Here is a 144179-nt window from a genome sequence, read left to right as displayed (position 1 = left end):
GCCCGGACTGGCCATCGGGAGGACCAGGAGGTTTCCCGATGGCCAGTCCGGGCCTGCACCTCAGACTGTCCAGGAGCTCAGTGATCTGGTCCAGATCAGGGAGGCGATACCCAGGTTTCCGTTATAAAAAGCACATCCACAGCATGTGACGTGAAGAAGTTCTGGATGATGAAAGTTTTGTTTGCGATCGACCTCGCATTTATCAGCGAGCCTTTGGTTGGAACCGGGGCAACAGTCGTGTGAGTTTCACGGCCCAGTAACCGAACCATGACGAGGGGGCGTCGGGAGGCCAGGCGGCGAAAACAAGGTCCATATTCCGGGGGAAAAGGGCGGGGGTGCTGAGCCAGATCAGGAGACCACGCTAGCCACTCTTTCACCCTGACTCGCCGGCCACTGCGTGTGCCTCTGCGTCTACGTCTCCGGGGTAACGAGGGCCCGCCCAGCAGTAGGTGTGCAGGTACATCCGATAGAAGGGGGGAGGGGAGTTTGTGTGTCCACCCTGGTCAAACTTTGCAAAAAAGCCCACATTTTCCTTGATCTTAAGCAGCTCGTGTCGGTTGTAGACTAACAGAGAGTCTATGGTCCTTGTCACTGAGCAAAACAGACACAGAACAAACACTAGTACTAACACAGAGAGGCTTGGACGGCCTGCCAGACAACCCGGCCGGCACCATCTTTAATAAACTAGACATATTAAAGTAATGAAAAAACATGGTTGTGCTTTGTTCTACCTCGGATAAGGGTACCTCAACTTTTAGGGGCCTTATTCCTCTACTAAATCTACCACGGGGCATAAACAGAAGGGCAATGAGCCGAATGCGTGTGAACGGAATACTTTTTTGATAACGAATTCGGTCCGTTTGCGCTCCCGTGTAAATGGGGTCTAAGTTTGTTGGGATACCTGATTTCAAATATACCACACAATGTAGTTACCAGGTAATAAGAGAGAACACGTTCGACAATGGTGCTATTTGGGCTCTTTACTTAAGACATTTCGACTTCCGGTATGCTGTTTTGTTATATTTAGCCAAATATATTTTAACATCTGTGATGCTTTATGGCTGCAGGAGGTCTGGTGCTTGGACCTTATGATATGGAAATGATTCACATTAATGAAAGTATATATATTGGTTTAATAATTAAAGACTTTAGTTTTTCACTTGCTACTTTTGGTAGTACATTAACGTTTTAACCATGGTTTTAACCTATACAATACAGTCTATGGTTTTAACCCGATGTGATTGACTGTCTGACCTCAATTCATAGTGACATTTTACTTTGAAGGTCCCACCGGATGTCAAGTGGTGTATCACTTCTGCTCAGCTTGACAGGTGAGGAAGCAGTTCCTGAAGTTGCGTTATGTTAATGGGTAGTGGGATGTGGTTTTAAACCAAATATTCTGATCTCATATTCCTTTACACTCATAACAACCGGACAGAAAGCGCCTTCATAAGACAGAGCAAGGTGGAATAAGTAATTTTTCGGACAACTTTATACTTTTTGGAGGCCTGGGGGAAATATAAAACGTTAAGCTAACGATAAGTAGCCACCATGTCGTGGGAAGAAAAGCCTTGTTTTCTGGCCTCGCCTGTGTGCTCTTATCTGCCCCGTTACACTGCACTCTGAACCCAACAACAAGCAGCGGTAACTTCACCTCATCTGTCAATGCAGCTAACAGTTAGCATTATAAATTAACAACACGACGGTTTAGCTTGCTAGCTTTGTGAGCCATGGCGGACAGCTTTGGAGAGCAGTCCAGTGGTGGTGCCCTTGGCTTAGGCGTTACAGGACAGAGCAGTGGAGCTTCGCTGCTGCCGACTTTGGCTAACTCTCTGCCGGGGGGACACCCGAGCTGTGCTCCCTCCAGCTCTAACCCGGCCTCCCCTCCTCCCCCCGCGGCCTCGCAGAGTGGCCTATCCGCTCTCGTAGCACCTATGTCGGCTGTTACTGCGACACCAGCCACTTTCTCCTCGCCACCGGTCGTGTCCGTGTATCCCAGCCTACACGTCTCCTCCTCTCTCCCCGGTGTTGGGCTAGGGGTCGGCGGGGTGGCAGGAGCGGGCCTTCTGTCCCAAATCCACGCAACTTCATGGGACCCGAGCCTCAGCACGGACTGGGACAACGAGAAGGCTTCACAGCAGTGCATCCTGAGGATAAAGAGGTAATAAAAACGCTGTTGTATGTTATCAGGTAAGTTGAGGCCTACATTGTCAGTGAGTTGAGGTAAAATCGAAAGTGAACGTTTTCTATAAAGTTTCTGTCATCAGTGGAAACCTGTTGTGACTTGAGATGAAATCTAAACAGTTATAGTGTTTTATACAATCATTCACAATTAAATGAAAACAAAAAAAACAATTTATTTATTGATGTATGTCACAGTGACGTTTTATTTTCAGACTCATTTGTCATATTCTTATTGTTCTTAATATTTTGTATATTTATATTTCTTGCAATAGTTATTATACACTTTTGTATTTACTTTGTTTATAACTGAATTAATCTCATTTTGAATGCACCATTATACAATAAACAACTTCCTTGTATGTAAACCTGCTTGTGATTCTGATTGCTTCCAAATCACGAGTTCAACATCCTTGTCATCCTGTGTGGCCAAGCAGCTTGGTTCACCCACATTATAAAAGCTAGCCAAGAAGATGCATTTGGATTCACCTTCTGCTGTGGTTCTGCGATTTATATACAGTATATGTTAGATGTGCGTTGCCTACTTATACAATGGGTACGTGTGACATTTTATCTATGCCTCGGTCATTGAAAAAGTACAACTGACAGTGTATTGTGTTTCCAGAGGCTGTGTCACAGATGCTACAGATAATCCTCTGTGGACAGTTTGTGATACCTACTTCCTACCCGATAAATAGTCCCCATGATCTTAGCAAAGTTGTGTGCCGGCCAGGGCTAGATATCTCTGTTAGATTCTCTCCATTTCTCCCATAACGTTTAGCTTTCAGTAACATCACCCGTCTCCCCTCTCTCTGTGTGTCCCTGCAGAGACATCATGTCCATCTACAAGGAACCTCCACCAGGGATGTTTGTCGTCCCTGATCCTCAAGATATGACAAAGGTAAAAGGCCAGCGCCCTTGATGTACATCAAAGACAACTGGATGTAGTCAGTTGTTGTCTTGTTGTTTGCAGCATCTCCCTCTCCCTTTATACACCTCTCTAAAAATCCCTTGTTCATTTCACTTCCTATAGATCCATGCTCTGATCACAGGCCCGTTTGACACACCGTACGAGGGAGGCTTCTTCCTCTTCCTGTTCCGCTGCCCCCCCGACTACCCCATCCACCCACCGCGGGTAAAACTCATCACCACCGGACACAACACTGTCCGCTTCAACCCCAACTTCTACCGCAATGGCAAGGTCTGCCTCAGCATCCTGGGGTGAGTCAGGATTCAGCCCTGGAACACTTATCCAAGGCCTTGTGATATCATCCACAGCAGGCATTTGAATATACACAATTGCTAATCACCACTTTCATTGGATTCTGAGTGGGTTAGTCAACTTTGTTACACCTACAATGTTCCCGGTCAAACATGGCCTCCATAGGAAATGAACGGGTAACCCTCGATTCTGTTCATCCATCAGATAGTAGCCGTCTCAGACAACCACGTTCATTTTGGAATATATTTACAGCGTCTATTCTTTGTATAGTCAGTGCAGTTATTCATGGGAACCAGCATTCTGAGACATTGTGTACAGCTTAAAAGAGTGTTATATATCATTTGGTGATGATTAACATTCTTTGTGTTAATGTCAGAGCAGTTTAAACAGACCGGTGAAATGTGATCAGGATCACCAAAGTAAAGGGGGAGACATGAAGGACAGTTCGTCACAGTGACAAAGTGTTATTGTGTGTGTAGGACATGGACCGGCCCGGCATGGAGCCCAGCCCAGAGCATCTCCTCCGTCCTCATCTCCATCCAGTCTCTGATGACGGAGAACCCCTATCACAATGAGCCTGGCTTTGAACAGGTACTGCACATGATGCTGCTTTCGTTAGCAATCAGGTGGTGGAGTGATGACCCATGTTGTAGGGAGGGCTCGCTCGACCAACAGCAACGGTTGATTTTGCTATTGGACTTTGGAATATTGCAGAAAATAAGATCTGTGGCAAACACAAGTTTATGATCGTTACACATTTAGTTCAGCAGGATACTCTCCTCACATTAACACCAAGTCAATGAATCAATGCAATCGCCAGAAGTAAAAATGTAGCATTGGGCTGTAAACCAACTTCATCACCGTCTCACTTCACGTCTCCAGGGTTATGGTCTGGGGGGCTCATTGTTAGCAAACACCTTTGTTAAGACTCATAGCAGCTGCATCCATTCATCAGTGGGTATATACTGCTGCATTCCAGGGGGTAGAATGACACCTAAAACTCTGCAAGCTTGCATTTAGACTAGTGATAGAAGACCAAGGGGTTATTGAGTTAAAAGCGAATCTGAACACACCGAAGTCGGAATAACGACTTTCCAATTGTGGAGACGGGACCATCCGAGGAGCACATTTACTATTGGCATTGTGTGTCTGTTTGTGTGTGTGTCTTTCAGGAGCGTCACCCAGGGGACAGTAAGAACTACAACGAGTGCATCCGCCATGAGACCCTGAGGGTGGCCGTGTGCGACATGCTGGAGGGGAAGGTGCCCTGCCCTGATGCTCTTTGGTAAGAACTGCACTATTGTTTCATTTGACTCTCCTTCCTCTTTTCCTCCCCTCCCCTCTCCTCCCCTCTCCCCTCCCCTCTATCAGCTGACTGGTGTTCATGTGTTTTAGGAGCGTGATGGAGAAGTCCTTCCTGGAATACTATGATTTCTACGAGGGAGTTTGCAAAGAGAGACTGCATCTACAGGGACAGAACATGCAGGTGACTATGTTTCTTTGTATCCGTTTCCAACTACACATTTAATTTTCCATTTCCCGCTAACATGGTGAATGCTCGTGGGGCAAAGGCCTAGCCGGCTCAGGCACCTTTAGTATAAAGCAATGTTGAATATCTAGACAAAACAAATGGTTACGTTGGACTTAAAGTTGTTTATGTTGTTATTTCTTTCTTTCTGCCACAGTGTCTTTCTTTTATAATAATAGTAGCAGTTGCCAAAATGTTTGAAGACACCCTTTGAACAACGTGATCTCTTGAGTTGAGGTGTTGTGGACCCGCAGCTTAGCTTTGAAAAGTTATCAGATTGCCCTAATCATAAGATTTACAGAAAATGGCCAAAACTCAAAAAGTGTTGCGTCAGTGCTCAAGACCTCGGAAACATAATGCATTGCGACTATGTGCACTGCTATTGCAAATGAGATATGATTTGCAATATGAGAGAGAATGTCCATTTTCAAAACATTATTCACATTACCATTAAGAAAATATATTTAAATGATCGTAACATGATTTGTGCACAATTGTTGCTTTTGCCAAATGTTGCCCATGCTGTGATTGGGATATTGCTCGACATTGCGTGGCTTTGACTTATTGTTCGGCCATGTGATTTTATTTAATACAAATATTTGTGACCTTTTTTATTTGACTCTAGCTTTTATTAGACCCTTAACGTTAACTTATATTTTTGTAAATACCTTCATTTTATTTGATATTCTGTGCATATTCGTAAAAAAAAATTATTTTATTTATTTTATTTAGAAATGTCACCAAACCCAATTTCCCCTGGGATAAATATTCAGATTTTTTTTTAAAATAAAAATATCTTTGCATGATGTAAACAGAGGGTAGTGAACTCATCACACATCCCTGTGCCAGAGAAGTACTCGGTTCTTTACTTCAGTAAAAGTACAACTATTTGGTGTAGGAATACTCTGTTACAGTAAAAGTCCTGCATTCAAAATGTTCCTCAAGTGAAAGTAGAAAAGTATTCTCATCAAAATATAGTGAAAGACAGTAAAAGTAGTCGTTGTGCAGATTGGTCCATTTCAGAATAATATATGATATGTTTTATAATGATTGATCATGAAAGTGTTCTCAAAGCTGGTGAAGGTGCAGCTAGTCTGAAGTACTTTGTAGACTGCAGGGTAGCTGGTGAAGGTGCAGCTAGTCTGAAGTACTTTGTAGACTGCAGGGTAGCTGGTGGATTTACTCCAGGTGGAACTAAAGTCTGATTCAACACTTGGTTAGATTTCACATCATTCATCCAGATCTGTAAAGTAACTAAAGGTATTAGATACATGTAGTGGAGGATTTACCTCTGAATTGTAGTGAAGGAGAAGTATGAAGTAGCAAACAATTAAAATAAAGTAAAAGTCTCTCAAAATGTTACTTAAGGACAGTACCCAAGTAAGTCTACTTAAGTCTACTTAGGTACATCACAACACTGATAAAAAGTAATTTTCCTGAGTGAGAAATCCACCCACCTGTGTCTCACCTCTGTTTCCTGCCCCCCCAGGACCCGTTCGGGGAGAAGCGCGGCCGCTTCGACTACCAGGGCCTGCTGGCCCGCCTCAGCGCCACCCACAGGCGGATACGGGACAAAACCTTGGCGGAGGAGGAACACAACGATGAGCCCTCGGACTCTGACACCAGCTCCTCAGGGACGGACCCCGACAGCCAGGGCTCCTCCCAGCCCTGACCCCCCCACCCCCCCCCACCCGGACAGTGCTGGACTCAATGCCAGGTCAAGAACTACAGACAAGAGGATGGGAGGAACAAAATCACAGAAGAGAATGCTACGTCTAAGTTTACTGAGTCCAGGGTTCACCATTGGAATTTAGAAAGAGGAGAATTGGTTATTATATAAAAAAAAAGAAAAAAGAATACCATTCAAGTAAAGTGCTGGTAAATGTGGCCCGGAGCGGTGTGTTTGTGACACTTTCATTTTGATATCCTGACTTGATGGCTGCCCAAATGCCTGATGGGTGTTGAGATGAACCAGCCATTGTTGCTTGTGGAGAAAAAAAAAAAGTGTAGTTTCATGACTCAAACCTCTCCATTTTCCCACTTTAAACCACAATCCCTGTGGGTTCTTTATACCTTACCTAGGAAAGACTGTCTGATGGGAGAAGCTCACTTTGGGGTGGAAGCAGGTTTGGGCCAGTGGGGGGGGGGGTGACCCGAGTGCGCTGCAGCAGTGCTCTTTAAAGGGTCTCCTTTGAGTTCAAAAAGACGGTAGCTTAGGGTGAAGCTTTCTTACTGCTTTAACTTCCATTTCATTGGACTTTGATTTAGTACCAAGTAGCTTTTGTTCAATAGAAACCTGTACTCTTGAATTTGTCATTGTTCAGGTGCATGCTTTTCACCACCAGATGTCAGGCTTGGTGAATATTTGGTTTTGTTTCACTATCCTATCATAAGGGGGGACAAGGCTGATTAGCCAATACATTTTCAGCTAACACTTTGTTTTGTTTCCAGCCACACAGGAAATGGACCTTTTGACAGCAGTCTGATCACAACAAGACCTGTTCTTTAAAAAAAATAGCAGTTTGTTAGACACTCCGAACGGATAGGTTCAGATATATTTCTATCTTAATGTGATGCTTGAATGCCTTATGTTCATTTAATGTTCATAATGGCTGTGAAACTATAACGTTTGAATCCAATTTAGCTGTGAGTGACACAAATCAGTGGATATGTCTGTCCTTTACCAGCATGCATCTGAGCCATGGTGGGGCGGGGGGGGGTTCCATGTGGGGAAACATCTCGGTGGAAGGTAGAGAATAATAAAACAAAAAACACTAGCATCAAAAGATTAGCTTCAGGTTAACTTTGCGAAACATACTTATTCATCAATAACTAACAGATTTCATACAGGATGTGAACATTTCAAATACAAATCTATCCTTCAAAGGAAGATTCAGATATTTGAAAATATGCATATTCACATTCATTAGCTAAGACTGATGTCACTCGAGTGTGTATGTTTATTATGAGGCTACATTTAGCTTAGCATCAATTTACTAGCACCTCCAATTTTAGGGATTAACACATTATATATCCTATAGAACAAACAAGGTATGTTATTATATATTTGTTACATTTTGGACAGAGTAAGGGTAGCTTTTGTCTTTGAGCTAAGCTAACTGGGCTAGCTGTTTTTTTTTTTAACTAAGCTAACTGCTAAAGCCCCAATTAGCTCATGTATGAAAATAAGTATTTTCCCCCAAAAAAGTACACATTTAATTTTTAAGTCTAGCTATTTCAATCATAGTCACATCATGGCCGGACAAAAGAATGACTCGTGCTTGTCGTGTTTCCTTTCTGGCTTCCATTGTCCTCCAGTGTCTGTGCAGTCGTGTTGAAGAAGAAGAGAAGAGCCAATTCCTTCTGATGTCAAGCCCCGGTCCCCTGGCAGAGGCTAGGTTGCTTCGAATGGAATAACTAATATAGGGCATTTCTTTTTTTTAATTAGTTTTATTATGTTATAGAATGGTTATATGCGAAGCAGCTCCTAGCAGAATATATGTGACTGCCAAAATGTTGCGTGCAACACACTTCCTGGAGTGAGGAGGTCATGTCCCTGTGTGGTTGTGTTGTGTTTATAGCAGGGTTCCTCTGTGGCTCCATAAGAGCCCGATTACTGCAGAAGGGATATTTTCCAGGTCTGCAAAATGTTGGTATTGTACAGAAGTTCTGGAAGTGAAGTACAGAATAAAATGTTGTTCAGTCCTGATGCATGTGTCAGTCTTTGTTTCTTGAGCAGCCAATGTCAATGCAAAGAAGCTCATTTGAGCACTACATCCAGGTAAAACATGCAGCTTTTATTCTATACCGATGCTAATCCAATATTCTGTTTTAGCTCCAGTTTTGGTCTCCATCACAAAATAAACATCTGATGCTTTAGCTCAGGGGTCTCAAACTCAATGTCAATTAGCATTATGGTTGCACTCAAAGGGCCGGTTGTAACTATATAAATAATATACATATATATATGAAGTAATGTATTACAATATTGCCTCTGCATTGGATTATTATCGGATAGGGTAATAACTTCATAATTAAATACGTCTGAAAGCAGCAGTCTAGGCAAGGCAAGTTTATTTATATAGCACTTTTCTGTACGCAACAATTCAAAGTGCTTTACAAAACAAATTAAAAGACTTTTTAGGGCAAATATTTGCAAGTCTCTTCAGTGCGCATGTCACAAAATGAGATGCATTGTGGGACATATAGTTTATGGGCAACATGCTTCTGTAAAATAAGATAAAATGGACCTTTATTAATCCCCGTGGGGAAATTCAGTAGTTTAACAGCAACAGGGTAAGATTGAAAAACAGGACAGCAGAGTAATAAAATTAAGGATAAATCAAAGATAAACCCCCCCCCCCCCCCCCCCATGCAACGTCACCTCAGAGCAGCCCTGCTCAACACACGCTCCATCCACAATAAAAGCCACATTCTGAATGAATTCATTAAAGACAATAACCTGGACTTTCTGTATCTGACCGAAACATGGACTATTTGTCTTTAAATCAAATCACCCCAGCAGGATTCACATACATTTACAAAACTCACCCACAAGGGCGGAGTGGTGGTATCGCTGCTATTACCAGAAAGGAAATAAAAGCTACCATAATCCCCATCCCTGATGTTTCTTCATTTGAACACCTGATCTTCAAACTCTCTGGTCCCACTCCCCTGGTCACAGCCATCATCTACCGTCCCCCGAAGCCAAACCCCTCCTTTCTCTCCGACCTCTCTGACATTCTCACTCAGCTTTCTGCCATATCCCCATCTGTTCTCCTCTTAGGTGATTTTAACATTCATGTTGACGACCCGACCTGCAAATATGCCTCTGAATTTAAGGAAACCCTTCACTGCTGCAACTTCCCAACACACAGCCGTGGTCACATCCTGGACTTGGTCTCACCATCCATCATCTGTCCAGCCTCAATCTCCACATCTCTGATCACCTGGCCATCATCATGGACATCAACATCCCCATCCCCGCCCAAAAGCAAAAACGCACAATAACCTACAGAAATCTCAAATCCATCTCACCTTCAGCAATCACTGCCTCCATTACCTGCAAGATGTCTGTCTCCCCCCCCCACTTTCTGAAAACCCATCTGAACTTGTGGACTATTATAACAGCACCCTCTCCTTCTGTCTCAATGAACTGGCCCCCACAAAAACAAAAAATGTCTCTTTCATACACTCCGCCCCCTGGTATACCCCCGAACTCCGCCAAATGAAATCAAGGAAACGTCAACTTGAACGCCAACACAAGAAAACCACACTAACAGTCCATCTTCAAATCTACAAAGACTATCTCCAGCAGTACAGTAACGCACTCAAAGCAGCCCGGTCTAATTACTACTCACAACTCATTCAGTCTGGCTCCAGCAACCCCAAGCGTCTGTTCTCCACCATCAGCAAACTTCTCAAACCCTGTGACAACGCCACCTCGTCCTTCACCACCGAACCGTGCAACTCCTTCCTCTCGTTTTTCCAAACCAAAATCAGCAACATTTACAGCAATCTGACACCCTCATCAGCACCCCCCACCTCCCCTCCTGGCTCCCCCCTTCACCTCACAGCCCCTGTCCCACTTCTCCCCTGTGACCCCCATGCAACTGTCCGACTTCATGACTGGAATTAACTCCACCTGCACACTTGACCCAATGCCCTCCAAATGTGTTAAAGAGAGCCTCCCTGCCATCTCCCAACTCATCGCCACCATCATTAACTCCTCCCTCAGATCTGGATCAGTTCCCCCCTCTCTCAAACTGGCTGCTGTCACACCCATTCTCAAAAGACCTGGACTCACACCTGACATCATGTCCAACTTCCGGCCCATCTCAAATCTCCCCTTTCTGTCAAAAATACTTGAACGTGTCGTTGCCTCACAACTTAAAGCCCACCTCAGCTCCAATGACCTCTTTGAGCCATTTCAATCCGGTTTCCGATCAAAACACAGCACAGAAACAGCTCTTCTGAAAATCACAAACGACCTCCTCCTCTCCTCTGACTCCGGCAACCTGAACATCCTCATCCTCCTCGACCTCACCGCAGCATTCGACACCATCAACCACACCATCCTGCTGTCCCTCCTCGAATCATCACTCAACATCACCGACACTGCACTCTCCTGGCTGAAATCCTACCTCACCGACAGACATCAGTTTATCAACATCAACAACTGCACCTCCTCCACTGCTCCTCTGTCCCAAGGCGTCCCCCAGGGTTCGGTGCTTGGCCCCCTCCTCTTCATCCTCTACATGCTCCCCCTTGGCAAAATAATTGTCGCTACAACCTTCAATTTCACTGCTACGCCGATGACATCCAACTTTATATCTCAACAAAAACCATCACCCCCACAACACACTCCACTCTCACCAACTGTCTCTCAGAAATAAAAGCATGGATGCAATCATGCAAACAAACTATCTCCAACTGAACAGTGCCAAATCAGACATCATCATCGGCCCCCCATCCCGTATCAAAGACATCCAGACTTTCAACTTCACCATTGACAGCCACACTCTATCTCCCCCCCTCACATCCGCAACCTCGGAGTCATCTTCGACAGTCAGCTCAAATTCAACCACCACATCACCAGGACCGCCTTTTTCCACCTCAAAAACATTGCCCATCTCCGCCATCACTCTCCTCCTCTGCTGCTGAAACCCTGATTCATGCATTCATCACATCACGACTCGACTACTGCAATATAATCCTCTACGGCATACCATCCAACCTCCTCAATAAACTCCAACATATCCAGAACTCTGCTGCCAAAGAATCAACTTCAAAGTCCTCCTCATTACTTACAAAGCCCTCAACAATCAGGCCCCCCCCTACCTCACAGACCTGCTGCACCACCACACCCCTTCCCGCTGCCTCCGCTCATCAGAAGCCAACCTCCTAGTCCTATCCATCCCCACCGGCATCAATCACCGGACCTGGGGGGACAGAGCCTTCTCCGTCGCTGCCCCCTCCCTCTGGAACTCACTCCCACAACCCATCAGAGACTGCACTGACCTCACCACCTTTAAAAAACTTACAAAAACTCACCTCTTCAATCTGGCTTTTAATGTGTGATTGTTTTTGTATTATTTGACTTCAACTATATATTTATTTGTTGTTCCTTTATTTTATTTTCTCTTCACTATATATGAAGAGTTTGGTTCCAAAACGCTATAAATCCATGTTGTTCTTTACCAAGAAAAGTGGCAAGTGAAAACCACTATTTTCTGTTTCAAACTTTCACATAGCATCTTGAGGTTGTAATAACATTACAAATTAAAATCCAGAATTAGATTTTCAAAGATTTATTTTAAAACAACTGATCATTATTTCCCCAAAATGCAATAAATCCATGACACGTTTTTTCCCTCCAAAATGCAATAGATCCATTTTATTTTTCATATTGAAACTGTGCAATAATACATAACAGTAAGTCAGTTGATACATATGAAAACCTCTGAACTTGGTCAATACTAAACTTATATATGGGCACTGGGCCAAAAATACATCAATCATCGCTCCCAAAATGTATTTAACGGGTCATCTTGTTAATGCTACAAATTCATTACAACAATAAAACATTACATGTGAGCAAAATGTATCATGAACAAGAACAACAATATCACATTAGACCACAGAAATTCTAAAATAACATTCATCTTTGCCACGTTACATTCATATTAGTGCTGTATGTTGTACGATTGTCTTGTGCATACTATAAACCCATTGCATTCATATAACTATATCTGTGTAAAGAATGTGTGCCCAAGCAATACATCAGACAGCTATAGGCTAAGTCAGGGCCGGACTGGGACAATAAATCAGGCCGGGAGTTATACACCCAGCCTGGCACTTTTTGTGCCATTTTGCTGGATTTATTTGTCAATATTTACAGCGTTGCTGCCCATAGTGATAGCCCTATAGTTTAAATCTACTACCCAAAAATAAACATATTTAGGAACCTATCCATGTGCACATATTTTAAGTGGGGGTGGACCTCAAATGCTCTGGGGGGTCCGGGGGCATGCTCCCCCGGTAAGATTTGTGTTAAATGTTGGAGTTAAATGCATCAATCTGGTGCACTTTGAGAGGGACATAAAGAGACTAGATCTATGGAAACACCCATATGAAACAGAACTGTTTACATTTTAATAATCATAAAATCATAAGAATATGGCCATAACCAATAACATACCATATCCAATATTTAAAAACATTTGAACTTGTTTATTTATTTGTTTTTGGTTCATTTATAGTCTGTGCTCCTGTAATAATCAGCCTCTCCTGTCTCCCTCCTCTCCCCCCTGCTCCTCTTTGAGGCAGAAGCAAAGACTAGTTTTAGCTCTCAACAAGTTTTAAAAGTTTATCTTACCTTTTTTCACCTAGTTAACGGTTTTTTTTTTTTTTATTATTCATGCATATTTAACTAATCTCACTCCCCCTCAAATGGAAATATGTGTTTACATAAATGGAGACCAAACCGTTTGAGACACACAGAGATAACTTAGACAAAGTTAACTATCTAAACACTCAAGAGTCCTTTACCTCACCAGCACCTGAGCTGTAGTTATCAGTCTCTCAGTCTGACTGGAGAGGACTCTCCTCCACCTTGTTGTTGAAACAGCTCCTTATATCGGTTAGCGCAGCTAGCTAGCACCAGATGCTAACAGCAACAATACAGTAACGGGTGCGCGCGCTCTCTCTCGCGCCACACATACACACACCCTCCCGAGCTTGAATGACACACAGAGACCAATCGAGGGCGTTTAGTGTATGATCTGTATGAAAGTGGCCATGTGGGCAGGACACATCATGTAGACAGCCAGTCACCCTCTGTGAGGCAGAGTCAGAACCACATTTCCACCCACATTTGCGCAGCGTTGCATTCACTATACATGCATACAAAAAAGACTCCTCAGGCCAGCAGTCCACTTAACAGGCCAGGCCATCGGGAAACCTCCCGGTCCTCCCGATGGCCAGTCCGGGCCTGGGCTAAGTGATACTAATTCCTTAAGTAGGCTACATTTTAACATGAAAACAAACGAAAAAATATCTAGAAACTTTAACATTAAAGATTCAACATAAAACGATAGTTACGGCTGTAACTACGCTTCTATGAGTCCCGGATGACCGCCAGAGGCGGTGCTTTAGCACTGGATATGTCCATCGCGCGCATGCGCAGCTCGAGTACCAATAACAACAAAGTCACCTGTGACCCACGTGACACCGGCTATATCAGCCGGTATTGTCAGAGGATCTGTTCCCCGAATCTTCTCGCGAGCACACAAGAATTCTGAGTGACAGGGAACTCTGGCGGTCATCCGGGACTCATAGAACCGTAGTTACAGCCGTAACTATCGTTCTATTTCGTCCCTACTGACCGCCAGAGGCGGTGCTTTAGCACTGGATGACCTATACCAACAATGTCATGAAGAATCCAAGCCCTTGCTCACCACTGGAAGCAGCGGAGCTCAGCAAAAGGACCACGCCCAAAGAATGGGGAGTGGCGACATTGACCTGATGACAACTGGAGAATGTGCCAGAAGACGCCCACGACGCCGCGGCGCAGATGGTCTCCAGGGGCACCCCTCTCAGGGCAGCCCAATATGTTGAGATGCTCCTTGTAGAGTGGCATCTCAGCCTGATGGCAGGGGGCGGCCACTGGCCCCGTAAGCCTGTGAGATGTTATCGACAACCCAGTGGGGCAGCCACTGGTTAGAGGGCCTAACCTCCTTTAGTGCCGCCAGGGCAAACTCAAGAGTTGCTCCTCCTGCCGTATACCGGCAGTAGCCTTGATATACGCCCTTTGGGCACCCCCAGGGCACAGCAACTTCGATGTGCCGTACTCCTGAATGTCAAAGCGTGCCAGCTGGGCAGGCTGATTGAAGTGAGTTTGTGGAAGGACCCCGGCGGGAATGCCACATTTGCCCAAAGGGCAACGCCTGAGAGTCTCACCTCGGGCATGTATTGTTTATGGAGAGGACATGCCACTTCCCTGAGGCTATGGCAAGCAGAAATGCTGCCTTCGTGGGAAGCCACCTAAGCCCCACCTGGGCCAGGGGCTCGAAGGGAGGAGATGATAGGGCATCCGGCAGCAAGGGCAGGTCCCAAGCCGGAGCCCTCGGGGTGCAAGGGGGACGCTGCCGTAAAGCCCCTCTCATAAAGAGGGACACCGACCTGTGGCACCCCGCCGTGGCGCCGTCGACCCGAACATGTCGGGCAGCATCGCAGCCACATAAATTCAGAGTGGAGTGAGAACGTCCACTATCTAGAAGGGACTGTTGTCTAAGCAACAATGTACATGCTGTCCCCAAGGAACACGCACATTCTTGCCCCCCAGTTGGGGTAGAAAGTGCGTGAGTGCAAGCTGCACGGCCCGAAGCTCTAGCACGTTGACCCGGCGCGCACTCTGCTGGGCAGACCACTGACCCTGAACGGTCCTGCCCTGCCACACTGCACCCCACCCTGAGAGACATGCACCTATGGTGATGGTCTCCTGGCGGGATGGGATGGCGCCCATGGGCACGCCTACCAGGAGATAGGCCCTGCCCCTCCAGCGTGACGGAGAGTGGAGCAATGCTGCGACACCCTGACTTCAATGTGCCTGTGCCACTTGGCGTCCAAGTGAAGGCTGTTCAGCCACATCTGCATGGGGCGCAACGACAGCGGGCCTAAGGGCCCAGCGGCCGAGGCAGCTGCCAGTCTGCCCAAGGGCCGGAGGAACTGAATATAAGGCACCCTCTTGCCCGGCCCACGTGGAAGTAGGCAACCTTCGGTTGGGAACCACTCCACCTGTGCGTATGCAGTAGTCAGCATATTGAATGGCAGCACCTTCAGAAATCCGCCGACTTTCTTGCTCACGAGAAAGTATGCCGAGTAGAACCCCCTGGCTAAGCAGAGGGTCTTACTGGGTTGATTGCGTCCTTGGAAAAAAGGACGGACAACTCTTGGCCTAGAGGTAGGGCCCCTGCCGGATCGCTGACGACTGTCAATTAGACCCAGCCGAAGGCTAGGGGCCGGAGCTGCGATCCGTACCCCTGGGTTAAGGTGAAAACCACCCAAGGGACGGAAGTACAGACTGCCCAGAAACTGAGCTGCTGCTGGGAAAGCAGCTGCCGACCACCCCCGGGATTTCAGAGCCCAGCCCCCCGGACCCTCTTGAGGGGTTCCGGTAAGGCTCTGGGGCACGAGGCCGCCTGGAAGGCGGGCGACATGGGGCACGAAAGTCATTGGGAGGCGGTTGAGTGGGCCGCTAAGACCTCTGCAGACCACCCCTGTAATCCGGCGGCTGAGTGCGGCTGCTAGAGCGGCCCCTGGGCCTGCTGGGAGTGGGCACAGGTCTGCGAGGACCCGAGTGCTGCTGCCTGGTCTGCCTAGCTTGGGCCTCCAGGGCAGCTGATCTAAACAGCTCTAAACAGCTCACCCCCCAACCGAAGGCCCAGGCTGAAGAGGCGACTTCATCATGCCCCTATCGGCAGCTAGCCGATCCACTTTAGAGGACAGCCTGTTTCTAGTCCTTCTATTGGGGGGAGCACACATAGCCATCGCTCCCTCAAGTCGCCGGGAACGGCCGAATTGATCTGGAGGAGGACGTGACAAGGAGAGGTGTCTGTTGGCTGCTGCCAGACGTTCCACCTCAGTGATTCGAGCCACTCTGAGCACCCGAGGCATGCAGCTACAGCTCATGCAGGCGTTTACCGTGAGAACCTCCCTCAGATGCTCGAATTTCGTCCCCACTGATCGCCAGAAGCGGCCGAGGCAGGAGGGGCAGCGGTCGTGGCCGTCCTCGGGCTCAAGAGAAGCCATACAGGCGCTACATGAATGAACCATTCTGTAGGTAGCCAGATGCAGCGTAGCCGGGAGCGGGTGCGGGAACCCAGCCTTCACCAGCTACCTGCTTAATGGAAAGAGTAGAGCGTTGCTGCTACTCGCCGAACAGAAAGAGGGATGTAATTACACCCACGTTACCGGCAGAGGGAGCGGGAGCGAGAGCACTGCCTTCACCTGGCTGGATTAATAAACACGGCAGTTCAGCGTCTACCAGGAGCGGGGGCGAGAACACTGCCGGCTGAGTTAGAGACGAATGCCAGATGCAGCATAACCGGGAGCGGGTGCGGGAACACAGCCTTCACCAGCTACCTGCTTAACGGAAAAACAGGGCAGTTCCGCGTCTACCAGGAGCGGGGGCGAGAATACTACCTTCACTGGTTGAGTTAGAGACGAATGCCAGATGCAGCATAACCGGGAGCGGGTGAGGGAACACAGCCTACACCCACGTTACCGGCAGAGGGAGCGGGAGCGAGATCACTGCCTTCACCTAGCTGGATTAGTAAATAAGGCAGTTTACCAAGAGTGGGGGCGAGAACACTGCCTTCACTGGCTGAGCTAGAGGCGAGTGCCAGATGCAGCGTAACCGGGAGCGGGTGCGGGAACACAGCCTTCACCAGCTACCTGCTTAATGGAAACCAGGCAGTTTAGCGTCTACCAGGAGCGGGGGCGAGAACACTGCCTTCGCTGGTTAAATTAAGACGAATGCCAGATGCAGCGTAACCGGGAGCGGGTGCGGGAACACAGCCTTCACCAGCTACCTGCTTAACGGAATAAACAAGGCAGTTTAGCGTCTACCAGGAGCGGGGGCGAGACCTGCCTTCACTGGTTGAGTTAGAGACGAATGCCAGATGCAGTGTAACCGGGAGCGGGTGCGGGAACACAGCCTTCACCGGCTACCTGCTTAACGGAAAAACGAGGCCGTTTGGCGTCTACCAGGAGTGGGGGCGAGAACTGCCTTCACTGGTTAAGTTAGAGTCGAACGCCAGATGCAGTGTAACCGGGAGCGGGTGCGGGAACACAGCCTTCACCAGCTACCTGCTGAACGGGAAGAGTAGAGCGGTGCTACTATTCGCCGAACAGAAAAAGGGATGTAGCTACATCCGCATTACCGGTAGAGGGAGCGGGAGCGAGAGCACTGCCTTCACCTAGCTGGGTAAAATAAAGAAGCTATAACAGTATACGCAAGACGTTAGCCGAGCGGCTGCTGCTAACGATCAAGCGAGATCAAGTCAAATAACACACATGTTTAAGACCAGATAACTAGCTTCTAAAGAATAGAATAGCACAGAGCCGTAGTTACAGCAGTAACCATGGCCAGGGCTCACACGGCATCTAACCGTAGTTACAGTAGTAACTATGGCCAGTACTTACACGGCTTAGAGCCGTAGTTACAGTAGTAACTCTGGCCAGTACTTGCACGGCCTAGAACCGTAGTTACAGTCGTAACTCTGGCCAGTACTTGCACGGCTTGGAACCGTAGTTACAGTAGTAACTATGGCCAGTACTTACACAGCATAGAGCCGTAGTTACAGTAGTAACTCTGGCCAGTACTTGCACGGCTTAGAACCGTAGTTACAGTCGTAACTCTGGCCAGTACTTGCACGGCTTGGAACCGTAGTTACAGTAGTAACTATGGCTAGTACTTACACAGCATAGAGCCGTAGTTACAGTAGTAACTCTGGCCAGTACTTGCACGGCTTGGAACCGTAGTTACAGTAGTAACTATGGCCAGTACTTACATGGTTTAGAACCGTAGTTACAGTAGTAACTATGGCCAGTACTTACATGGTTCAGAACCGTAGTTACAGTAGTAACTATGGCCAGTACTTACACAGCATAGAGCCGTAGTTACGGTATTGCCTATGGCCAGTACGTGCACGGCTTGGAACCGTAGTTACAGTAGTAACTATGGCCAGTACTTACGGCTTAACCCCGTAGTTACAGTATTAACTACGGCCAGTACTTACACAGCTTGGAACCGTAGTTACAGTAGTAATTATGGCCAGTACTTACGGTTTAGAACCTTAGTTACAATAGTAACTGTGGCCGGTGCCTAAAAGTGTCAGCCAACGGCTGCCCACTAGACAATATAATATTGGGAGGATGAAATCCTCCTTAATGGCCATACATGCAGAGCACACGGCACACACAGTGAAGATTGTTCTCTGCATATCGTCCTAGTGCTAGGAGTCTAGTACTAGGAGCAGTAAATACAACGATATAGCGCTACTGCAACCATACCATGCGTTTACCGGGAGCAGCAGCGAGAGCACTGCCCTCACCGGCTGAGTTAAATAATGAAGCTTAACCGTACATGCAAGGTGTTAGCCAAGCGGCTGCTGCTAACAATCAAGCAACCAAGTCAGAACACAATGTTAAGACCAGATAATTAGCTTCTAAGAAAGAGAACAGCCCGCATAGAACCGTGCCTGGTTACAGTAGTAACCGCACATGCCGAGCACACAGCACCCGCCGTGAAGATGTTCTCTGCATATCATCCTAGTGCTAGGAGTCTAGTACTAGGAGCAGTAATACACCGATCTAGCGCTACTGCAATCAAACCCTATGCTACAGGGAGCGGGAGCACTGCCCTGAGTTAATAGTTAAGCTCAACAGCAAGGTGTTAGCCAAGCGGCTGCTGCTAACAATCAAGCGACCAAGTCAGAACACAAATGTTAAGACCAGATAATAGCTTCTAAGAAATAGAAAGTACTTACCTTACTTTCTGCATCTAAACGAAAAACGGGTTTAAAGTATGACCCTCTGGGCTTCCATACTAAATTGAATGAGGGACGCAGCCAAAGCTGGGACTCAAATGCTAATGATAGCTCGGGCACAACGCCACAAGCAGAACTTTCAAAAGAGCATAAGGGCAACTTTATGGGAGAGGAAGCGGGAACACTGTCGTCACCAGAAAGTCTAAGCCACAGACAATAAGACGGTAATCAGGACAACTTGGCTGGGAGCGGGTGTGGAAACACAGCCATCACCAGCAACAAGCTGACACAAACCTGTCTGTCGAGGCTCTGCACAGCCGGCCGCAGCTCCTGGAGGACGCGTCTAACGACCCGTAGCTCCGACTGTCAGTCGCGAAGCTCCCCGCGGCCAGCTGTTTGCAGAGAAATCCCTCAGATCAAACGTTCAAACCTGAACGCTGTAGGCTACAAAAACGTAGCCACGGTACCCTCGCGCAGCGAGAAGATGAAAGGAACAGATCCTCTGACAATACCGGCTGATATAGCCGGTGTCACGTGGGTCACAGGTGACTTTGTTGTTATTAGTACTCGAGCTGCGCATGCGCGCGATGGACATATCCAGTGCTAAAGCACCGCCTCTGGCGGTCAGTAGGGACGAAATAGAAGCTTAATTGTGCCTTGTTCACTTCATGATATAACCGAGGCTACACATCAGGCTGCATTGAAAAGCCAGTGATGTGCTTGTTGTGAATTAAGCTGTCATTATCTAGCCTGTGTAGTCCAGCCTATCACATCAACATAGCGTCGTTTAATGATCCACACGTTTTAAGAGCAGGCAGTACTCCTGTATGAATAATATCATTCGTAAATCAAAATTAAACTCACCCAAAACGCTGCAAAAGGTGGCCTTGCAGACAGGAATTTTTGTGGGATGATCTTCGGTCAGCAAATGATATTCATTAGTGACCTCCCTATCCTTCTGCATATCGCTGTTGACAACCTTTGGACGTCTCCGCTGTACTTTTTTGACAGTGCTCAGCTGCAAAAGGACTTGATCCTGCTCGATTTGAGTAGATCCAGAGTAAAAACACTGAACGTTTTTTGATAGATCCCCTGGGGTCAATGTGTCTGCGTGACAGAAGTTTTCTTTGGTATGAGAATGATAACAAGCGACAGCCGCCATTTTTCCTCCTCCCGAGTGTCTCATTTTCTTAATCTCCTCACGTACATGATTACATTTCGATGGCTTGCGTTTCTTCCCCACCGCAGAAACCACCACAGGTTCATCAATGCCGTCAAAATTATTCATGTTTTTATTGTTTGTTGAAGAAGATAATGACGAAAGCCTGTACATTCAGGGTGCCGCCATTATTGTTTACACTGCGTGGAATGCTCTGTGATTGGTTGAGGTGCGTGGAATGGTGCGCTGTGATTGGTTGAGCGGATGTATCGCATTCTGTAGAGAAGGAAGACTGGCGTTTGTCGCTGTTTGGAAAGAAAGTGAGAAAACAGGACAGAATAACACGGCGGATATCGCGTTTTGCGGAAAATTGAATGTTGACTTTTCAATACCGACGAAATACAATACTGATTTCGGCGGGAACTCGTTTTTTTCAAAAGTGGCGTTTATCGCGTTTTGGAACCAAACTCTTCATATGTAAAGCGTCTTTGAGCACCTGTAAAAGAGCTAACAAATTAAATCTATTATTATAATTATTATTATATTATTATTTGCAAGCTCTTGCGGGCCACATAAAATGAAGTCGCAGGCCGGATTTGGCCCCCGGGCCTTGAGTTTGACACCCCTGCTTTAGCTGTAAATGAGTTTACCAGCTTCTCTAAAGGCCCTGACACACCAACCCGATTTTGGGAGTCAGAGGCCGTCAGAGGCTGTCGGGCATTCGCGGCGCCGTAGTCAGGTTGGTGTGTCCCGCACCGTCGACCGTGACACGCCTTATTTGGACTGCCAGACCCGATGCATGGCCGATTCAACATGTTGAATCGGCCATGCATCGGGTCTGGCAGTCGGACCAAATAATCACTCTGATTGGCTGTTCAGCTAGCAAATCAGTGCATGAGAAGCGAAGCGGAAGTGAGGGACTGCTATTCATTTTCATCTCATCATGGCGATCTGGAATGATGCAAACGAAGACCTGCTCATCACCTTGATCCAGAGGAGAGGCCAGCTCTGTATAATATTACGGAGAAAAGATACTCTTCTTCTTCTCTGTCTTCCGGTTGTTGCCTCTTTTGAATGACGAATACACACTACCGCCGCCTGCTGGTAAGGAGAGTTATTGCCACTCACGCACTGAAGTCGGTGCAGTGTGTTCCCGTGCGACACATGGCCAAAACGCAGGAGAACACGGCCAAGCAACAGCCGACTTCAGCGTCGGCTAGTCCTCTGGTGACTGCTTGGTGTGTCAGGGCCTTAACTGTCGGCTGATTGCTGCTGTGTATGGCATGAATGCAGCCATTTTACAAAAGAAAACCAGTGTGAGCACAGACTTATAACATTACTAGCAATCAAACCAAAACCACATAAACTGAGAGACAATGCAATGCTGTGTCGAGGATTGTTAGTATTACAAATATTGGTTAGTGCAGCCTTAGTTAAGAACATGGCACCACATGAGGTATGTTGTGCAGTTGGTGTGCTTTTGCAACCCTGAAGTTTCAGTGTAACAAAGGGTAGTGAACCAAATGTATGATTGACCGCTCAGATATAAGAATAACGTTGATATAAGGGGTAATATTAATGTTCAGACTTCAACAGTAGATGTTGGTGTAATCATTAATGTATTTGATCTTCTTTCGCAATGGGAGCATTTTAATTAATCTGATGTTTACACAGCTTTATTGCATATACATACATACTTTATATTTAATTTTGGTAAAAATATAAGTATGGACATTATTTGTTCATACTTGTCAGCATTTGTACTTTAATCCAATCTCAAAATCTGATATCCTCTAATAATTGGTGTGTTTTGAGACTACAGGGGGAAAATGTCATTATAGTCATACTTATTTATAACTAATTAAATGTCAATATTGTTATACCTCATATTCTGCCCTTGCATATGCATCGCATTGCATAGCTTAACAGATAGCGAACAAAGACTCAGAAGACAGTTGTTGAGTTGACCATTTACTGAGGCTTGAAATTGTAAAACTGCAAGAATAAACAGAAAAATACAACACAAGTTACACAATTGAAATAATACATGTGCAACATAATGCAAATATAGTGCAGTATAATAGTCATGCTATGTCACTTAAATAACATACATATGCCTTAACCATGAAATCAAGCAGTATAAGCAACAGCCTATGCTAAGAATGAGCTATGTCCGTTAGCTTAGCAGCTAGTTAGCTTAGCTTATCTTAAACATTAAAACCACATAACCACATTGTTGAAACACCTAACTTGGCACACAGGTAAATGTGTATACTTACAGACAGATCTACTCCAAGGATTAAAACAAAATGATCTGTGGCATAGAACTGAGCTATGATTTGCTATGCATAGCTTTGCTGTGTAAACTAAAACACAAGAAGGAGAGTCGCGCTATTTGATGCCTTAAAGCTACAGTACCGAGTTTTGCCACTAGGGGGTGCCAATACACTATGGCAGTGGTTCCCAAACTTTTTCAGTCGGGCCCCCCTTGGGTAATTGGAAATATTTTCGGGACCCCCCAACCCGGTTCCCATCTATATTGGTAGGATTAATTGTATATTGTTGTAAAAACATTACATTTTCTCTACTAATAATAATAAGATACAAAGATCCAACTATAATTGTATATTTTATTATGGATTACACATGAACAAAAGTGCTTGTAATAGATACTGTGAATTACTTTGGCCTAATTAAAACTAGCAAGCCTTCTTCCCAGAGTAGTAGATTTTTAAATTCAAATTTCTTTAAGGAAAATATATTAATGAACTATTATTTCTACTGCAGGTTGCAAACAATCACATCACTTTACCATTCCTATTCCACACATAGCTTATCAATGACTTGTGCTTGCTTTCTCTTGCAGATCTTCTCAAACTGGGGCTGTTGTTTTGAGACTGCCACTCTCAGTTCATTCTCAATGTTCAGCTTTGATCTGTATTTCGTTTTGATGGCAGCAAGAAAAGCCTATCTCACACTAGTAGAATGTTGCAAAAGGCAGCATTATGCCCACAGCTCTCTGACCAATGAGATATTTAATTTTAGAGCAGTGTTTGTTTACAATTGAATAATAATAATATTAATAATAATAATACATTTGATTTATATAGCAGACTTTAAAAACAGCATCATCTCAAGGTGCTTAAAAAAGCTAAAAGGAGAAAATAATACAATTAAAAAATCTTCCAGCGCCCCCTCTGCAGTACCTCCGCGACCCACAGTTTAAAAACCACTGCACTATGGTGTCAGAACACCTCACTTATAGAAAACATTTCTGCACCATACTCCAGTGGCGGCTGGTGGAAAATATTTTGGTGGGGCTATGGAAATGGTGGCCTAACCATACTAGGGCGGTCCGGGGGGATGCTCCCCCGAAAGAACATTTTGAGAAATGACCCCTTAAATTGTGACTTCTGGTGATGTTAGAAGGGGGGGAGGACAAAGTGAGGCTTAAAAATATGAGATAATCCATAATCTTAAGTGGTTAGCTATGAATCTTCCAAAACTTCCAAATACCTTGTCCTGGACATAGTTTCTACAGTATAAACTGTGCAACATTGCAGTAGGCCCACAACTCCTCCACACATTTCTCCCGATTTCTGACAAAATCTGATTTACTCACGACTGTTTCCACTCAGACTTTAATACAGCTACACCATTGTTTGGTTTCCATGGTAGCGCGTCTCTTTAGCAGCCTTTACCTTCCAGGCAGCACTTCCTTACATGCTGTTTTCAATCCGATTGGCAGGTACCATTTTACTCTTCTTCCACTAGATGGAATGCTTTACCAAATATTTGGCATACATGAACATTACCTGTGGTTCACAGATTACTGGGTCATGATTATTATGCAACATTAGTGTGTTATATTTGGTGATTTATGTGTTGATCATTTACAATTATTTTAAATGTGTTCTTAATCCACTGCCCTGTGGCAAGAACTGATTGACTTTAGAAATGACCATCTAAAAGGCACTGGGTGGCGTGTGGTGCAGTGGGATGTGCGCTAGTGTTCGGATCAGGGAGTCACAGGTTCAAACCCCACTGTAGTCAGCATGTCGTTGAGTCCCTGGGCAAGACACTTCACCGCAAATTACTCCTGTGGGGATTGCCCGCAGTATCAATCAAGTATGTAAGTCGCTTTGGATAAAAGTGTCTAACAAGTGACATGTAATATAGGGGAAATGATTTCTTAATGGAGCTTTAAGGAGGATTTCTATTGCTCATCAGTAAAAGTGAAATTACTTGGCTGGGGAATTTTCCTTTTTTGTTTCTTAAGTAATGTTTTTTATGGGGAAATTGTGTTGAAATCATGAGCTAAAATAAAAAAATCTATCTATAATGGCTAACATGCACAGTGCAGTAAAAAGAGAGCCATAATATATTAAACTCTGTGTTTATTATTGAGGTCGTAGTTCTCATATTCTGCCTTATTCATCTTTTTAATGCAAAACATTAGAAACCGGCTAAATATAATACTGTCCAATAAGACAAACGTATTTTAATAATAACCATAACGTTAACGTACAGCTGAATTGTTGTATTGGATTGTGTTATACGATACAGTAGCCGTTGAGTTTATATGACTTTATGTTTTACTCACCAATAGTATTTGCATCAAATATTTAATAAAACAAATAAAGCATGCTGTAGTGAGTATATCTTATATGTACAGTATCCGTTTAAAAAAGGGTGTTGTTGCTACATTAAATGGCTTATACTACAACAATACAATCCAGCAGAAGAACTCTACATTAACAACCCACCTTTAATTAAGCTGCTATTCCATTTAACATTTACATTTCAAAACAATTTTTTTAACTAAACAAACAACTACGGTAAAAAGTAATTTTTCTTTCAAAAAAATATAATGTTCGTGTATGTTAAGGGAAAATGTGTTTTTATAATAATTAAATAATTAAAATGTTTGTCTTGTTCTTTTTATATAATGTTTACCTTGTATTTAGTTTAGTCACATTGTCCTATGTATGAGGGATTTGTGTGTTTGTTTGAAGGTTAAGGATGATGTTTTACATTGGAACTTTTTCAAACCAAAAATCAAGAAAAAAAGGGTGTTCCCATGATGCACCTTTTATGCCGGTGCACCTGCAAACCTGTGTGCACGCGCTGATCAAGAGCGGCTCTGACAGCTTCTAGAAGCTTTTCATCAGTGCAGCCGTGATCTCCAGCCGACAGCAGCCTCCCAGGAACAGGTCAGTAACAAACATGTCGCTGAGTTGTGTCGTTTCACCTGAAGTTGTTCAATGTTTCATACTATTTTACTTTTTTAAGGGGAAGAAACTTTTTTTTAAATAATTGGTGTTCGGTTTGGGCAGGGCCTTCGTGTTCGCGCGTGTTGGAGCGATTCACTTTGTTTGCGACGTGTATAAGATGAATGATTTTAGCTCTCTTATTGCTTTATTCCTGTGACTGGTCACTTTTTGTGGTGACGTTAGTTTTTTGTACCAAGCGAAACTAGTTTATTCCACAAGTTTAAAAACCTTAAATGTTACCTGCCATTTAAAATGTCTGGTGAAGTGTTTCTCGCGCTGTTTTTAAGGTGTGTTTGCATTTGTGTTCACGTGCAGCAACATTTTTATTAAGCCTAATTTCCTCGAAACACACACACACGCACAATGTACTGTCTTCAAAACCTTTTATTACCATCCTGTTTTTCTACTTTTTAAACTAATACATTTTCAATAAGACAGTGCTGGAAGAAGAAGTATTAAGATGCTCTACTTAAGTAAAAGTACCAATACATTGTCAAAATACTTCATTACAAGTAAAAGTCATGCTTTCAAAATCTTACTTGGGTAACAGTAGAAAAGTATTTCAGCTAAATGTAAAAGTAGTCATTGTACAGACACATTGCCTTTGTGTGTATTTAATTTATATATGTGACATTTCTAATTCATATTCCACTAGTTTAATTTTTAGAGATGCATTTTGTTAAAAGTAGCTAAAGCTGTTAAATAAATGTAGTGGAATACAATTACATTATTTCCCTCTTAAGAAGTAGTGGAGTATAAGTTTAAACAGCATTAAACGGAAGTACTGAAGTGGAGTACAAATAACAACAAATTGTAAGTAGGCCTACAGTAGCTTACCAAATTAATACCACCCAGAAGCCAGAAAATAAATGAGAACGGGAAAATAAAACCATTTGCAAGCAGGCAGAAAAGAGCCAAAATAATTTTCGAAAAAAAGGAAGAATGACTGTTGGTTAAAGTCAATGCTGACGTGTTCACAATTGGGTACAATTGGGGGGAAATTACTGCAAATCAAAAGCTTAAAGCATTCTTAATCAAATCAATTCACAATGAAAAAGAAAATGCTGTCATGAGACCCCAAAAACGGTATTTGCTAGGTTTTCATCAGCTGCTTTCCTTTACAGCTGAAAGCGAACATAAAGCCATACAACAGATGGCTGAAAAAGCGATGTCGCTGATCCAAACATGTTGTTTTTGATACCAATACCAGTGATATTCCACTATTCACAATGTCTAAATTAATTTTTCATCATTAACATTCAAACAAATGTGTTATTCTCAGAGGCTGTTTGTTCTGTCTAATATATTACTACGTTTATCAAAAAGGCTAATTTAATGGTATAGATTTACAGTTGTTTATCATTATTACATGACTTAAAGTGCACCTATCATGCTATATTTGAACAATATATTGTAGGGTCATACCTATATAAATATATATATATTTTTTTTTGTGATGTAGCTTCAATGCAAATGAGCTGCAGCTGACCACGCCTCCCTGCAGGAGCGTGCTTTGAGATCAGCTGCTGTCAGAAGAGGGGGAGAAAAAGAGATCTCCGTCCTCCGTGTTTTATTCTTGTATGATTATATAGTTATTATTCATCTGTTTTAAAGCTCAATAAATAACAAAGAAGACCTTTGACCTGCACTTTTCTAATTTTGTCCGTAAGATTTAAACTTTAACGGACATGTTGACCGGCAAAAAAAAACCTAACTGAAACTCTGCCGCACGGTCCCCTCGTCCCTTGGAAGAGGCGGAGAGGTGGGTGTTTGTCATCTGCTGGTGGACTACCGGAGAGAATTACGGTGCTTGCCTCGACGGGGAGGGATTGCATTGAATTACAGCAGCGGGAGCAAACGCTTGCCTCGGGGAGGGAGAAAAAGAGCCACAGCGGAGAATAAACGGAAGGGCAACCATGGCAACCATGTGAGGGAAGTCTTCTTCACTGCTTTTGTGGCAGACTACAGCGCCACTTAGAGGCCTGGCATATGTACTACAGTGTCTCCAGCGCTTTCGAGCGGCAATGGCCGGCCGTGGCCCAACCCCACATTCCCCTGATAGGTGGAGAGTTGGCCATATAGGCGGAGCTCCTCGTTCTTGACGTCAGAATTTTCAAATCTGTATCCGATTCGTTCCAGCCCCGTTTTTAGAGATTTGGGTATGGAGGAAAAGAGAGAGGGTTGTGTTTTCTGACACTTGGTGAGTTCCCTAACACACCGGGGACACATATTCATGTATAAAAGACGTACAAAAGTGCATTTTGATGATAGGTTCCCTTTTTAATTTAGCTGACGTTTTATCCAAAGTGACTTGCATACACTTCAATACCATGCACATGCCTACGGTAGAACTTATGGTTATGAACTTCGGTATTTTTTCTTTTGTTACAAATATCTAACCTGTTTTTTGCTGAAATAGACTATAGGTTTCACTTTATTCTACATATTAAGACTAAACTGCACCCAAAACTGTAAGGTTGTATGTAAACCTAAAGAGAATTCCTGTTGGTCAGGATGTGTGGCAAAACACCTTATACATGTTGCTCTGGCACATTCTTGGAAGGAGGGAGGGGGTGAAAGATGGAGGTTAGAGAAGAGCCGAACCAGTCTGTTCAGTTGTCAGCCCTGGCTCTCTTGACATCACATGACATGAATGTTAAATAACTGACTGTTCAGAACAGCACTTCCCTTCAGAACACCACATGATACAATCTGCTTATTTCTTTGTTTTTGAGGAACTCATATTGAACCAGTATACCATTCCTTTATTAGATGATTGTAGAGTTCTGCAACATATCAGGCTGCTGCAACACTGCGTTTTGTCCCAATCTAACCTATTTCATCATCAGAAAAATATGTTTTGATACAAGTCGTTCTTTTGAACGTCTGATCTAGTATTTCGTGTTTTAGTTTGAAACCACGCCAGGCCAGTTATGGTAAATTCCCAAAATAATGCCTAAAAGCCATTCCGGTGTTTCCAGCTAACAAGGTACATGTCTGAATAGCTCACGTGTCTAAGAACAGCAGGAAAGCTGAGTGTTTGTTATAAATAATGATAGTCAGGTCAAAAAGTGAAGTGAAGATTCAATTGTTGATACAAGTTACCATACATCTTGGCAGTGTATGACACGCAAACCGGGCCTGTAACACTTTAAAATGAATAGGTTCCTTTTTAAAGCCGTTCTGCTTGTGAGGGACACTATGAGCATATGGTGGCATCACAGGTCTGTTTATAGAACACATGTTGGCCAGTGACCGTGGCTTGCTAACGATTTGCTGTGGGTGGTGGTTATGAACATGGTGGCCTTTTGACATGCATACAAAACAATTGCACAAAGTGTTAGAGCAGAAAGGATCAATCTGTAATGCGTCGCTGTTGTGGGAGCAATAAAGAGTCTTTGTTCAGACTATGAGCCTCCTTTATTATTATATGATTGCATTAATAAGTGTATTTGCAACTCATAACTGTCGGCCTCAGTACTTAGTAGTGCCATATTTTACTTTGTCTTTGTCAACAAGCCAAGGGGAGTTGGAACGAACACTTATATTTCCAGCAAGCATATGACAGGGAGAGAAAAAAACAAACATGGCAAACCAAATTCTACGACTGTCACACATGTCACACATGTCATTATGTGCTTCAGGCAAGGTAACCGTTCATTTTGTTTTTAACGGTGCTCTCAGGGCTGTATCTCTGGTTTACTGGTCAGACCACATGCCTGTTATGGTTAGAGATGTCCCGATCCGATCACGTGATCGGGGATCAGAGCCGATCACGTGATTTTCAAAAAATCGGGGATCGGGAGAAAAAAATCGGGGATCGGGATTTTTTATTTTTTATAATTTTTTTTTTTATTATTTAATGTTACAAAACAAAAATGACCATGTTCACGTCTTAAAGTCATCCTGAGGACTTAGTTTTGGTTTAAAATTACACAACAGCATGTATGTGTTGCTTCTGTTGGGCTTGTTTTCAGACCTGGTTGCTTATTTCTCTCAAATCTGGCAACAGAGTGGGCGCAGTGTCTAATAGTAGCAGTAAGCTAACGAGAGGCTACGTTCAGCTGGTGACTCGGGACAGAGAAAATGTCAGGAGTTTGGAAGTATTATAAAATTGAAAGCGAAGGCAGTGTAACAGCCAGATGCAATGTTTGGAAGGCAGAGGTTCCACGTGGTGGAAAGAACAGAGCTACGTTCAACACGACCAATCTAATACGCTACCTGAGAAACAAACACCAACAACAACACGACGAGTACACAGCGGCCACTCAGGCAACGGCACTGAAACAACCGACACTTTCAGAGACTTTCAAAAGGAAAGAGAAACTGCCCCAGAACAGAGAAAAGGCCAAACAATAACAGCCAAGATAGCTGAATTCATCGCATTGGATGACCAGCCGTTATCCGTTACCTTTTTTTTTCTCTTAATGCATTGCATAAAGATCGGATCGGGAAAAATCGGTATCGGCAGATTGTCAAAATCAAATGATCGGAATCGGATCGGGAGCAAAAAAAGGTGATCGGGACATCCCTAGTTATGGTTGTAAACATCTTCCTCTAATGACTCATTTAAGTGTCACATAGGTGATGACATCAGTTAGGGGTCATGTTTATGAGTGACAGCCTGGAGGAAGAAGCTGTTTACATGGATGTGTCGGCAGGATGTCCGCGGGGTCTTAAAAAGTATTAAAAGTTGATAAATCAATTTAGCGAAAATTAAGGCTATTAAAAAGTATTAAACGGCATTTTCCAAGGTATTACATTTTGTAGCTTGTTTTCAATAAGTATATAAATGGTCCAAAGAGGTTGTATTCTACAGTCTGCCTGAATGTAATCATTGCGTAGGTGTGTAGTGTGATTCTGTGTAGTTTATTTATGGCATAATAACCCAACCGCTGGTTGTTAAACAACATCGTTATGGGGAAATACAAGTTTCATCTCTTGGGAACAATGCCTAAATCAAATAATACTTTCTAATGGTTTATTTTTCTAATAAACCTTGTATTGGGTTGGTCACATAATTAATTCTCTTGTGCTTTGTTCTATCTGATTTATGATAAGGAGTTTATCACAAGCTGTTAAGTTGTGCTATCTTACAATCAATACTGTATATAGTAAATGTGACGTAAAGTGTCGCCATTGTAACCGGTTGGAATTGAAAGTGGCGATGAGGTCTTAAAATGCATGGAAAGGGTCTTAACAAAGGTCTTAAAATGTATTACATTTGACTTCAGGATTCCTGCATATACCCTGGTGGGAGAGAAACCTTTTCTTAACGACCTGCAACATTTCAGGAGATACAAAAAATGTAAATAAAGACTACTGGGGGGAGTTAAGACTTTGGTAAGATCTGGCCGATGGTAAGGGTGGGCAAAATGGCCAAAAGCTTTGTTGTATTTGAACACTTATAGAAATAAACCGGAGACGGTTAAACTAAACTTCCTTTTTAATCTTTAAGGTTCATAAAAACATTTATGAGTTAGTAAGACTTGACCTTTCCTCCAGGATTTCCTCATCTTTCATTTGCTGTCAAAATAAACTTCTGTTCAAATGTCTGGTTATCGTCTAACTAGAGTTCTTCCTCATCTTGAGATGGTTGGGATGTCTCTTGCTGTGTTTACATCTTCATTCTCTGCCACAATAACATTATCTTGCGAGGCATTCACAAAATCGCAAGAACACAATGGAATATATTGCAACATCTGGACATACTGTGCATGGTACGTCATATTGACAGATAACAAGTTGGAACTAATCCAAAGCAAAAGACAATTAGTTCAAACTAATTCAACCTGCTATGTCATCAGAACCGAAACCTTACATTACCACACACACACACACACGCACACGCACACACACCCCATCTAAATTAGCTAGAAAGGGGATTATGACATTTAGACTAGTGAAGGTTCTTAAGCCACATGCCAGTGTCCATTGGCCCCTCCCACCTCCACAAGCCCAGTAAAGACGGTGTGTTGCACAACTTTGTATTCTGGAACATCGTTCCACAGTCAAGACTTGTGTTGTTGCACTGTGAGCCATTCTCCAGAATGTTGTGTCTTTATTTGTGTTAACGTGTTAGGTCCCACTTCTAGTAGTTTCTAGCCAGACATATTTTGTTCTGTGCCATTGGAAAAAACCTTTATCTATAATTGAGCTGAGCTAAATGTTCCCCCCATATGATTCAGTGTAAGTATGCACATATCCCTTTTTGTAAAGAGCACATGTCATTAGTTTGCATAACAAAACAGACACAGGAAAAAGTCAATTTCATTAACAATGTCCTTCATGTGGGCGTACTTCAACAGTACGCCAACAGTTATCACTTTGTTTTGACTGTTTTATAAGACAAGTCTGTAACCAAGAGGTAATCATGCAATGATGTGTAGAGCAAAGCATGCTGGGAATGTTTTGGCCCTCGTTAAGCAGCTGCCCCTCGTTAAACAGCTGCCCCTCCTTCTTCTTCAGTACTAATAAACCAGAGAGCTTCAATAATCCACTGTTTCACGAGATGTTTGGTAGCTAGGAAATGATTCCATGTTTGGTTTCCACAACCACTCTAAAGTCTTTGACTGTAATTCAACACTATAGCATAACCACTAACATTACTAGTAGCGAAGATGTCAACGATCAGGTCACAGCATGCTGAGGTTTTGCCTTGTTCATGTGTCCGTGCTTAAAGCCAGAAGTTAGCTGCTAGAAGGAAAGGGTTTGCGAACCCTTGGTTCAAAATGTAATTTAAATCCAAAATAATACACAGGTGTTACTGTTAAGAGTATGGGAGACTGGGCAATTGTAACATCTTGACCAAATGGAACAAGATGAGAATAGGAATTAACCACATTATCATTGAAACTGATTATTGTATAACTGCAACAAAATACAATAAATGTAAATGTTCTTGAAGCCGTAACAGCCTTTTCAAATAAGTGAATATGAATTGTGTAAAGCTTGTTAGACTTTTTTTTTTGCCTGTGCAACAAAAATGTGACCTGTTTTTGGTCTAAAGGTTGGAGCTGCTCTAAGAAAACAACTTTTTTTTTTATTCTAATGAATGGGTAGTGTTTTGAAACCAAACTCTTCAGGCACATTACATCAGGAATTCCTGCCATTGTTATAATTCTGAACGGTTCCATGAGTGCGCTATTTTATTATTTTGACAGCTTATCACATGAGGTTGATTTATGTCTGCACAGATGTATCTCTAAACCTTTTTACGTTTGATTTAATCTTCCTATAATTAGTAGTGCTGCAAAAGTTGGTGAGGACATAGAAAAGCGACATTGTACTCAATTGACTAAATTAGCACCACTTTCTTGTGTATGACCTTTTTTAAATATCCCAAACGGGAGTATCCATTTTGTAGAGCTGAAGTGCTTTCTGAATGCTGCTCAGAGCTCTTGTGTTTCTACTGTACATCTGCTGAGAACACATTTCAGATCTTGTCTTCTGGAGATGACGGAGCCGGCAGGCCTGTTGGGTCAGGTCGAGTGCTGCTCTGCTCTCAGCCCCTCCCAGATACCTGCCGGGCTTTGATATGCACCGGTTTGACTGGCATCATCAGTCAGGAGTCACAATGCTCCCAGTGTAACAGAAGATGTTCATGCTGAACAATTGTTCCTAGAAGTGTTTCATTCTGTGCTGTGGTTTCCCTTTTTAAATAAGGACTTTGAGCAAAATTATTGCAGCTCTAAAGTTACTTTGGAGGAAGTGAAAAGGAATTTCCTGTGGACTATTGGGGGAGCAGTAACACAGGTGTGTTTTATTTGTTGTTGTGTCACCAAGGCTTTCCTCATTTTACCTGTTATTGTCAATGGTGTTATTTCATTTCATTTGATAATGGTCTAATCACAATTTCCACTTCCTGTATGTGCAAATGTTTTCATTTAGGTATAGGAGTGGGCCTTACGGATTGAAGCCTAGGATATTATATTACTTCAATATTTGTCTTTTATGTAGTGGTATTTTAAACAAAGGATATTCAGGAGAAATGCTGTAGTAGGGTTGACAATTGGATATTTTAGCTATTGCATTGTCTAATTGTCCAAATGTTATTTATTATCCATCCTGAGCTGATACAAATATTTTTCTTTGAACAAACAACGTGACGAGGGACGATTTCCTCCTGGTGGTTGTTCTCACCTGCTGCATGAGAAAAGGGAAAGCCAGCAGTTGAAGAGGGGTGTGTCTTGTTTTAAGAAAAGCAAGAAGAGCCACTACATAAATGGGCCATCTGTTGACTGGCTCTTTGTCAGGCCTTCCATTGTCTGTTTGACCCATTGATGTAGGGATCTTCCTACATTCCTACCGTCATTTGACTAGGGATGGGTATCGTTAAGGTTTTAACGGCACTACTACTTTTATCGATACCGCTCAATTAAACAAATTGTGAACAAAACTAACATTGCTTTTTATTTAAAATTAAATACATAATATTTCACATCAAAAGAAACTACAACGTTTTAACAAATCGTATTAAATAATATGATAACTGTAAACAGAATAGCTGAAACTTTAACAAAATAAGTACCTCAGTTACCTCTAATCATTAACCCATGTTTGTATAATTTAGTGAACTCCGTGTGTTGCTGCTAGCATAACACCTGACGTGGAAAAGTTACTCGTGGATGGGGGGGGGGCTACAGAGCTACTAGAAAGACGGTGGAAAACAGTGCATTCCTCCGTCTGGATGTGGAGCACTTCTGCAAGATGTTTTGACAAATTGCTCGTGTTACCGACCTTACATGCTAAACTCTTATTGCACTTCAGGCAACGAGCATCGAGACGGGTAAAGTTTAACCACACCTCGGAGGGCGTTCTCTCCGCCATCTCCTCCATGTGTGTGTGTGTTGCTGCATGTAGCAGCTGTGTGTGTGTGTGTGTAAACTGCCCCACCCCCTCGCAAGCAGGCGGGGGAGAGAGATCGAAAATACAAAAAATAATCATAGAAGCATTGTGCTGTCTTTTTGCATGTTAGAAATGGAGTTGGCGACACTAAAACTGCAATATAATGTTTGTGTAGCAATAATACACATGATATATATTTTGTAGGGCTGTCAGTCGATTAAAATATTTAATCGCGATTAATCGCATGATTGTCCATAGTTAATCGCGGTTAATCGCACATTTTTTATCTGTTCTAAATGTACCTTAGAGGAATATTTTTCAAGTTTGTAATACTCTTATCAACATATGAGTGGACAAATATGCTTTATGCTAATTTATATTATCATTTGAACAATGACAAATATTCTCATGAATATTAAACACAACAACCTCTGAACATTACAAATATTCGCCTCAATTCAACCTGGAACCTCTCTCATACAATACAAATGGTGTGTGTGTGTGGGGGGGATCGTTGGAGCGATGTGCAACTCAAGGCATATGCTCGAACGGGAGCTGCCTGGACGCTGCAATCATGTTGCTGCAATCATGAGTGTGCTGACTTCTCCTTCAATGTCCCACTGTCTGCTTCCTGCATAAAGTCAAGTGCTCGGGGCAGTTGTGGCGAAATGTCGCTCCTCTGTTTTCATTTAAACAGCTCCTTATATCCGTTAGCGCAGCTAGCTAGCACCAGATGCTAACAACAACAATGCACGTAAGGTCTCTCTCTCGCTCGCTCGGGCCACACATACACACACCCTCCCGGTCCTCCCGATGGCCAGTCGGTGCCTGCCTGCGAGCGTGGAAGTGTGGTCTGCCACAAGCGGGCGGCAGGAGCGGGGCTGTCAGCAGATGGTATTTTAAACTCGATGCACTCTGAAACTACGGGGCGGCCGAGGAAAAAAAATACACATGCGTTAATCGCGTTAAAATAATTAGTGCAGTTAATTTCTTTTGCGTTAACGCGTTATTAACGCGTTAACTTGACAGCCCTAATATTTTGTACATGTCTCCAGTACCGATAAAAAGACCGCTAACGTCGGAGCTTAACAGTACCACGGTCTTTAATAATTCAGCCCCAGGGCCCGTTTAATACCGGGGCTCGGTAACCCTCCCTACATTTGACATTTGGCGCGTTCACACCGGAGTACTTTTCCCACAATAGTTAATCAGAACTCAGATATATTTGCGTTCACACCAAAAAGCCCCCTGAACTAAATTAGTTCATCAGAACCTTTTTTACCCCTTTTTCCGTCCCTGCTAGAGAGCAGTTACTTTCGTGGGAAAAAAATGTTCCTATGTCTGATTGGCTGGGCGGATTGCAAACCACGCTCTGTAAAACTCCCAAAAAGTTTTGTGAAGCCGCCATTTTATTATCCTCTCATTAGCATTATTAGCATTAGCCCAGCGCAGAAATGCCGAAACAAACATGGGAGCGGTGGAGATGAGGAGGTGTCGGCGTTCTAACGATTTACTCAGAAGGCTTCAGTAGAAGCTGCTGGGAGTCCCAGCAGTTTCTACTGAAGCCAGTCCCCAACTCCGGGGACTTCCGGCCGGGGACTACGGGCGGCAGTATACGCCAGGGTTGCCAACTTTGGGTACCTGGCTGGAGTGAGATTTTTATATCATGGGTTTAATTACGCATATGCACACTAAATGACTGCTATCGTGTAGTGGGACCTTAGCACAACTTTTCTGACCTCGATAAATTGCCATTTTCATGAGGATGTGACTAGCAGTTTGAAAGGATGTACTTGAATTATTATTATATATTATCATTATGTCAGTGGTCTAAAATGGTCCTACAACGGTGCCGACAATATTATCGTTTATCACAATATTTTCCGGGAAAATGGTATACGCCGTGTAGTTGTTTGCGGCCTGCCAGTAAACCCAAAGCAGAAGAAGTGACGTCAGGGGCTTCATTTCATGGATGTATAATAAGAACTGGATACAGCGTGGGAGGTGGGGCCTCATTCATTCCTATGAGAGTTGCTCATTGATGCATGATGATAAAATGGCCCAACTTTTGAGAGAGCGAAATGTCACAGATTACCCGGCATGCCTGAGAAGTACGTGCGCTCATAGCGCGTGCACAACTTTAACCAAAATGCTCATTCACATCAAGCACGTCAATTTGCGTACACTTAACAGCACCGTGCGTTCATGACAGCATGTTAATGGATTGTTATTTTGATGGATTTGATATTAACCAGGCAGCAGCTAGCGGCTAGCTAGTGATAAGGCTAATGTACACATCAATCGTTATGTACTTATATTACGCTGTAACAGGATCTAGTGATATCCAACAGAGCTTCATTTAGCATGAAAGAATTATTGCACTGTATATATATGTGTATGTATGTGTATATATATATATATATATATATATATATATATATATATATTACAGCTCCGTGGGATGGCAGTAAGGCGATATGGGTCCGTTCTTATTGTGCATCCATGGGTAAAGTTAAACACATGGAGTGCTGAACACGTAACATGAACGTGCCGGGCGGCGCGGTCCCGTGGGTTAGATGCGCGTTCATAATGCCGAGGGAAATAACGTTATTAGCATATTTTTACAACTTGAGGACCGAATGTTTTTAATAAGGGCTATACAAGTGTTCATACTGGGTTGTTTATTTAGTTTAATAAAAAAAAAAATCCAACGAGTTACAGACCACTCTTTCCCCATGTAAGTCAATGGGAAAAAGTTTTTCCGGGCCTGGCAACCAAACAGAATTGTAGTACCGCCGTTAGACCACCACGAATATTTTCATCTGAGTCCGGCGCACTTCCTGTGGGCTTGATCCACCCCCAGGCACTCAATGCGGTGTGAACGTGATGTGCTTTAGTTCATCAGAACTAAAAGAGTTCTCATGAACTATTGTGGGAAAATAACTTGGTGTGAACGCCCCTAATGTGAGGTAAAGGTACTTTCTACTGCTTTTTTTCCAAACTGTATTTGAACTAGGGATGTCCCGATCTAATTTTTTAGCTTCCGATCCGATTCCGATATTTTCATATAGGTTCCGATCCGATCCCGATATTTCCCGATACCGGTTTTCCGATATCACATTTTGTGTTGGCAAACAGCATTTAAATTCGTATACATTAAGAAATAGACAGGCACCCAAGCTGTGCTCAATAGCTTTTATTCTCTCACGATCACAAATAAGAGCATTTTTTTTGCAATAAAAAATAAATAAAAATAACTTTACTATCCATCATAAAGTACCCTTTACAACTCAAAAGGTTACTCATTTAACAGCAGTAAATACAAGTAAGCTTCACTAAACTTTACTTCTTGAAAGTAAGTAACCATAACTTAAAAATCTTTGCATTAATTGTACACATAAAGTAAACATAATATACACAAAGTTTTGGTTACTTATTTGAGACAACGAGTTTCCACCCTTTTTTCAAGGAAACTGAACTTATTATTTTTCACAGTGTGGGTAATTAAGGGATCTCAGAGACATGTAATCACTAAACTTAAACATAAAAATGTTTACAGTGTAATAGAGCTCCTTATTTCCTCCATCTTAATCTACTGCACTGACTTCTTCAAAGTGTAGTGCAGGTTTTTTTTAATGAAAACCAACACCTGCACCTTATCGGCTGTCAACCGGTTCCGTTTGTCATCAAGGACATTTGACACTGCACTAAACAGTCTCTCACTGTCCACCGATGTACAAGGTGCACAAAGAAACTTCATGGCTGTATCAGCCAGTGCGGGTCGCTGTGTAGCATGTGCTCGCCAGCAGTGTAGAGGATTCTCTGACCTTGGGATGGTTTGTTCAGCCAGGTAGGCCTCCACCTGAGTGACGACTGCTGACGTACTCACAGGCTCGACTCCACCACATTCCCCTCCAAGATCTCGTCATATAGACTGACAAAGCTGCTGTTTGCAGCTGCACAGCCTACACCGCCTCGACGTGGTGACTTTCTTGGAGGCTCTTCTGCAGACACCTTACTGCCAGCCTTCCTCTTTCTCTCCATGATCTCCACCTCTCTAATGAGAGCCTCCTTGGCAAGCTCCTGGTGGTCTGGATTTGTGAAGAATCTGAAAATGGATAGAATTTCATTTAGTTAAAAAGGATTATTTGTTTCCTAACATATTTTGTCGTTCCCTTAGCATATCAAAGTTATTGTTGTCAATGTCAGAACAACATTTGGAACATTTATTTTGATATTATTTGATAATTAATAATCAAGTGGTGAATTGATTAGGCCTGAGCAATTATATATCGCAAAATAAGTTTTGAATGAAACAGGACTTGCCTATCTTTGTATCTTGGGTCAACCAATGTAGCAACGGAGTAGATTGGTTCAGTCTCAGCGTAGTCGAAGCGCTCAGTGACAGCCTCAAGAAGAGTTCTCTTCATAGTCTTGATTCCAGCATCTGTGCTCTCTTCACGGGAAAGATGACGCTTGAGGACAGTTATTGCAGGGATCACATCCGCAGCACTCACTGCCCTTGTCAGCTCTTCAAATGGACTCAAGACCACAACTGCCTTCTCCATAAGTAGGGGTGTAACGGTTCACAAACATTTCGGTTCGGTACGTACCTCGGTTTTTTGGTCACGGTTCGGTTCGGTACGCTTTCGGTACAGCAGAATTTTTTTCACAAAACAAAACATGTATATATATATTTTTGTATTATTATTAAACTGTGAATAATGTATTCACTCAAATAAATACAAAATATAATAAAATAAACATTAAGGTGCAGCATTTCGATGAACTGAAATAATCTGTATTTGAACTGTACTGTACTAGCACCTAAGCATCCAGTTTGACATTAGGACTTGCTTGTCATTGTATTTTCATGTTTTTTTTAAAGAAAGATGAACTTGTCCACATTGCTTGCCGAAAGGGCAGATCTGCTGGCAGCTGGCACTAACAATGTCTCCTGCTGTGGAGAACACCCTCTCGCTAGGGACAGAGGTAGCAGATACAGCCAGGTAGCACTTTGCTAACAACATAAGGATATTTGGCGTTTGTAATAGCTTCGGCTCGGTCTGAACTTTTTGCGAGTGGTGGAGGCTTAAATGCTAGCTGGAGTTTGCACTTCAGCCTTTTTTCTTTTGGTACCGGTGATATTCACGTTCGGGTGATGCCTTTTCAAGAGTGTGCAAGTTTGATGTATTGCCAGCCGCGTAACCAATGTTAGTTGAACAATGCCGACAAACGGCTTTGGTTCGGTCCACCTGTCTTTGTCCGTCATCCTTGTACGTAACTGCGAAACCAAAATGTTCCCAAACCGGAGACTATAATGATGCTGGAGGATTTTCGAGCTCAACTTTATCTGCGTTCGCCATTAATTTGACAGTTCCTTAAATTACTGACTACATTTGAACGCATCCCTCTGACCAGCCCAATGAAATGACTTGCTCGCTCTATGACGCGTTGAACCCAATGTGAGCAAATTACTCTGAATGCTGCAACGCAGCACCTGAGATTACTTCCAAAAAGTTGTTCACGTTCTCAATTTTTTACGTTTAACGTTATATTCGTTCGGTACACACCTGTACCGAACCGAAGGGCCCGTACCGAATAATTTCGGTACGGGTACCGTTACACCCCTATCCATAAGCGCCCATTGGTTGGCAGAGGGCATGCATGGAAGGTCGTGGTCCGCTGCATAGACACTGAGCGGCCTCTTTTGCTGAAGAAGGCTCTGCAAAATAAGTAAATAAATGTTAGTTTAACATTCATGTGTAAAATACAAGTAGAACTATATACCTCACATCTAAATGTATTTATTTAGGCTGATTCACATGTAAAAAAATCTATTCATTCTTAGCATTCATTCCTTCCATCCATATAGCCTACCAGCATCATGTACTGAGTACTGTTCCATCTGACTGACACGTCCTGCTGGAGTCGTTGTGTTGGCATGTGCAGGTCTTTCTGTAAAGTAATGATAATAATTAAAATAAATCAGCTGTGTGTATCGCTTTTCTAGTAGGCCACTCAAAATGCTTCTATATTTAGGTTAATTATTTGTTGGCTAACATCCTTTCAACACTAGTGTAGCCTAATGATGGATTGCTTTACAATGACATGACAGGGAGGGGGGAAAGTGCAATTACTAAAAAGATAACATACTACTACTACTACTACTACTAATAAAATGATAACCACCTGAATGTCTTCGAGGATGGAGTAGGCCTTTGGGGAATGCTTAAAATGACCCACAAGCTTCCGTGCGTTGGCGACAGCATCGATGATGCTTCGCTGGGCGAGAAGGCCTTGGATGACCACGAGTTGGAGTGTGTGTGCGAAACAGCCCAGGCTCTGCACCCCCATGTCTGCAAATGCCTACAGTCGAGAGATTGGGAGAGAGGATGATGGCGAGAGATAGATAGATGAATATCAATAGCCTATTGATACTGGTCAGTGAGGAAAATAAGCAGTCGATGTCACAATAGTATCAAATAGAGCGCAGCCATCTGCTGGTTGCAAAACTGATAGCAGTGTATGTAAGTCAATGAGGTAACGTATTTACCTCTCATTGACTTACATACATTTCTAGACTTTCCTTAACTTATTAAACAAACCTCGGGACATTTCCATAACATTTGTGAGTAATGTATACACTATGGTCCACCATCTGCATGATACCTCCAAACCATTATGATCTGATGAGACTTTTGAGAATTTAACATCTCAAAAGTTGCACTGAATATTTTTCCTGTTGGTAGCCTCTCAAAAATCTGTTTTGTCATTAATATGGTAGGCTACTTCCAAGTCTAACAAACGTATTGAAAGCCTGTAGTCTTAGATAAGATATTAATGTTTCGTTTTAATTCTTTGCTGTCGCAATAACAACTAGTGCTAGTGGCTAAGCTGACGTGAGTTAGCTGACAACAAGCTAGGCTAACTTTTCTGCTAGCCTGTTGACGTGGTTGCCGTCTAAAAGACACGTTATCTAGACATCATTTTAAATAAATCCAGGGCACACATAATTATAATTGGGAATAGGGAACATTTAATATACATCCAGTATATCATGTCAAAATCATCAAATGGAAGTTTACCCCATGACCATTCATTAAAAGATGCTGTTGACGGAATTAGCATGAATTTTACTGACGTGGGTAATGCGTAGCTAAACATCAGTGGTCAATAACAAGAAGGCTTACCTTCATGTTGGCGGCGTTGTCCCTCATAAGAACATGCACCTTGTCATTATCGATGTCCCACTTGGCGAGCATCTCTTCTATAGCATTCCGGATACGCATTGAAGTGTGAGAGCCACGCAGCTCACTTGCATGTAGCACCACGTTGTGCAAAGTAAAACTGGAGTCTATCCAGTGGGCGGTCAGACTGAGGAGCGACATCGGGGCTACACCTGAACTCCACAGGTCTGTGGTGAGGGCGATTGAGGTAGCCTCCTTTAGGTGCCGCTGCACTTGTTCACGCACCTTGGTGTGCAGGGCTGGGATGCCTTTTTCAACAATGTAATGGCGGGATGGCATCCCATAGCGCGGCTCCAAATTTATTAGACGACTTGAGTTTTCCACAAGTGAAATTGGCTGGTCGTCCCCTGCTATGCACTCCACAATCAGCTCAGTAATCTTGCGAAATCTCTCGGAGTCTCGAGGAAGTAAATCCTTCCGTTTCAAGCTGTCCCGCAGTGTTTGTTGATGGAGTCCATCAGTCGCTGTCGCTTTACAGTAGGCGGCGTGTTCGTCGGGGTGGTGCTTTTTAAGATGTTTTATTAGGTTTGTGGTGTTGTAGGAGACCCTGTTAGCACCACCTCGTGAGACTTCCACACCACAGACTTTGCATGTCGCAGTCGGCGACTCACTTATTTTAAAATGATGCCAAACTGCAGACATTTTAACTTGCTAACGATATGTGTCCGTTCCACTTTTCCAACTCGATAATGGCGGCTGATGCAATAGAGTAACAACGTAAATATTAAATATGGATCGGCCATGACATTTAATTGGATCTGCCGATCCCGATCCACCTTAAAACCCAGTATCGGGATCCGATCCGGGGATCGGGACATCTCTAATTTGAACCCTGATGTTATAGAACAGAACTAAGCCAATATAAGACAAACAAGGTTTATTTCATTTTGGAAAGAACATTTGTCTGAACATGATTCAACTACTTTACATTTTTCAAATATCTCTCTTCAGCATTGATTGATCACAGTTCTGTTGACATGTCCTCAGTGTTTGGAACTGTGCCATGAGAAGCAACCTGTCCTGAAGGTCCTTTCACTCCATGCATCGCTACCCTCCTAACTTTGCGCAAATGGACCCTCAGGTGGTTCCGCCACCTCTGAGCTGCTGCCAGTCTGTGATGAGTGGCCTTGAAAAATCTCCAGCCAGCACCTTTAGACCTGGCCACTCGCGCACTAGCAGCACCGGCTCCTCCAAACACTCGAAACAGGTAAAAAGACTCCCAGCTCCACAATCTGACTGCACTGTTTTAAGTTTTCAGAAGATCCATGTTGATGCTTCACTGGCTGTCTAATTTCTATTTGATCATATTTTGGCCCTGCAAACTTTGCTGAATCCAAATCAGAAAGTGACACACATCCGTACACATTGTTTCTCTGCAATGACTCCTCAGTTTAGTCCATTTTTACCAGGATCAAATATTTAATAAAATAAACGATAAAGGAAATATGCTCTTGCTAAGTCTAAATTTGGTCAATGAAATGAAGGAAAACCTTTCACCTTCACATCAGAACAAACCTCAGTTGTATGTTTAGTTCTTGATTACTTTGGTCTTTGGAGCATAACATTATTTTTAAAATATATTTAATTTCTTGTTCTTCTTATGATGCCACATTGCCCTTCTTAGGAAATAAAATATATTACTCGGCCAAACGTATTAAGTCATTCAGATTGTTTGGTAACGGTGAGTGTGTCCTCTGTCAGGGCCGTCACTGGGAGGTGATGGAGGACCTGCAGCCTCAGGACATATACTCAGCGCCCAGCTCCTCTGGGGACCTCAGCATCCCCGGCATCTGTGAGGGCTACCTGATGAAGAGGAGGAAGTACCCGCTCAAAGGCTGGCACAAGGTGAACACAGGTTTTTTGTACCCAGGTTTATTAAGGTTGTTGCAGTATGTAGTGCATACCATTTTCTGGTAAACACGTCTAGTTTCCCTGAGGCAGAGCCGTTTTACCTTTTTCAAGCTTTGGTTTCTTTCTAACACTTCCCTGCGATGTTTCTTTTTCAGAGATACTTCATATTGGAAAAAGGAATTCTCAAGTACTCAAAGACGCAGCAAGATGTAAGTTATCAACACTTGTCAGTCGCAGTGATAGAGACATGGCCATGAACTCTGATATGAATGGCACCGTTTGAATTGTATCATTTAATTATGTTCTAGATTCAGAGAGGAAAGCTCCATGGCTCTCTGGACGTCAGCCTGGCTGTGATGTCCATCAACAAGAAGTCCAAAGGCATAGACCTGGATGCTGGAGACAACATCTACCACCTCAAGGTAACCTGCAACTTACAGGTCATCACGTGGTATATGTCTCGTCTGACAGGGGTGCAGTTCTGACGGAGAGCACCAGAACGTTGCTCCGGCACTTCAAAAAAGTGCAGTACCCATAAGGAGCCGTACACATGGCGATCTGTTCATCTGTCATACTGATCATACTGTCAATAACTTTGTTGTTATTGGTTAGCTAGCTATGCCACAACCGTGCAGGTGCGTGCATGCAGGCGTGAGTCATGGTAAGATATCTGGATTAAGAGGTTGCTTTTTCTTTGCACAGCATGACAGAAAGGCCAAATGAATGGGCTGTGATTTTAGTATTTTTAAGCAGAGGTCAATCATTTGTACGGCCCTCGGAGGATGTTGAAAACATTGAAATGGCCCTGGAGAGGAGAAAGGTTCCTCACCCCTGCCTTAGAGCGTGCTTTCCAGCTGGCTTTTCCGTAACAGAGAATATATATATTTTTATTTTTTATTTTAATTAATTGTAAAAAATAAAAAGCTATATAATCACTTGTGATATGGCATGTTTTTGCACAAATGAAGGCATTATAAACGGTAGCTCTAGACCAGGGGTCTCCAACCAAGTGGTGAGCTACTTTTACTCCTTGTCTTTTGCAGTGTATATAATTAGAACATTTTAACATTATGATATGCTTACCTTTAACCGATATTTTTTTTAAATGTTGAAGTTAAAAGCATCAATCTGGTGCACTTTGAGCACAACATGAATGTATGGACACAGCTCTCAACACTCAGATGAAAGAGTGCTGCATACTTTTCAATACTCCAAACATCTTTAGAATATGATCACAACCAATAACAAACCATTTAAACTTGTTTATTCTTATCTTATGTTACCTAGTTAGTATTCTTTCTTTTTATTTATGCATATGACTAATCCCTCCCCTTTTAAACAGTCTATTTGTTTTGTTACTGTCCTATAGTACACATTGGAATGATTTCTTACTTTATCTATATTAAATAGATAAAGGTCTGCTCTCTCTTTCTCTGTCTCTCTCGCTCTGTCTCGCTCGCTCACAGAGGCTGTGTGCTCCTCCGTGGCGATGACGGCTTGCGTTAAAAAATTATAATAAACATATTTGTAAAGTGGGGGGACACAGATGGGATTTTGAAAAGTGGGGGGGACATGTTCCCCCTGTCCCCAGTGGGAATTACGCCATGTGTGCGTCAAGTGCAATACACACACACGCACACGCACACACGCACACACACACACACACAAAAAATCTGGCCCTCATCGGTGAGGTCCACATTGCTTTTCTTCCCGACTGCAGCGCTGGTCCCACAAATCAAGCAAGAACGTGATTGGTCGATATTCATTGTGGGGGAGGAGGGGTGTTGGATAGATATAGTTGTAGATAGAGTTCGCTATGATGGTTTCGTTTATGTATAGGGTAGATTCTTTTAATTACATTTCCTTATGTGCATTTTTTACATTTTGGATTTGCTTGGCGAGCTATTTTTAGAACATGCCCCGCGGGCACCGTGTTGGCTACCCCTGCTCTAGGTAGTCAAGCACTATTTGTACAATAAACATAAGTTATACTTCCACGTGATGAAAAATAAATGCAAATAAGACGGAGTATAAAAAAGCGAAATGAGACGAGGAGAAAGGACATTGGGCTTTTTTTTTTATCATTTCAAGTTATTCTCTTGAGTGGAGGGTCTGGCCAAGCTGGTGTAGAGGAATCTCTCTGCTCTGGATGTACAGTTGGAAAATAGACCAGGTTTTATAGAGAAAGGATTATGTTCCCTTTACCAAAGACGTTTAGTTTCTATGGCTTTTTTCTTTATTCTTTTGTTTTGTCATTTTTTCTTTATTCCCTGCATTTTGCTTCTCCTCTCCTCCTGGTTAGGCGAAGAGCCACGACCTCTTCTACATCTGGTTGACGAAGCTGTGTGCACATCGTGTGTTCAGGAAGAACGAGGCGATGAGCGTCCATCATGGCGTCCTCCATGCTCTCTCCTTGGGCCCCAGCACTCTGCCCGCCATGGCTTCTCTCGCCCAGTCCAACACAGCCACGGTCAGAGTCCCACTCAACATGTCACACAGTAAAAACAACAACAACAAACATTTAAATGAAAATAAACAGACTCTATTTTTTAGGGATGCTCCGATCGCTAATTTTGGGGCCGGAATCAGTATCGGCCGATCCGATCGAGTGGGCGGGGCCTATGGGGATCTTCCATTTAAAGTGATGTTTAAAACTCAGTTAATGCTCATTCACTGGCGCTTCCACAAACAACAACCAACATAATTATTACATTGAAATGAAGCACATTGTTCAAGTAACACGGGAGAAATGAGCGGAAGCGCTCTCTTTTCCTCTCCCCCCCTCTCTCTCTCTCTCTCTCTCTCCTGACAGCCCGTCAGTGTTGTCTGATCCAGTAATGAGTGACCCGACAGTGAAGAATACATATATGTATAACTAGTTTAGCTTGTTCCAGAGGTAGATAAACTAGCTAAGTGTGTTAGGTCTAACTCTTAGTGTGTGTGTGTGTGTGTTGCTCCGCTCACCGGTCCGGCGGGCGGAGCTGCAGGATTTCTGCTTCACACACGTTGCATACCGCTATTTTACTTTTTCGGACACCTTAAAATACTGCCAGACTGGTGAAGCCATTTTGGCGAGCTTGTTTTGCCGCACACAGAGAAAAGTGTCATGTATTTTACGTCATGTGATCGGCTCTCCTGATCGGCCTTTATAGAGAGCACCGATCGATAGGCAGAGAGTGAATATCGGCAGATAACGATCGGCGGCCGATTTTTAACCTGGCTTTGTGGTTGATTGTGTTATGGCATCAGCTTTTAATGGATTCCACATAAATATGTTGTATCCTTACCTCTTACTAGCAAATGCCAGCATTACTTATAGTTCTGCCCATGTTGAAAGCTTTCTATTTGCAAAACATACGAAAATAAAATTGCAATTGTTTTAATTTCTGATTTGATACGTTGAATATTCCAGCCTCCTCACTATGCCAGCTCGGCATCAGTTTACCACCAAGAGATGAGAAGCCCCGCCCCCGCTGTGGCCTCTCACCCAGGGGTGACCAGCAAGGTGTCAGCGTGGCTGCAGCAGACCCAAGACATCGACGCCACCTCCAACGGTGAGAGGCAATCTGAGTGAAGCCTCATTTCATCATGTTGAACAGTGACGGGCTCTGTGAGGGATAGGATATATACCTGGCATGTTTGAGCCTTGTGCTCCCTTCACCAACTGCCATCAGTGTAGCATCTTAAAACACATTGTTTTATGCAGTACTGAAAATAAAACTTGCCAAAACGACCAAGGTAAGGTCTAATGTTCCAACATTCTTACTCTTGTTTCTTCGGGAAAACACCTTTTTAAAGCACAGAGAATTAAACATTTGAGAATGCAGCACTCACTAACTCTTAGGGGGCAGACCATTGATGGGAATTGATGCGAAACCTCTTCTGCTGTTTCTGTTAATAACTAGTGACCTTTGACCCTCTTTGTGTCAGACCTGGCTCGCTGTCAGGTGGAGCTGACGGAGCTGGCCCAGCTCATCCAGAGGCTCCACTGGCTGGAAGGAGGCCTGCCCATCACCAACACAGACCTGGAGATGAGAATCAGCATGCAGGTCAGCGCCCTCTACCAACTGCGCCTGTGTGTCATGCCAAAAAAAGACCAGTGGCCTGAGATTATTTGTCTTTTGTTTTAATGCAAGATAATTAGTCAGAGTGCTTTAATACTCCACTGAGATAATGTTGATTTGATTACAATCATGTAACCGTGGATCCCCAGATCCAAATTAATAAGGACTTAATTGGAAATGTGTTCAGTATAGTTAGTAGAGAAAAAATAAAGTTCCCCAAATACACATGAATCTACTGTAGACTAGGGCTGTGCATCTTCACTGGTCTCACGATTCGATTACGATTATCCTGTCAACGATTCAATTCGATATCCCGATGCATCACGATTCATACCAATGCGTTGCATTCTCAATTTTCTATATTACTGCACATGGCTTATTTTTCATAAATGCATACATGCAGTAAATAAATGAGCTCTCTTTTTATTATTTAGCAAGTGCTTCAGAAATCAATAACATAAATGTATTGACATTAATTTATAAACCAAAATAAATGAATTGTATAGGTCTAGCCTCCGTGTGTGAAGTTGTTCCATCCTCAAACACAACAAACTATTGCTTCTAGTCGAGCTGCAGCTTCTAGCCACAGCCTTCTGTTAAGAAAGGACACTGAAGGTCCTGAATGAGGCATCACCCACAGGACTTGAGTCTGAACACAGCAGACAACAGGAGTATTTACAATGGCATATACAAACAAAAATAGTGCATGTGGGTGCACACTCACATTCTCTGTCTTACTGTTACATGAATGTATGAGATTAAATTAGCTTCATTATATCTCAGTGATTAAGTGAATAACAACGTTTCTATCGGGTCACTATCAGCCTGTCACTCATTATTGTCAGGGGGGGCGGGGCTTGGAGGAACGGAGAGGAGACGGTGATCGCGGAAGCTTTTTTCCTCCTGCCTTCACAAACTAGTGAAGTATATATCGTCTGAAAATTGCTAGAGGACATTCATACTCTGCAATCCAAGACTTGATTAAATCCACCAAAAACCTGACATGATTGTAACGCGATTGTTTTTGAAAAACATAAATCCCTGTCTGTGTCTCTGAGCCGCAGCGACACGGAGTGATTCAGAGCGGGTCCTTCTGCTGTTGGTTCTGGACTGGTGGTGTTGTGTTGGTGGATAAAGCAGACTGCTCCGTGTTTGGTGCCGCTGTCACGTCTGTTCCCTGATCTCTGCGTCACCGACCGATTTGATATTAAAGTGACAGAAAAAAAAACGTTATAGTAAAGCCGCGGCCGGAAAATCAGGAAGCAACGTTACTACTCTATAACCGATTATCTTCTGTCACTGCATCGATACCGCATCGCAATGCATCGTAGAAACGATTATTTTCAACACCCCTACTGTAGACCTCGATGTTATTGGAGAGAAGCTGTAACCCTGTTGGTGTGTTCCAGAATCTGTCCCTGGAGAAACCCAAGAGGAAGGTGGGGAAAGGATTTGGTCACTCCAGGACCATGTCCCGCGTCGAAGCCATGGGGGGAATGGTAGGCTGCAATTGAACGCTTTATTTAGTGAGGCCATTCATCTTGTCTTTTAAAATGATACCATTCCTCTTTTTTCTCTTTTTCAGTTCACCTCCAGCCACCTCAGTACCAACGGCAGTGGAGCATCTGTTAAGTCCATCCCAGACTACGTTTACTCTCAGCTGTCCAACCCTCAGGTCTCATCACCCGAGGCCAAGAAGCTCCACCAGGACATCTGCAGCTCCTCTCAGAGAGGTACAGCGCTCTCACTGGGACATTAGTCTGTTCACAATCCACATCAGTATGTCGTGAGAGTTGCTTCATTTACGCATGAAATAAAAATAGATTCAAAATATTTATATGAACAATAATAATGATAATAAGTCGAAGTGCTATAAAAAGAGTATTAAAATCGCATGTAAACAAGTGAAAGTAAGAGTGTACAAAAAATAACAATTTATAGACACGAGATATAACAATATGGCATAAACATAAAAGTTATAGGTTACTACAATATATTATAGTGGTGTTTTTAGTTTTAATAACATGCTAATAATAAGATCAAATAATAATTGTACAGTTCAAAGAGATTCTACTGAATGAGTTATTCATTACAAATGTTCATTTCAACGTAAGTTAATAATACAAGCCAAACATTGTTTATTTGAAATAAGCTCAAAGTGTCTTGTTGGAGTTACTGGAGAAAATTCATTGAAAAAGCCCTAACCTCACACCCACTACCGTCTGCAATAGCACTTTATTAATGGTAGCGTATTTATTCCTGGAAGCATCATATGTGCAATAATTGGACTTTTTGTTTTACAGTGCACACGTCTCTCAAGTCAGTCCATGAGATCCTGACCGTGGAGAGAGAGCGACTGAGGCAGGCCTGGACCGGCCCCGACCTGAGGCACAACACCTCCCAACAGCTCACCACACTGTGCAACACAATGTCTGAGGTAACACTCACACCAGAGGTTGCGTCAAACGAATATTTTCGTTTTTTTTTAACAATGAAGGAAAGATCTGAAAGCAGTCTGTCATTTTGACGGATTAGAACAAACCTAGAACAGTACCAACGTTTCCCCGCAGCGAGGCTCCAGTGTTATGCATGACACACACACACGCGCACGTATGCGCACGCACGCACAGCAGAGCAGAGTTACATGAAAGCAACACTCCAAACCGGTATCTTTGTCCCTGAGGCTGAAGGCAGTCCCTTATCCCTCTGTGATCACTTCCTGACCTTTTAGTCCCTGGTCCGACACTTTGACCCTTGACTATTGGCACTAAATGGTAGTATCGGCCTGCTGACAGACAATGCAGGGCCAGCCCTGGCTGTGCTGCGGAGCTGCAGTGTGAAACTGTGGAGCAGGTTAGGGCTGTTTGTAGGAAGGACAGGCACAGCTTATCACAGGCGCGTCCTTGAGAAACACACCTCAAATCTTTCCGCCACACAAAGACAAACATAACTTGATCGTTGTCGCACACTGAAACCAAAAAGTCTCGTCAGTCAAGTGGCTTAACTCCTGCTGTCAATCTGTGTTGTTCTGTAACCCTTTTCTTATGTGTTGCATGAGGTCTCTTCTAAGCTTCCTGTTGGTTTTCTGTCCGTTCTAAATCTATTAAAAACTGTAGAACAACATCTTCTCTGCTAACAGTTTGACATTAGTTTTGGAGTCTGGGGGACATTCTGCAAATAACTGTGATCCTGTTCCCTCTTCCTGTGTCTGGCCTGGCTGGTATGTGTGTGCATGTCTATGCATGCGTCTAGCTTGACGTACAGTCCCGTCTCACCAAAGTCCACTCCCTTTCCCTGTCCTCTGACTCTTCTGAGGAATCATTCTGCACCGTCCGTCTTGACCAGGTGTGTACTGCATTGTACATTGGTGGTTTTTGTGTCAATTTCATCATCTTGCTGTCGCTCATATGTTCATATTTTCCCATTTTATTCAATACCCTTCAGTTACTTTTGATGAATGATGGTAAATCTAATCAAGTGTTGAATCAGACTTTAGTTCCACCTGGAGTAAATCCACCAGCTACCCAGCAGTCTACAAAGTCATTCAAACTAGCTGCACCTTCACCAGCTTTGAGAACACTTCCATGATCAATCTTTATAAAACATATTGTATATTATCTGGAATTGGCAAATCTGCATAAAGAGTACTATAACTTTTGGTACTTTAAAGTGGACCTATCATGCTATATTTGAATAATATATTGTAGAGCCATACCTATATAAAACATGTCTGTGAAGTAGGGCTGTGCGATTATGGCAAAAATCATAATCACGATTATTTGGGTCAATAATTGATATCACGATTATTTTGACGATTATTCATTGACCATTTATTGAACTTTAAAACAAATAATATTTTACCAATAAACAAGATCAACAAATATGTTGGAGCGCACTTCCAAAACCATACTAAACATATATTATTAATATGATAAATAAAAATAAATTAGACCAAAATAAAGAGGATCTGAAAGGATGGTAGTATTATATGGTGTGCTAAGAGTTTTGAAGACATCGGACCAGAATGTGGTGAGCCTTGGGCAGAGACAGAACATATGGGAATGATTGGCTGGGGATTGTTTGCACCTATTACAAGAGTCCGTTACATTGGGGTCAATCCGAGAAAGCCTCAAGTTAGTGTAGTGAACTTTGTGCACCACTTTACACCAAACCCTTTTTTTTAGTATAAAAAGAAATGCCTTTTTAAAATAGGATGCAAGCAACACTAGTTTCTTAACCTGAATTGATAATAGACAATAATCAATTTAAACCAAACAGATCTTAATGTTTGCATTCTTATACCATTTTGTACAATAATTATAATGAATAAGTTCAAACAAACTAAAACTTACAGCTGATTAATAACGGTATCTAACTTGAGTTTTTATTATATCAAAAACCTGTTGAAAAGCTACTGTTATTTTTACTGTCCCCAAAAGCGCGTCGGCAGCCTCCAGGAATGCTTCTTTCACAACTTCGCCGTCTTTGAAAGACGTCATGTGTTTCGCAAGAACGTGACAGACACGATAAGATGCTCTGGTAGCAGCCTTGCTCTTGTTGTTGGGCCTGGTGAAAATGGACTGCTGTGCATTTAGCTGTCCTTTCAGGCCCCTCCCCTTTTGGAGCGTAGGGCAGAATTAGGAGGGAATTCTGTCTCGTAGCGTTTGTGCACTGTTTTGAAATGCCGCTCCTAAATTACCCTTCTTCGATAAAGCCACGCTCGCATTGCAGATGAGACAGGTGGACTTTGAATTGGAATAGATACAAAAATAATCATCCTCCCACTCAGAGTGAAAATGATATATTTGGGGCTTTTTTGCTTCTGCCATAATTGCGGTCGTGTGTGTGTGTACGGACTGTCACTGCACTGCCCACCAGCCACGCCCCGACACATGGGGTGACGCCGGCCAATCATAAAGCTTTGATGCGTTAAAGTGCATTATTCTGGCACAGGAAGATTATGTTACAGGACATTAACGATAAAACAGAATATTGTTGTTCTATTTTTAGATACATCTCGCGATCGACTGGGAATCTCCCCGCGACCCTTCTTTTTAACGAGTTGCTGCTCTTGTTCTGACATCTTCGCTCGCGCTGAACACTCACAACACATGTCTCTCCCACGTGGCCGGGTGGGCTTTTAGGGAGGGGCGAAAGCACACCCAGCAAAATAATCGTATTTGGTCAATGATGCTGTTTTCATAATCGTCACAAGCCATGCTGGTACCATGCCACGGCAACCTCTCATTCCCCTGATAGGTGGAGAGTTGCCCATATAGGCGGAGCTCCTTGTTTCTGACGTCAGAACCATTTCAAATCTGTATCGGCTCCGTTGCACCCCCGTTTTTAGAGATTTGGGTATGGAGGAAAAGAGAGGGTTGTGTTTTCTGACACACCCGGGACACATATTCATGTATAAAAGACGTACAAAAGTGCATTTTGCATGATAGTCCCCTTTAAGTATATGTTGTTAATACTTTCATACTTTTTCTTGAGTCACATTTTGAATGCAGGAATTTAGAGTATTCATTTTCTGAGGAGGTTCTACTTTTACTTAAAGGTGGGGTAGGTAAGTTTGAGAAACCGGCTCGAGATACACTTTTTGTTATATTCCATGGAATGCTCTTAACGTCCCGATAGCAATGAATATCTGAAGTGCTTTCACAAAAAATACATAAAAGAATCATCTGTGGAAGCCGTAGTACTGTAAAAAGCACGACCAATCATCTGATCCGGCCCGGCTAAAGTAACTGGATGGCCTACCTGCCTGTCAGCCTTCCATCTGTGCACAAACTTACCTCGTGCCCTCATTGGTCATGTGCGCGTTCGTGTGTGTTGGAGGAGGGGCTCTGTGAGGAAGTGGCAGATTTTTTCCGGTTGTGTATTTTCAAATTCTAGCGCACTCGAGCTGGTTTCTCCAAAATGACCTACCCCACCTTTAAGTACAAGATCGGAGTACTTCTCCACCTGTGCACAAACACAACATGCACAGCACTTGCACATTGGAAGCTGCAGTACAAGGAATAGCCACACACACATCATGTTGTCAGTGGCAACGTTTTTAACCGCAATGAAGAAGACAAAAGCTTGCTAAGGTTTTGCAAAAATCTAAAAATGAATAACTTTATCAGAACCCTCAGGGGTGTCACCAATTTGATTCTATATAATATGGGACATTATTTAATATACATTTGATATTTTGGTCATTGAAATCAAAAGTTTGATCAGCAAATCAGGCAGGAGGACGCTGGGAGTTAATATAATAAACAAGCCTTTAGATTCTTTCAAATAGACACTGCTTCAACCATCATTTGTATGGATAAATAAATACCATTCATCTTCTAGTCTAAGACAAAACATATGATCAGCAATGAAATGTGCAAAGGGTACATCCTGAGTTTCTTGCCTAGATGTCTGATGACATTTCAGCAATGGATCAAATAGTTTTTTACATAGAGAATCTAATTTGAGCAACGAACCCCTCTGTGCCCCCCCACAGAGGACGCCCTCATTGAGCCGTCAGTGTCACCGCGCGCCCTCCGTGGCCGAGTCCATGGCCGAGTACTTTGACGCCAGCGAGGTGATCGTGTGTGAGAGCTCTTCAGAGGCCGAGGCTTCAGATGAGTCGGGCCTGAGTGACATCACCACCACCAGCAACTCTGAGCCTGACGAGGGGCACAGTGAGTGGTCGTCTCTGCAGCAGACATTACCAGTGAAAGCACCGCAGAATGATCTGACCTCCTTCTCTCTCTCCTCAGCCACAACCACCCTCAACTACAGGGCCAGTCTGAGCACCGCGGACAACCCCAGCCCAGTGCTCACTAACACTGGTAACTACTCCATTGTGTGTTGTCTCCCGTGTGCTGCTGGGTCACCAAGCTAGGCTGTTTAGGACTGATTCAACATACAAGACGCTGCATCCCTCTGGCACCGTGAGAGGACGGGCTCAGCAGATTTAACTTGCACTGCATATGTTTTCTCATACTTGCATGATAAAAGCAAATCAATCCCTTAACCCAATCATGTCAAAAATTACGCATGTATAAATACATGTACTCAAAATGAAATGATCAAGAAATACCCAAAAAATAAATAATATATATAATATATATCTTATTATAGATGTGCATATGTGGGTGTGTGTGTGTATATATATGTATGTATGCACGTGTCTATTATAAGACCGCTTTCCGTTTAAACGTGTTTTTAATATATCTCTTATAGGCTTAAAGCAATAAATAAAGGAATGATGCCGTTTGTCATCATCTAACCCTAGCTCTGCTTAGACTCATGGGAGATGTGCCTGAGAGCCGTTGTTTCCAAAGTTGAATTTCTTACGACACATTTATGATTACATCATATATTATCCATGCCAGTTCTGTGTATTGATGTCATGTTGTCCCACTGATGAGAAGCTCTTTAGTTGTGCTGACTTGTGTTTCTGTCATGCAGGCCGCCGCACGGTCCTCCCCGCCACAGGAACAGGCAACAGCCACATCGGCATCATGAACATCCTGTACAACAACATCGGGAAGGACCTGTCCAGAATCTCCATGCCGGTGGCTCTCAACGAGCCGCTGTCTCTGCTGCAGAGACTCAGTGAAGAGCTGGAGTACTCGGAGCTGCTGGACATCGCCAACACCATCGATGATCCATACGAGAGGATGGTCAGTTCCTTTCTTCGATTCCTAAACTGCTGGAGGTGACATGCAGGTGAATACATGAATACAAAACAATGCTTGTCCCCAGGTTTACGTGGCAGTGTTCTCCATCTCTGGATACGCCTGGGCGTCCTGGAGGAATCGCTATAAACCCTTCAACCCTGTTCTGGGAGAAACGTACGAGAGTCACAGAGCAGACCGGGGCTTCACATTCCTCAGTGAGCAGGTAACGGCAGAACAAAACACACACATGCTACTAAGATAATATCTGAGATGAGAACGCTCTCTAATGCATGTTGTGTGTTCAGGTCTGCCATCACCCGCCCCTCTCTGCCTGCCACGCAGAGTCAAAGAACTTCACTTTCTGGCAAGGTAGGAGCTTTGTGATCCAAGACCAGCACTGTACCGCCTGTGGTGTAAGGGTGGACTTCCATGTAACACTCTGTTGTCTGTCTAATCAAGATCAAAGATGGAAGAACAAGTTCTGGGGGAAGTCTATGGAGGTCATCTCTTCTGGACTGGTCAATGTCTCCCTGCCCCGGTGAGCCACTGCCTCATTAACAGTCACGCAGCGCAGCCACACTGCAAACGTATACCAGTAAATATAGATTTGTTAGTAATCAAATGTTGTTGCTCTCTTGTCTCTATAGTTTTAAAAAAAGAGACCCCAGAAGAAAACTGAGGGGTTTGAACAAAACTAAAGTTTGCCTAATAAGAAATCCAGCTCATGTATTTTCAAATTCCACCAACAGTCACAGAATCAGTGGTTTAACCCTTCATGTCCTGTCTGCACTCGTTCTTCAATCAAAGGATGGTTTGGGTCTCACTAATGCCAGTAACTTAGTCCCACACACTGGCCCTTTGTATGAATAAAGCATGTCCCAAAGTGGGATCATTTTAACTCATATTATGATGTTATTTATATGTATATCTAACACAATTCCAAGTATTGTAATAGTTTTCAAAGTAAGAAACGTTTCAGTTCTGTGATTATTGAAGAGCTTTCGGAGATGGTTTGATGGTCTGGACAGGTTTTATAATTCACTGTTCCCATCTGCAGGAGATTCTCAGAGCTGGTCATCAACAAACACATTAATGTGTGTGTGTGTGTGTGTGTGTGTGTGTGTGTGTGTGTGTGTGTGTGTGTGTGTGTAGGTACGGTGATCACTATGAATGGAACAAGGTAGTGACATGTATACACAACGTGTTGAGTCAGGAGCGCTGGTTGGAGCACTACGGAGAGGTGGTCATCAAAAACACAAAGGACGACAGCTGCACCTGCAAAATCACCTTTGTCAAGGTACACACACACACACACACACACACACACACACACACACACACACACACACATACACTCTCTCTCATTAAAGTCCATGTTTATCCAGCCACTCTATATTTGTATCCGTTACCGTTACTGTACTTTTGTGTCCTCCCTGATTCCAGTCCCGCTACTGGAGCTCAGACAACAGTAAGAACGAGGTGCAGGGTGTGGTTCTGGACCGGGCCGGAGAGGTGGTGCATCGATTCGGAGGCCAGTGGCACGAAGGCATTTTCTGTGACACCCTGTCCACACCAAAGTGCATCTGGAAGCCGAGTGAGTAGCAGCGCTTCAACTGGGAAAACAGACTCAATATAAAATGTCAGTGCAGAAGAAACCGAAAAGATGAACCTGTATCGCTACATTGGAATAGGAAATACATGGATTGTGTAACAGGCGTCTTTCTCTTCTTCTTTACTCTGTATAAACGCCGTGTTTGGGTCGGAACGATAGACTACTTCTAAGGCGAGACACGGCAGGCAAAAACGTCGTTTTTCATGCACTGGTCAATTTTGACGTTTTGTGCCATTTTGTTTCCCTAACATGTTTTCTTTCAGGCTTTTGGAAGGAAAACGTACAAAATACACATTTAAGTGTTTATTTGACTATAGTTTGTCTATTTGCGTCAGTAGATTTCTCCTAAATTCACCAAAAGTTGGCATTCTAACGTAACATAAAGTGCCGCGAGCGCTGTGTGCACCATGTCAACAGAGATATCGTTGGAAAGCTGTGTCTCTCCTGCACAATCTCATCGGATCCAAATATGGTCATTTCCTTTGTATCAGCAACCAATCGTGAAAGCACAAAGGGGTCTTAAACCAAACAACGAAATCTCATTGGCTGGTGTCAATTTCTGACAACGTGATTCGTTCAGATGCGTCACGTGGTGTACTAAAACACTTCCTGGTTAGCTTTCCGCTAGAAATTGAAATCTCAAAATGGCAAAAATAACGTTCACAGAGAAGACGACATTAATTGTCACTTGCACGAAGCAAGGTTATACAAAAAACAAATGACCCCGAACATGAAATACCTTCACGGAGTGCGTCGAGGCGCAAGCTGTCATCCAGAGAACAGGAGGGTTTAGCTAGCGCCTCACTGCAATCTTTAAAGGTCGTTTTCTCAAAATGAGTTTTTTCTCCTACTCGGAGTTCGAAATTTCAACTTCAGTAGCACGTAGAGACACCAAACCTTCCAGTTATATTCCTATCAATATTATGAAGGCTTTTACAGAAGGGTTTGTTCATATATAATTCATAGCCTGAATTATACAACATTGTATACCTAAAAACATGGCGAAAATTGATATTTTAGGGCTGTTGACAGTATTTTCTGATTTATGGAGTGATACAGAGATATCCAAAATCCCTTCAGTAAAAGCCTTAGATACTAATATGACTACAAAATGAAGCAAGAATTTTGAACCTGGCTATATCCAAAGTTCAGATTTCAATTCCTGAAATGTGTTAAAATATGTGCACATTTAATGAGATAATGGATAATTTGCATATTTAAACATGCTATTTCAGAAAACTTGTAATACAAAAAACAATTTCCTTATTGCAAGTAATTAACTGGAGACATTTCTAGCTGATACCTTTAAGTTAAAAAAATTACCCTATTCACCTGGGGTGTCTCGCCTTAATTAATCATCAATTTAGTGTTTTACATTTGATTACCTTAGGAGGTCCTCCAGTGGCATTTGAACAAATGCAATTGCTGATCACCACTTTCATTGGATTTTGAGTGGTGTAGTGCACTTTGACACCTTGGATGTTCCCGGTCCAAAATGACCGCCATAGGAAATGATTGGGTAATCCTAGATTATATTCTTCCATCAGAAGATCAGATCCGAACACCTACACATCGACCTACAGATCGACAACATTTTAATTTGGGAATACATTTTGAGTTTCTATTCTTTGTACATTATAATAATATATAAGTCTGGAGTCTATATAACATTGTATTTGTATAACCTTTTAATATCCATGATGTGATTTCCTGTTTAGCCGTGCAGCCCGATGACTACGCCCAGTTCTACGGCTTCTCCCGTTACGCCAGAGAGCTGAACGAGCTGACCCCCGAGCTGAAGGCCGCCCTCCCCCCCACAGACACTCGCTTCAGACCAGACCAGAGGTACATGCTGCATTCTAATTTATTCAGACTGAAACATTTGTACTTTTCACAGTCTTTGTTAAGCGGTTGTTTAAACTCTCCCTCAGGCTGCTGGAGGAGGGGAAGGTAGCAGAAGCAGATAAAAAGAAGGATGAGGTGGAGGAGAAGCAGAGGGAGAGGAGGAAGGAGATGACCAAGACGGGGGAGGAGCACGTCTCCAGGTTCTTCAGGTGAGGAGATCCACTCTTTCTACAACCAAATGCGTCTCGTAGGACACTTTCAGTCCCTTGTCAAAATATGACATTTCACAAAAAAAATTTCAGAGTTTAAATTGTAAGTAAAACTGTGTACTATGATGGTGTGTTATAATAAAGTGTAGAAATTGTAAGAATTAGACTGGTTGCCTGGCAACCTCAGGGTGGTGACATGATTTTCAGGAAGTTACTGACCAAAAAATAGTCGAACATAACTTCTGAAGCCGCTTTTATTTCTTCTCCTCAGTTTCTGTGTAGATTTAACAAATGAGAATGAATGTGTGGTTGACTTTAAGACGTGCTGCTCGGTGGAGACTGTTAGCATTGGCCAGGCTAACTGTCTCACTTGTTCCCAGTGATCATTTCCCGGAAAAAATATTTAGTACTTTTACTTAAGGCGAGACACCCCAGGTGAATAGGGTACTTTTTTAACTTAAAGGTATCAGCTAGACATTTCTCCAGTTAATTACTTACAATTAGGCAATTGTCTTTTGTATTACAAGTTTTCTGAAATAGCATGTTTAAGTATGCAAATTATCCATTATCTCATTAAATATGCACATATTTTAACACATTTCAGGAATCGAAATCTGAACTTTGGATATAGCCAGATTCAAAATTATTGCTTCATTTTGTAGTCATATTAGTATCTAAGGCTTTTACTGAAGGGATTTTGGATATCTCTGTATCACTCCATAAATCAGAAAATACTGTCAACAGCCCTAAAATATCCATTTCCGCCATGTTTTTAAGTATACAATGTTGTATAATTCAGGCTATGAATGATGTATGAACAAACCCTTCTATAAAAGCCTTCATAATATTGATAGAAATATAACTGGAAGGTTTGGTGTCTCTACGTGCTACTGAAGTTGAAATTTTGAACTCAGAGTAGGAGAAAAAACTCATTTTGAGAAAACGACCTTTAAAGATTGCAGTGAGGCGCTAGCTAGACCCTCCTGTTCTCTGGATGACAGCTTGCGCCTCGACGCACTCCGTGAAGGTATTTCATGTTCGGGGTCATTTTTTTTTGTATAACCTTGCTTCGTGCAAGTGACAACTGTTGTCGTCTTCTCTGTGAACGCTTTTTTCGCCGTTCTTTTAGCATTTTGAGATTTCAATTTCTAGCGGAAAGATAACCAGGAAGTGTTTTAGCACACCACGTGACGCATCTGAACGAATCACGTTGTCAGAAATTGACACCAGCCAATGAGATTTTGTTTCTTGGTTTAAGACCCCTTTGTGCTTTCACGATTGTTTGCTGATACAAAGGAAATGACCATATTTGGATCCGATGAGATTGTGCAGGAGAGACACAGCTTTCCAACGATATCTCTGTTGACATGGTGCACACAGCGCTCGCGGCACTTTATGTTACGTTAGAATGCCAACTTTTGGTGAATTTAGGAGAAATCTACTGACGCAAATAGACAAACTATAGTCAAATAAACACTTAAATGTGTATTTTGTACGTTTTCCTTCCAAAAGCCTGAAAGAAAACATGTTATAGAATCAAAATAGCACAAAATCTCAAAATTGACCAGTACTTGAAAAACGATGTTTTTGCGAGTACTTTGTCCCCCACTGGCTAACCGGCTGCTAGTTGTGTGTATTTAGCATTAAAACATTAAAGTATGAACTATTCCTCTTTATAAATGTTGAATATTAAGTGAAAGCATTTTTTTTCTTGTCATCTTTCAGGAAAACTGTGGACGAGGCGGGCAGAGAGGTGTGGCTTAGCAATGACACCTACTGGAAGCTGCGGCAAGAGCCCGGCTTCGCCTACACCGACAACCTGGACCTTTGGTCCTGAACACTGAGGGCATGAAGAGCGGTAAACATGATGAATGTATCCATGTTAGTATACATGAATGTTAACCTCTTAGAGAAGATGTAAAGATCCAGAGGCCTGCTGCTACCATGAGACGTAGAGAATTCATGATCAAAAAGCTCATCTTAACTTTATATCTGTTTTTTTAAGCTTTTTACCGAGGCCCTTCGAAAAGAGGATTGAAGCCTCTGTGTATGTAAAGTGTTTTGTATCATATTGTTGGGACCAATATCAGATATTAATTTGTTAGTTTAAAAATGTCTATTTTAAGTAAGGCTCATTATGATAGTTGTGATGGGTAATGAATACTGGCAGAAGCTTGCTTCCTGCGGGGGGGCCCAGGACCCGGGCCATCAGGTCCTGTTGGGGTGTATTACAGGTGAACTGGTGCTGTCCTGCTCCCTTGTCTGTGGGTCTTATTCTTTAAACGTGTGTCCATTTGCAAAATCTGGGGGTTTTTAAATGTTCTGATGTGAACACATTGGTGATGCGTCGTCCTCCTCCTGATTGGGTCTGTCCGTCCTGGCAGCCTGTCCTCTCGTCTGTATGATTTGTTAATGTCCGAAATGAGCTGACGGGCGAGGGTTTTACCTTCTGTGCCTGGCGCTCTGTTGAGGCAGTGAAGTGTTTTTATTGACGTTTCAACAATGGATTTTAATAAGGAAAAGAGACTACTGTTAAACCCAGTGAACGTGTTTTCTTAATGCTTTTGTTTCAAATAAAAGGTACCAAAATTAACTGTTTCCCTCATTTTTAACTTTAACAGTTTTTGAGTCTATAAGATTTCTAAACAAGTCCTTTTGAATATGTGATGTGACCAAAGAATCATTACATTACATGTTAGACGCTTTTTATGGAATGCCATTTAAGCCAAAATTAAATAAATACATAAACAATTAAATAAATATATATATATAAATATGCCTATGAAATAAATTCTGAAATAAATAAATGAGGCAATCAATATGTATACATGTACATTTAAATACACTTTTATTTCATAATGACTCATTTATTTCAAGAGACTTTTATTTCATAATGACACGTTTATTTATTTCAGGGGACTTTTATTTCATAATGCCACATTTCCATTTATTATATGCAAATGAACGGGGCGTGGTTAGCTCACAGATCCAGACCAAAGCAACAGCACCACAACACTGACTCATGCAGCTTTCACACCAGTGCTTTTCCCTTTCTAGCTCCGTGCTAGAGCTTTTCTGGTTCAGCTCCGGTTTCCCTTTTATGCTCCCGTTTTGTTCACTCCGCCCAGAGCCCGACTGGTGCTGCTGTGTCATGACGTCACTGTTTACATCGCTGATTTGCTCACAACAATAACAACAATGGGGCACTGCGTTGGGTCGATGATCGTGTTGCTTTTAATCACACGAAGCCAGATTAAATTAAATAACGACTTCTCCAACCTTATGCTTTGCTCCAGAGTGCCGTGGTTCTTTGTTTATTAATGTGTTTCTGCGGCATTTACCGACCGCTGCAGTGCTGGCTGCTCTTCCACGGGAGTCTATTCTCCCGTTAGCTCCCGGCGAGCTCCCGGTGAGCTCACACTGCAGCGGCCGCTCTAAAGTATTCACTGTCCGACTCACACAAGCAGCTGATGCATATCCCCAGTTCCCCTTAGCCTAAGTCAGGGGTACTCAAATACAAATCTTAAAGGTCCAAAATAAATGTTTCAATAAGACAAAGGTCCGTTTATTACGGTCATTCAAACTTTTAAACAATTGCAACAAGATTCTTAACACGAGGTTGCAAAAACAAAAATAATCTGTATGCAGCAGTTTTCATTGTGTCTGTGCTTGACCCCTCAGAGTCGCAGTGTAAGAGCTGCACAGTTGTGAATAAAGGCAGCTGCACCCTCTTTCATTCAGCATTCCCATTATTGCTTTATAAATGTCTTCCCCCTTGTGTGTCCACTGAGGTTCGTCAGGCCCAACACATCTTCAACAAACTCCCCCTTTGCCTCATGATAAAAACTCACAAACACCAGCAACTGAGCATTGTCAGCGGTGTCAGTGGACTCACCCACAGCTAAGGAAATGCACTGTGCATTTTTTATGCCATCACAAAGCTGATGAATCAAATCACCAGCCAGTATTTATGTTCTTCTGGTTGCTGTGGAATCTGAGAGGGGGATTTGCTTGAGTTATTTCCTCTTTTTGTTTGCCTTCAACATGGTCTCCATCACTTCAGTCATGCATTCTTTTATACTTCAGTTATTATTCAGTGAAAAGTCCTTACCTACTGGCCTAGTTAAATCAAAGTGGTTACTTTTTTTTTGGCTGGGCAGTGTAGTTTTACACACCGTCTTATTTGACTTTCTCAGGACTTAAAACTGTTTTTTGGGGGCAGACCCCCTCAAAGAAACAAATATATTTACACACGTAAGGTCATCATCTTAATAGTTTTGTATGCTCATCCGTGAGCAGAGCATCAAGTTGACGTGTATTACAGCTGAATGCGGGGATTACCATCTTGTTCAGCAAAACGCCTCACAAACGTATGAAGATCGAAAGCTTTAGTGCGTTTTGATTGAGTGCAGCCAAACTGACAGTCTCTTCTCTGTCAGTGTAGACCGCAAATACCTCATTCCTTCAGTGCTTGGGTCCGAATGCTTCTCGTTTTGCGCCGTCCAGTTCAAATGAAATCGCCGTCAATCATATGTCCACGCTCGCGCCAGGACCGGGGAAGGGGTTACATGACGTGCATCTTGTGCTGCATTCACTTGCACTCGGACATTAGAGACTTTCTCTCATAAATGTCCGATGAGCCACAACTTTTCTTTCAAAACAAAGCTGCCAACTGGGGTGGCAGCTGGGGTGGCAAGGGCGGCCATGTTGGCGCACCCATCATCCACGGCTCCTATCTCCATTACCACAGACGCATCGGACCACGCCGTTGGTGTGGTGCACGAGCAGTGGGTGGAGGGCGCTTGGCAGCCACTCGCATTTTTCAGCCGTCAGCTGACGCCCAGGGAACGCAGGTACAGCGCTTTTGACCGAGAGCTCCTTGGACTCTAGCTGGCCGTGCGGCACTTCTGTTTTTAGCTGGAAGGCCGTGAATTTACGGCGTTTGTCGACCACAAGCCGCTCACGTTCGGCATGTCAAAGGTGGCAGAGCCTTGGTCTGCACGTCAGCAGCGACAGCTGTCTTACATCTCGGAGTTCACCACAGACATTAAGCACGTGGCTGGCAAGTCGAACCTGGTCGCAGATTGCCTCTCCAGGGTCGTCATCGGGGCCGTCCAGTTAGGCCCTGAAGGAGGACAGCTTGAGGCTGCGCTTGGAAGACGTGGTTTTCGGTGACGCAGGCGTTACTCTCCTGTGAGACGTCTCCACAGGTCTGCTGCGGCCAGTTGTTCCCGCCATTTGGAGGCGCTCTGTTTTTGAGGCGGTGCACGGCCTGTCTCACCCCGGCGTTAAGCCTTCGGTGCGCTTGGTGGCCGCGAAGTTCGTCTGGCAGGGACTAAAAAAGGACGTGAGGACTTGGGCTGGTGAGTGCGTGGCTTGTCAGCGCGCTAAGGTGCATCGCCACACGAAAGCCCCTTTGGAACGTTTCATGGTGCCGGAGAGGAGGTTTGACCACGTCAACATCGACCTGGTGGGTCCATTGCCCTCCTCTCAGGGTTTTTCCTACCTCCTCACCATGGTGGACAGGACAGAGGCTGTTCCTCTCGTGTCGACGTCGGCGTGGGTGTGATGCTTTGGCACTCCGTCGGACATTTCCTCAGACCGGGGTTCGCAGTTCACGTCTGAGCTCTGGAATGCCGTGGCGTGTGGTCTGGGGGTTAAGCTTCACAGGACAACCGCTTATCACCCTCAGGCTAACGGCCTCTGTGAACGTTTCCACCGCTCCATGAAGGCAGCACTCAAAGCCGGCCTGAAGGACGGCAATTTGGTCGACAAGCTGCCTTGGGTAATGCTGGGCCTGCGGACCGCGCCCAAGGAAGATCTGCAGTGTTCCACGGCCGAGATGGTCTATGGTCAGCCGCTGAGGGTTCCAGGGGATTTCCTCCCTAACACATCGGTTCCCTGGTCGGCGTCGGCGCAGCGGGTTTGCCTGCAGGACGCCGCCAAGGTTTTTGCTCCGATTCCCACTGCTCAACATGGTACTCAGGTGTCCAGGGTTCCCGCGGATCTCCGCTCGGCTGAGCACGTCTTCATACGGCACGATGCGCATACGGTGGACCTTTCTGAGTTTTGGAGCACGGGGACAAATACCTTGTGGTCGACCTAGGTGGTAAGGCCGAGCACGTCTCTGTGGACCGGGTGAAAGCGGCCCGTTTGGGTCAGCCGGTGGTGCTGGCACGACCTCCGCGACGGGAGCGCCCTCCGGCCTTGATCCCTGTCACTGAGTTGAGACCCGTTGTTCCGGTCTCGCCTCTTCCGGAGGCCACACAGGCAGAGGTCGTTTTTCCGACTCCCGTGCTCAGGAGTCGTGGGGAGCGTCCTGTCGTTCCGCCCCGCCACGCTGACTTGGTTTATGGGTGAATTTTGGGGGGGCTTGTGTGGTGACACATTATTAGTACATAATTCACCGTGTGATTAGTGTGTTAGGATTAGGACCCGTTAGTGAGGGTACCGGGGTTTGTTGTCATTCATGCTAGCTTATCATACAGAGCAGCACATGTACTTACCTCTTGTCAATTAATAGATAATAAAGTGTGGAAGTCCATTCTGAATTCACCACCTCTGACTCCCGTTCATCGGCTCTACAATACAAACGAATTGGGACACAACCCACATGTTTATATTATAGTTAATATACTAATATACAACTGTGTGCGCCTCCTCCGGGGTGCTAACATTAAACATAAACTTTATCCTTTACTTTCCCCATCTTTATATGTGGATTAAACTCCGCTCCTTTTCGCCGTCACGTTGTTTCCATAGCAACAACTTCCTGTCAACAGCGTAAACTCGCCTTCAAAATAAAAGCAGCTAAATAACACAGGAAGTTAACCTAAATTATTTAAGACATATTTACAACTGCAACGAAAGTAACAAAAACAATGTAATATCCTTTTCAGTTTCACAGAACACAAATTGGGTTATTTACAATCGTTATGTAACTCTTTTATTGCACTAGGTAACAGCAACAATAGGTTGTAGCATTCAAACCTGCTCATGGACTTGCAGTGGTCCTCGCTTTTTTTGTCTCTCCAACGAGTTACGCAGGTGCTTCCAGTCTACATATCCATCCCTCGTAAATGCACCTTCAGCTCCTGGGCTGGGGAAATGTCTGCACATTGTACAGAAAAGCGCGTTCTTGCAGGCAGCTCTCTGCCTCTCTCACGTTACTATGGTGCGCGCCGAAACCAACAAACAGTTTTTACCGTAAATTAGTTGGGTTCAGAGGATAAAACATATACAACATTAATTCAACACGATATTTGTTCACTTGAATTTCACTTTGAATGCTTGGATATTCTCAATGAGTGAATACATTTTTTTATAATAATTTTAAAATTTTAAATTACACCAACGCTTTCTCAGGGTGGGCCAATGAGTTAACTGGGTGGCCCACCCAGGCCCTATGGTGGCTACGCCACTGCTATAAACAGAGGTCATATAAGTATATATATTGTACTAGAGAAAAAGTAGAAGTACTCAGATATTGTACTAGAGAAAAAGTAGAAGTACTCAGATATTGTGCTGGAGTAAAAGTAGAAGTATTCAGATATTGTACTTGAGTAAAAGTAGAAGTAGCCTACTCAGATCTTGTACTGGAGTAAAAGTAGAAGTACTCAGATCTTGCACTTGAGTAAAAGTAGAAGTACCAGAGTGTAGGATTACTCTGTTACAAGTATAAGACCTGCATTCAAAATGTTCCTCAAGTAAAAGTAGAAAAGTATTCTCATCAAAATATAGTGAAAGTAGCGACAGTAAAAATAGTCATTGTGCAGATTGGTCCATTTCAGAATAATATATAGATATGTTTTATAAAGATTGATCATGAAAGTGTTCTCAAAGCTGGTGAAGGTGCAGCTAGTTTGAATGACTTTGTAGACTGCAGGGTAGCTGGTGGATTTACTCCAGGTGGAACTAAAGTCTGATTCAACACTTGATTATATTTCACATCATTCATCCACATCTGTGAAGTAACTAAAGGTATTAAATACCATTTACCTCTGAACTGTACAGGAGAAGAAGAACAAAGTAGCAAAACATTGAAATACTTAAGTAAAGTACAAGTATCTCAACATTGTACCTAAGTATAGTACTTGAGTTTATGAACTTGGCTATAACCAGTGGCTATAGGCTATAAAGATAGAAATACTAAGCCTTGCACAGAGGCATGAAAATACATTTTCAAAATGCTCAACAGTGCTGCCAAAATTATAAACTGACTGCTACACAATTAAAATAAATGCTTTTATATATTTCTATCAGATGTGACTCTTTAGCGTTTCTGTTATTATTACCTGCTGCTTTACTTGGTCTGACTGCTGAAATCCTCTGTTCCTCATTTTAAACCCGATATTCCGTGAGGTCGGGGGGCTCGGGTCCTTGTCACCTTTTTCATACCTGATGAGTTTGCATCCCTGACTACAGTTGCTTTAGCGTGGAGAAGCTAGTAAGCCTACTATTTGATTTGTTTTAGATAGGCACTACATGTTTCATATGCAGACCTTATTTTCCAGTTCCATGTCAAAACAGTTATGTTCTAAAACGGATTCTAAATGGCAGAGGCATTGTTCAAGAGAGGCAACTAAAAGTTACAAAGTTATTCTTTAAAGGAATGGTATGCTCATGACACTCATTTTTTAAAAATTATCATCCGATAAAACAGACCAGTCTCTGCCAGTCTCTCTCTTTTTTTCTTTTTAATCCGATGACATTATCAGTGATTTTAAACTGATTATATACCGAAATAACATCAACACTGTGGGCGCCGCCATTTTCCGGACGTGACGTAATCCATGCGTTTGGTTTTCGAAGACACGTTGATCTCCATGTTATTTACTGTAGTTTCTCTATTCAAATATGCCTCACTGTATCGCGAAATATTGCCATAATTCGGATAGGAACAATCCACGGAATGCTCGGTTCCATCTGTTGCCAAAAGGTAAGCGTAAGAAGTACATTCGGAGGCAGTGGCTAGCGAAATGTGGCCGGCCCGAACCGAGAGATTCACAGGCTCATGTATGCAGCGAACATTTCACATTTCCGGACGACTACTCTGAGAGTATGATAAAACATAACATGGGATTTATGGAACAACCATTACTCAATGGAGATGCAGTACCATCGGTCTTTCTGGTGTCATCACCGACCAGGACACCAGTTCGGCCAGTAGAGAAATCGCCCTCTGCAAGTGTGAAGCGACGGAGGAGCAGAAGTAGTGCTCGGAGTAAGAATAAGGTATGTTATAGCGCATTTCCATTGCAGCGGCTAGCCCCGTTTTAACGTCCAGGCCAGGACAGTTTTTGGTGGCCTTTCCATATAGCGTAGTACCGGCTAGTGTGTATTTCCCCCCAGTTTTTCCGGCCCCATAAAATCGTGATTCTATGGCCAGGGACAACGAAGCTGAGTATGCTAAACTAGAGGGAATTGCTAGCAAGGGTGGTACTACATGCATACATATAGTATCTTATATCATCTTCCCATTATACACACATGCATTTCCAAACATTTGGACTACCTATGTTGCAAATGTATTATCTTTTCAATTTACACACGGCATCTATTGCACGTCTGTCCGTCCTGGGAGAGGGATCCCTCCTCTGTTGCTCTCCCTGAGGTTTCTCCCATGTTCCCTTTAAACTGTGGGTTTTCTTCTGAAGTTTTTCCTTGTACGATGTGAGGGTCTTAGGACAGAGGGTGTCGTATTGTCATACTGATATGTATGGCTGAATTCCCCCATCCAATCTCTTCACATTGGTCAAAACTTGTTCCTCTGCTGACGAGTCCGAACTGAAATACTCCACCATGTTTCCGTGTGTTGACAAAGTGAACGCATGGATGACGTCACGACCATCACGTGACTACTGAAAATGGCAAACATGGCGGCGGCCAGACGGAATATACAGGTCTTGATAAAAAGAGCTATAAAATCATTATTTACCGGGGAATATCGCTGATTTCTTCAGGGTATGGTTTAAACATAACGTTTCACTAAATACTGAAGTTTTGATTAATTATCTAATGAGTGGACCATTCCTTTAAAATGACCAGAAACTAAAATAAATATTCTTCATTTTCAAGAGGTTTTTCGGAGAGGTGCAAAAGATTAAAACATTTTGAGAAACACATCAATACTAAAATATTCTGATGTTTTCAAATGTAGCCCTAACATAGTATTTATACTGTACACACAACATAGAATGTCATCTATGTTATCAAATGAGATATTGTACATGTGTTGCTATGTACACCTGTGCACCTTCTCTTCAGTGCCATGTGTTGCTATGTACACCTGTGCACCTTCTCTTCAGTGCCATGTGTTGCTATGTGCACCTTCTCTTCAGTGCCATGTGTTGCTATGTGCACCTTCTCTTCAGTGCCATGTGTTGCTATGTGCACCTTCTCTTCAGTGCCATGTGTTTCTGGGAAGACGTACAGTATACCAGTAGAGTTGTTCCACTGTTGATCAGAAACCTTAAAAGAATAATCTGCTAGTACATCTTTTCATGAATATACTGAATCGGGTGAGCAGCCTGTAGCTGTTTCTTACCAGGATCAGCACACAGAAGCATTCAGACAAGAACAAATAATCCGATTGAAAGTAAAAAGGGTTGTCTTGTGTGGTGTGATCGGCACAGGCATGATACAATGACAACCTAAAATGAATTATAGCACATTTTTTGGGGTATAGTTTTCTGATCGCTGTCTCAGAGATGTGTCTCCCCACCATATACAGAACAAGAGGAGAAGATTGAAAAGTAAATTGTGAATAATCCACAGAGCACCCTGTCAACTGTTTTTATAGATCTTGCTGTTAGCAGCATGTTGATGTTAGCACTTAGCTCAAGGCATTACACTGAATACAGCCTCACTGTTAATAGCTGTATTGTGGTTGAAATTAGGGATGTCCCGAAAACCTTTTTTTGCTCCCGATCCGATTCCGATCATTTGATTTTGACAATCTGCCGATACCGATTTTTCCCGATCCGATCTTTATGCAATGCATTAAGAGAAAAAAAAGGTAACAGATAACGGCTGGTCATCCAACGCGATGAATTCAGCTATCTTGGCTGTTATGTTTTTGGCCGTTTCACTGTTCTGGGGCAGTTTCTCTTTCCTTTTTAAAAGTCTCTGAAAGTGTCGGTTGTTTCAGTGCCGTTACCTGAGTGGCCGCTGTGTACTCGTCGTGTTGTTGTTGGTGTTTGTTTCTCAGGTAGCGTATTAGATTGGTCGTGTTGAACGTAGCTCTGTTCTTTCCACCACGTGGAACCTCTGCCTTGCAAACATTGCATCTGGCTGTTACACTGCCTTCGCTTTCAATTTTATAATACTTCCAAACTCCTGACATTTTCTCTGTCCCGACTCACCAGCTAAACGTAGCCTCTCGTTAGCTTACTGCTACTATTAGACACTGCGCCCACTCTGTTGCCAGATTTGAGAGGAATAAGCAACCAGGTCTGAAAACAAGCCCAAAGAAAGCAACACATACATGATGTTGTGTAATTTTAAACCAAAACTAAGTCCTCAGGATGACTTTAAGACGTGAACATGGTCATTTTTGTTTTGTAACATTAAATCAAATTATAATTTTTTTTTATAAAAAAACAAAAAAACTCCTGATCCCCGATTTTTTTCTCCCGATTACGATCTTTTGAAAATCACGTGATCGGCTCCGATCCCCGATCACGTGATCGGATCGGGACATCTCTAGTTGAAATGTTGCCGTTGATGTTCCATTAATTGCCATTGTATTGAACTGAAAGCATAATCTAAAATACTCATATCTCAAAACAATAGAAAATAATCTTGATAGTTTCTTCTGGAGTTATAATCTATATTACATAGTCTTCCTCAGCAGTTCGAGTTAGAGGAATCCCCCCGTAGAGTGGTGCAGGAATCAGTTCTAAACCCAGAAATGCATTTAAGCAAATCTGGTTCTCTCGTCTTGAAGTCAATGGTTTTTTAAATCATTTTTTGGTTAGATGTCTGAAATAAAGTCTGTGGTTAACACAAGCGTTCAGGTTTTGTTTGACAACATGGAATATGTCAGTATATACCCCACTGGTGAATGTCTGAAGCTTCTACGTGTCTTAAGAACACTAAACGTCATCACGCTGAACATTAGCCACTCTTAGCTTAGCTTGGGGATGCAGAGCCATACAACCGTGATGTAGTTTAAAGGGGACCTATCATGCAAAATACACTTTTTGATGTCTGTTATACATCAACATGTGTCCCCGGTGTGTTAGGGAACTCACGCAGCATCAGAAAATAAAACCCTTTCTCTTTTTCTCCGTACCCAAATCTCTAAAAACGGGGCTACAGCGGAGCTGATCCAGATTTGCGTCCGATATGACGTAATATCGGAAATGTAAGTAAAAATTAACTCACCTTGTGGTCTAACCGGCAAGAGGGAAAGCCTTTGAGCTCCAGACTGTTTCAGAGAGAATCCTTGATAATCCATGATATGGCGTTTCATCACCGCAGTATCTGCCGGTAGCATCTCCGGCATGAGCAGGCATAAGCTCCGCCCCTCTATTTTATCAATCTTTTTTTAAATAAAGCTTTATATATAAAATGAGCACTTTTGAAACAGGAAGTGAAATAGAGGGATATGAGGCATGGCTAGAATGGGTGATCTGTTTGGTATTTTGAGCAAAACATCTCATAGTTTTTTATATATTTTTATATATCTGAGACCTATGCTATTGCCTAAAAATAGAATGATAGATGACCTTTAAATATAGCTTAATGTTAGCTTCTTACTTCTGTAGCTTCAGACACCGGAAAAGTGGTGTAAAAAATGGAGATGATCCTGCTGAACACATTGTGTACACACATAAATGTGTGTTTGCCACAGAGCATATTTACTGCAGTATTTAAAAATCCAATAGAAAAATGTTATAGCTTTTCGTGGAGGGAGCTGTTGAGATGCTAACTTCCGGGTTGATCCGCAAATACATGTCATCACTGCACCACTCTATTGTTTCACACAATAATAAATAGCATAACATGAAATGAACCTTTTTTTATCGGCTTCACAAGAGAAAGGCCTCCGGTCTCTTTTGTACCTGGTAAAACTTTAGTGTGTAGTTATAATGAAGGTTTTGTTTGAAGATTCTCTAATTGTTTGCCTTGTTAGTTTGGCTTTCGGAATTGAAACGATAAACGCTAAGAGGAAGAAAATCAGTTTGGGTTAGTCAATTACACTGAACAAAAATATAAAGGGTTAGGGTAATGTTGTGAATCGAGTGGCCTGTGTTCGTCGTCCATAACATACGCCTGCGCATACCATAACCTCACCACCACCATGGGCCACTCGATTCACAACATTACCCTAACCCTACCCCTCACACCAGATACTGACTGGTTTTCGGACCCCTCCAATAAAGCAAAACTGCACGTTTCAGAGTGGCCTTTTATTGTGGCCAGCCTAAGGCACACCTGTGCAATAATCATGCCGTCTAATCAGCATCTTGATATGCCACACCTGTGAGGTGGGATGGGTTATCTCGGCAAAGGAGAAGTGCTCACTATCACACATTTTTTCAGATTTGTGAACAATATTTGAGAGAAATGGTTATTTTGTGTATAAAGAAAATGTTTTAGATCTTTGAGTTCATCTCATGAAAAATGGGAGCAAAAACAAAAGTGTTGCGTTTATATTTTTGTTCAGTGTATCTTCCAGTAGTTTCTCAAGAAGAGTCCACGTCTTTTCAGCACTTAGCCCAGATGCAATGGAGTAATAAGATATATACATGCCATGGTAGATGGTACTACATACATAAAGTCCCCTGTATGCCATACATTTGAATTATAAAGTTTCTACCTCCTGAAGATGTTCCCGTAGTTACGAAATATAAAATTATAGTTTTGAGATAGTATGCCAGGATTATGAAATACTTCACTTATAATTGAGAGTAATCTTTTAGATAAGATAAAATATCATTTGCTTTGTAGGCCATCGTTTCCCCATAATTTGGAGATACTTGGTGACAACTATAATATACTTTACAATGATCAGAAATAGGACATAATCAGGGATACTAAAAGAAACCCATAATTACCGAATAAGTAACAAATACCGGGTCAGGATTAATACTGTCATGATTTGACATTTACAAAGAAAAACTCAAATCTCTTTTTCAAAATAAAAGTTGTGGTTTAAACAAGGCACATTCACTACCACAAAGAAGATGGCAGTAGTTGCCGACTGCAGTTCCTTTATTAAAAAATGTACCTTCACACTTTGAGTTTACATAATGTTCTCTTTGGAACTCCACTTTCTTTCACTCTCACTATTGTTCTGACTTGCTGTTTCCTTTCATCTAACCTTAACGGCCCGTCCACACAGCGGCGTGCGTTGACGCTTGCCGGCGGACGTGTCTGAAACTCGACCAACGGCCAATCACATGAATCTCCGCCCCTGACACACAAGCAGCGGTTTGATTGGCTAGAGCTCGTACTGGCATACGATTCGATTGGCTGACGCTTCTGCCGAGGCGTCAAAAGTTGAACATTGCTCAACTTTTGCAGCGAGCCACGCCAGCTACGCTCCGCGTCGCTTCCCACGATGCATTTCGGCTAAAAGTGACGTCACCCCATTCAAAGTGAATGGTGAAGCGTCAACGCACGCCGCGGTGTGGACGGGCCGTCAGTGTTCCTGTTATCACAGCCAAACACGTTGGGAACTCACAAACCTCTGAATCATTTGACAACACAGCAGTTTATTGCAGGTCTTGTGACAATGGAAACCTTCACAAACATGACAGCAGAGACATCCTGGGGCTGGCCGTCTGACTGATCTCAGGTCTGCTCCTCCTCCCCCCCTCATGTGTGTGTCAGTGCAACTGAGTGCACCTCTGTTTCTGTAGCACTCAGGCCTATGTTTGATAATGACAGAGAAAAAACACCTTTCTGTACCGAGCCCCCAGGCAGGGAGCCGGGCGTCGAAGCACATTTTTATAATCGATAATTATTTTTGAGCTAAATCAAATATCCAGAACAAACCCTTGAATAGCCTTTTAAATCATTACGGCCTAAAAGAAGTCAAATGCGCTAAGAGCCAAAGCCAGAGTTATCTCCTTGTCCATTCTTCTGACTGAGCCGAGAGCGGACATGATGGAGAGGATTGGAGGCGGGGCTTAAGGAAAATAAAAGTATGCTCTATGGACCGCATGGATGTGGAAGATCGCTCAAAAGATCCAGGGAAGATCTGATAATAATAATAATAATAATAATACATGTTATTTATATAGCGCTTTTCCTGGTGCTCAAAGACGCTTTACAAGCAAGTAGAGAAATAACAACACAAAGTAAAAGTGCTGAGCCAGGTGGAATGGGGCGGGGGGAGAGGGTTAGCAGTCGACAGCAAGAGTGAAAAGGTGAGTTTTGAGGCTGTTTGGAATGACGTGAGAGGGTTGGCAGATCGGATGGGAGAGGAGTTCCAGGGGGGGGGGCTGCAGCAGAGGGCCTGTCTAGGGAAGGTCTAGGGACAGTTTAGGGAAGATCCATAAAACGACTAGGGAAGACTTGGATAAGATCCAGATAAGATCTAGGTATTTTTGTACTTGAGAGTCAGTCCAGTTTGGCTTTATGCGTCACTGAGCTACTTTGATAGGAATGAACGAGGCCCTTCAACTCTGGATCCAGTTCTCTGCATACGTCCACAATGAGGACAGAATGACTGACATGGTGACTGAGAGATGTTTGTTGGTGTTCTCTGTGAACACCAATGAAAAGATGCACAACCTGCAGCTATGATGTTGAGCCTGGAGGGTGGAAAGCCTTCTGTACCTGGAGGGTTGCTGGTTAGAATCCACTATATGGACTGAAGGACGTCTACCAGAAGACCTGGGCTACACTGGGACAGCTCTGTGGAGAGAAACATGCAGGCTCATCAAACTGTCCCTGGGTCAGGTGACCAGGGGTTGGAAATGCTTGGTATAAAGTCAGATCTTGCTGTTCTCCAGGTGGGAGTCGATGTGTTTGATGAGGGCGTCGTCAGGGTAACCGGTGGGGAAGGTCAGCTGACACAGGGGACAGCTCCGAGCAGCACTCTCCTCTGACTCCATCCATAACTGTGTGACAGAGGACAGAGGGGGAGGGCAGAGGGGGAGAGAGAGGAGGACAGAGGGGGAGAGAGGAGGAGAGGGGGAGGACAGAGGAGGACAGAGGGGGAGAGAGGAGGACAGAGGGGGAGAGAGGAGGACAGAGGGGCAGAAAGGAGGACAGAGGGGGAGAGAGGAGGACAGAGGGGGAGGAGAGAGGGGGACAGAGAGGAGGACAGAGGAGGACAGAGGGGCAGAGAGGAGGACAGAGGGGGGGAGAGGGGGGGAGAGGAGGAGAGAGGGGGAGAGAGGGAGGGACAGAGGTCAAACTATGGCGTGATCACGGAACCTGTTTTTACTTCATGTACACACGCTTTGTAATCCATTGGATGTCAATGTGTTCAATGTGTGATGTATTCCAAGTATATACAGTTTTATCTTTTATTGGAAATCCCCCTTTTACTTCGTTATTAATATAAATATTTCATTTTAATTTATCTTTTATTAATTTTATTTATATACATATTTTTATTCTTTTTTTTAAAGAAGGAAACGGGGAACGGACCCGTTGGCGGTTAGGGTTAGAGAATGCTCATTGCTGCATTGATTGGCTGTCTGTACGTCTAATGGTACTGACATCATCCAATTGAAGACATCCTGGGAGATGTGTCTGGACAGCAGTTTGACCTTCACACATCAGAGGACGAACTAAAGATAAAATACAATTCCTGTGTTCTCGTTTCTGTAGTTTCAGCTTTCTCTCGATTGATGGACCGCACGGTGCGATACAATCAGATGAGATGAGGTTCAACGTTATGGTCCTCGCACAAGTGCTAAACAACGGAATGCAGTGAGCAGAACATTTGAACATGAGTCGTGGTTCCTGATTGGTCCGCCTAGATGTGAAAATGATTTCCCAGGTTAATGCAGCAACAATCGTCTAAATCTAAATACCTTTCTCTTTAAGTTTGTTTCTTTTTTAACTGCTATACATATTTCATGTGTCTGGTCCTCCGTTGGGAATTACTTGTTTTTTTAAACCTCTTTTTTCCCGTAATAGTTGCTTTCCCCTCGAGGACTCCAGAGACGCTTTCAGCTGCTTTGTGTAATCCTCATCATGGTTTCTACTCACGTTAATGGAGGGCCACGACTGAGCATGCTCAGTGTTCATGTAGGGAGGCAGATGGCAGGAGAGGGTGGAGGGGCCCTCAGGGGACGAGAAGGAGGGGTGGCGGGGCTGTTTCCTAGGATATGAGAATGAGGGGTGTAGGGGCTGTTCCCTCGGTGACAATGAGCCAATCCCAATGGCGCCGAGCGTCCGAGGCGGGCTGGCAGCCGGAGACAGATACGTACAGACGTCCTGTGAAGGTACGTGAAGCCCCCCCCCCAATCAGTCATCAAGATGTAACACATGAGAAGAGCCACACACATCAAGATCCTCATTACCTCTTCATCATCAGAGGACTGTGGGGGGGTCACCAGTGGGGTGGGCTCGGGGGGGTTATCATGGCGACAGAAGTGATGTACCTGAAGAAGAGGGGGGGGGAGGGCATCAGCGTTAGTTCTTTGTAACCAAATGTCTCTCAGAGGGGCGTGGGGAGGGGCTCCTTACTTTCATCTAAAGTAACAGACAGAGAATCAGCACTTTGGAAACAGGGCTAAAACAGAGGGGATTATGGGTAATGCAATGATATGTTTGGTGTTTCAGCCAATCAGAGACAGGCTCTGTATATACCTGAGACCTATAATATATTGTTGGTAATTAGTTAATAGGGGACCTTTAATAGATATGTATAGCTGTTGAATATCATTCAAATGAATACCACCGCTTAGGTTAAGTGTCTCTTATCATTTACCGCGCGTGATAATGCCACACTGCTCTCGCTAACCACTGCAGTAGGTTCACACTGCCAAAACGAGTTTCTGAAATACAACAGTGAGGATGTGTATAATGTTGAAGTCTGCACGTTTGGATCAAAACACGTTTCTGACTGCGTGTTAACGTGTAAAGGTGTTTTCATGTTTCATTCCGTATGCGTTTGCGTGTAAATGGGGTCTCAATGTCTGCTGTCTTTATTTGCATATTTCTACACTTACATGTACTATTTTGAGTGCGTAGGGTTCCTTTTCCTTTTCTTTTCAGTGAACAGCATGAAGTGTATCTTATTGCACTATTTCACTATTTTACAATTGTTCTTTGTTTTTACTTGCACCAACTATTTTCTGTGTTATTGTGTTGCACTGTTGGAGGAGCCTGTGACCTAATATGTCATCATCATAACTACACTGCAGCTATGTACTACGTCTGACCAATAAAAGCCTTGAAGTGTGAAGGAAGAATCCAAATGTAGAGAGTGAGCATGCTACATTTCCATATGTTTCCAATGTGAGGTCACTACTTATCCGACCTCCGACGTCCACTGTTAAGGGAGTGCAGCGTTGGACTGTTAGCACTGAGTAAGTCCCTGAAAGTCTCACCTCAGCAGCCAGAGGGAAGCCCAGGTCCAGAGGACAGTGATGAGGACTGCTGCTCAGACTGCCTCCCCCTCCCCTCTCTCCTCCCCTCTCTCCTCCCCTCTCTCCTCCCCTCTCCCCTCCAGGTCCGTGAGCCGACGCCGGTCTGACCAGGCCCCCAAATGAGGTACGAAGCTGGGGTTTGTTTTGTCCATAGCTCTGCTTCTCCCCCAGGAGGGTCCTGGGCTTGGGGAGTGTTGACACCGGATCCCTCATCAGCCAAGCCAGGGGCCGGCGGAGGCCTGAGGGGTCAGATACCTTGGAGAGGGGCAAAGGTCAAAACTATGAATGTGACACTGACAGCTGGTGGCGCGCGCACGCACACACACACACACACGCTCACACTCACTAAACGTCCCCTTTTCCCCCTCCCATTTCTGTAGCGCGACCATGAGAGCACGCTTGTGAGTGTACAATTATTTAAACATACATTAAACTAAAGTACGCGATACTCGCATGACGGGCAGCGAACGGCAGTTTCGCCGGCGTCTCCCCAGCAAAGGGGAATGTGCAAATAAAAGGCGCATCACTTCCGTGGTTTAAATATGATTTAATGAAGCATGCAGTTTATTCCTCCTTTTGCGTTTCTCAGTGACGGGGGATGATTGTGTGATAAGATAGTTCACCTGTTTATGTGAGGGTTTGGGTCGTATAGTCGTTCTCATGTGTGCGGTGTCGACGATGCTCTTTTTGAATCAACTGTGTAACTAACTGACGGTAAGCCTGTGGGGAGGGGCTATGTGTTCCTGTGGGGAGGGGCTATGTGTTCCTGTGGGGAGGGGCTATGTGTTCCTGTGGGGAGGGGCTATGTGTTCCTGTGGGGAGGGGCTATGTGTTCCTGTGGGGAGGGGCTATGTGTTCCTGTGGGGAGGGGCTATGTGTTCCTGTGGGGAGGGGCTATGTGTTCCTGTGGGGAGGGGCTATGTGTTCCTGTGGGGAGGGGCTATGTGTTCGTGAGGGACGGTGTTGGCCCTGGACTGCCATTCTGGAGGTTGTTGCAGCAAAGGCAACAGCTCGTGGATGTGTTTACTCCATAAGTGATAGAAAACCTAATGTTGGTAACTTTGATTTTGTTTATTTAATTTATTCGGTTTCTATATTCTGGTCAAACGGTATATATTTTTTTGTCGTTATAAATACAACTTTTTGAGCTTAAATCAACTGCCTATGTTTACGAACAAAGAGACAAAGAGAACCCCGTCACAATCAACGTGATCAAACTTCACATAGTTAATCACCTAAGTTGAACTCTCCAGCCTCACCTCAGAATAACTGCGTCGGCCCTGGAACTTGGACCGTAGACGGCTGCAGGTTGGCTGATGGGAGTAGGAGGCGGGGCCGTCGGTTGGGGAGTGAGGAGGGGAGGGGGTGGGGTGGAGCCGGTCAGGGGAGAGTGAGGGGCGCTGGGGGGAGGTGGGGGAGAGACGCTGAGGGGCTGGGGAAGGACGGTTGACTTGAGGAGAAAAAAAGAACATAGAATTATTGGAAATAAAGCATTTCTCTCTTACTGCACCCTGCCATCCCACCCAGTGCAGTGGCCTCTTGTCAGTGAATATTTCGAAGCAGAGGGATGATGGTAAGAAACCGTATTGCACAGCATCTTTATCAGAAGCATGAGAACGATACAATTCTTTAACAACATATGCATTACTGATCATCAGGTCATATCCTGGCATGTACGTTTCACACATGCTAACACTATTAAGGTGATAAATACATGATTGTCCGTGTAACTCGGCCTCAGGTCTGAGTCATCGCAGCTAATATTAAATACCTAGCGGAGGCTAATTATTAGGATTATGTCTTTGTGATCGGCCACGTTGCCTATCCCTGGCCGTGTGGGCTGAGGATCATACCACTGACCCTCAAATTCATATATACCCATATTCCCCCTGAGCCACATGTGCTTTGCTTCGACTGTAATACACATTTTGAATACTAAACGTACATGATCACAAAAGAACGTTTGTGGTCGTGAAGAAGCCTCAAATTCACCATCAACATGCCTATTGAACAGCGACGTGCAGTCAGGGAGTATGACGGAAAAAACAAACTAAAGAAAAACTAAATAGTAATAATAAAAAGTCTCCACTGATCTGTGTTGTAAATGTGATTTATGTTTGATTCCAATCGCTTTTTATAGTCAGAATCAGCTAATTTGCCGAGCTCCGCTACAACTACGGGTAGCGATGAGGAGTGAGGCAGGGACGAGCTCTGCCTCCCGTAAGCCCACAGTAACTGGCTGGAGCGCGGGCACTAATTTAACGCGGGCACTTATTTTGTGCCTGCGCTCCAGCCAGTTACGGCACGTCTACACTACAGCGTCGACAGCGTCGAAAGCTCCAATCTGCCCATTCACTTTCAATGGGGTGACGTCACGTAGCCGCGCTTTTTCGCCGAACTGAATTGTGGGTAGCAGAGCGAGGCGTCTCAGGCGACAGAAGTTGAACAATGTTCAACTTCTGTCGCCTGAGACGCCGGAGTAGCCAGCGCCAGCCAATCAAATCCCGTTTCCCAAAATCTGACAGCTGAAGCCGTAGCCAATCAAACCGCGTCTAAGCTGGGAGAGATATCCCGCCGTTCATTTCTATATTTCAAAAAAAGTCGGAGGAGAAACTAACTATCGCCGTAGCAAATCACCCGGTTTTGTATGACCAGACCCTCTTCACCTACCGGGACACAAACCGGAGGAACCAGGCATGGAGGGAGGTGGCAGAGACAGTGGGGGAAACTGGTAGGTTTTCGCCTGTTTGGGGAGTTTATATATATATTGCTCGCATACAATCCCCGGGGGTTTTTGCTTTGTATGTCGGGGGCGGGAGATTCATGTGATTGGTTGTTGGCCGTGTTGCTTGAATAAAATCCCCAAGCTCCAGACACGCCCAGCTCCAAGCTATTTTTGAAGCTGTAGTGTGGACGCTCCGTGGGGTGAGGTGAGGCACAGATGAGATCTACCTCACCTCAGAATGCGTCACCCCACAGAAACTGGCTTCAAAGCGGGCCCTAAGCGCATGCCTGCACCATCTCACTGTATATGTCACACATGTAATGTTTGTAGATCCCTTTATTACATTTATCCTCGCCATCCATAGTCTCTAAAGAACTTATTTCACATATATATGATATGTAGGCCCGCTGGTCTCATCATACAACGGCAATGAACAAAGCACCAGGGGAGGCATCCATAACCTCTGCCGCACTGAAGGGGGCGCACGTGAGCCCACAGGTTCTTGTTGCTACTGTTATTCTACGCAGAGACGGTAGACGCAAACAACAAACTAGACTTTTGAAACTAGAGGAAGATAAGGAGGACTTTTACCAAACAGTAAATAGAGATTGTTGTCCAGAAGGAGAGCATGGACTTCATCTTCAAGTCAAGACCACCATTGTAATGAACATGGGATCTTACTAAGAAAGAACAATCCAATATTTAGATTGTCGGTAGGCCTATCCTTTTGTTGAACGGTCTGTTTAAAATGAATCGAAGCATCAGACTAAAAAAGCTTTTGAAAATAACCGAATATTTCGATTAAGGTCAAAATATAATATTTGTGAATCTGCCTCTGAGAGAGTCCGAGCCTCAGCAGCCATGAACCTCACCGCACGTCACTGCTGTTGAACCTTTTCACCTTTATCTTTAAACTGAGCTCCTATTACTTTATTGGAAAATAGTTGGCAACAGTGGGCTGGGTCTCTCAGGTCAGTCAGTTTAAAAAATCAAACTTAGTTTCGCTGGCTTCTCCAATGACCTACCCCAACCTTTTGTGTGTTTCGTCAAACACCTTACTTGTGTCTGTTTCACTTCCTGTCTTTGGACTTTCCCGCCTTGATTCTTTCCACTTGTGTGTTTGACCTGCCCTTTCCAGCTGTGTTGTGTCAAGTGGTTAGTTTCTGTGTGCTGATGCCTGCCTCCAGTCGATTTCTGAACTTTCTCAATATCTTCTCATTAGTATAGCCTCTTCTTTATGATATGATACCATGAAGAATTACACAAGAATCCACTGGGGTGCTTACGAGGCTCCTGTGAGACGTTCCGCAGAAGGTCGCTCTGTTTCACAGCCAGACTGCGAACACGACCCAACTCTTCCGTTAGCTCTGTGTAGGCTAATGCTAGGTTAACCCTGCAACAACATCAACAACAACAACACAGTCTGAATAACAACATATCACAATCTGACAGATATACACACTGCTTCCGAGTCACACTTACTGTTCGTCCCCGGCCTTCTTTATCCACTCTACGTCGCAGTGCTCACAGTGTGGGGGGGGCTCCTGCACCTGTCTCTGTGCTTCCTGCAGCTTTGCGACCTCCTTCTGCAGCCTCTTGAGCTCGGCCCTCAGCTCCCCCTCCCGGTGGCAGGCCCCCTCCTCCCGGTGCCGGGCCCCCTCCAGCTCGGCCTCCAGGCGCTGCAGCTTCAGGTCGGACAGAGCGTCCAGGCTGCGGGAGCTCTGCAGCGGCCCCCCCCGGCCCTCTGACAGAACCACACACACATCAGTATAGGACACTGGTCGAATGGAGGATGTGAAAATAAGTCTCTGAGCCCGTTCTCTTTGTAATTTGATTATTGAAACATTAGAACATATTTTCTTTTCTTTCAATGTAGTTCAAATATTTTGGGATGCTTTCCAGTTTAAAATTAGAAGAACTTTCCGGTCATAACGTGTGATAATATAAAATGTGGCTTTGCATTTTCTAAAACCAAAAACTGAATTTGGAATGATTCATTTGATTACTTTAACAAGATATTTCGTACACAAATGTTATGTTATCGATATTTCCCTAGTGTTTATGCATTTCTTAATAACGTGAAATTATATAATTAATTAATTAAATTGTGAAAAAGTAAAAAAGCCCAACAATTTCTTTTTCTAAACATCTTAATTCCTGAATGACAACTTGTGGTTTTTTTTTTTTTTCATGTTTTCGGTTAATAATGCCCTCAGTTGTGAATGAATGTTCTAAATCCTGATGTTTTACGAGCTTTTTCTGATGTAATGGGATAATTGTTCAATAAAGTTGAAAAAAAATAAAATAAGAATATGAATGTAACCCGTTCTTGTATTCGGAGCAGTTGGCAGCTTTTATACATCTTCTAAAGCACTAGTCAACAGTCCAAACTCGGTCCGTTCTGGGACTTGAACTGGCGACCCTCCAGTTCTGAAGCCAAGTCCCAGAGCTACTGCCGCCCCCATATTAATGGAGGAATAAGATTAAAAGGATTCAGATGGCAGTTTCCTTTTGATTACTGCCTCCACAACCAGAAGTATGAGGGTAAGTATTGTCGGCTTTGTTGTAAGCTAACTAGCTAAATACCTGACATTGTAACCTGAACCAGGATTACTTCAAGGCTAAGTAACGTACCTTAGCCAAGCAGCTTAATAGTGTTACAGTACAATCTTACATTCTTCTTTATATACTTAGCACTAGGGCTAACTTACGGATATGGAAACAAATTGAGGATTGTGAGCTCCTAGCGTTGACATCTGTAAACCCAAACTATTTACTATTACTTATTTTTGACACTATTATAGTGAAAAGAAAAAAAATGTTAACTTTTATTTGTATAGTGCTGTGTTTACCAAAGCAACCGAAATCACGGCCGGTGGTTGTTAAGCATGAGGAGGGTGCATCGATCCACACTCTTTGACCGTTAGGAGTGCACCATCTGGGTTATCAGAGCATGTCACCATGCTTCACATTGGGATGCACTTATGCACTCAAATAGCACATGTAGCACACAGTCCACCACGGGGAACAGTGCATCTCTGTCTGCTGCTGCACAGAACCCACCTCGGGGAACGTCCAGGCTGGCGTGCAGCTGCAGATGAGACTTGTGTGCGTCTTTGCTGCGGAGTTGAACGCTGAGCTTCTGCAGAGATGTTTCTCTCTGTCTGAGAGCCGACTCCAGACCGCAGATCTGCTCCACGTGCTGCTCTGCCAGAGAGGTCTGGAAAACACACGCATTACGGTGAAACTCAAGCACAAACGGCTGCTCGACACTTAACACAAACGTTGTATTGCCACCAAACAGTGTGTGTGTCTGTGTGTGTGTGTTTACCATCTTGTCCAGGTCCCTCTGGACGTTGCTCTTCTCCAGGTGAATCTTCTCATAAGCCTGGATGACTTCCTCCAATCTCTCCTCTCTTTCCTTACTCTTCTGGAGCTGACAGAAACAGGAAGGAGAAACATTTCAGACTTTGCTTTAAGAGATAATTAGAGTATTTAGTTAGTTGTGTCCATCATTCATCTTGTTAACAAACACAGTCCTTACTTATTTAAGTGCTGCAATCAGCTAAATTAGCGACATGGCTATTGGCACTATATATACTTCAATAGTCTCATATCAAAATAAGAACCAGGATTGACCACAAAGAGTGTCCTTCAGTACACATCGTCAGCTCAGCTGTGATTCACATTGTAACAAATAGCTGCACAAATACAGAGCATTTCGTACAGTATCTACCATCTTATTTAGCTCACATTCAACACACAGGCATTTCTCCAAAGGCAGAATATAGAAGATTGCTGATTTTTGTCACGGTATGAAGAAGAAGAAGAAGAAGAAGAAGAAGAAGAAGAAGAAGAAGAAGAAGAAGAAGAAGAAGATTGTAATGGTACGTCCACACAGCAGCTTTAGACGAATCTTCCAACGCTTCTCTGCCCATTGACTTTGAATGGGGATGACGTCACTTTGCCTCGCTTTTCACCGAACTGCATTGTGGGGGAGCAAAGCGAAGATTTCCAGGATGTCCAGGATTCAAAAGTTGAGCAATGTTCAACTTTTGAAGCTGAGCTGGAAGCGTCAGCCAATCAAATCACGTTTATGCAAATCTGACAGTACAAGCGCTAGCCAATCAAACCGCGTGTAAGCAGGGAGAACCAGACCGCAGTTCATTTCCTCATATTCCAAACGAGAAATTACGGTAGCAAATCACCCGGTTCTTTACGACCAGAACTATTAACGGGATACAAACCGGAGGAACCAGGCATGGAGGGAGGTGGCAGAGACAGTGGGTGAAACTGGTAGGTTTTCGCCTGTTTGGGGAGTTTATATATATATATATTGCTCGCATAAAATCCCCGGGGTTTTTTGCTTTGTATGTCGGGGGCGGGAGATTCATGTGATTGGTTGTTGGTCGCGTTGCTCGCAAAAAATCCCCAAGCTGTCAGACACGCCCAGCTCCAAGATTTTCAAGATTTTTGAAAAGCTGCTGTGTGGACGTACCGAGAGGATGATCATCAGCTTGGACTCAACCTGGGCAGCACATTGAAGTCGTCATTTTACCACATGCTGCATTTCTTCCTCAACAATCAGGATCCGTCCTGCTCTTATCAAGGTAATAACACTTTTGTCAAAGTCAATCGAGCACAGTTTTGATCTGAAATTACATTGATTTGACAGATTTTTGCCAAAATGATTGTCTACTGCTTGCAAATGTTTTAAGTTAACGTTAGCTTGCTATCTAGCTAGTTACTTGGGTAACACATAAGGTACACACAATGTGCTTAGTTACTGAGTAGTGAATAAGGAACGACTAGATAGTTAATGGTTAGTTAATGAGGAGTTCCTCAGTGACTGCGATTGAAGAACTGATGGTTAGTTACTGGTTAACAGACTGGGGGGGTACTGTATTAATGAATCATTAGTTAATGGTTAGTGAATGAGTAGTTCCTTTGATTGAAGAACTCCTGTCCCACCTCCCAAACTTTCTTTTTAGTTGTGCATTGTCATTTGTGCTTGAGAAACATTCCACTTGAACTTCATTTCTATTTTCCAAATAGGTCGATTGTTTAAGCACCTTAGATTACGACCCATAGCCACGTTTTAAAGTGTAGCACCTCTAGTGGTCGTGTAAGAAACAACATGCTCCCGTTTATTCACAAATAACCCTCTCCTAAATTGTGGAATAGTTTGGCCATTAAAATGCTTTTTGATTCGATTTCTAGCGAGAAGTGTATATTGTACTTTTATAATCTACGTCCAGTGGATGTGTAGGATCTATAGTTTGATAGATATTACGAAGATGATTTGAGGTCTCGCCAGGAGAACGTGTATATGCGGCAGCTTCCATGTAAAGTTAGCGTGGGTGAAAACAGTTTTTCCGGTCTCGAAGTTTTCATAATAAAACCGGATATATTCCCCTCACTGTCAAATGATTACACAGTGATATCTGTATTACTCATCCACTAAAAAACATCAGTTTATCCTTAATTACACAATATTGATTGGTTTAAATGGTGTACAATGCTTTTGTGTTTTTAACCTTCGATTCTGAGAAACAAATAGTTTTTAAGAAGTTTCGACACTAGTTTCCGAAGACACTACACTACCCAGAATCCCCAGCTATCGTTTGGGACTACAACATCCGCCTTGCTTTACAAACCCCGTGATTAGTCATCAAGCCCGGTGATTGGATGTTGGAGTGGCAGTGCGACAAGGTTACGCCGAGCGTCAACAGCTCCTTGAAATGGAATGGAACCATGGCAGACTTTCCAAAACTGAGACTTGAACGGGTCCCCCCCCCCCAGAACTACACATGCTCGCTATTGTGTGCTTCACAACATGTTCTATGGCACGTCTCTTTATAAGACGTTTTCGTATTTCCCACAATTAGAAGTTGCCAGTATTAAACTGTGTACACCCTGGAGGTTTAGGGGATACGAAACACAGTGGTGTTATCAAATTTAAAACATATAATTAATAAATGGGTGTATTAATATACCCACATGACAGCTAAGGTCAGAAGAGCTTTATCTAACAGCTGGTCTTATGTCTGTGACCCCTCCTGTTGTTCATTGAAAAGCCTGAAACATGCACGTGTCAAGGTTCAGAGGCACATTTTGCAAATATGGCAGTAGCCATCGATCATCTTAAGATAAGATATACTTTATTGATCCCAAGTTGGGAAATGTTTTTGTTACAGCAGCATGTACTACTTTGTTCTACTCCACTACAATTCAGAGGTTAACCTGGTATTTTTACTCCACTACATGTATTTTAGTTACTTTGCAGATTCTGATTAATGTGAAATATAAACAACCCTTAAATCAGACTTTAGTTACACCTGAGTCAAATTCAGGGAAGGGGATTGTACTTTGTCAGACTTCATATTTATCTGTAAATAAAGTATTCAGCTCTGTATTAAGTGCAAATAATTGTTACTCACCACATCAATATCTCATCTGCTTTTTCTGCTCTTGTTGACATCAACCCCGAAATGGGAACAGAGGCATTTAATAAAAGTCTAATGTTGTAAGGGCATCTCTTGTCTAATCCCTTTTTATGCTAGCAAGAGGCGCTTTCACACCGGAGTACTTTTCCCAGGAATAGTTCCGATAGTTCCAGGGATTTTGCGTTCACACCAAAAAGATCTGAAACTTTTTTGCGAACCTTTTCACCCCTTTTTAGTCCCTGCTAGAGAGTTCTTAAGTAATACAAACTTTAATTTAGCCTTGTCTGTGAGAGAGCAGGGACTTTCCTGGGGATAAAAAAGGTTCCAATTTCTGATTGGCTGGGCGAATTGCAAACCACACCCCGTGAAGCCAGTCCCCAACTCCGGGGACTTCCGGCAGAGTACTTCGGGTGGCAGTATACGCCGTGAAGTTGTTTGCGGCCTGCCAGTAAAGAAGAAGAAGAAGAAGAAGAAGAAGAAGAAGAAGAAGAAGAAGAAGAAGAAGAAGAAGAAGTGAGGTCAGCGGCTCCGTGGAACTAAGTTCCGGGAACTATTCCTGGGAAAAGTACTTGGTGTGCAAGCGCCTAATGTGTTAACACAATGTTTACTTTTACAAATGTGATATATTTTATTGTATCATTTGCTTAAAAATACATTTTAAATTTGAATAATTTAAAGTGGACCTATTATGCTATATTGGAAACATATATTGTAGGGCTATACAGATACAAAACATGTCTGTGAAGTTTTTTGCTTAAAATCCCAAACAGATCACCCGTTGTAGCCATGCCTCATACTGCTCATGCCCCTTTTTTCCAGCCCTGTTAGAGAAACGCGGATTTTGGGTCCTTTGCTTAAAAAAAATAAAAAATTAGGAGGAGGCGGAGCTAACTCCTGATCAGAATTCTACCGGAGATATAGTTAAATTCTGCTGTGATAAAACGCCATCCTGTTCTAAACCACATCAAGGATTATTTATGAAACAGTATGGAGCTCAAATGCTTTTTCTCTTGCGGGTTTATCACAAGGTGAGTTCCTTTTTTTATTTCCTGCTTTTTAAACACATGTGCTCTCTAGGACAGGTTAGCTCTGTTACCTCATTCACACCAACGGTGTTTCAGGGCCGGTTCGGAGCTGGAGCTTGAAAAGCACCGGGTTTTCCTCTTCACACCGCAGCGGGGCAGACTCTTAGCTCCGGAATCCGGTTCGTTTCAAACACCAAAAAATTGTTCGGCCAGAGCAAAAGCAGCGCATACGTCACGCTTACGTCGAGGCGTGGGCAGAGACAGATCAACTCCTGAACAACAACAAAAAGCCCGCGTTTTATCCAGTTTGTACACAACGATGGAGAAACTTAACAAGAGTTTCAGTGTTTCTGCCATAGACTGTATATATAAAGGTTTCTGCTCATGGTGAAGCAACGTGTCTGCGTGTTAAGGTGGAACCTGAGCATTCACGTTGATCACCTCTCATTATAACTCATTATAAATCTATAAAACTATAACTATTAAACTTTACTTCACGTGTTCATTTGAGAACAGCTGTTACATACCTGGGTGAAGGTTACAGTTCATTTAAATGAAAGATGCAACGTTACTCCACACTCATGGTTCAGTCCACCTTAAGAAATAAGACCGACCTCGGAAGCAGTTGTGTTTTAAAAAAACTAGGGCTGTCAGTCGATTAAAATATTTAATTGCGATTAATCGCATGATTGTCCATAGTTAATCGCGATTAATCGCAAATGAATCACACATTTTTTATCTGTTCTAAATGTACCTTAGAGGGATATTTTTCAAGTTTTTAATACTCTTATCAACAGATGAGTGGACAAATATGCTTTATATGTGTGTTTATTATCATTTGAACAATGACGAATATTCTCATGAATATTAAACACAACAACCTCTGAACATTACAAATATTCGCCTCAATTCAACCTGGAACCTCTCTCATACAATAATACAATACAAGGGTGTGTGTGTGTGTGTGTGTGTGTGTGTGTGTGTGTGTGTGTGTGTGTGTGTGTGTGTGTGTGTGTGTGTGTGTGTGTGTGTGTGTGTGTGTGTGTGTGTGTGTGTGTGTGTGTGTGTGTGTGTGTGTGTGTGTGTGTGTGTGTGTGTGTGTGTGTGTGGTGTGTGTGTGATGGATCATTGGAGCTATGTGCAGCTCAAGGCATATGCTCAAACGGGAGCTGCCTGGACGCTGCAATCATGTTGCGCGCACTATCCGTGCTGAGTGTGCTGACTTTTCGTACAATATCCCACTGTCTGGCTTCCTGCATAAAGTCAAGTGCTCGGCCAAATGTCGCTCCTCTGTTTTCATTGAAACAGCTCCTTATATCCGTTAGCGCAGCTAGCTAGCACCAGATGCTAACAACAGCAATACACGTAAGGTATGCCTCGCTCGCTCGCGCCACACATACACACACCCTCCCGGTCCTCCCGATGGCCAGTCGGTGCCTGCCTGTGAGCGTGGAAGTGTGGTCTGCCGGGTCTGCTACAAGCGGGCGGCAGGAGCGGGGCTGTCAGCATCAGCGGGGCTGTCAGCATCAGCTTGTTGAATGTATTTTAAACTCGATGCTCTCTGAAACTATGGGGCGGCCGAGGACAAAAAAATACACATGCGTTAATTGCATTAAAATAATTAGTGGCGTCAGGCTTGGAATTTCGTCATTTTAGGGGCAAGGCCATTTGGCCTTCCCGTTCACATTTTTTTTAAGGGCACAAAGGCCACATGACAGGGCACAAAGGCTGTTTGGTTAAATTACGCTGGTCAATCAACATGACTGAAAAGTCTAGCACTAACGTCAACACCAGTCGTTTTACAAATGGCTGAATAGCAATAGTGTTTCTTAAACGTATACGTTAAGTTCAGCCATAAACCACATAAGTCAGTCAGGGGTAGACAGTAAGGGTACAATTGTATTGTCACTGGCCCCACCATTGTAACCACTGGCCCGGAGCATTCGTCCACCAAAAAAAAATCGACTAATAATGAAGAAAATTAACACATTTGTTGCAATAATTTATGCACTAACTACATTACTACTTGTACTACAACATTTTAATCATCAGTTCTTCCTCATTTTCCTCAATTGTTCATATTTGGTTTATTAAAATAATGATATTGTGGTCATTGTTAAAAAATGTCTGCTATTATTATGAGTATTATTATTTGTATAATGCGCTTTCTGCCTTCCTGTCATTAGGAGTTAGACATGTAATGGCTATATGTAATTTATTTGATTAGAACCTTCATTATCCTAAACTGCTGGGACATTTCGCCAATACCTTTATATTGTCTACTCTTCACTTACTTGTCAGCATAGGTCGGCATTGATGTACAGAGCCGACAGAAGACCTTGTTTATACTGGCATCATATTGAGAGGTACAGCCAGTGACGCGTCCTAAAACCAGGAAGTAAGCTGCTGGTTCACTCCACAAAAAGCAATGGAATTTCTCCACAGGGTTTTGGAAAATAGCTGGAAATAAGGTCTGTGGAAAACAAACCTGTTTGATAAATGCACGTTTTGTTCAGCCGGATAATCTCCACATGTCTACCCTACTTTTATAATTTTCGAATCATAAATCTAATTGATAGATTATAAAAGGGTTTTAGGACGCGGCACAACAACTCCCTGTCACTCCTTTAACTCCTCCAGTGACTTTCTTTTATTTGAAGATTGTTTTTTGCACGGCGCTTGGCCGGTTACCGCTCTTATTAAAAACATTTTGGCGAATGGTTCGGTGGCGCGATAGTCTGTAGTGAAGAAGGAGCGCCCTCACGGGAGCCTGCTCGCGCTGTGCTCTGCAGCACATCGCGAGCACATCGGAGCACATCGCGAGCAGCAAACAGCTGTTTGCTTTCCCCCCAACAACGACAACCGACTCACGAAACGCTATGTTGTAGCGTTGATAAACGAAACAATTTAACTAAGTTGCTAGTCAAAATACCAATACCACAGGACATTTTTTTTACTTTTGACAGGGGCACAAAGGCCACTTTGGCCGTGAATTGCATTTTTTTTAACAGGGCATCACGGCCAATGTGCGGGGCAACGACCGTCGTGGCCGTCGTGAAATTCCCACCCTGAGTGGCGTTATTTTTTTTTTTGCGTTAACACGTTATTAAAAAAACCTTTATTGACACGAGTACACTTTTTTATAAGAATATAGTCTCTAAACCACAGAAATGACTCTGGAAAAGTTGCAGATAGAGCCATAAGAAATGAATGCAATTGATTTCATCCGCGCGGTTTGGCTTTATGAAGCAGGCACGCAAAAGGTTACGTCATGACGCAAACGATGACGCATTACCAGTCGGACTCTGGGCAGTGTGAAAAGAGCCAGAGCTTAACCGAAGAACCGGTTCTGAACCTGAAAAGCTCTAGCACGGAGCTTGAACCGGAGTTGCGTTGGTGTGAATGAGGTATGAGTGTTAGCGAGGCTTGCTAATGTAAACAAAGACGAGATTACGTCCAAAACACGTTAGGCATTGTTTCTGATAGCAACTCTCTGTGGGTCCACCATCCGAAATTACGTAATATCGGCAGCAAATCTGTATCCGCTCGTTGGACCCCCATTTTTAAAGGATTTGGGTACGGAGGAAAAGAGAGAGGGTTTTATTTTCTGATGCTGCGTGAGTTCCCTGACACACCGGGGACACATATTTATGTATAAAAGACATCACAAAGTGCATTTTGCATGATAGGTCCCCTTTCACATCAATCAAATGTTTTTTTAGGGATTACAGTAGGAACACTAAAAAAACAGTATAACGGTAACCAAACAGCTGACAGAATTATACTGTAAAGCTTTTACTCGATACGTTTCTGATCCTTGTCATCTCCTAAATGCTTTTACATTCAGCATTTACTCTTTCACACACATTCATTCAGAGGCCTACAGAGAGACACATTCATCCTTTGTTGACGATGCCATTAATGCAATTTGTTGTGAAGTATCTTTCCCATGAACACTATGTTGACTGCACCCTCGACCTTCCAATTGGTGGATAACTATTCCACTGAGCCACAATGGCCCCTAAACTAATAAAGTTATCTTGCGATGGAATCACACCAGTCGCAGCAGAACTGGGCCAGGGCCGAGGATTTGTTTTACTTCCTACCATTTTAAGCAAACCTTCAGGTCCGTCAGAAATACTTGGGGGATGTAACGCTTAGCAGTCAAATTATTTCCCCAATTGTGATTAGTAAACAGGTATTTAACTTTAAAGAACCCTTTCCAGGTTCTTCTGTGACCTGCCTTACATGCACACCCTTCCACAGTTGTGTCTAAACTATCAGCTCTGTATCTGGTTACTTCTCCATCAGAAATACTTGATGTTCCCAGTACCTCCTGAGTGAGAGAGTTGATCCTCTGCTGCAGGTTGGTGGTCTCTGATTGGATCACACTGGTGTCGTTGATGAGGGGATCACAGGAACAGCACAGTAACCTCTCCTCCCCAAACTCACTGATTATAGGAAACTGAGAAGAAGAAGAATGCATTGACTTATTATAAATGTCTTAAATGTGTCTTAAAGTGTGTGTGTGTGTGTGTGTGTGTGTGTGTGTGTGTGTGTGTGTGTGTGTGTGTGTGTGTGTGTGTGTGTGTGTGTGTGTGTGTGTGTGTGTGTGTGTGTGTGTGTGTGTGTGTGTGTGTGTGTGTGTGTGTGTGTGTGTGTGTGTGTGTGTGTGTGTGTGTGTGTGTGTGTGTGTGTGTGTGTGTGTGTGTGTGTGTGTGCTGCTCTCCACCTTGACCTCGTAGTGTTTGAGCTTCCTCTTGATGCTGCTGTTCTCCCTCTCCAGACTGGCCAGCCGGGTTTTGATATCATGATAGGCGGCAGCCAGGGCCAATCCTGATGCCGGGTACATGTCCTCTGGCATCCGATTGGCTGACCAGCTGATGCCGGGAATGCCCACGTCATCCCTCAGACCCTCTCCTCCTCCCAGCAGCCCCAGCTCTCCTCTGCGGAATAGATCCATCATCAGTTGGCTGTAGGAGAGGGAGAGAAAGAGTTAGAGATGACTTCTGGGAAATGTAGTGCAGTAAACACAGACTGGACTCAGAGCGAGACGGACAGAACAGGCAGTCACTTTGCAGTCTGCACTGCACGTGCACTAAATGGCAAACAACCTGTCTAGCCCCATGCCCTGGCAGAGGTGGCTGATAGAATGTGTATGTATGTGTGTGTGTGTGTGTGTGTGTGTGTGTGGGTGGGTGGATGGGGGGGTTCAACCTGCCCATTGAGCCTGCGAGCCAAAGGTTTGTTGTTTCCCATCTGCTGCACTTACTGTAAGTATATACTCTTTTGCCTGCTGTGTCTCTCACTAGCAGTTGCCATGGCTACTGTGGAACATTTATCTAATTGAATAAAGTAGAATCACATACATACCTGAAATAAGGTCTGTGGTTTACACAAGCTGAAGAGATTTTCATGTTCTGTTCTACAACATAAATACATCAGTAAATACCCCACTGGTGAATGTTGAAGCTTAATGTGTAAAAAAAACAGCGGTTGCTAGTGGCTAATGAGACTTTTGAACTTCATCACACTGAACATTAGCCGCCTTTAGCTTAGCGTGGGGATGCGGACGACCGTGTTTATATCTTAACGTTAGATTTTAACTTCAGCCAATTGCATTTATGCTTCAAAAATCCAAAAGTGTTGTTATTATGTGGAGATTATCCTGCTGAACAAAACGTGTAATGTGTAATATTCCAAAATGCAATGGAAAAATCCAATTGCTTTTTGTCAGGGAGCTCTTGTGATTCTAACCCCTGGGTTGGCCTACAAAAAAAACCTCATCACTGCACCTCTCTATGGAACCTCCGTAAATTATAGTTATCTGTTAGCTCTGTTATTTTAGACAGGGTCAATTTTCACAATCAGAACCCTGAAGGCATTTTGTGTTTATTTATGCCATACAACATTTCTAGGGGTATTAAGGGGTGCTGAATCCAAATCTGCTGTATATGAAGCTAAAAAATGTCCCAAAATGCCTCGAAATTGAGAAATCCAACATGGCCACCACCACCAGCCTGAAATCTATTTTAAGTATATCTTTTTGACTAAACAAGGTACAAACTTGAATTAAATGTGCTTTTGTAAGTTCTCCTACATGGGCAATCTGATGCCATATTCAGATTTGAGATGTAATGTGAATAAACTGCTTAGATCTCATATATATTGCAAAAATAGTAGTTTTTAACTATGAATAATTACTCAGCTATTATTATTATTATCAGGCTACTTTTACTTACGTTGTATATTGTTTTGAGGTTAAATGTTTCAAATGTGCTGTGATGGAACCTTTGCCTTCCCCACTATTGCCCCCCCACCCACAAAAGCAAAAAACAAACCAAAAGGAGGAATCACAGAGCGCCCATTCAGCGGTGTATTAGCAGAAGACTGTTTCACACAGTCATCTGAACAATGTCCTGCAGCACAGAAAGCACAAGCTACAGACATGGCCTTCTTCATGTCCAGGACATCTAAAAAGCCAATGCCTTCCTGGATATTGTACAATCAAAAGGCAAGCACAGTCAACCCAGAGAAAACTACAGTAGGCTACCTACCTATCATCCAGGCTCCTGCATCTGAACTCGATACACTGAACACAGTTATCAAGCGAGTGCTTCATATCTCCAAATCAATGGAACAACAGCATGTCATTCTGACAGTGGGCGAGGCACTTTATCCGAAGTTGCTAGAACTAAAGTGGTCAGTAGAAGAATACAAGGACGTGCTTATCCCTTGCCTTGGAGGCCTTCACATTGCCATGAACTTCCTGGGTGTGATAGGACAACACATGGTTGATTCTGGCCTGAGCGAGCTATGGGTCAAGTGTGATCTAATGGGAGAAAATGCTGCTCAGCATGTCATGGCAGGAAAGGGGTATGCACGTGCCATAAGGACCCACAAACTTACCCTACAGGCTCTTTGGCAGCTACTGCTCCCACGGCTTTACACATATCTGGATGAGGTTGATGTTACACTGAGAGCTGAACTCTCAGATCTCTGCCAATCCGTAGATGCTGACCACATCGCGCAGATGGTCGACAAACTGACTACAGACAGATTCCAGCAGCCCATGAAAGAGTTTGCTGCATCGCTTGCAGTTGATGACCCGAATGCCGCATTCTGGTGGGACTACATGACTATGGTCAGCATCGTACTCTGCTTCATAAGAGCGCAACGTGATGGATTGTGGGATCTCCACCTGTATGCTTTCAAACGTATGCTGCCCTTCTTCTTCAGGTACGTTCATATAAACACGCCAGATGGGGTACTGTGTACCTGGCTGAGATGTCTGCTCTCCCACCAGAAATCCTCCTCGAGTTTCAGAAAGGCAACTTCTTGGTGAAACGCAGTGATCGACGCTTCAATCAGGTTCAGCGGATCAAAGTACTGAGTGGCTAAACGCTACAGGAAAAAGAGTGGTGGTTTAGTGGGCATCACCAGGATAGCAACATCCCTCAGTAGATGGACATTGTCGTATAATCTGAGAACAGTCATAGCTTCTCAGACAAAAGAAATGCTGAGACTGACAACAGATGATGAAGACGATGAGTACACACACACTGAGTGCACAAAGAGTAGAATGGAGAGAGACGACAGGGATGAAAGCAAAATATGTGTATCATTGAAAGAGCACTGTGTGTTTCAAGATGGTGGGGACACACTCAAGAACATAATCAACAAGGAAGTGGTCACACCGGAGATTCAAGAATCTCTGCTTGGTGCAGAACACCTTGGACAGGCACAAATGAAAGTGTTTGTGGACAAACGTCTGTGTGAACCTCCAGCTAGTGACCAGCACTTGGGACTGAAGTCACCCATTCCAAAGAACAAAGCCAAGACATTTGCCTCTTTGTATGAAGTCGTGCAACTTTCCAAGAACAAGCAAAACACCATCAAAGTGGACAGGCAGATTCTACAAAGGCTAGTCACAGCTTACAGAGCAGGTCGTAAGGTAGACCTGGAAAATGTCCTCCAGCATGAACTCATGCCCATCCCGCCATCTCTGGCCGCAACTAACGGCAGTCTACATTCCACCAACAAGTCTGTTTTAGCAAATATACTGACAAAACATGTCCAAACGCCTGCAGATGTGCCCCTTCAGGAACCCAGCTGCCTGGCTATTGATGGCCAAGCACTTGTAATGGCACTTGGGAAGCCGCCTGACACTACAACATTTGGCGACTATGCCAACAAGTTTGCTGAGACGGTGTTGAAGATGGGAGAGAAGTACCAGAGGGTTGATGTAGTCTTTGACAGGTACCGTGACAAATCCATCAAAACGGGCACAAGGAGGAAACGTAAACAGCGTCACCGACCAGTACGCAGAGAAATCGTTAATGACTCCGTTCCACTTCCAGCAGACTGGTCAAGCTTCATGGCACTGGAAGAGAACAAAGCAGATCTCGCTCGAATACTCTCAAACCATCTGATAGAACACAGCCCAGAAGATGAGCCTGTGGTTGTAATATCGGGTGGGTTTGTTGAAGCAACCACTGTCAAGTCATCAGATCCTGATCTTGATTTCTCCTCTTCAATGGCTGACCACGAGGAGGCTGATACACGTCTGATTTTGCACTGCATCCAGGCTCCAATGGACACAATAGTTGTGTCAGTGCGTGACACAGACGTGCTTCTTCTACTTTTAGCACAACATGACAGAATCGGATGTACCCATCTCTACATTAAAGCCGGGACATCAAAGGATCCAAAGTATTTTCCAGTACATGACATTCGCAAGTTATTATCTGATGATCAAGTGGACACACTCCTTGCCTTCCATGCCATCACTGGCTGTGATAGTGTGTCTCAGTTCAGCGGTCACGGAAAGAAAACAGCCTGGCAGGTGTTCGAGCAACATCACACCGATCTTACTGGCCTTGTGAAGGGCCCTCTCACAGAAGGTATTGTAACATCAACAGATAAATGTATCTGTAAGATGTATGGTGTGCCAGAGGTTGATACATGCAACAAAGCAAGAGTTAAGTTGTTTTGCAAAGGTCGTCCACAAGAGACTCTGCCACCAACCTCAGATGCAGTGAAGTTTCATATCATGCGTTTACACTATCAATCGACAATCTGGAACCAAGCTCACCTGCCACATCCTGATCTTCCGTGGATGAAATGGGATGGATGCACAAGGAAGGTCAGTTAGTGCCACGGCTACTGTCTTTGCCACCTATGCCTAAAGCCTGCAGGGAGTTCACTTCATGTGGGTGTACCAAGGGATGCCTCAGCCAACGCTGCAGCTGCAGGTATGTGTAGAGGATTAGCTGATCAATGTGTACAAGATCGTACAAATATGATAGACTGGTTGAGAATATCAGCCTGCCAGACTGCATACTGCTGACTGTTTGTTGTTAACAGATTGTTGAAACCATAACCGGATAATTGTGAACCTATAACTGAGAAAAAAAGTAACAAAGGAACACAATAAGTGTAAGGATAACTGTAACGTGTATTCCAATGTACCTGTACTTGTACTGGTGATAATCTATTATATTATATTCAGAAAGAGTCACATGGAATGTATAGAGGCATGCAACAGCAGGAGACATGACAACACCTGCCGGAACACTGAAGAAGACGCTGCTTTTTAAAAGTGCCTGCCTTTTGGCAATTTCCCATAGGGTTTGATGTAAAAAAGGCAGTGTGAACAGGCCCACTCCTTCTTCTTCATTGCCTTAACACTGGATGGCCTGAGAGCTATAATTTGGGTTTATTTGTTGTTTTAATATATTTTTTACATTATTATTATTTTGTAATCATTGATATATGGTGGTGTTTTATGAGATACTTGAATGAGGTTTTTACCATTTCAGTATGATTTGTATTCTTATTGAGTTGAAAATTCCAATGCCACCCATGTTCTTACTGGATTGGAGCAAATAAAAGCATCAATAGGGCTTTGTTGACGGTACTGTTGCTCCACACTGTAGGCCTAATCGCGTCATGTTTACGTTATGGTTTGGTGGCCAAATAAAAATTGTATTAATACACTTTCTAAGCAAGCCCTGGTTGAGTCTGACAACTTATTTATCAGTAATGACCACCTTTTTCACTATACATGTATGATTTCAAGCTGATTATTCACATTTGATCTAAAATCAGGACAGTATGTTCAATTCCCCATGTGTGAAAACATATAAAAAACACATTTAATTCTAGTTTGTACCTTGTTTAGTCAAAAAGTAATGTACTAAAATAGATTTCAGCCTGGCGGTGGCGGCCATGTTGGATTTCTCAATTTTGAGGCATTCTGGTACATTTTTGAGCTTCATATACAGCAGATTTGGATTCAGCACCCCTTAATACCCCTAGAAATGTTGTATAGCATAAATAAACACAAAATGCCTTCAGCACTTTAAATAAGCACATTTTCTGAAATTCTGCCTAGTCTATTTAGCAGAGTAGAAGTAGGATGCAACAACAAACATTGACCTGTTGTTCACAATGTAGCATTGTCATGGAGCCGTAGATAAAGAGTGTACTGCGTCCTTTTGGATTTTAATACTTCAGTGCTAAATTCGGTTGGATAAATATAATCCTAATTTAGAATGTTAAAATGAACTGTGCCTAATATGGATTTTCCACAAAAAAGTTGAGTTAGGATAGATAGATAGGTCCTAACTCAACTTTTTTGTGGAAAATCCATAATTGGCATAGTTTATTTTTGGATGGATAGCTACCTAATTAAGCTGCTAGTGAAGTCACAGATGTGTGTGTGTGGTGTTTTATAATCTATGTGTGTGACACATGCGGCTTTCACACCAGCGCTTTTCCCTTTCTAGCTCCGTGCTAGAGCTTTTCTGGTTCAGCTCCGGTTTCCCTTTTCTGCTCCCGTTTTGTTCACTCCGCCCAGAGCCCGACTGGTCCTGCTGCTGCTGCGTCATGACGTCACCGTTTACATCGCTGATTTGCTCCCCAACTGTGTTACGGCGCTCACAACAGCAACAACAACAACAACGGGGAACTGCGTCGGGTCGATGATCGTGTTGCTTTTAATCACACGAAGCCAGATTAAATTAAATAACGACTTCTCCAACCTTATGCTCTTCTCCAGAGTGCCGTGGTTCTTTGTTTATTAATGTGTTTCTGCGGCATTTACCGACCGCTGCAGTGTTGGCTGCTCTTCCACGGGACTTTATTCTCCCGTTAGCTCCCGGTTAGCTCACACTGCAGCGGCCGCTCTAAAGTATTCACTGTCCGACTCACACAAGCAGCTGATACATATCCCCAGTTCCCCTTAGCCTAAGTGAATGTGTGTCAGTCTGAATTGACGTTTGGCATCACAACGCTGTTATGAAAGTTTCTCTGGTATAAAATGGGTGATGTTAGCATAGCAACCGAAGCTAAACTGACTACTTGCTATTGCTATCCTATTGTGGCATAAACCGTTTTCTACAGGCACATTTTACCGGCATATTTTTATTATGATTCTACTTGTGATAGTCGGACACGACAACCTGTGCAGCCCATGTATTGATTCCATCCGATAGCTGCTATAATACAAAACAACACGTCTGCCTCTCTCCACAATGATCAATAACAGTGAACGGATCAAAGTAAGGCACAAATAAACAAAATCACACGAAGCCTGGTTAGTGTTGCCTTACTTTATAAAGTGTGTTTATAAGCACTACTGCTTGTAGGCAGGCATGACAGTCGACCCATGTTCAGGGGAGGTGGGTTTAGTTTCCTGCACGCCTCGACGTAAGAGAGACGTAAGCGACGCCACCTCTTAGCTCCGAAGCTCTTGCCTCTAGACCGACAATTTTTTGGAACTGGAAGTGAACCGGATTCCGGAGCTAAGAGGTGGCGCCGCTGTGGTGTGAACAGGAAAAACTGGCACTTTTCAGGCTCCAGCTCCGAGCCGGAGCTGAAAACGTGTTGGTGTGAAAGGGGCAACAGAGGTCTTTAAAACTTTATTCCGCCTTTCGGCAGACCTCATGTAGAGCAGGGTTCATACCAAGCGGCAAACTCTGGGGAAGAGCCAGGACGCCAATACGGAAGTGCCACACACTGCAGTTCATCTAGTGGCCAGTAGGAGCAGGCTGCAGAAGGGAGCAATTTCCATAGACCCCATGTTAAAATGCCCAACTTTACAGCAGAAATAAACATGTTTACATCGTGGTTAAAAAAACCATATTCTCTGTATAGTTAGATTCCCCCTTCATGACTACTTTGTGGGGGGTGAATTTTTTCTCAACTCATCTGTTCAATTAATATTAAGCCTTAAAGTTATGCATATATTAGGCCGTGGTCACATTGAGTGACAGCTCTGTCAAGTGACTGCTGCTGCTAGCTTCTTGTCTCTCTGCTACCTGCTCCGTGAAGCTAGCTACAGGGACTCTGCCTGGTCAGTTCATCCAGGGAACACAACTTGAAAGCGGCCGTGGTTGTTTGTTCTTCATGCTTATATATCGGACTATTGTGACTTGCTCTGCGGTTGAAACAGACGGTGCATGAATGCGGTTTTTGCGGTAAGTGAAATTCGAGTATTTATTGATGTGTTTATGATTTGAATCAGCTACGTAATGAATGTTAAGGCTTGGGTTAGCGTGTAAGTGAGTGGTAGCTACATCGGTGCTAACGATGCTAATCGTAGTCTTCAAGTTAAAACCATAGACTGTATATATTAAGGTTAAAACGAAATAGACAAGTGTTAAGCGTTAAGTGGGATAATACTGTAGAACAAACGACTTCTGTTTGAGGTTATAAAATAAGGTCATCCTTGTAAATTAGAGAGATATTTTATTATGTAGGTAGGAACTGTATGCATCGCTAAGGTTAATTTAAATTGGCTATGCTCAAGTATGTAGACAAGCTAACGTCGAAGTAGTGTATGTGAAATCAACCTCACAATAAGATGTGTGTATATTACAAATAATAATGTCATATTTCAAGATGATTAGGTTAGATATTACAATATGGTTGGTTGAGCTGGAGTTCATTATTGAGCTTACAAGTTAACGTCACAGTCATCTGAAGAAGGAACCCAAACCTTGTTGTTTATATTAATTGCATTACCAAATGGGTATCAAATAAACAGTAAGCATTGGTAACACAACTTCCAAAGTTACAGTAAAATAAAAAGGACCCTGACTCGGACAATACACAATCCAACATGTTCAACAGAATATAATCAGTTATATTGTTTGTACACATGGCACTTTACATATATCTGTTTGTTTAAGGTGTCCAGGTGATGCAGACAGGCTGGACCAGAGAGTGAGAGACAGAACTGGACTCCTCACAGCAGTGAACTTCAGCACAGGTACAAAGGTATAATGGGAGGGCTCGAAGGGCTGCATTGCGTTTCATGTGGACATCCTGTACTTCCTGGAAAGACAAGCAAAAACTAGCATAATTAAAAAGCAATGGCTTTTTTTTAATTAATATATACATGTTTATTTTTGATTGTTGTCTAATTAAAAAAAAAAAAATCCCTATCTGTTATCGTTATATTTGTGACACTCTTCTGAAAAATACAATCCAGTATATTTTACATTATCTGTTTATGATGTGAATTTGAATGAATGTGGTTTTTGTGTAAAAGTAAATAAGCATTGATATTTGGACCAAACTTCTAGTAAACTCACCTGGAGATCACAAATCCTTAGGATTTCACGCAGGGCCTCAGATACCTTGCCAGTGCGTGCCGCCTTCTGCCTGTACAAGGCAATCAGTCGCAGGGTGTGTCTGTCTAGTTCAGAAAAGAACTGGTTCCGTAGGTTGACGTTTGTGATTCGTTGAAACTCAGCAGAAACCTACAGGAACACACAAATGTATAAAGATCATTAATGGATATGCAATTGTAAAATTATTAGTGATGCAACCGGTTTTGTTGTTTCCGTAAAAATATATTACAACATGATCATATCAAAGTATTCATTTAATTTGTATTATTATTTATATTATAAAAATAAATATCGTTTTATAATATATTAACATTGAACAACAACACTGTTCCATTGTGTGCAAAGTAGGCAGTTTCTGCAAGCACAATTGGGAAACGGTGTGCAGACTATGAGAAAGATGTGACAAGGGGCAGAAAAGAGAAAGATTAAAAGGTCTGAGAGCATCTGTGTTTTACCTGTGATTCCATCCGGAGGGCCGGCCATTTCTCTAAAAAGTCCCTGACCAAGGGATTTTCTTGAACGATCTCCTGGCGACGAAGGGCAAAAGTCATCTGCATGAGCTTTTCTATTAAGATGAGGTTCTTCTCACTTTTCTCAACTTCCTGCAAAATCTGGATTCTCATTTCTTCAAGACTGGTCTGGTTTTCTCCTCTGGGAAAGTTTGGAAGGTAATTCACTTCAGCTCGTCTGGCTCTTTTTATTTTCGAGTGGGGGTGATCTTTGTCAGGGTTGTTGATGCTCCTTTTGCCTGCGTTGACAGCCACCTCCACACATCCAGATCTGGCCAACTTGGTACGATAATTCCCCATCTTAAACTTCAGGAAAATCTTCCATCCGTACCATCCACTAACACTTCCAAGCTCTTTAAGACATGGATGAGCCGTTACAAGAGCCTCCGCTGCCATACCCACGTCCCTGTCACTTGGGTAAGGTTTGAAGTTGTGCATCACTGCAGCCATACTCTCCAAGATGTTGTGCTTTTGGCCTCTGTTTAACTTCAATGTCTTTCCATATGTCTCAAAGGCACTGTTTCCCTCTCCAAGCACATGTTCTACTTCATAGGAAAAAGTGGGTACAGGGAAAATGTCAGGCCAGGTCTTCTGACGCTCTCTTACTGACACATGAGGAAGGATGTCTGTATCGGAACTTGCACATGAGCTAATATCACTCTCCGATGTGACTACTTTCAAAGTGCCCTTCTCTGGTAATTCTTGGATATCAAGGAGACAGCTAAGTTGTCCACCAAAGTCAGGATCCTCATACTGCAGGGTAAACTCGAAGTCCAGTTTTGGCTTGACTTTCTCACGCAGTATGTTGATTAGCTCTTCAACTGACTCTGGCCGCTCAGTCAGAGTTACCTTTATGGCAACATCTGTAGCAATATAAACTCGCAGCAGGAATTTCTGGGATGCTGCCATCATCTGAGAGACACAATGAGGTATTGAAATAGAAAAAGAGGGACATTTATTTACATAGATGTAATGCATACAAAAAATATCAACGTAGGTACTCATCATCTTTTACCAAAAGTAGTCTCTATATGACATTATAGATTTCTGTTTATGTGGGCAAAAACTGTATACCTGCCATGTTAAAATGGGGTTTCAATACAGTTGCACTGTTTTCCTTAAAGTGTACTTTCAGTGAAGCAGGATGAATCGTTTTGGTGTCAACAGCAGTTTGCCTTCTATATTGTATGCAGAAAGTGATGAGCTATCATTGAGCTCTGATATGCTGTGGACAGTCATATTCCCTGGGTAAAGTTGAAATGATCTCAAATGTTCAATGTAGCATGATTTGTGTTTTCGGCAGAGAAATGTGACATTGTGGTTAACAAGGAGGATCTGTTCGATTTTGCTAAACTGAGGCAGACCCCCCTCCTGCCCTACAGATACAAACATCCCAACATCATAATTAGTGCCATCAAAAATGATCCTGGATGTGTTGTAAATCATGTGGCTGTCTGTTTGTTGTCCAATGTGCTCTTTTGCAACCTCAGGAAGCTCTGAAACCAAGACAGAAGAGACATTTGATGTCTGCTGATGTGGTTTAAAGAATGATGGTGCACTGAGATAGTATGCCACCATGTGCTGATGCCTAGTTGCTAGTGTTTTTAACACATTCTTGAAGTTTTGTGTGTCATGTACAACACGCTTGAAAAAGCGATGTTTGCCCTCAAATCTCATAGTCCACAAATGGACAAGAGGCCCAAAACAACGTATAAGATCTGGGTAGTGTTCGACATAATGATGCTTAGGGCGTAGTCTCAATGCAGGGAAAACATCCTGAAGAATTTGTCTGTGATCCTGTATCTTAGTTTGCAAATACTGGATAGTTTCATCATCAAACGTTGGTGACAGCACCAGCTCCACAATGTCTTTCAAATCCATCAATACAGTCCAAGCACCATCTTTCTCAGGAACCTTGTTACCGATCATCAATGGGAGTAGTCTCAACAATGCGCTATTTTCGTGGCCATTGCCACCAATGGTCCCTTTTCCAGCAAAGGTTTTTGAGAGAGGCTTTGGTTTGTCACTCTTGTCTGTGTATTGGTAGGGGAATGACACAATCTTCCTGTTCAAATACTCAAGGGTAAAATATTTGAGTCTAATCATCTCCTTAATACACAAGGCCAACTCCACAGGTACAATGCCCTCAAAAAGATCATGCAGGACATCCGGTGGGAAGCCAGTAGTTGTATGAAAATACTGCAAACTCTCGCGCAAGATACAGTCCCCTTTTACACCCAACTGACTTTTACCATCCCCGGCTTGCATAACATCCTGCACGTTTCGGTCATGACTGGCTTTTGTCCTTAGACTAAATTCACCATCTACAACATCATGAGACTGAATTTTTTCTCTTGTAGCGTTGCAGAATCGACAAATATATCCTTCCCTGAAAGACTGCACAAAGCCTGCTAATGCATGAGCTGCAAGATTATCAGACAAGACGCATAAAACAGTACCCCGAACTGACTGACCAAGGCCTTCAATGTATACACCATCTTGTTCAAGAGTGTGAATGTCTTGTAACAATGGACCAAGTGCTCTTTTATAGCCACACCTCTGAATATCAGATACCTTACATAATGCTGCTAGTTGAATGACATGCAGCGCTGATTGGTATTTACCTGGCAAATCAGCCATCACCCAGTAGACAGAGCACAGTTTGTGTATTTTCCTTGAAGTGCCAAGTGGATTTGCAATTTCAAGGTCATCAATGTACAAAAGCAATGGCAGGGATAGCTCTGAAGACGACAACAAGTCATTCTCTTGGCAATATGAGCCATCTCGATGGCTCATGTAAAGCCCCTTTTGTGAGATCTTGGTTTCCTTGATTCTGTCAAGGATGTGTGTTTGAACATTTTCTGGATCATTTGTAGTATAGGGACATAAACTACTGTGCAGCCGGGCTCCAACACATACTGCACTGGTTTTACCACAGGGTAATTTTTCTCAATGAATGTTTTTCTTCGCTTGGCGGAAGACAACTCCTCACCTTTAGCTGTGGCACTGACAAAAATATTTGAGTCCATAACAGCACTCACCAAATCGTTCATGATAGCTTCAGTAGGAGAAATCTGATGCCTCTTAAAAACCTCTTTTAAAGTGTCTTTTATAACAGGTTGAGACAAGGAAAATATCTGAGTCAGATGATCAATTATCTCTTTGGATGCCATATCGGAAACATGAAGAATAGTTTGCATCTTCAGGAAGAGCGAGGACAAATTATGGTGTAACTGGGCTCTCAACTGGCTGGCGTCAGCCTCAGGAGAATCAAACGTGTCTGCATGCTGACACTGAGCAGGATTCTCGTCCTCAGGGTCAGTAGCTGTCAAGACTGGGGCACTATCATTTTGTGTCGACACAATGTCTTCACAAATGTCCAAACTACCTGCATGGTTCCTGCTTTTGTGAGCATTAAATGATGAATAGACATTTGTGCTGTAGCTACAGTTCTTAAATGGGCATGTTACAGTTTCAAGGTTCTTTAAGTGTCCCCTTAAATGACTGAACACTGTTGCTTCAGAGAACGAATGTTTAAAGTTACACAAGGGGCAGCTAAAAATTGCACATCCTCCTTGTGCTCCCTCACTTGCACCAGTACTACACACATTTTTGTGAAGCCGTGATAAATGAATTTTCAATGCATTAAATGATTGAAATGTACAAATGCAAGAGTCATAGACACATGGCAAAGGGCTAACTCTTGAGTACTGGCTATGCTTCAAACGATAGTGCCTAAATAACTGAGCCTGGGTGTCTGACGAGACAGCACATAATTTGCACTTCCACGCCATTGAACCATTTCAACAAAGCATGATGATCGGATCTGTAGATAGGCCAGTTCTGTTCAAGTTACCTTGAATCTTGAGTCTCACTGCTCTGAACCAGCTTCACCCTACGACAAAAAGAAATGTGCAGAGTTTTAATACAAGTTTGCAGTTTTCATTAGCTTACTGTCACTAGCAAACATGCCTGTGTGTAGGCCTCAACGTAATTGTGGAAAACAGCCCTAGCTAGCTACTAGCTTAATTCAGGAATAACATCACATTTACCATATAATATCGGATAACATTAAGCACCAGTAACACACTTATAAACAGTAGGGCTGCCGTTGACTGATAGGAGTTACTAGCTAAAGTTAACATGCTGCTGCTCTGACGTTAACGTCCTTACACTCCATTGAACCATTTCAACCATGCAACTTCAACAAAGCATGATGATCGGATTACTGTAGAAAGGCCAGTTCTGTTCAATGTTGTGAATACCTAATTAAATAAATAAACCTACTGGAAAAAAGTTCTAAATTAATTAATTGAAAAAACAGAACACAGTATGGGTTAGCAATAACTTACCTTGAATATTGATGCAACAGCTTCACCCTACGGCAAAAATAAATGTGCAGAGTTTTAATACAAGCTTGCCGTTTGCATTAGCTTACATCTAGCTAGCATCAACGTAATTGTGGAAAACAGCTCTTGCTAGCTACTAGCTTAATTCAGGAGTATTCAGGAATGACATCACATTTACCAGATAATAGCGTTAATAAGCACCAGTAAGTAACACACTTTTAAACAGTAGGGCTGCCGTTGACTAATAGGAGTTTCTAGCTAAAGTTAGCATACTGCTGCTCTAACGTTGAGGTCCTTACAGTACTTAACCGGCAGTCCGAAATTCAAAAAATAGCGCGAAGCAGCCGGTAACTGCGGCGCTCTGCACGTAACTCTGAATTAAACAACAGTTTAAACAGTCTAACGATCACATATAATCTTCGGGTGGTATATCCTTACAATATTATAACAAGAAAAGCAGTTTTAACGACTTATTTTGGTACTTACAAGTTAAACCATGTGTGGAATCCCTTCGCTTGCAAGAGCCGCCATGTTGGATGGATCTTTCTCGATTCGTCGCAACGTCATGACGTAATGACGTCAGACGCTGCGTGACTGTTCACTCACAAGTTTTCATTCAAATTTGAATATTCACTCATAAACTATGATTCACATAAAATTAAACAGCACTTTTCGTTAAGAGAACGTATAAATGTAATGTTCGGTTGACTTGATATTTGGTTTTGATTGCAGTACCCATAATACTTATGAGTTAGTAGTACTGTTGGGGTTTACAGTGAAGATGGCGCAGACAAATCAACTTCCGGTGAGACCGAGGAGCGAGGAAATGAAAATAGTCGATCTGAGAGAGGGCCTTGGAATTCCACCGAGGCCGTGTACTTGGTTTGGGGGAAATTTCGAGGCTGCACATGGGTAGACTTCGCCTCCTTAAAATCCCCACAATGCTTTGCGCACGGACCAAGTATGTAGTGGCGTGGAACATGTGTTGGTAAATATGTTACTTTGTTACATTTGTTTTTTATCACCAAAAATGTGTTCTGTGAAAGTAAAGCAAGTTCATAATTAGATAGACATCGTGAGGTATTTATTTTCGGTACAGTTTATGTTGAAACCGTTAGAGAGAGAGAGGCACACTTGTTAGCCTGTTCCATTCTTCTTCGTTTTCCGAAACCGTGGCTTGGAAGCATACTTGCTTCCTTTCTGAAGGAAGTGACTTGGAAGTACGCGACTACCAAGCCAGCATCCTCGCGATTGAGAAACACCCATGAACTCTGCTACATTTACGTGTCTGCACCACGCAAACAACCCCAATGTAAAGTGAATGAGGCTCCTTTGTCGTGTTGCACACATGCATTTCTACAACGTCCAGCGGTGAGCTTTTATTCTATAAAATGTTGTTAAAATCTACTTTATAGCTTGTAGTAACTCACGGGAGGCTTCTTTTATTTTATTTGTATTCATAATAATTTTTATTTTTCGTCAGAATGTATTATGGTGCATTAGTTACGAATTGTTGTTCTAAAAAAACAGTGCATTGTGTGTAATACAACTGTGATTTTTATTAAATTAGTTAGTTTTTAAGGAAGGCCAGAGCTTCAGCTGTGTCAAATAGATTGTTCCCTTTAGTTAACGTTTTTTAAAAGAACATTATATTCCGATTTGATCATGTCCCGTTTATTGTATTACGGAGAGCAATATGATATATATCACTCAGTATAACAGGCCATTGGATAACGCAGGACTTTACACCCGGAAGTAAGTATTCTCTTTACTGTCGATTGATTTTACAGTGCTATCTGCATTACTCATCAACTCAAAAACACCAGATTATCCTTGTTAATTACACAACATTGATTGGTTTAAATTGTGTACAATGCTTTTGTCTCAAGCTCTTTGATTGGTTGACCTCCAACTGCATTCCATATAAAAAAAACGTTTCGTAAAAGATAACGAATCATACTTTATTCAGCAGTACCTGCTTTACTCTTTGAAAGTCATCACATGAATGCATTGTAATAAATGGTTTGGCTGCATTCAATATTACACATCTGTTGTAGTTCTTTATTTATCTACAGAGATCAGACATCAGAATAGACCGGAAACTATTCTTTTACCGTTCTGTTTTAATTTCACAATAAAGTTAGTAGTAATAATCTGTTTTGATATTATTGTTTTTTATTAACTACTAGACGACTGGATCATGTTAAGACCATCTTTTCTGTGTTGCTGTGGGTTTTTTCCATCGCTTTTGTGTTACAAATATCAAAACAATAACAGAATCCGTTGTAAAGTAAACCAGAAACAGCAGTATATTTTATTTTGTTAAAACTATAGGTTACTTACGTAACCCCAGCACTCAGAGTAACATGAAGTGAGATGTCTCACTATGGGATGCGCCTCATCGCGGAGCAAACAGAAGCATCAATCTCATTACGCCAATCCTGATTGGCTGGAGATCTTGACATCAACGTCAGGGGAAATCACCCCCTATAAGTAGCTTGCGCCACAACGCATGCATCATTCAAAATAAGCACCTCTTCTCGCTTCACCATAGCAAGGAGGGCCGTCTGGTGAGACATCTCACTTCATGTTACTCTGAGAACTGGGGTTACGTAAGTAACCTATAGTTCTCATTCATAACACTCCGTTCGGTGTCTCACTATGGGATATTGTAGCTCCCGTATTGCCAGAGGAGCTTATCTCGAAGATCACCGATCAACCAGAATTTAACAGGTGGAGTCCCGACTCAACAAGGTGCCCAGCACTGCTCGGGCCACGCTTGGAGCGGAGACGTCTAGCCTGTAAAAGCGGACAAAAGTGAGCGGCGAAGACCAGCTTGCTGCTGCACAGATGTCTTGAACAAAGCCCAGGATGTAGCCAGGCCCCGAGTCGAGTGAGCCCGCAGACCCGAAGGTGCTTGCAGATTCTGACTCGTATAGGCCAAAGCAATCGCCTCCACGATCCAGTGGGATAGTCGTTGCTTAGTAACAGGCTTACCCTTGTGAGGTTTAGCCCAGGACACGAAGAGTTGGTCATTAAGACGAAGCTCTCTTGATCTGTCCATATATGTGTGCAAAGCCCGGACTGGACACAATAGATCCTGCTGCTGCTCCCCGGAGGAAACCAGCTGCGGAGGAAATGCCTCAATGTCAATCGGGGTACACGAACCAACCACCTTTGGTGTAAAGGCAAGGTTTGGTTTCAAAAACACTCTCGTTTGCCCTGGGGCAAACTGAGTGCATGAGGGATGTACAGACAGTGCGTGAATATCGCTGACCCGCTTGGCGGATGCCAGGGCCAGTAACAGCACTGTCTTGAGTGACAGATGTTTCATGTCAGCTCCTTCCAGGGGTTCAATTGGGGTCATTTTGAGCCCATTTAAAACCACTGCCAGGTCCCATAAGGGCACCAGCGACCTGGAGACAGGGAGGAGCCTGTAAGCTCCCTTCATAAAACGGCAAACCAAAGGATGTTGGCTAGCCGTCTTACCCTCAAAGCCCACATGGCATGCAGCAATAGCAGCCAGGTACACCTTGATCGTGGAGAAAGCTCTGTGTTTATCGATCAAGTCCTGTAGAAATGATAAAATCACCCCGGCAGGACATTGAAAAGAGATGTGTCCTTCTTGAAGGCACCACTCCTCAAACACCCTCCACTTACAGTCGTAAAGAGACCTGGTGGAGGAAGCTCTCGCACTCTGAATAGTGTTTATCACTATGGGCCTGACCACTCACGGGTCAGGCCCATAGTGCCCCGCACTCTGTGCGTGGGTGAAAGATCGCCCTCCCCGCCTGAGACAATCTGTCCCTGCGTGGTGGGGGCTGCCACGGCTGCCCGCACAACAGCTGATATATCTCCGCCAGCCCGTACGTTGCGGGCTAGGGTGGAAACATCAGAGTAAGTGCGTGGCGTTGCTCCTTCAGTCTGGCCAGAGTTAAGGGTAACAGAGCCAGGGGTGGGAACGTGTACAGAGGACCCGGAGGTCAATCGTGTACGAGTGCGTCCCCGCCTAACGGTGCGTTTAAATCGTGCATAAAAGAGAACAGCTGACATTGAGCATTTTCTCCTCTTGCGAACAGACTTAACGCGGCTCCGCCGTAACGCACCCACAGCGGACTCCCGATCCTTGGATGAGGAGTCCAGTCTGCATAGAGTGGTGCACCTTTTGACAGTAATTCTGTCCCTAGGTGCATAACTCCCGGTACCTGTGTCGTTCTCAGAGAGAGGAGACGTCTGCCGCTCCAAGGGATCAATTTGTGTGCCAGTGTGTGTGACTGGAGACAACGCAACCTCCCCTGGCGGTTCATACACGATATCGTGTTATCTGTCCTCACGAGGACATGATGTCCTCTGAGAGAAGGCAGGAAGCGTTTTTGGGTGGGGAACACCGCTAAAAGCTCCGGGTAGTTTACGTGCGCCCGCTGGAAGTCTCTGTTCTAGAGACCTCTCACCGGGCGACCTTCGTAAATCCCCTATCAGCCCGTCTGACCTGCGTCCGTGGTGACCACCTTCCGTGAAAGGACTGCACCCGTAGGCGCGTCCCGCACTGGAAAAGTCGGGTGTAGTGCCACTACGCATTTCATAATAACAAAAACTCTCCGTACGCCGTGGCGTTCGGGGTTTAGTTTTATTATGAGGCCCATGTTGAGTGGGTGCTTTACGAGGACATTTTCCTCCGTAATCTGACTCCGCTCGGTGGGCTTTATAGATAAAACCCCTCTTTCTAGGAGAGAGAGAACCTCTCTCTCCGGAATATGGGTTGACTCTCTCTGGGTTTGTGAAAACAGATAAATTATAACTGTTTTGAGAAGCCCAGGCAGATGTCGTGAGTATCTCCTGCTGTATGCTCCTTAGAGCCAGCTGGGATGTCACTCTTACGGCTCCGGTCGGCACTGCGCATGCGCGTGACGGAGGTGCCTTTATAGCTCCAGGCGGCACTGCGCATGTGTGTGCCGGTGGTGCCCTCACGGTTCCAGTCGGCACTGCGCCTGCGCGTGCCGGTGGTGCCCTTAAAGCCCCAGCAGTCACTGCGCATGCGTGTGGCGGTGGCTTCACGGACCCGTCAATAATCCGTCCTTTGAGAGGTGCCGTAGCTGCTCTTAAAAGGGGAAGAATTGGCGGGCTGTCCATTACAGCTCTAGCCGGCACTGCGCATGCGCATGACGGTAGTGCCCTTAAAGCCCCAACCGGCACTGCACATGCGTGTGGCGGTGGTGCCTTCACAGACCCGTTTATTATCCGCCTTTTGAGAGAGGCCGTAGCTGCTCTCAGAAGGGGATTTATAGTTAACGGACTGTTTATTGTCTTTCTTTTCATTTCTTTGAGCTGCGCCCTTGGCCGTAGCCTGGATGCGTCAGCGGAAAATGGTTTATTCAGACAAGAAAGATGTGACATGTGTTTTATGCGGACTTGAGGATGACGTTGAGGCATCTCTCGAGGCGGCGGGGACACATTTAGAGCCGGGGAAAGAACTTCCAGCTCTGTCACGGAGGGGAGAAGGAGGGGCTGTCAGGCCGCTCGCTTCTTCTTCCTCGACTGCTGGCCGAAATTCTGGGTTGGCTGCGCCTGGGCTGCAGCCGGAACCGGAGATTTTCTAGGCCAACTCGCCCTCCTCTCCTGCCTGGGCTGGGGACTCGGGGCGGGCTGCGGCCTCTGCTGTCCTGGTACTTTGAACCTAGCAGAGCTCGGTGCAGCTTGGGCGAAGGGCCGCCGTTGCGAAGGCAGCGGCTGGACCCTTCGAGGGAGACAGAGGTGGAGGGCCTCGTCTTCCTTCTTTTTCGACTCGCACTTCCTCTGCATGGAAGCGAGAGCGGAGCCGAAAATCCCCTCAGGAACGATGGGCATGTCAAGCACATCTTCCTTTTCCCGGTCTGGGAGGTTGGTGAGGTTGAGCCATCTAGCTCTTTCCTGCACCACCATGATCCCCATTACCTTGCCCGTGGCCTGGACGGCGCAGCGTTGGACACGGAGACAAATGTCTGTGACCGCGGCTATCTCGTCCAGAGTGGCCGGTCCAGGATTGCTCGACATATCCTCACAGAGCTCCGCTTGGTACGCGGTTAGCATCGAGGAAACGTTCAGAGCCCTGGCGGACAATGCTGCGGCTCTGTAGGCCCGTTCCGTCATGGTAGACTGGAATCGGTCCGTTTTTGCTGGCAGCGTGGGGTTCCTGCTTGGTGGCTGGCCCATCCTCGGTAGGAGGTGGGCTGCTACCAGCGGTTCCATAGGTGGTATGTGGAGCAGGCCGAGCCTCTCCATACCGTCACAGTCAAGGGAGTGGGCACCCTGGATTGGGGCCTTGTTGCTAAAGGGCCGGTCTCTCCACGAGACCGACACCTCATCCAACATCTCCGGGAAGACCGGAAGGAGTTGCCTCTTTGTCCTTGTTGTTTGGGAAAACAGTTTCCCCTCGTAACGGGACCTGGAGGTCTCCTTGGCCATTTCGGGCCACGGGATGTCTAGCCTGGACGCGGCGCGCTGACACACGGCCTGCAGGTCCATGCTTAGACAGGGCGAAGCTGGTGTGCTATCGCCCGGGAGAGCAGCCATCGCTCCCGGCTTTGCAGCCTGAGCCGATGACATGAAGATGTCGTCTTCCTGCTCATCCGACTCAGACAGGAGGAACTCAGAGGTATACTCTTCGTCCTCCATGTAGTCTAACTCCATCTTCCGCGGGTGAAACCATGGTGAGGTCCAGCCGGGAGCCCCAGCTTGGTATAGCGTGGGGCCCCGTTCCCGCGTTTCTTACCGCCACCGGACAGTACTCTTCAAAGGGTTCACGAAATATGACTACTACTCTTACTGTTTAACATTTTGGGTTACTTGATGTTACTTCATGTTAAGGCTAATAAAAATGACAAGGCTGTAATGCTAACTAACGTGCTAGCTACTAGCTAGGTAGCTAACTTGATCCAGCCACTCCTGGTCGTTTCATCAGACGGGAAGCGAAAGAACGAGCAATACCCATTGCTGGTATGATAACAACCTGGTACTAAGCACGCAGGCATCTTGTTAAAGTTATCTTATCTTAGCTATCTCTATTTTAGTGGAGGAAAACAATTGTGACATCACTTACGCGACTCTGGGATTTGTAGTCTTTCTAGTTGCGTATTGTTCATAGTCTTATATTTCAACAGTTTTACGACAAACTGTGACTTTTTTGACATGGAAATGATTTGTTAAGATTGACAAACATCATATGTGTAATTCATGGCACAATTGAAACAGGATCGAAAGATACGTTTTCTCTCTCCATTGACTTCAATACATAATTTTTCCGAAATAAGGTCCCATGGGTGGAAGTAGATGGGCATGACTTCGCCACTCTATGGGTTTGTCAAGCAAAGCACATGGTGTAGTCCCAAACGATAGCTGAGGATTCTGGGTAGTGTAGTGTCTTCTGCCATCCTAAACTCTGAACAAATATTTGTTTCTCCGAATCGAAGGGGAAAAATACAAAAGCATTGTGCACAATCTAAACCAATCAATGTTGTGTAATCAAAAAGGATAATCTGGTGTTCTTGAGTTGATGAGTAGTGCAGATATCACTGTAAAATCAATCGACAGTAAAGAGAATACTTACTTCCGGGTGTTATCCAATGGTAATGGACGCTCACATTGCTCTTTGCGTCCGTAATACAATAAAGGGGACATGATCAAATAGGAATATAACTATCTTTTAAATAACGTTAACTAAAGGGAACAATCTATTTGACACAGCTGAAGCTCTGGCCTTCCTTAAAAACTAACTAATTTAATAAAAATCACAGTTGTATTACACACAATGCACTGTTTTTTGAGAACAAAAATTCGTAACTAATGCACCATAATACATTCTGACGAAAAATAAAAATTATTATGAGACACGTAAATGTAGCAGAGTTCGTGACTCCACCACGCAATGCGGTGTTAAGGAGTCATGGTGGAGTCACGCATTCTGGTGAGACCAGGTTTGCATTTTACCACTACTGGTTCCCTTGTCTCAGAGTCAATGGGATTTCTCCGTAGGATTTTGGAAAATAGCTCGAAATAAGGTCTGTGGTTGACACACATTTAAGAGACGGATCACGTTTTGTTCTACGACATTAAATACATCAGCAGTGACCCCAATGGTGATTTTTGAAGAGTTTACGTGTCTGAAAAACGATGAATAGGACTACAGAAGTTGTGGAGGACGTTGTACGTCATTACGCCGAACACATAAACACCCCCGCTAAATTGGTTTGCCCCTGTTCTGCTTGAAATCAAATACCTGCGTGTGCTCTGCGTAAACTGTTAAAACAAACGCTTCAGCTTGTACAATTTTGAATCTGTATTTTTGAATATCGATCTTGAGTTGGCATGACGTTGAAGTTGTGCAACCTTGCTATATTCGGCTGTAGTTCGTTTATAGCATAACTTTAGCATTTTGCTTCTGGCGATTAGATTTAAGATTACAAAATTATAAAAGTAGGGTAGACATGTGGAGATTATCCAGCTGAACAAAACATGTTATCAAACAGGTTCGTTTTCCACAGACCATATTTCGAGCTATTTTCCAAAATGCTATGGAGAAATCCCATTGCTTTTTTGTCGAGGGAACCCATGCACAGTTTATTTCCGGGTACATACATCATCCCTGCACCACTCTATAGAAGCACACCAGGGATGGAGAGGGCTGAAAATCTTGGAAGAAGGAAGGACAGGATAAAGGAAAAATATTTCTAGATACAATGCAATAAATGATTTTATTTTTAATATTGGTTATTCAAAAATGTTCCTTAGGAGTAGCGGTTGTTACAATCCTGGTCTAGTCCGAGGCCAGAGGAAATTAACACTATTATGATCATTTTAACTGAAGCTACACACAAAGCTAACTATCCCTGTCCCTTTTTAACTAATACAATATTACTCCCTTGTGTGTGTTTGCATGGAGCCTGAAGGCAGCTGCAGAAGCAGAGAGGTCAGAGTCTCTGTAGATAACTCCCACTCCCTCACACACACATCGGCCCACACACTGCTTGTGTCTTTTGTCTCTCTCTGCACCTCTTCCTCTTTACCTCCCTCAGTTCTGTTTCACTTTTTATGCAGGAACACACACGCACGCACGCACGCACACACACACAGTGCCAACCAAGGGCAGATCAGAGGAGCCATATGTCTTCATCACATGGTTGTTTCATTTATTAATGAAACGCTCCAGCCCGCTTTACCCACAACCCCCTGCAGTCAAATACAAAGTCCAGCGGACTGCCTCATCATCGTTGTGTGTGAAGTAATATTCCATGTTTAGCTACCAAGCTTTAGCCTCATAGCTAAAGTGATATTGCTGCAACCATCACATCTTTACTCAATGTGTTATCTAACTTACAGTGTTGTAACATTCAGACATTAGCACTCTCTGCTGAGCTCTGTGTGTTTGTTGGCCTATGTTGCTGCTCGAAATTTAAAGGGGACCTATTATGCAATATTTCAAAAATATATTGTAGAGCCATACCTATGCAAAACATGTCTGTGAAGTTTTTTGCTTAAACTACCAACCAGATCACCCATTGTAGCCATGCCTCATATCCCTCTAAAACAGCCCTGTTCCAAAAAGGCTGAATCTGTGACCGTAGCTTTAAATGGAACAGCTGCTGCTAGCCACGCCCCTTTGTAGCATCACGCAGCTTTCCCCTGCTATGAGAGTTTTCTACCGGGAGAAACTCAGCTAAACGCTGCCGTGATTAAATGCCATATTATGTTCCAAAACACTAAAACGCATTATTTCTGAAACAGTATGGAGCTCAAACATGTCTCTCTCGCAGGGTTTATCACAAGGACATTACGTTACACATATTCTCTCCAGTACAGCGCTTGCTAATGTAAACAGACCATATTATTCCCAAAACACGCCGTGCATTGTTTCTGATACACACAGCTGCGAGAGGGGATTCAGCTAGACGACTGTATACGGAGACGATAGGTTGGGACGTGTCACGTGTGCCACATTTAACCAATGACGTCTTAGGATCCAAATCCTGGATCAGCTCGTTTGCACCCCTGTTTATTTTATGTATAAAAGACATCAAAAAGTGCATTTTGCATAATAGGTCCCCTTTAAACTACTTTCAACTAAGGACACAGCCCTAAGTAGCGTCACCATTGACAAGAGTTGATTTGAGCACGCAAAAACGGTGCATGTGAAAGGCGCCTTGTGGTTACTGCAAATGTTGGTTTTCCTGCTCCGTCAGAAATACAGCCCCCCCCATACTTTGGAGGCCGGTCCCTGAAAATATTTTCTTACATGAAACCGGTCTGTGGCGCAAACAATGTTGGGGACCGCTGATGCCTTAGCCTGATCTACAGGCTAAGGCTATGTTAAGACTGCAAGCCTCAGTGCTCAATTCTGGTTTAGTTTGGCATTTCACATTGTTCTCTGAAATGTGGTCCATACCATGATTGGCAAGCACCAGCCAATCATAATACCGATTGTCACAATATGTACATACATACACATTATTATATCAATCTTACTTTGTAGTTAAAACTGATGCAACATTGAATATTGACACAATATGCATATTTCTAATCCACTTCCACCAAATAGGAAGGCAAAGTGAGAACAATAAGCACATTTCTTAACATCACTAAAGAAATAAACTCAATCATGATAAAGCAAAGTGGAAAAGAGGCAAGGGAGAGAGTGAAAGAGAGTCCTTGAGGACATGGCGCCATATATAAGCACTGCTGAAGGCTAATTTGGGGGGGGCACACATACAGTGTCAGCAGTCATCTACAGAGCAGAGAGAGACATGAGAGAGGGAAATATAAAAACTGAAGAGGAAAGAATGTGACGTGGAGAGAGAAGGAGGGTGGGGGATAATGAAATGAGGTCATTAAAGCTGCAGTGCGTTCTGAGCAATCTGCAACAAATGCAGTCATCAGTTATTTAGAAAACTTACTATGGTATGTTTATATTTCAGATGTTAGCTGTAGTTAAGCTGTATTTCTCTCCCTAGTAGTGTTGATATATTAACTGTCCTTTTTACCCAGGGCCGGTCCTAGACATGTTGGTGCCCTAGGCGAGATTATGATTTGGTGCCCCCCCCCCCCCTCTAAGCAATACACAATAGAATATATAAAGAATAAATGAAAAATCTCTACAAAAAACCAATACACTACAACAACTGAAACGTATTGACATGTTGGTTATATAAGGTTTCAAATGTATTAATTATTGTTTGAACATGTTTTAATTGGGGGGATAATGCTTAAGGCGAGACACGGCAGCAGGGTGGGAATTTCACGACGGCCACGACGGCCATGGCCGTCGTTGCCCCGCAGGTTGGCCGTGATGCCCTGTTAAAAAAAATGCAATTCACGGCCAAATTGGCCTTTGTGCCCCTGTCAAAAGTAAAAAAAAATGTCCTGTGGTATTGGTATTTTGACTAGCAATTTAGTTAAATTGTTTCGTTTATCAACGCCACAACATAGCGTTTCGTTAGTCGGTTGTCGTTGTTGGGGGGGGAAAGCAAACAGCTGTTTGGTGCTCGCGATGTGCTCAGCAGCAAACAGCTGTTTTCTGCGGAGCACAGCACGAGCAGGCTCCCGTGAGCGGGAGGGCGCTCCTTCTTCACTACAGACTATCCCGCCACCTAACCATTCGCCAAACAATCTTCAAATAAAAGAAAGTCACCGGAGGAGTTAAAGGAGTGACAGGGAGTTGGCTGCAGTGCCGCGTCCTAAAACCCTTTTATAATCTGTCGATTAGATTTATGATTCGAAAATTATAAAAGTAGGGTAGACATGTGGAGATTATCCGGCTGAACAAAACGTGCATTTATCAAACAGGTTTGTTTTCCACAGACCTTATTTCCAGCTATTTTCCAAAACCCTGTGGAGAAATTCCATTGCTTTTTGTGGAGGGAACCAGCAGCTTACTTCCTGGTTTCAGGACGCGTCACTGCACCTCTCAATATGATGCCAGTATAAACAAGGTCTTCTGTCGGCTCTGTACATCAATGTCGACCTATGCTGACAAGTAAGTGAAGAGTAGACAATATAAAGGTATTGGCGAAATGTCCCACCAGTTTAGGATAATGAAGGTTCTAATCAAATCAATTACATAGCTATTACATCTCTAACTCCTAATGACAGGAAGGCAGAAAGTGCATTATATAAATAATAATACTCATAATAATAGCAGACATTTTTTAACAATGACCACAATATCATTATTTGAATAAACCAAATATGAATAATTGAGGGAAATGAGGAAGAACTGATGATTAAAATGTTGTAGTACAAGTAGTAATGTAGTTAGTGCATAAATTATTGCAACAAATGTGTGATTTTTTTTATGGTGGACGAATGCTCCGGGCCAGTGGTTACAATGGTGTGGCCAGTGACAATACCATTTTACCCTTACTGTCTACCCCTGACTGACTTATGTGGTTTATGGCTGAACTTAACGTATACGTTTAAGAAACACTTGCTATTCAGCCGTTTGTAAAACGACTGGTGTTGATGTTAGTGCTACACTTTTCAGTCATGTTGATTGACCAGCGTAATTTAACCAAACAGCCTTTGTGCCCTGTCATGTGGCCTTTGTGCCCTTAAAAAAAATGTGAACGGGAAGGCCAAATGGCCTTGCCCCTAAAATGACGAAATTCCAAGCCTGCACGGCATCACGGCATCGTTTTTCAAGCACTGGTCAATTTTGAGATTTTGTGCTATTTTGATTCTATAACATGTTTTCTTTCAGGCTTTTGGAAGGAAAACGTACAAAATACACATTTAAGTGTTTATTTTACTATAGTTTGTCTATTTGCGTCAGTAGATTTCTCCTAAATTCACCAAAAGTTAGCATTCTAACGTAACATAAAGTACCGCGACCGCTTTGTGCACCATGTCATCAGACATATCGTTGGAAAGCTGTGTCTCTCCTGCACAATCTCATTGGATCCAAATATGGTCATTTCCTTTGTATCAGCAATCAATCGTGAAAGTACAAAGGGGTCTTAAACCAAGAAACGAAATCTCATTGGCTGGTGTAAATTTCTGACAACGTGATTCGTTCAGATGCGTCACGTGGTGTGCTAAAACACTTCCTGGTTAGCTTTCCGCTAGAAATGTAAATCTCAAAATGACAAAAGAACGGCGAAAAAAACGTTTACAGAGAAGACGACAACAATTGTCACTTGCACGAAGCAAGGTTATACAAAAAAGAAATGACCCCGAACATGAATTACCTTCACGGAGTGCGTCGAAGCGCAAGCTGTCATCCAAAGAACAGGGAGGGTTTAGCTAGCACCTCACTGCAATCTTTAAAGGTCGTTTTCTCAAAATGAGTTTCTTCTCCTACTCTGAGTTCGAAATTTCAACTTTAGTAGCACGTACATACACCAAACCTTCCAGTTATATTCCTATACAGAAGGGTTTGTTCATATGAAGAAGAAGAAGATTCAGCTTATTGTCATTACGTAGTACAGGTACTATCTAACTAAACGGTTTCTCTGCATTTGACCCATCCTAGTGTTAGGAGCAGTGTGCTGCCATTATTTACGGCGCACGGGGAGCAGTGTAGGGAACAGTGCCTTGCTCAGGGACACCTCGGTAGCACTTGGTCTTTCCGGGACTTGAACCGGTGACCTTCCAGTTCCCAAGCCAAGTCCCGATGGACTTCGCCACCACCGCCCCATATATATATACTGTATCGTTAATAGCCTGAATTATACAACATACCTAAAAACATGGCAAAAATTGATATTTTAGGGCTGTTGACAGTATTTTCTGATTTATGGAGTGATAAAAAGAGATATCCAATATCCCTTCTTTATAAGCCTTAGATACTAATATGACTACAAAATGAAACAATAATTTTTAACCTGGCTTTATCCAAAGTTCAGATTTCGCTTCCTGAAATGTGTTAAAATATGCACATATTTAATGAGATAATGGATAATTTGCATATTTAAACATGCTATTTCAGAAAACTTGTAATACAAAAAACAATTGCCTTATTGTAAGTAATTAACTGGAGAAATTTCTAACTGATACCTTTAAGTTAAAAAAAATTACCCTATTCACCTGGGGTGTCTCGCCTTAAATCTGGTGCACTTTGAGCAGAATTACTAGAGACTAGATCTAGGGGGTACAACTCTAAAACACCCACTTGAAATGTTTTCGCTCTATGAAACCTGATGTACTTATATGATTCTGTTTTCTTCAAGTTTGTATTTTGTTGGTCGAACGCACTTATTGTAAGTCGCTTTGGATAAAAGCGTCAGCTAAATGCAATGTAATGTAATGTAATGTCAAGGATGAAAATTAGGATGAGTCAAACAGTAAAAAAAAAATTCCCTCCCAGAACTACCAGCGCCCCCCCCCCCCCCCCCCCCCAGATATGGCGCCCTAGCTGACCACCTATGTTGCCTATGCCAAAGACCGGCCCTGTTTTTACCACATTCCTGGATCCTCGTCTTGAAGTCATTGTTTTTTTTGTTTTTATTAGATTCCTGAAATAAGTCTGTTGGAAGCTCAACAAAAATGAAAAATAAAATACATCAGTGAATACACATCTGGTTGAGTCTGACCTTTTACAATTCTTAAAAACGGGGGTTGCTAACATGTGGCTCACATTTAGCTTAGCGGTGTTGATGTGAAATGAACTGTGAATTTAATTATAGCCTAACATATAAAAGAAGATGGACACTTCAAGTCGTGAACAAAATGTGCATTATCTCATTGTCTGCAATAATCCAAAAACCAACAGAAATATCCCATTTTGCAAGGCTAACTCATCTGGGTCACTCGATGTCAGTCAATCAGCGGATAAAATACAAAAAACATGTCCAAATTGCTAAAAACGTTGAGAGCTGCTGAAGATACTGTCCTTGTTCCTTCATGTTCTTCCATAGGGCCAAAATACATTTCCCCAATTATCTAAACTAGAGACATCTGTAAATTACAAATAATATTTTTTAGGTACATCAACACTTAATCAGCCCCCTTTTAATTCATTAGAACCTGAAGGTTATTGCCCAATACAATATTTGTTTCTCTGCAACACCGCTTGTATCGGGCGAATCAAATAGCAAGAGAAAAGCTACAGTCTGCTCAAACTAAAATGAAAAGCCTCTATGATCGACGTGCAGAACGTTGTGAGTTGAGTCCTGGGGATCAGGTTTTAGCACTGCTCCAGAATCCAAATCAACGCCTATGCGTTGGTGTCTCTTCCTCCAGCCGTTTCATCTGGACATTAGGCATGTCAAAGGTGTGGATAATACAGTGGCTGATGCCATGTCCAATGCTATAACCTCCTAGGTTAACTAGTGTTTTTCTCCCTGTAGGGGTGTGTTTTTTCTGTTTGCCCTCTCTTAAAATGCTTCTTAGGTACCAAAGTTGCTGAGGGGTTGAGCAAGAGGCTACAGATGTGCTTGCAGGTTGTATGAACATTTTTGGTTGTGTCTATTGTGTTTGGTGGTTGTGTTTTTGTGCCTCAGGTTGGAGGATCCTAGTGGGTCCTCCATTTTAAGGGAGGGGGTGTGGCGACCCCTCCCCCCTCCTGCCTACCTTGCTGTCCTCTGGCAGGTACTGGGAGTGTCGTCCTGTTTGTGCCTGCCCATCTAGAGACGGAGCCACAATAAGGTATAAAGGTTGCCCAGCTGCAAGGATCACTCTCTGATTCAGATCCTGGCATGCTGCAGCAACCTCAGCCTAGGTTTGATGCACCCTCCAACATGCTACAACACCCTTCCACACACCCACACACTGCTCACACTACTGACAGTCTGATTCTTACATACACTATTCATCAGAGGAGTTTTTCTATAACCTGTTAAATAAACAGATATTTGGCACTAAACTCTGTGTGGCCTCCCTATTTGTTCTAGCCTTAGGTCAGGTTGTAACAATAGTCATTCATGTGAGTGAGTTCAACCAGCTTACAGTTTTTGGTAACACAATAATTCAAGTTCTGTCTAAACATAAAATATGTCCACAATAAAAAGTGACTGTGCCTGAGTCTCATGTCCTACATTTGCTTGGATGATTCTACTGACTGATGTACGGGTGTTCTTAAGGTCAAATCATTCCACAAAGCACAACATTTAAAAAAAAAACATACCTTTATCTCCTCATCTCTACCTTCTCCAACAAACACTCTGCTGTTGAGAGGAACACATGCTCAGCACAGCTCTGCCGCTCTTGGCCCTGTTGGACTGCATCCAGCTGCAGACCACCCACCTCAAGCTAGTTTTAGTTTTTCAGATGGAAAGTGTAGCAAGGAGAGTCGACAGGTAGGGAAAATGTGTTTGGGTCGGCCTTTTTAAAACCAACACTAATGCAGATGTAGTGGGGGGATAAGAAGAAGCCAAAGTGTTTTCAGATGAGTTGTGTTTATATGAAAGTTGAGTATAAACAGCTGATAAAAAAGCTCAGAGCTGATATCAATTTCAGTCATCTCGTGCCTTTTTTTTTTTTTTTACTATTGTTGGTTCATTGAGTCTAATTCAGGTACATTTGTCAAATGATCAGTGATTATTAGCCATAGCCAGGGCCGCCTTAATGCACGGGCTGATCTGGGCTGAAGCCCAGGGGCCTACGGAGATCGGGGGCCTATCATGAGCCAATACAAAAACAAAGAAATAAATCTTTTAATTTTTATTTCGGGTGTTTTATTTTTATTTTAAATAAACAAAGTCTTGGCTTTCAGAATATGAACTTTTATTTCCAAAATCACACGATAAATACATTTTCGAAGCTTGTAAAGGGAAGATGACAGCTCTCACTCGCCACTCTGCTCTTCCACAGTGCCGCTCCCCCTCCCTCCGCTGACATTATGAATGTAGGCAAGGCAAGGCAAGTTTATTTATATAGCACTAGGCAATTCAAGGTGCTTTACAAAAATGAAAGACATTCAGACAAAGGCATTTAAAAACAGTAAAAGATAATAAAAGAAACATTAAAAGCATTAAAAAGAAAAGCTAATAAAATAAACATTAAAAGATAAAAGTTACAGTGCAATTATTTCGGTTCTTGATTTTTTATTTATTCACAGAACCTCCCTTTGGAAATCCGAACATTTCCGTCCCGATTGTTAATTTAGACTGATTGTTTTCACCATGTTATGCTCGCATGGCACCCACAATCGGACCCTCGGGAGGGTGTATTAGCCCCCTACTCTGCTTTGCGTTCCATAAAAAAGTCTTTAAGTGTTAACTGAACACCCCGTGTTACCAAAACACTTTGTTCACCCGTCGGTGATGTGATACTTGTTCCTCAGTACAAATCACCCAAAAACGGATCGTAAACCCTGGCTACGATGGATATCCCAAATATCCTACTTTCGAGCAGTCCCTCTCATAAATGTCATGGAGTTTCAGACGGTTTTCACCATGTTTTGCTCGCATGACATCCACAATCGGACCCTCAGGAGGGTGTACTAGCCCCCTACTCTGCTTTGCGTTCCATAACAAAGTCTTTAAGTGTTACCTGAACACCCGTGTTACCAAAACACTATTTTTCACCCGTCGGTGCTGTGATACTTGTTCCTCAGTACAACTCACCTAAAAACTGATCGTAAACCCTGGCTACGATGGATATCCCAAATATCCTACTTTCGAGCATAAATGTCATGGAGAAATTAATTACGTTTACATTTAAAACATTAAAAGAAAAAATACATGGATAAAAGTTACAGTGCAGTCTAAGATATGAATAGTTCAATTAAAAGCAGCGACAAAAAGAAAAGTCTTCAGCCTGGATTTAAAAGTAGTCAGAGTTGCAGCGGACCTGCAGGTTTCTGGGAGTTTGTTCCAGATATTTGGAGCATAATAACTGAACGCTGCTTCTCCATGTTTAGTTCTGACTCTGGGGACAGAAAGCTGACCAGTCCCTGAAGACCTGAGAGATCTGGATGGTTCATAATTTAGCAGGAGGTCAGAAATGTATTTTGGGCCTAAACCATTCAGTGCTTTATAAACCAGCAGCAGTATTTTGAAATCTATTCTTTGACACACAGGAAGCCAGTGTAAAGACTTCAGAACAGGAGTGATGTGATCCACTTTCTTAGTGTTAGTGAGGACTCGAGCAGCGGCGTTCTGAATCAGCTGCAGCTTCCTAATAGATTTTTTAGTGAGACCTGTGAAGACACCATTGCAGTAGTCGAGTCTACTGAAGATAAAAGCATGGACAAGTTTTTCCAAATCCTGCTGTGACATTAGTCTTTTAATCCTAGATATATTCTTTAGGTGATAGTAGGCTGATTTAGTAACTGTTTTAATGTGACTGTTGAAACTCAGGTCAGAGTCCATGACTACACCTAGATTTCTGGCTTTATCTGTTGTTTTGAACATTGCAGACTGAAGCTCAGCGCTCACTTTTATACGTTCTGACTTTGCTCCAAAAACCATTACCTCAGTTTTATCTTTGTTTAATTGGAGAAAGTTCTGACACATCCAGTCATTGATTTGTTCAATGCACTTACTCAGTGTTTGAATTGGAGCATAGTCTCCTGGTGAAATTGTTACGTAAATGTGTGTGTCATCCGCATAGCTATGGTAACTTATTTTGTTGTTTTTCATTATCTGAGCCAGTGGTAGCATGTAGATGTTAAAGAGAAGAGGCCCCAAGATGGAGCCTTGAGGAACCCCACATGTCATATTTGTCAACTCAGATGTGTATGTACCTATAGAAACAAAGTTGTTTCTGTCCTTTAGGTAGGATTCAAACCAATTTAGAACTGTTTCCGAAAGTCCCACCCAGTTTTCCAGTCGGTCTAGTAATATGCTGTGGTCAACAGTGTCAAACGCAGCACTGAGATCTAATAATACTAACACTGAAGTTCTGCCACTGTCTGTGTTTAAGTGGATGTCATTAAAGACCTTTACAAGAGCAGTCTCAGTGCTGTGGTTTGGACGAAAGCCTGACTGGAACACATCGAAACAGTTATTTAAATGCACAACATTACTGAACTGTTGAAAAACAACTTTGTCAATGATCTTACCTAGAAATGGGAGGTTTGATATGGGCCTGTAATTGTTCATTACTGAAGCATCTAGATTATTATTTTTTAAGAGCGGTTTAATGACTGCAGTTTTCAGGGCCTGTGGAAAAATACCTGAGTGAAGAGATTTGTTTACTATATGAAGTAGATCTGAGGCCATGCAAGGCAAAACATCTTTGAACAATCCTGTTGGAATAATATCAAGGCAGCAGGAGGAGAATTTCAGAAGTTGTATAATGTCCTCTAGGTTTTTATCATTAATCTGATGGAATTGTGTCATGGTGCTTGCATTTTTATTAGGTGGACACAGAGACAACACATTTGCTGTTCCTGATGCAGAGGCACTGACTGCTTGTCTGATTTTCTGAATTTTGTCAGTGAAGAAGGCAAAATCATTGCACGCCCTGGTGGATAGAAATGCAGAGGCTACTGACACTGGGGGGTTAGTTAGTCTGTCGACGGTAGCAAACAAGGCACGTGCGTTGTTTTTGTTGTTGGTAATGATGTCAGAGAAGAAAGACTGTCGTGCATTATTCAATTCCAAATTATAAAGGCCAAGTCTCTCTTTATAGATTTCAAAGTGAACCTGGAGATTTGTTTTTCGCCACCTGCGTTCAGCTTTTCGACATTCTCTTTTTTCTGTTTTAACGGTCATGGCCTTTCTCCATGGAGATATTTTCTTGCCAAACACTTCCTTTACCTTAGTTGGAGCAATGGCATCTATAACATTTTTAATTTTTGAATTAAAATGATCTACTAGCTCATTTACTGAGATGTTAGCAGGGGCAAGTGTGGAAGAACATTTCTGAGTAAACATTTCCCTAGTATTTTCAGTTAAATATCGCTTTGTGGTTATATATTTTTGAACATTTTTGTGAACAGAAATAGAGCTCTCAAAGAAAACATAGGAATGGTCAGAGAGTGCAACATCTGTCACCACAACCTTAGAGATATTCAGACCCTTTGAGATAAGTAAGTCCAGAGTGTGCCCCTTATTGTGCGTGGGCTCCGTCACATGCTGAGTCAGTCCATAGCTATCAAGAACACAAAACAGTTCTTTTGCCCCTTTGTCCTGGGGGTTGTCAACATGGATGTTAAAATCACCAACAATGACTAGACGGTAGGGGTGTTGAAAATAATCATTTCTACGATGCATTGCGATGCGGACGTGGACGATTCGGTCTCGATGCAGTGACGGAAGATAATCGGTTATAGAGTAGCAACGTTGCTTCCTGATTTACCGGCCGCGGCTTTACTATAACGTTTTTTCTGTCACTTTAATATCAAAGCGGTCGGTGACGCAGAGATCAGGGAACAGACGTGACAGCGGCACAGCAACACGGAGCAGTCTGCTTTATCCACCAACACAAGAACACCAGTCCAGAACCGACAGCAGAAGGACCCGCTCTCAATCACTCTGTGTCGCTGCGGCTCAGAGACACAGGGTCCCTGTGTCTCTGAGCCGCAGCGACACGGAGTGTGACAGGGATTTATGTTTTTCAAAAATAATCGCGTTACAATCATGTCAGGTGTTTGGTGGATTTAATTAAGTCTTGGATTGCAAAGTATGAATGTCCTCTAGCAATTTTCAGACGATATATACGTGTGTAAAGTTTGTGAAGGCAGGAGGAAAAAAACTTCCGCGATCACCATCTCCTCTCCGTTCCTCCAAGCCCCGCCCCCTCCCTGAAAATAATGAGTGACATGCTGATAGCGACCCGATAGAAACTTTGTTATTCACTTAATCACTGAGATATAATGAAGCTAATTTAATCTCATACATTCATGGGATTTATGTAACAGTAAGACAGAGAATGTAAGTGTGCACCCACATGCACTATTTTTGTTTGTATATGCTGTTGTAAATACTCCTGTTGTCTGCTGTGTTCAGACTCAAGTCCTGTGTGTGAGGCCTCATTCAGGACCTTCAGTGTCCTTTCTTTAACAGAAGGCTGTGGCTAGAAGCTGCAGCTAGACTGCAGAAGCATTAGCTTTTTGTTTTTGAGGATGGAACAACTTCACACACGGAGGCTAGACCTATACAATTCATTTATTTTGGTTTATAAATTAATGTCAAGACATTTATGTTATTGATTTCTGAAGCACTTTCTAAATAATAAAAAGAGAGTTCATATGTATTTACTGCATGTATGCATTGATGAAAAATAAGCCATGTGCAGTAATATAGAAAATTGAGGATGCAACGCATTGGTATGAATCGTGATGCACCGTGATGCACCGGGATATCGAACCGAATCGAATCGTTGACAGGATAATCGTAATCGAATCGAATCGTGAGACCAGTGAAGATGCACAGCCCTACTAGACGGTCAAAGTCAATACACACTATAGACAGCAGTTCGGTAAGGTCATCAAAAAAGCTTGCACAGTATTTGGGTGGTCTATAGATATTTAGCAACAGAGCTCGAGAGGAGCATTTCAGCTGAAGGGCCACATATTCAAAAGAATCAAAGTTTCCATACGATGTCTTCCTGCATTGAAGGGAATCATTGAACAAAATAGCAACTCCACCCCCTTTCTTATGCATTCTTTCCTCACTCCTTTGTTCAATCCAAGTTTCTGTTAATAACATAAAATCGAGATTGTGCTCAGTGATAAAATCATTGATTAAAAATGTTTTTCCTGCCAAAGACCTGACATTTAATAAAGCTAGTTTAAGTTTGTTAAACACACTATCAGTCATGTTTTTTGTAACAATCTGTGGCTGCCATGGAATCAATGCTAAATTAGATAAACTCACACAAACATTTGAGCGCTTCCTGTTTCTAAAATGATTCACCGCTCTTAATCTATTACCTATCAACACAGATATCGGCAAAGCTATAGGCAGGCAGGGCCCCGGCATGTCCTGGAAAGAGTTGAGAGTGCCATACGCCCTTGAGCCTGGACCCATCACATATCAGTAAGAGTTTGTTGCGTTTTGTACACACACATCCTTATCAGGAGACGGGGGAGATGGTGCGGGGGTAAAGGACATGCTGCCAGGGGGGGGGAGGTGGTTGACGTAGGCGCGGTGATGAAGACGGGGAGATGGTGCACGTCTCTGCGGTGATTTTGGTGGGCGTCGTTGAGGAGCGGGGGTAAAGGACATGCTGCCAGCCCTGCGTATCGCCTTAGTTTGGTCTTTGAAATCCAGGAAGGAATCGGTGCAAACCCTCTGTATCTCCTTCATGTGATTTCAGAGCGCTGGGCTCTGCCTGTTATCCGTCCTCCCAAATCCCATGGAAATGATTTACTCTTAGGCTTTGCACCCAGAGAGTTCCAGGGAGGCCTACCACTTGTAGATGTATTACCCGGTACACAGCCCTCCTGTTCCTTGGAATCCTTGTAGCAGCTAACTAGTTGTGAGTTAGCATACCCTTCTCCATTATTTTGCAACACTGGTAAAGTGGTGTCATTCCCACGACATAGTCCATCACTTCCACGTTAACTTCCAACCGTTGCATTTTCATTTCCAACACGGCCATCTTCTGTATAAGTTTGTGGAAGTCATCTGTAGAGAACGGAGGCATTTTGCTACCAACTAGCTTAAGCTAAATAGCATGCAGTAGCCTACCAGGCTTTAGCTGTTGCTAGGCCACGCTACTGTAAGACTGAGGTCGTCGTAAAAATGTTGAAATATGGCTGAAACCCTCCGTCTATTTACGAATTTGAACTGTCCCAGTGATAAGTTAATGTCCAGGAGCCGCTGCTCGAAGTTTTCAGAGAATAAGAGTAGGAAAATCAGCATAAAAAGTAAGCAGAGGCAAGAGCAAGCAGAAAAGCGTCTGCACTGTATTCGGTGTCTCAGATAAAAATGTAAATATGTAAGGCATATAGTAATCATAGATAACACGGCAGGGTCCGTTACAGTTTGTTTTTGTCTGATTTCAAAGAAACAAAGTCTTGGCTTTCAGAATATTAAACTTGTTTCTGCCAATCCAGATGATAAATACAACGTTGAAGCTTTTAACGGCATAATTACAAGCGGAGAACGGAGTAATTTGACGTCACAGCAGGCATAACAACAGCCGGTGTTTCTCGTGAGTGTTTTCCCCGGGAAACACACACAATACACACAGACGCAAAAATACACACACACACACACACACACGTATACACACACACACTCGCGAGCTTCCCCCAGACCAGTAATCCAAACGAAAATATCTTCCCTCTGTACTACTTTGATCATTTGGTCCGCTAATCAATCAGATCGATGGATTCCAGAGATTTTTCTCAAAAATGATGACTCCGAAACAGTCAGTGGGCACCACTTAACAGCCAATCAGAATGAGAATATGTTTCACATGTGACTTATTCAAATTGCGAGTGATTGAGTGACAGATGAATGTTGTTTAGGAGAACATTTCGGAGAAGAAAAAGTTTGAGAGTGGCGCTTTAAATGTGTTGTGCATCGTTTTGCATAACTAGGTTTGTGTTAATCCACCGGAGATAATGATCATTCTCATCTACTGATACCTGGCATTGAGGCCATGTTGCTGTTCATGGTGCTGAATTAGTGGTGTGTGTGTGTGTGTGTGTGCGTGTATGTGTGCGTGCATGCGTGTGTGTGTGTGCGTGCGTGTGCGATCACAGAGCCTGCCGAGGCTATAAATGACTTTGATTTATTGTTTAAATAGGGGGCCTACAAAACCTGCCATCAGCCCTAGCCCCCAGGGCCTGATGGCAGGTTAAGGCGGGCTTGGCCATAGCTAACAGTTCTAATAACTAATAGTGTCCTGCAAGGGCCTAAAGCAGAGAGCCTAGCGAGACTTGACGAAATCTAATGGTAATGCAAAATCTAAGACCCAAGCCCTTGTAACTCAATATTTCTGTGTTTTGGCAAATTTGACCACAATTTCTGATTAACAAAGAGTAGAGTCATAGGGTCAGCGAAAGAAAGAAAAGTGAAATTAGGTCTTCATTTAAGAAAACAACACACCTAAACCTAACCAGAGCCTACAGCTTAATGCAACAAAGCGCCTTTTGATGGGACCCATGTTTGCCCATTGTTGTAAATCAAAACATTTCCAAACATTATTTCTCAGGTGTCATAATTATCGACCCGACATTGCAGAGTACCAATGGTGCAGGTAATACCCACATTGAAACACAGCTTAGCTGAATTGTGGAATCATAATAGTTTTGAATGAAAACAGATTGACCTTATCCAACACACAGTATACACACAGACACACACATTGAGAATTGGCTTGTGGCTGAACCAATTGCATATTTTGCAGCTGTTGAATAATGTTCATTAGCCCGTGTGAGTGTGTATGTGTGTTTTCTAATGCGTATAAGTAGTATGGTTAGAAGGTCACTGCACAAAGTAATCTATCTGCCCCCACCTAATGACAGTACACAGAGATGTGGGCAGAGTGGAAATCACTGATGGAGCGACAAGAGGCACAGAGCAGGTGGATAAGGAAAGTGTATTATCTGCTGTCCTGTGTGTCCAAGCTAGTGCTCTGTTTAATTAAAATCATATCTGATTCAGTCTGTCACTATGTAAGCTGCTTCATAGCATGTTTAGTTTGTAACAACTACACTGGTCTGTTATTGCCCTTGAGTCTAATGAAACAGTCTTATGCATTGTCTCACTTCACATACTTCTGTACTACAGTATATTGTGCTTCTTTGAGTACAAAGGTGCGACCCAGGTCAAGTATGGCAACATTCCTGGATGGTAACAGTCAAAAAGTTGAGTGTGGAACCATGGACACTTCCTACACTCAATGATCGCCATCTTGGCTACATAATCAATCAATCAAAAATATAATGTGCCAAAACACATGCAAATGAAGAAACACATTCAGCATTTAGAAAATATTCACTAACTTGACGAAACATGCGCAACATTTACTAAAAGTATAAATGAAAGGCTGCAAATACAAAATGCTGCAAATAAAAAGCTCTGCCCGAACTCCAATAAGCACTCCTGATCCCAGCTGTCGGTCTCACCTTTTAGTGTCCCCTGGTATCTTTTGTGTTTTGAGCTTCTTGCAGCGTTTTGTATTTGCAGCGTGTGGTTTATTAAGTGCCTTTAGTAAACACTGGCATGTGTTTTGGCACAGTTGTGTGTTTATATTTGCATCTTTTCTGAAGCTGCATTGAATTTCTCCTAATGGAAATGTTTTGTGCTGTTGTTGCTCATTTGCACTTGTCGGTCACCGTACGATAGTGGTGTTGAAAAGAAGCCACCTGTAATGACTTGGTACTGCGAGTGATCATTGCTAGCTAGCTAAGGGCTTTGCAATCATGTGCAGTTTGAATCAACACTACATGGTCGAGTGTGTCCACAGTACACGACATAGCAGTGTACCAAGGGAACTTTTAGATTATGATATATCTAGAAGGCTCTGTGTGTAACCTGTGAGGACAGGACACTAAAATGAATCTGACACTACTCACTGCTGCTACAGTTAGATCGTTAACTGAGAGCTTGGTAATAACTGAAGGTGGCTCATATGACTTTATCAATATTTCTATCAGCTCCTATATACTGGAATATGCTAACTGGACAGTAAAAGAACACTCAGAACTTGTGACTTATCCGACCGGCCCACATCATCCGACCGGCCCACTTCAGTACAGGCCCATCGGGATTCATCCCGAACGTCCCGATGGCCCAACCCAGTCTCACGGCATTTTGTGTTATAGTCACGACATTTAATCTATTGATTCGTGTTCACCAACACGAATTTCCCCTTTTTTTCGTGTCACACAGAACGATTTATTTTAAAAGCAATGTATTTCTATTGGTAGTATGTTTCGCGCCTGCAGCACGTCTTTTTGTCTGTTCGGGTCTTGGAAGACCGGAAGCTGTGGGGTTCATAAAACATGTTCTTACTTAATATCAAGCCACGATTATTGTTTTTATTTTAAATCGTATAATGTCGGACTTTTTTTGTCATCTGTGAGGAAAATAAATGGGGCTCAGAGCCTCAGAATACTGAAATCTGTATTTTTTTAATATTTTTTCCTTCTAATTTGTTATTCTTTTCAAAATAACACACTGTTATTTACTCACCAATAACACACAATTATCCTTGTTTTTATTTATTTGTTTGATTCCATAATCTCGGGCTTTTTTGGCGTCCGTCAGGAACTGAATTTCAAAATAAAAATAACCGGAAACAGACGTAGGCCTATAAGGGACATTTCGAGCATCATTGCGATACACAGCCACTGAACTGATTACCCAAGATCCTCAGCGGTTTAAGCTCGCTGATTGGATGTTTTAGCCGCAATGCATGTAGGGATATGGTGTTAATGCGATATTAAATCCGAAAAACCTTTCTGAGTTTAGGATGGCCGAAGACACGACACTACCCATAATCCCCAGCTATTGTTTAGGACTACAGTCCCCGTGATTAATCTTCAAGCTCTTGGATTGGATGTTTGAGTGGCAGTGCGCCAAGGTTACGGCGAGCGTCAAACAGCTGTGTGAAATGGAACAAAACCACGCCAGACTATCCAAAACTGGAATCGAACGCCCCCCCAGAACTGCTGGCTATTGTGTTTCGCAAAATGTTCTATGGGACGTCTCTACTGAACGTTTTCGTTTTTCCCACAATTAGAAGTTGCCACACATTGGTGTTATCAAATGTAAAACATATAATTAATAAATGGGTGAAAATCGCTTGTGTCCATAATGCGCAGCATTAATATATAGCATTAATATATACCCACATGACAGCTCATTGTTACTTTGTAATTCTACTCCACTACAATTCAGAGGTTAACCTGGTATTTTTACTCCACTGCATTTATTTGAGTTACTTTGCAGATTCTGATTAATGATGTGAAATATAAACAACCCTTAAATCAGACTTTAGTTACACGTGACCTGAGTAAATTCAGGGAAGGTGATTGTCAAGTGCCAACAATCAGGAGAGATATTTGATAGTTGGTGCTTGAGAAGACTAAACATGTATCTGCAATTGACATGAATGGAAACGAGTAATAAAGTATATTCATTACTCGTTATTCTCTACTAATAGTTCATTAAAGACTGTATAATGGCTATTTTGCACATCCCTTTCAAGATTTCAAGATTTTCATGTATTGACATATCATATTCACAACTACGGTGTAGTTATGCAATGAATGAACAACTTGGGTCACAGGTTCCTCAACAGTGCATTACAAGATCATGAGATCTTTCTAGAGGGTTATCAAGAATAACTTTTATCCAATGACCTTCCCCCTCTCTGTCTGTGTCTGTGTATTCTCTTGTTCCGATTAACCCAGCCAAATCTTTGTTCTTGTTTTGTATCTATATCTACGCCGGGATCCGGAGTCGAGGCTGATCCTCTTGCTGTAGTCCTGTGTCTTGGATCCTCTATCCTGAGTTCTGGATTAAGTCGTGGACTTCGGGTCGTGGCTGAACCTGTCTCTGCAGTCCTGCCTTGGGTCTCGTCATGCTGCTTCCCTGATGGCTTCCTCAGTATTGTACCATCCCCACTGACATCTCATCTGCTGACTTCAATGACTTTCTGAATTTCTTCAATAGCAAAATCAACACCATCCACCTGCAACTGGCTGCATCTACAATCTCCAAAGACGACCCACAGTGGCTGAGCTCCACCAGCCACCAGCTAATCCCCACCCTGTCCAATTTCTCGGCAGCTACTGAGTTCTCCATCACTGAGCTTATCCGTAAATCCAAACCTACTACCTGTCAGCTCGACCCACTCCCCACTGCCCTCGTTAAAACCTGTGTGCCCTCTACTTGCCCCTTGATCACAAGAATCATTAACTCGTCCCTCGCAACTGGAACTGTACCGCCAAACTTCAAAACTGCTGCAATAACACCAACACTCAAAAAACCTGGAGCTGACCGAGATGACCTGAATAACTACAGGCCCATCTCTAACCTCTCCTTCATCTCAAAAATCCTTGAAAGAGTGGTTGCTGACCAACTTCAACAACACCTGGACAAAAACAACCTTCATGAACCCTTCCAATCGGGTTTCCGCTCAAAGCACAGCACCGAAACAGCGCTGGTAAAAGTCACCAACGACCTCCTCCGTGCAGCTGACTCTGGACTGCTCACCATCCTCTCATGGTTTTCGTCCTACCTCACAGACAGGGAACAATATGTCCGTCTCAGCACCCACCGGTCAAGCTGCTCCACTGTCTCACATGGTGTTCCTCAGGGGTCAGTATTGGGTCCACTCCTGTTTATTGTCTACCTGCTCCCCCTTGGCACTATCCCCCGTCATCATGATGTCCATTTCCACTGTTACGCCGACGATACCCAGGTCTACATTTCCAGCAAACCCAACACTGCCCTCCCCCCAACCTCTCTCACCAACTGCCTCCAGGACATCAGGAGCTGGATGAACAGGAACCTCCTAAAACTCAACGGTAGCAAAACCGAAGCCCTGCTGGTTGGCACCAAAACCACCCTCTCCAAAACCTCATCCTCCCCTGCCTCCAACCTCATCATTGATGGCCACTCCATCCCCTTCTCTGGCCAGGTTAAGAGCCTTGGTGTCATCCTGGACAGCTCCCTCTCATTTGCACCTCACATAAATAACATCACCCGGACTGCCTTCTTCCACATACGCAACATCTCCAGACTCCGCCCATCCCTTTCTCAATCGAACACTGAAGTCCTGGTCAATGCATTTGTCACGTCCCGCATCGACTACTGTAACGCCATCCTCTCAGGCATACCCACCAAGCTCATCAATAAACTACAAATCATACAGAACTCCGCAGCCCAGATCATCACCGGCACCAAGGCCTCCGAACACATCACCCCCATCCTCATCCAACTCCACTGGCTCCCTGTTCAATCCCGTATCAACTTCAAAAACCTACTGCTCACTTACAAAGCCCTACATAACCTGGCCCCCCCCTATCTGGCTGACCTTCTTCAGGAGTACACCCCCTCTCGCTCCCTCCGCTCCTCCTCTGCTGGTCTGCTGACCGTCCCCACCCCACGCCTCGTCACCATGGGTGCTCGGGCTTTTAGCTGCACTGCTCCCAGACTCTGGAACTCCCTCCCCCCGCACATCCGACAGTCAGACACAATCACCTTATTCAAATCCCAATTAAAAACCGCACCTGTTCAAATCTGCTTACTCACTGTAGTGTAGCTTTTATTTTATTTATTTTTTATTTAGTTATTTTTATTTTTATTTATTTTTTAAATGTACGGTGTCCTTGGGTGTCATGAAAGGCGCCTAAAAATAAAATGTATTATTATTATTATTATTATTATTATTATTGTAGCTGACATCCTCGTGGATTCATCTTCTTATTACATACACATGCATTTCCTAACATTCGGTCTATATGCTGTAAAATGTATTATTTCTTGGATTTACACACGGCATCTATTGCACGTCTGTCCGTCCTGGGAGAGGGATCCCTCCTCTGTTGCTCTCCCTGAGGTTTCTCCCATGTTCCCCTTAAACTGTGGGTTTTCTCTGGAAGTTTTTCCTTGTACGATGTGAGGGTCTAAGGATAGAGGGTCTAAGGACAGAGGGTGTCGTTTTTCTCATACTGATATTCTGAACAATCTGTACTGTTTTATTTGCTGTAAAGTGTCTCTACTGTAGGCTATTTTTTATTATATGTACAGCACTTTGGCTAGACCAAAAATTATTTATAAATGGATTCTGGTTGCGGCCGACCGGCTATTTGGAGTGGAATGTAGCCCATCCACGGCAGAAAGCCCAAAACAGTAATCGAAGCGCCACTTCCGGATGACAGTGGCTGAGGATCATGGGTAATGTAGCTTTCCGCTATCCAAAACTGACCTCCGTCTTCGCTAAACAAATATTTTTATAACGCTCTAAAACGTGTTAACGTTCTTATTGGACACATTACGTGCCAGTGATCATAAAACCAATCAATCTCACATATTTCGGGGAGGCCCCCCGTCTCCAGTAATAGATTGATCTGATTGGCAGATTCAAATGCAAGTGCGTTGCCTCTGTCTGTTGATGATGGCGCCGTCAAAGAGAAAGCATTCATCAGGTGCTTCAAAACGGAGAGTCGGGTATGTGTGTGAGCATTTAAAACTATTTTAAATTGAAATAATTCTGCATGTACACTACAAGTAGTCTAGTTGCTTCATCCGTAGGTCCCGTCTCTCTGCACTACAACAGCTAAATTAGCTAACCCTTCTGCAGCTTTGAGAACATTCAATTCGGTAAGATTTTCGATGTTACAGTCAACTGAAGTCGAACCAGAACGGCCACAAATAGCGGACTTTTTAGCATAAGTCAATGGAGTTTAACATAGCGGAAATTAGCATTGCGGCTATCGGACATTTTCTGACTGGTGAAGATGATGAATGAAAATATTTTCTGTTGCTGTAGCTAGCTAGTTAAGTAATGTAACCACAGTTAGTCTATGTCTTCTGATGTTAGTAACTATGTAGGCTAACATTAGTTAGGCTATGTGTTGTGTACTAATGCATTCAAGTTAGTTCACATTTTAGTTGTTATTGCCCTTGCTGTCAATTGTGTGTATAATATGTAGCCTACAGTCAATGGAATCTCACATTTTGCTCTCCAATGTATGTTATTTGAATGTTGACACATAATACTATAACTATATTTTACAGGAGCATTGTTGAAATTCCTAGGTTGAACTAAGCCTGCAGAACCACAAGTCAAGAGGACAGAGGAGCCAGATTGCAGTGGTGACTGGGGCAGAAGAAATAAGGAGAGAGGGCCTCTCGGCATGGTGAGGAATCAGACCCAAACACTCCTGCCGATGCCGAGGCCCAGTTCTCCCTTCCCACCACCCCAGGTAATACACTGACTATGGATAAGTAAACAACAACCCCACTTTAAACACCCAAACTATCCCTTATGATGTGACATTTTCTACACTGTTAACATTAGGAAACACTTAAGAAAGAAAAGAAAGCTGCAGGAGCTGATAATTCCTAAATTACAATTGGCCATGTGATCACCAAAAAAAAACAAAAAAAACAATCTGCACCAAATATCTTTGGGATTTATCTCCCCTGACAGCTGGACACTACATGAAAGCAGAGGACCGGACCAGACCAGACGTCAGTGGCAGTGTCCCGAATGTTGTCGACGCCCTGATGCTGATGTTTGCACCATATTACTGCCTCAACATCAGTTATTGCTCAGAACTGGGAGCTACCCTGGAGTTCTTGCAGAGGTAAGACTTGAATTGTAATTATTAAGTCATTCCATCTTAAACCACAGAGTAGAGGATTGTGCAAATTTCTGACACACGATAAGTGCTCCTGACAATACAAGATAATCGAGATAAAAAGATTATTGTGCTGCATTCTGTTTCGCATTATGCTCTCGTTTTGTCTTGGGTTATAAATGCAGCGTACCCCTTTCCTTTGCAGTGGTGTGCTTTGGCTCCTCCCTAAAAGCCCAAACTCACTCTTAGCCAATCGGTGGTATGTTTACTTCAGCTCAATGAAAATGACCGAAAGAGGGCCCTTTGTCGACAAAAAAAGAAAACCAATTCAGTTATTTGGAAAAAGGGAATTGTTTTCAAGGAGTCCTATTGAATAGGGATTCAGGCAGGACTGTATATAGGGGAAGGTTTTACTCTGAGTGACTTACACTTTGGGGTGTCGGGAAGAACACACAAGATTCTTGGTAGCGGTTGATTTCCTTAACTTATTAATATCAACACAACAGCACATTCATACAGCCATGGAGCAGGTTTAGTGTATGTGTGGTCTATAACAGAGAAACACACAAGTATAGAATATTGTACTTCTACCACCAAGTAAAGGGTTAGCGTGAGTGTCAGCACCTGATGACAATGGAATCTGATGAGGAAGACGCAACTATTTCTTGCACCGAAATGCGATGGGTTCCTCTGTGTCCACATCACTGAGGACCTGACATGGACTCATCACACAAACACCATCACCAAAACAGCTAGACAGCGGCTCTTTAAAAAAAAAAATGGTATTAGTCTATGGTATTAATTTATTGAACATGTTAGAAACAAAACAAACGATAATAATAACTCAAGGTTCAAGGTATAAAAAAAATGTATTCTCAAAGTTTCTATCATGTTCAAAAGAGGCACGAAGAAGCTTAAAAGCGGTTCTGGTCCTACCCCCCCTTAGCGTACATTGTTCATGAAAATACAAGTTTAGGTCATCGTCATCAGCTTCCGTCATAGTTGATTCATTATTTTAAACAAATCATTATTTTGTACAAAACAACCAAAAATAAATAACTTTTACAACGACAAGAAATAGCAAGCATCACTTCACCGGTCCTGCTCAGAACCATTCAGGATTTGGTTTCTAAATGATAGTTTTAGTTTAGATAAAGTTGCACAGTATTTCAGCTCATCATTACAGTTATTCCACTGATGAACACCTTCTGTTGTGATGAAATTAAGTTTGGAATTTGTTCGTGTGGGTGGTTTAAAAAAAAGAATGCAGTTTCCTCTCAACATGTGTATGTTTTCTCTCCGTGTGAAAAGTCCCTGGACATTATGAGGTAATTGTTCCGCAAGGCTGAGCAGGTTCAACATGGACCTCTGACTGGCTGCATCACGGCCTGGTACGGCAGTGCAATCATATTCCATTGACTTGCATATAGACTCTTCTTGCACTATTTCTATTCTGTTTTATTTGTATTTACTTACACTAGAGGTGTGTGACTCTATTCTAACAATTAATACATGTTAAAAGAAAAAGATTTAATGGAATTATAAAAACATTTCTTGTAAAATTACAGATTTTTTTGGCAATAAATGTGATAGTTCATATAAACTAAGGCTTTTGCAAAGTAAAATGACGTTCTTTTCTTTGTGTTTTACTTGTTGATGGTCTTAGATATATGGTACTTTTTTGTAATAATAAAAGTAATTTTCCGTATTTTAGCTTTTCTTTATCTTCTGTTTCCAAGAGGTGTATGACTCTATTCTAACAAATAATAAATGTTAAAAGAATATTTCATGTACAATTACAGAGGCTACTTGTGGTAAGGTAAGTTACTGTTTTTTAACATGTTATCTCTGTATTTTATTTTACAGTTTTTTTCCTTTTTTTAGCGGACATTAAAAAATCTGGCAGCTGGCGCCCCAGCTGCCAGAACATTTCCGTTTTTTTACAATTTCTTTTTTAAAGTGTGTGTAAAATACATGTAAATTGAGTAAAAAGTCCAACATTTGCCTATAAAATGTATTGAAGTAAAAGTATAAAAGCAGCATAATGTGAACATAGTAAAATACAAGTACCTTAATAGTTAACTTACTTACTTAAGTATACTTGAGTAAAAGCACTGATGAGAAGCACATGCTACCTGTAATAGCATGCATGTGATTGAGAGGTTTCATGTTAAGTGTTCTCTCATTCCATATTGCAGCTTAGATCTCTTCTAGAAAACCGATAACACGTGAACGCAACGCATGCATTCTGCTCTGTGTCGGCAGTGAATTGTAATGTGTGTTATGAGCATGGAACACGCTGTCCCTGCACATAATACTGCCTCAGTGCATCACTAATAATGAAGACTCCTGCATTAATCCTCTGGCACATTCCCTCTAATAATTATGGGATGTCTGCTGTCCTTAATATTTATTAATAACCATAACAGCGTTACTGCTCTCTGCTGCGCACCGAGCATCCCGCCTGCCCCGTCACAAACACCGACAGCTCTCCCCGGTTCGTCCCGGTACCGAGCAGAGAGAAGCCGGGCTACCTGCAGCCAGGAGCGGCACACATACACAGGGGAGCGGGGGAGAAGCACGACGGTGGTACTCACGTCTCTGTAGAACAGCCATGGAGATGATGGTGCTGAGGAGGGTCGACATGACTGGAGCCTGACATCAGCAGAGAGAGAGTGTGTGTGTGTGTGTGTGTGTGTGTGTGTGTGTGTGTGTGTGTGTGTGTGTGTGTGTGTGTGTGTGTGTGTGTGTGTGTGTGTGTGTGTGTGTGTGTGTGTGTGTGTGTGTGTCCCTCCCCCTTTGACCGTACATTGAGAAGGGGAGGAGAGGATGGATGAGGACTCCCATCGTTTTTATTTATATTTTACAGGATATATTCATAGTTAGTTTAATGTAAAAAAAAGTGTAGACATTGCATTAGTAATAGGCTATATATAGCCTACTTATTTCTCAGAATGCAACCTCCATTTATCAATATCCTTTCCTGCACTTACATAATGATCAGATCTATGGATGTTATTTCTGTCCTTTATCTTAGCCTAGGGGCAGCAACCTTTATTATCAAAAGAGACATGTTGCCCCCTCTGCCTCCTAATACAGTTTGTCTGGAGCTGAGAAAATATTTTTAATAGACAGTTTATGAAGTTATATAATGGAACTACTTTATTGCATCAATGTTTTTTAGATCAACAATACAGAAACCTGTTTTTACAGCCATCAGACATTGCAGAAATCAGGCATATCTTGCCTCAAAACGATGCAGAGAAACTAGTCCATGCATTTGTTACTTCTAGGCTGGATTATTGTAACTCTTTATTATCAGGGAGTACCAAGAAGTCAGTCAAGTCGCTTCAGCTGATTCAAAATGCTGCGGCTCGTGTACTAACCAGAGTTAGGAGAAGGGACCACATTACTCCTGTTCTGGCTGCCTTACACTGGCTCCCTATAGAACACAGGATAGAATTTAAAATTATTCTTCTCGCCTACAAAGCCCTTAATGGGCAGGCGCCATCTTACCTTAAAGAACTCATTATACCCTACTGGCCTACTAGGGCATTGCGTTCCAAGAATACAGGGTTGTTGGTTGTTCCTAGAGTCTCTAAAAGTACAATGGGAGCCAGAGCCTTTTCTTATCAAGCTCCACATTTGTGGAATCAGCTTCCAGTTTGTGTTCGGGCGGCAGACACCCTATCCGTTTTTAAGAGTGCGCTTAAGACCTTCCTTTTTGATAAAGCTTATAGTTAGGGCTGATTAGATTCAGCCCCTAGTTTTGCTGATATAGGCTTAGTTTGTCGGGGGACATCTTCCTTCTTCCTTCTCTCTGTCTGTACCTGTGTACTCTCATGTTCCGATTAACCCAGCTTCCCCAAATGTCTTTCTTTTTGGTGTCTATATACGCCGGGATCCGGAGTCATGGATGTTCCTGCGGTCCTGTGTCCTGGATCGCGAGCCCTGGATCGCGAGTCGTGGCTGTGGTCCTGGATCATCGGTCCTGGATGGATATCCTCGTGGATTCATCTTCCTATTATACACACATGCATTTCCAAACATTTGGACTACCTATGTTGCAAATGTATTATCTTTTCAATTTACACACGGCATCTATTGCACGTCTGTCCGTCCTGGGAGAGGGATCCCTCCTCTGTTGCTCTCCCTGAGGTTTCTCCCATTTTTCCCTTTAAACTGGGTTTTCTTTGGAAGTTTTTCCTTGTACGATGTGAGGGTCTAAGGACAGAGGGTGTCGTATTGTCATACTGATATTCTGTACACACTGTGAAGACCACTGAGACAAATGTAACATTTGTGATATTGGGCTATATAAATAAACATTGATTGATTGATTGAATGTGCTGCTCACACTTTCACTCATAGTGCGAAAAATATATTATGGACAACCAGTCTCGCCAACATTAATTTAACCGTAATTGTTAGTTTAAATGAATTGTAACATTATATTTCTATTGACAAATGCACTTCAATTTCTATTTTATACATCTGGGTTTGATCTGATTATTTGTGACACTGTAAATAAAAAAAGAGGTACAAAACTGTCAAATAAACCAACACACTCTCACTCCCTAAACGTCCAGGAGCGACGCGTGGTCAGGGTCCCGTGGCGTGCAGTTGGGACGCGCCGAGGCTCCTTCAGCTTCATAGTTTAGTTTAGTTTATTTATTTTTTTCCGAGCTCGTAAAACCAAAGCAAATACAAATGAAACAAAAGATGATACAGACATGATACAGTACTATACAAATGAATGCAATAACAAAACGAAATATTTAATTAATAATTGAATAATCCGTAGTATCATTGTCTGATATCAATAAACAACAAAGCTTTAGCTAATTACACGTCCGAAAAGTTCATAAAGGGACGCAAAGAGTTTTCAACTGGTTGCAATGTATTCTCATCGGCGGCGGCATTTGACGCTCAGGGAAGCACCGCATCCGTTTATGTCGGCAGCTCTTAAAGGCAATGTGAGCGTCCATTCCATTACATTGCATTTAGCTGACGCTTTTATAATGCAGAGAATTAATTTCCCCATGAGGGATTAATAAAAGTTCATCTTATCTTTATCCAAAGCGACTTACAATAAGTGCATTCAACCTTGAAGAAAACAGAATCATAAAGTACATCAGGTTTCATAGAGCCAAAACATTTCAAGTGCTACTCAACTGGCTTTAGATAAGCCAGTCCTTTATTAGTATATAAGTGCTTTGTTAGCAGTTCTTTGTTAGTAATTCTATCGCTCGAAGTGGAGTCGAAAGAGATGAATTTTCAGTCTGCGCCGGAAGGTGTGTAAGCGGGGGAGCTCATTCCACCATCTTGGAGCCAGGATAGCAAACCCACGTGTTTTTGCTGATGGGAACTTGGGTTCCCCTCGCAGCGAGGGTGCAGCGAGTCGTTTGGCTGATGCAGAGCGTAGAGCACGCGCTGGGGTGTACGGTTTAACCATGTCCTAGATGTAGGAAGGGCCAGATCCATTCGCAGCATGGTACGCAAGTACCAGTGTCTTGAAATGGATTCTAGCAGTTACCGGAAGCCAGTGGAGGGAGCGGAGGAGTCTCTTTGGCGCTCCACATTTCAGAGAAAATAAGTTGTTTCTCAGAATTGAAGGGGAAAAACACAAAAGCATTGTACACAATTAAAACCTGTTAAACTAATAAAGTATGCGCAGTCATTTTTCTTCTCTCATCCATTTATTCAGGGACATGAACCAGACATTAACCAGCATTTAATATCAATTATCTGTACATTAGTCTTACTCTGTAATGCTGGTTTATTTCTATTTCTTTTTTGAGATGTTTATATTTTAGAATTGTTTATTTCTACTCTTTTAATTTGGTATTATGTGCAATGCCTTGTTTTGTTTTATGCTGCTGCAAATTGGGATTAATAAAGTACATCTTATTTTATGTACTACATAGAAACAGAATACCTAACCAACTCTGTGCTTCCTGATAAAGTGAAATATATTTTTCAAGACAGAAAGATAATAAACTATAAACGAGATGTTTTTGTTTGCTTGTTTATTTTGTTGTAGTTTTTAAATGTATTATTTTAAGATTTTTCTTTTGGTGTTTTTTTATACCTCTCTTTTGTTTCAGCTTTTAGGGCCGAACAAGCCGAAGGGCATCACTGTGATGTCACTTTATTTTAGCAGATGAAGCATTGCTTGCAGATTGTTGATGATCACAGGCTGTTGTTGGGGCTGCAACAGGCCCGGTTCTACGGGGGTGCATAAGGGTGCATTAAGTGCATTAAATACACTTCAGCAGGGCTACAAACTAGCCCTGCTGAAGTGTATTGAAAAGTGGACTCCACAGTCTAGTGGGGGTTTCTGGTGCTCCTCTTGTTCTCTCCTCTCCTCTTACCAATTAACTGTGTTGTTCAAATAAAGTACTAAAATAAATACTCGCCTGTACAGTGGGGTAAGGCGCTCATTTTGCAGCTTATGGTTTCACAGAGATTGGCTGGAATATTCATGTAAAAAAGATGCCATCTTCTGCTATGCACGTAGACATTTCGGTTCAAGTAAG

The 144179-nt window shown here is 43.0% G+C and overlaps 4 protein-coding genes across 6 annotated transcripts; 2 read left to right on the top strand and 2 right to left on the bottom strand.

Annotated features, from left to right (window-relative positions):
* Nucleotides 1-1310: 1310 nt before the first annotated feature.
* On the top strand, nucleotides 1311-8640 carry ube2z (ubiquitin-conjugating enzyme E2Z). The gene is made up of 7 exons (XM_034088959.2): nucleotides 1311-2161; nucleotides 3010-3082; nucleotides 3215-3402; nucleotides 3883-3994; nucleotides 4576-4688; nucleotides 4799-4889; nucleotides 6421-8640. The coding sequence occupies exons 1-7, from the start codon at nucleotides 1731-1733 to the stop codon at nucleotides 6601-6603; spliced, it is 1191 nt and encodes a 396-aa protein (XP_033944850.1). The 5' UTR covers nucleotides 1311-1730; the 3' UTR covers nucleotides 6604-8640.
* A 17121-nt stretch (nucleotides 8641-25761) lies between these two features.
* Nucleotides 25762-61842, top strand: LOC117450634 (oxysterol-binding protein-related protein 6-like). Of its 3 annotated transcripts, XM_034088499.2 has the most exons (23): nucleotides 25762-25855; nucleotides 43000-43219; nucleotides 43714-43857; nucleotides 44019-44072; nucleotides 44172-44285; nucleotides 46166-46333; nucleotides 47276-47417; nucleotides 47794-47912; nucleotides 49337-49426; nucleotides 49513-49660; nucleotides 50231-50364; nucleotides 51180-51272; nucleotides 54427-54607; nucleotides 54686-54757; nucleotides 55380-55594; nucleotides 55677-55814; nucleotides 55897-55960; nucleotides 56051-56129; nucleotides 56744-56888; nucleotides 57035-57185; nucleotides 58922-59048; nucleotides 59135-59257; nucleotides 60983-61842. In XM_034088499.2, exons 2-23 carry the CDS (start codon nucleotides 43052-43054, stop codon nucleotides 61092-61094), a joined length of 2781 nt encoding a protein of 926 aa, XP_033944390.1. In that variant the 5' UTR covers nucleotides 25762-25855; nucleotides 43000-43051; the 3' UTR covers nucleotides 61095-61842. The 3 variants fall into 3 exon arrangements, with proteins under 3 accessions (XP_033944390.1, XP_033944391.1, XP_033944392.1); XM_034088500.2 differs by lacking the exon at nucleotides 51180-51272; XM_034088501.2 differs by lacking the exon at nucleotides 43000-43219 and having other exon boundaries at nucleotides 25780-25855.
* A 12121-nt stretch (nucleotides 61843-73963) lies between these two features.
* LOC117451659 (TANK-binding kinase 1-binding protein 1-like) lies at nucleotides 73964-140360 on the bottom strand. The gene is made up of 12 exons (XM_034090063.2): nucleotides 140238-140360; nucleotides 92749-92989; nucleotides 92350-92481; nucleotides 83877-83981; nucleotides 83609-83765; nucleotides 82028-82289; nucleotides 81832-81938; nucleotides 79080-79270; nucleotides 77782-78075; nucleotides 76750-76830; nucleotides 76436-76663; nucleotides 73964-75333 (listed from the first exon to the last, which is right to left on the bottom strand). The coding sequence occupies exons 1-12, from the start codon at nucleotides 140300-140302 to the stop codon at nucleotides 75205-75207; spliced, it is 1992 nt and encodes a 663-aa protein (XP_033945954.1). The 5' UTR covers nucleotides 140303-140360; the 3' UTR covers nucleotides 73964-75204.
* LOC117451661 (uncharacterized) lies at nucleotides 101208-107159 on the bottom strand. The gene is made up of 6 exons (XM_071204137.1): nucleotides 107001-107159; nucleotides 106518-106544; nucleotides 106022-106060; nucleotides 102112-103077; nucleotides 101618-101785; nucleotides 101208-101357 (listed from the first exon to the last, which is right to left on the bottom strand). The coding sequence occupies exons 4-6, from the start codon at nucleotides 103075-103077 to the stop codon at nucleotides 101208-101210; spliced, it is 1284 nt and encodes a 427-aa protein (XP_071060238.1). The 5' UTR covers nucleotides 106022-106060; nucleotides 106518-106544; nucleotides 107001-107159.
* Nucleotides 140361-144179: the final 3819 nt, after the last annotated feature.

The sequence above is a fragment of the Pseudochaenichthys georgianus genome, chromosome 8 (genome assembly GCF_902827115.2).
Source record: "Pseudochaenichthys georgianus chromosome 8, fPseGeo1.2, whole genome shotgun sequence".
NCBI classification, from domain to species: domain Eukaryota; kingdom Metazoa; phylum Chordata; class Actinopteri; order Perciformes; family Channichthyidae; genus Pseudochaenichthys; species Pseudochaenichthys georgianus.
Note: the sequence above shows the minus strand (reverse complement) of the source record. Positions and strands in the feature narration are given on the sequence as shown.

What these genes read in the sequence shown, in the direction of transcription:
- LOC117451659 (XM_034090063.2), bottom strand. Translation starts at nt 140,302, where the DNA reads ATGTCAGGCTCCAGTCATGTCGACCCTCCTCAGCACCATCATCTCCAT. An exon ending in GAACGTCTCACAGGAGCCTC is followed by an intron (nt 79,271 to 81,831) that starts GTAAGCACCCCA and finishes TTTCTCCTCAAG; the next exon opens with TCAACCGTCCTTCCCCAGCC. An exon ending in GCCGACGCAGTTATTCTGAG is followed by an intron (nt 78,076 to 79,079) that starts GTGAGGCTGGAG and finishes CCCCTCTCCAAG; the next exon opens with GTATCTGACCCCTCAGGCCT.
- ube2z (XM_034088959.2), top strand. Translation starts at nt 1,731, where the DNA reads ATGGCGGACAGCTTTGGAGAGCAGTCCAGTGGTGGTGCCCTTGGCTTA. An exon ending in ATCCTCAAGATATGACAAAG is followed by an intron (nt 3,083 to 3,214) that starts GTAAAAGGCCAG and finishes CACTTCCTATAG; the next exon opens with ATCCATGCTCTGATCACAGG. An exon ending in CCCTGCCCTGATGCTCTTTG is followed by an intron (nt 4,689 to 4,798) that starts GTAAGAACTGCA and finishes CATGTGTTTTAG; the next exon opens with GAGCGTGATGGAGAAGTCCT.
- LOC117450634 (XM_034088499.2), top strand. Translation starts at nt 43,052, where the DNA reads ATGCATCGCTACCCTCCTAACTTTGCGCAAATGGACCCTCAGGTGGTT. An exon ending in CATCGACGCCACCTCCAACG is followed by an intron (nt 47,418 to 47,793) that starts GTGAGAGGCAAT and finishes TCTTTGTGTCAG; the next exon opens with ACCTGGCTCGCTGTCAGGTG. An exon ending in CCCAGTGCTCACTAACACTG is followed by an intron (nt 54,758 to 55,379) that starts GTAACTACTCCA and finishes TCTGTCATGCAG; the next exon opens with GCCGCCGCACGGTCCTCCCC.
- LOC117451661 (XM_071204137.1), bottom strand. Translation starts at nt 103,077, where the DNA reads ATGATGGCAGCATCCCAGAAATTCCTGCTGCGAGTTTATATTGCTACA. An exon ending in CCCTCCGGATGGAATCACAG is followed by an intron (nt 101,786 to 102,111) that starts GTAAAACACAGA and finishes GTGTTCCTGTAG; the next exon opens with GTTTCTGCTGAGTTTCAACG. An exon ending in TAAGGATTTGTGATCTCCAG is followed by an intron (nt 101,358 to 101,617) that starts GTGAGTTTACTA and finishes TTGTCTTTCCAG; the next exon opens with GAAGTACAGGATGTCCACAT.